Source organism: Acinonyx jubatus, chromosome A3 (genome assembly GCF_027475565.1).
Source record: "Acinonyx jubatus isolate Ajub_Pintada_27869175 chromosome A3, VMU_Ajub_asm_v1.0, whole genome shotgun sequence".
Taxonomy (NCBI): Eukaryota; Metazoa; Chordata; class Mammalia; order Carnivora; family Felidae; genus Acinonyx; species Acinonyx jubatus.
In genome coordinates this window covers 3,467,043-3,588,938 of record NC_069388.1, presented here as the reverse complement: position 1 = coordinate 3,588,938, position 121,896 = coordinate 3,467,043, and the positions used below count along the sequence as shown (strand labels likewise).

The 121,896-nt window shown below is 50.3% G+C and overlaps 1 protein-coding gene, 2 long non-coding RNA genes and 1 pseudogene across 5 annotated transcripts; 2 read left to right on the top strand and 2 right to left on the bottom strand.

Annotated features, from left to right (window-relative positions):
- Positions 1-641: 641 nt before the first annotated feature.
- Positions 642-42,138, top strand: CDH26 (cadherin 26). Its single transcript, XM_015066466.3, has 18 exons — positions 642-1,068; positions 6,830-6,886; positions 8,401-8,505; positions 10,202-10,363; positions 16,689-16,836; positions 18,834-19,000; positions 19,435-19,563; positions 21,739-21,924; positions 23,155-23,423; positions 27,038-27,180; positions 29,001-29,240; positions 30,554-30,775; positions 31,341-31,471; positions 33,078-33,155; positions 34,733-34,831; positions 36,536-36,589; positions 38,904-38,978; positions 41,055-42,138. Exons 1-18 carry the CDS (start codon positions 1,003-1,005, stop codon positions 41,199-41,201), a joined length of 2,478 nt encoding a protein of 825 aa, XP_014921952.1. The 5' UTR covers positions 642-1,002; the 3' UTR covers positions 41,202-42,138.
- Positions 14,647-14,760, top strand: LOC113595805 (uncharacterized; annotated as a pseudogene).
- On the bottom strand, positions 39,369-42,092 carry LOC128311077 (uncharacterized). Its single transcript, XR_008289015.1, has 3 exons — positions 41,029-42,092; positions 40,502-40,645; positions 39,369-40,075 (listed from the first exon to the last, which is right to left on the bottom strand). It is a non-coding gene; the product is annotated as an uncharacterized LOC128311077 (long non-coding RNA).
- A 4,145-nt stretch (positions 42,139-46,283) lies between the features above and the next one.
- On the bottom strand, positions 46,284-49,875 carry LOC113595771 (uncharacterized). 3 transcript variants are annotated; one of them, XR_008289013.1, is made up of 3 exons: positions 49,338-49,875; positions 46,488-48,238; positions 46,284-46,348 (listed from the first exon to the last, which is right to left on the bottom strand). It is a non-coding gene; the product is annotated as an uncharacterized LOC113595771 (long non-coding RNA). The 3 variants fall into 3 exon arrangements; XR_008289014.1 differs by having other exon boundaries at positions 46,290-46,906; positions 48,006-48,238; positions 49,338-49,874; XR_003416373.2 differs by having other exon boundaries at positions 46,290-46,731; positions 48,006-48,238; positions 49,338-49,869.
- Between the last annotated feature and the right edge of the window lie 72,021 nt (positions 49,876-121,896).

Sequence of the window (121,896 nt, the reverse complement as noted above, 5' to 3'; positions counted from 1 at the left end):
AAATTGCATTTGTTACTGTGTTTAATAATAAGCTACTAATTTGGATTAAGGTAACAAACTACTCACAGTATAACGCTCAGCAGCATCTCACAGAACCATGAATGGGCGGGAAGAAAGGCTACCTTCTCCACTTGCTAAAGAACGGTTCGCTATTTTAAAGGTGTTGGGGTACCAAGCTACTAGTACCCACAGTACTAGTGATCGGGTGAACGGAGCTCCGAGTTCATCTAAAACTCAATCACTGCAACCTGAAGTGCGGATTGGGTAGAATCCTTGCCTGCGCTTTTTTTCTGGTGGTTTAGTGCAAAACCCCCCAGGTTGGCACAGAGCCCCTGCCCGCAGGGCGCCTCTCTTTATCTCTTCCTCCTCCAATCCTAAAGTCACAGAGTCAGCTAAGCCTAGCAGAGACTTCGGTAGAAAAGGTCCGCACGCCGCGGAGCCCGGAGACACGGTTGGGATAAATAAAGATGATTGGTGCTTCGGAAAGTGGACGGTGTCTGCGTTTTTCTCCCCGCTTCACAAGGTTATTCTTTCTTGGAGTCCCTTGGCACTGCTTCTGTTTCAAAGCACAGGCGCTGTAGGAAACGGTCGTTGAAATATCCTGCTTCAGAAAGAGGTCACGGGACATTCCGCTTGGAACCAAAGTCAAACAAACCAACCACAGGTGCCGGTGTCATGTTCCTCAAGCTGATCTAATCCCCCGGGGTCGGGCCCCAGCGGGGCTTCTGTGCCCGTGACCCAGCAGGCAACTATGTGTGTGAGGCAGGGCAGTTTTATTCCCCTCCACTCCCTTCCTGGGAACTGGATTGTCATCATGAGGTTAAAGCTTAAGGCTCAGCCCAGCCGCTCGCCGTGATAAATAGAGGAGGAGCGAGAGGAGATGAGGGTTTCTGGGACAAAGTGCCCCCAGAGCGGTCGGAGGACCAGGCTGAGGAGGAAGTGCTCGGGGATCAGAGGCTCGGGGGGGGACCTGCGGTCGCCTGCGTGCACCCCCACTCGGACATGGGCTCCGGGACCCGCCCCTCGCTGCCCCTTCTTCCAGGGCTGCTGCTGGTTCTGCTGCTGCAGGTGAGCTGGGCAGGTGCTGGGAACCCGGGCCGGGATCCATGCGCAGTGGGACTGAAGGCACGGCTCAAGTTGGCCGTGCCCCTGCTGCGGTGACAGGCTGGGAGAGGGGCCGAGGAGAGCTCTCTGGCCAAGCCCTGCGAGGAGGGCAGGTGTCGGGGGAGCCCGGGGTCTGCGCACCCGTAGGGGGCCGTTGGCAGCAGGGCTCCCGAATGTGTGCAAGGGAGGGGTTGGCTTAGGGTCACAACCTGTTCGGGGCAGTGGTGGAGATGGGCTAAGGTGTGACTTCATCTTAAAACTGGTTTCAATAGTACACAGCAGTTTTATTTAGATTTGTGTTGACCCAAGCTTCCTAAGGGCGCTTCTACTCACGCCTCGTATAAGGCTGAGAAAATCTCAGCTGTGTGTGTTGCGGACAATCTGAGCAGCCGAGGAGGGTGGGAGGGCGTAATCCCCCCTGCCCCCCACCGCTTGCCCCCTAGCACCAGTGGAAATACAAACAGTGGACTCAAGGTTAGAAAGCACAGGGCCTTGTTGGATTTGCACTTACCCTGGGAGACTCACCGTTGGGTACGCTTGTCGTTACCCCCTGCTCCGTGGCTTTCTGCCACGAGACTCTGCCACGGAGTTTTCCCTTAGGAGCTGGCCGCGGGCCAGCTGTACCTCTGGATGGGGTTGCTTGAGGACCTCGGTCCTCACCTTGGCTCGAGGTGGACCCTTTTAGGTTGCTGCAGAACTCCCGAGGCCTGGGAACCTCTCCTAGAGGTTGGGACTGAGCTGATCTGGGGGCGGCCTGGCCCTTACGGCTTTAACTTGATCTTCTTAAGCCTCGTCTTCTTTACCTGCAAGCGGGGCTAATAGTTGCCCTCCCCTGCCCTGGCGGTCACAAGAGTGAATGAGGAGACGGGCTTGGCTGGCGTGCCCGCATGTCTGTGTCCCTCTGGTTTTCTAGCCACGGGGAAATGGTTGGTAACACGCATCCAGCGCCCGCTCTGCTGCTATGTACTGGATACTTGCTCTGGGCCGGGTGAACAAGGTGGGGGGTGGGGGGGTGGACGGAAACCCCGTGTGTGGTGCCCACTCCAGTGCAGCTGGCTCCTGGCGCGAGCATCATGTTTGGCACCAGGGGCGCGGAAGTTGGAGGATTTTCTTGGTTCCTCGTTGCCACATCCAGTTGTGAATGTTCTTAATCAAACAGCACTCCTTTTACCTCCAGGAGACTTTGTTGAATCCCGTTCATAGCCGGTTTTAATCATCAAACCCTGTCTCCGTCTTTCCCTTGCCCCTGCCCTTGCCCCTGACCGGTCTCATCAGAAAACAGAGGTGCGTTTTCGTCTCCTGACCGAGCCCAAGCAAGTTAGTTCGCGTCCAGGGGCGTGTTGAGTCGGGGTGGGCAGCGGCGATTGGACTGTGGGTAGTAATCCGGTGTTTGTTGGAAGCAGCTTTCTGCTGATTCCAGGGGATCGAGACAGACAAAAAGAATGTGCTGAGGTAGGAACCGGGGGGGGTTAGCAATCTCCATTCTGGACCCTTAACGGGGCAAAGAGCTTTCCGCCCATCGGGTGCTCAGTCATCGGCCATCGGCCATTAGTAACCCAATTCCTTCCCGTTCCTCCCCTTGTCCCCCCGCCCCCCCGGGTTGGCTTACAACCATCCCTGACCTCCAGAACAGGTACCCGCTGCCCCTCTCTGATCTCCAAATGCAAAGTCAGTACGCACACTGCTGGAGCATTGCTGTCTCCAACGGTTTTCTCGTGAACCCCCACATCCTCGCTGTCTGGGGGGCATAAAGCAGAGGACGACGTTGCGAGCCTCCGGCAGGTTTTCACCTTTGCTCCAGACTCAGCGACAAGCGTCGGGGGGGAGTCCTGCCCCCTTCTCTTAGGTAATTTCTGGTCCCAAGGACTCGGGAGTGTTCAGGCCTGGACTGTGGCCAGCTCCCCAGATCACAGAGGACGGAGGGACTGAGAGAATGAAATTGGACGTGAGCAAAGTCTGTCATGTCGTGGTTGCTGGTTTTTAATCTGGGAAATTCTACACCGAGTTTTCTTTCAAAAATTGTCAGCATCACTGGTCTGCCCGATTAATTTGCTAAGCCCTTCATTCAAGATGAACAGTCAGTGGGTTGTAGAAGGTAAGGGACAGGGTGGCAGGGCTGAAACTGGGCGCTCAAAGGGACAGAGCAGGCTGGACAGAGCGCTGGGAAGCCAGTGACGTGGTGAAGTCTGCACTTTTAAAGATCACCTGCGCTTCTGTGTAGACGATGCGCTTGGGAAGCGTGTCAATCTCCTAGGCCTGCCGTGGCAAAGTGCCCCAAACGGGAAGGCTCCAAGCCACAGAAGGGTCCAGCATGGCGCCACGGGTAGTCCCCACACCGTAGCGCATACCTGAAGGTTGTTGAGGGAGTGAATCTTCCAAGTTCTCAGAACAAGGAAAACAATTCCGTAACTACGTGTGGTGACGGATGTTAACGAGACTCATTGTGGTGATCATTTTGCAGTCCGTACAAATTTCAAATCATTCTGTTGTACACCTGCAGCTAATACAGTGGTGTTTGCCAATTATACCTCTATTAAAAAAAAATTCTCCTCGAATGCAAATTCGCAACGAAAAATGGAATATATTCAGGGCGCCTCGGGGGTCAGTCAGTTAAATGTCCGACTCTCGATTTTGGCTCGGGTCATGATCTCACGGTTTGTGGGATCGAGCCCATGTCCGGCTCTGTGCTGACAATGCAGAGCCTGCTTGGGAGTCTCTCTCCCTTTCTCTCTGCCCCTGCCCTGCTCATATTCTCTCTCTCTCTCTCAAAATAAAGAAATAAACATTAACAAAAATAAATATTTTCAGGAAGGAATTATCTCCATGCAGGCTTCTTAGTTCTTTAGTAGCCTCTGCAGACACAAAGCCTCTGTATACCCAGATCATTTCCTACCAGTGACGCCACAGTTACTCATGCAGGCCAGCTTGAACAGTCCTGGTTCCATGTCCCCAGGCCCAGCACTGCCTGTCATATGATTTGTGCGTGGCCCTTGCAGCCAAATGCCTGCCTGCCACACAGCATTAGGTGGCCACTGCAGCCTCTAAGAAGTTTTCTCCCCCCGCATTCTACAAGCATTATGTAAATCTTTTTTCAATGCTTTTTTAAAAAGTTTATTTATTTATTTTGAGAGAGACAGTGTGAGTAGAGGAGGGGCAGAGAGGGAGAGGGAGAGAGAGAATCCCAAGCAGGCCCCACGCTGTCAGCACAGAGCCCGACGCGGGGCTCAAACTCACAAACTGGGAGGTCATAACCTGAGCTGAAGTCAGACGCTGAACCGACTGAGCCACCCAGGCGCCCCACCGTTTTATATTTTTGCAAATCTCTTGTCCTAAAAGAAGACGGCCAGATTCTCCTCTCTGAGTCTGCAGTCTATTGTAAATGTTGTTTAGTTAAAAGAATGAAGAAATTCTGGCCTCGCACAGGTATGCACATGGAAAGGGAGGAATATTTGAATAGCCTTCAATGGATCATTGCGGATATCCTTCTTTGACATTACACCAAAACTTGACAAAGTGGTATTTTTTAACAACTGCTTCTCATGTGGAATCTGAAGATATGTTAATAAACTTGCCCTGCTCCGTTACGTTAAAACCATGTCTCTCTTGCCTTTTGGCAAGAGTATGATTTTGGAGGTCATGCATTAATCATTAGGAAACCCTTTTGGCTCATTGAGTTATGCAGATCTTCCAAATGTTGACATATTTCATTCTACAAAATCAGAAAATCACATTCATTAATAGCTCTACTGACATCATCAGAAAATTCTTCTAAGTATCGGGAAGCTGTCAAGCCCATTGTAGCAGACAGAAGTTTTCCAAAATTCTAATTTTTGCTTCAAAGCCTATGTTTGTTTTATCATTGGCAACATGACACCATCCACTGTTTTCCTTGAAGTGATCGGCTGGCTTGTTTACTATCAAAGAGCTGTCCATCGAGGGCCCGATCCTGGACAACACGGTTTGTCAGTCATTCTTTCAAGTAAAATGCTCTTCTATAAAAAAGTGGCCCGTTCACCTGGTACCTCCAACGATCACACACACACTTTCTTAATTTTTCTTTTTAATGTTTATTTGTTTTTGAGAGAGAGAGAGAGAAAGAGAGAGAGAGAACACAGCGGGGGGGGGGGGGGGAGGGCAGAGAGAGAGAGAGGGAGACACAGAATCGGAAGCAGGCTCCAGGCTCCAAGCTGTCAGCACAGAGTCCAATATGGGGCTCGAATCCACGGACCGCAAGATCATGACCTGAGCTGTAGTCGGACGCTTAACCGACCGAGCCACCCAGACGCCCCTCACCAATTCATTCTTAAATGCAACAGGCTTCTACCTTCTTCCTTTTTCTTCCTGCACACGCGTACCGATGAAGATACTGTGGGTGATGCTGGTGCCCTTGGCTTCCTCAGTGCCGAGGCCCCAGTGATTTGTCCCATCGGTGCAAACGTCATACAGTAAAACAGGCAAATGATACCCTAGAGTCATTAGGGAAGTGTGTGGCCCTGTGGGCTCTGATGGCGATGAGGAGGGGAAGGGTTGACGCTAGGCAGGGAGAGACCAGGGGCCCTCGGGGAGGCTGACCGGAGCTGCAAGTGGGCGAGGCAGGAGAAGCCGTGAGGTTTGGAATTAAAAAAAGGATAAACATATGCCAGACCTGCCTGGGCCCGGTGCCATGCATGGAGCCTCACGACCTTTCAGATCAGGTCCCAATAGAAGGTCAGTGACAAAAGTCCTCGGAGGCTCCCCAGTCGGAACCCCTCTCACTCTTGAGAGCTTTGTACCTTCCCTCAATTAGCTCTAACGCTTTGCTCACTCTCTCTTGTCCGCGAGATTCATTCTTTGACTCCGTGAGACAGGGACCAGCGTCTCCCCCACCTCCTGTAACAGGGTCAGGGACCCCGGTGTACCGCACTTTCAAAACTGCCACTCTGGAGAAAACTCCTCTATGCACATGGCTGTTTACTACCGCAGCATTTTTGGTTTTTTCTTGTTGTTGTTTTTGGTAATAACAAACAACCGAAAAAGTCTAAATGACCATCCCCAGAAGAATGAGTAAATAAATTGTCTCTGTTCAGGCAATGACACGGTATATGGTAGTGACAGTGAGTGGATTAGGGCCATACATGTCAACACACACATGCTCGTTCAGTGTTGGTCCCGACATCCTCTACAGGGTCTGTCTTATTTCAACAACCTCACTGCACGTGTGTGGGTTTTATTTCTATTTTGTGTGTGTGCGGGTGGGGGGGAGAGTTTGTTGAGATGTAAGTTATAAATAAATAATTCTCAATTGTAAATCATTATATAAACAAAAAGTACCAAGTTCTATTATCTTATTGATTATTATAAGATAGAGTCTAAAATTAAAGGGCGGGGGAGAAAAAAAGAACAGGAGAAAAGGCCCAGTTGGATCTCTCCAATTAATGTTTGGTATTTACGTGTGACATACCAAGACATCTATGCTCGTCCGGAATAGACAGGGTGATCTCCCGAGTTACAGTTTTAGACGTCCCAGTATCAGTGATACTCTGTGTAAATCCTTTTGCATGGTTCCCCTACGGTTGCAGAGGAAACGTGGTAATTCTGAACTGAGATGTCAAGAGAAAGAAATTATACTTATCAAAATGAAATAAAGTTCCTTTTCTTCCTTTTCTCATTCCAGAAGACTAGTGTGACTTCAGGCAGGTCCTGATAAGTGTATCCCCTACTAATTCATGCCATTTTTATTTTTAAGGTCAACAGCGTCAACAGCTTCCGACAAGAAAATGATGATCTCGCTCAGCAAACAAAGGTGGGGTTCGGAGGTCACTTTCTTCCTAAGCCACGTGAGACCACACTTCACTCAGGGACTCCGTTGCAATGTTAAGGTTTTTAGTTCCCGGTCGATATTCAGTTTGCAGAAAATAAATTAGTAACTACATGTGGCCTTTTGGAATCTTCAGGGATTGCCAGAGAATTGCAGAAGGTGCTTTTATGTCTGCTAGAATAGGCACAATCTGTGAACATCAGAAATCAGCCATCCAGTGCCAGCCCAGAGCTTTACCCACGCTATTTTCTTCTTTATGCAATTAAAATATATTGAACTTAACAGTCTCCGGTATGTGAGCTTTGGACGGTCCAGGGATGCAGCCACACCCCCCAATCACCTTGTGCCACCTTGTGAATATCTCCTTCCTGTCTTGTGATCAACTCATTTTCTAATTGAATACAGTTGACCTTTGAACAACATGGGTTTAAAGTGCATGGGTCTATTTACATGCAGATTTTTTTTACAGGACAGTACTGTAAACGTATTTTCTCTTTCTTATAATTTCCTTAATGACATTGTCTTTACTATGTACAGCATATAATACACAAAACATACAAAATATGTGTTCATCGACTGTTCATGTAATCAGTAAGGCTTCTCTGGTCAATGGTAGGGTTGTTAGTAGTGAAGTTTTGGGGGGGGGTCAATAGTTACATGTGGATTTTTGGCTGCCCTAGGGGGCAGCACCCTAATCCCCACATTGTTCAAAGATCAACTGTAATTTTTTAAAAAGCTTACATGTTTGTGGACAAAAAAATTAATATGGCTAGAAAGCAGCTTCGCTTATAATAAATAGATGGTTAAATTCCATCTGTGGTGTTTTGCCTGACAAGTCTCTGAGCCTGATACCTGAGTCTGAGTCTCTCTCTCTTCCTGTCTTTGTTAAAAGGGAGGGTAAGAGACGAAGTGCCAGCCCAGAGCTCTATCCACACTATCAGCACCGAATGGAGATGTTCTCATCAACTCTTTCCTTTTGTTATATATAATTTATTGTCAAGGTGGCTAACATACAGCGTGTTCAGTGTGCTCTTGGTTTCGGGGGTAGATTCCCACGATTCATCGCTTATATACAACACCCAGCTCATCCCAACAAGTGCCCTCCTCAGTGCCCATCACCCATTTCCCCCCACCGCACCCCCCATCAACCCTCAGTTTGTTCATCAACTATTTCCAAAAGACAGAAAGACAAATGGGGGAAATGACCTTCTCGTTCATTCAGCAACTGTTTGCGTGTCTGCCGTGGGACAGGGGTTGGCACATAGTAGGCAACGGTCTTCAATGTTATGTCTGCATAGCCCTTAAGACGATCTCACGATCCATGTAAAATCATTGGGTGGCCCGTGCCCCACCGTCTAGGAATGACTCTGCAGCTGTGAACAGAACAGGCACTTTTGACTCCTAAGCATCGGAGGCTGTTGTGAGGACAAGGGAGATAATGCAAATGTAGTGCCTGCCACCTCGCCATCGCCTCGTTATTGCCGTCATTGTAATTTCAGGGAGAGAGCCACCAGCCCCTACGGCGATCCAAGAGGAGATGGGTTATTACCACCCTGGAACTGGAGGAGGAAGACCCAGGCCCCTTTCCCAAACTTGTTGGTGAGGTAAGGAAGGCCCCCACCATCCTCTCTGATTGGCAGGTGGGTTAAGTCTTGAAAGGCTGTGTGCTAGGGGGGCCAGGTCAGTGATGGGAGGAACACTGGACTGGGTTCTAGAACCCACTGTGCCTCTACCTAACGGGGCGACTTCGGGCGAGTCCCTTCACGTGAGTGGGTGCTGAGAACGTCGGTCACATCTGGCAGCGGGTTGGTTAATTCCAGCCCACAGGCCTGCTGTATTCGGCCCAGGCAAAGTCTTTGGTAAAAAAAAAAAAAAAAAAAAAAAAAAGTATTCTTTAAAAATAAGGGGATTGTGGTTACGGGAGGTGGGAAGTGGGGACCAAAGGGAGATTAGAAAATAAATAAATAGAAAGTGAAAAGGTGGCAGCCAGGGCTGGCGGGAGGAGGTTCATAGAGACTGGCTGTCTAATGGGGACAGGGTGTCAGTCTGGTCACATGAAAAGCACTGTGGACACAGATGGTGGTGGCGGCCTCCCAACTGGGAACGCTAAGTACCGCCGGCGTGCACACTCCGAGGTGATTAAGACTGTGAATTGTATGTTATGTGTATTTTACCATAATAAAAACAATGGGAAAAAATAGGAAGATTGTATTAGAAATTGTGTAATTTTAGAGGTGTTTTGAAAATTGGAAAATCTGACCACACGGAGCAACAACGAGGTGGGGCTCGTGTTACCCACAGTCCCCACTGCTCCCTGCTGCCTCCCGCACTCTGAGGACTAGCGCCAGCCCACGCGCCAAAGCGGTCACCTGACGGTGTCGCAATGCCGGAACGTTTCCGCCTGGCCCGTGTCATTCCCTCCCGTGACAGTCCTGACCTGATGCACCTGTGCATTATGCACTGAGTCACTAAGTCCCTACAGCTCTGACATCCTATGGTTTCTCGAGAAACAAATGAAAACAATTTGTATTTTTTGCAGTGTTCATAAAGATAGTAGATGCTATATATATAAAAAAAAACATACAGAAAGTTTTCAGGGCTCAGTGGTTAAAACTGTATCCTCATAAGAGTCAGGGGAACACAGTGGGCTCCTATTCCCGAGGTACCGTATCCCTAGTATAGGAGTTAGATACACTCGCTGCTCCCTGTCTGCCCAGTACAGGCCACGATGGCACCTCCATTATGGGGTTGTTTTAAAGATTAAATAGGCCAGGGCAAGTGAGGCGTATAGTGACCTGGCTCACTCTATGGCCTTTCGAAATGTTAGGTTTATGAGTATTTCTCCTCTCTCCCTGAAGGGATCATCAATGTTAACACATCGTTACGTATGCTTCCAGATTCTTCTCCATAGCCTCACTAATGTGAGTCTGTATTGACAAATGGGATTGCCATACGTATATTGTTCTGCAAGTTGCCTTTCTGGTTCAACAGTAAGGCACAGCCCCCTCCCTGGGGCAGGGCGTGTAAATCCTGAAAGATTGGGGGCCCGTGCCCTGTGAAGGGGGTACCGTTCTAGGGTTCTTTCCCTGGGGAGGGACATGTGTGTTGTTCAGTCGGGTGCTTGCCTCAGAACCCAGGCTGCGATGCACCTGCTTGGGCCCCTAGCGTGGGACAGGCTGGACCCGAGGCTTCTGGGCCCCAACGCGCCTGGCATCTTAGCCTTGATATTCAATGCGCCTTGTGATTTATTCTCATTTTCTTTTCTCCCCCCCCACCTTTTTTTTTTTTTGGCCTTTTCAGCTGTTCAATGATATGTCTCAGAACACGTCATTAATGTATTTGATCCGTGGTCCCGGTGTGGATGAGTATCCAGAGATTGGGCTGTTCTCTATAGAAGATCACAAGAACGGACAAGTGTACGTTCACCGCCCCGTGGATCGAGAGACAACGCCATCTTTCACGGTACCTAAAACTTGATATATTTTAAGCTTGGGTTTATTGTGAAGCTGCTGTGGGAATATTGTATCAGCTAGGCATTAGTGAAGCTGTCCACACGTCACGTCCTGGGAGACCGTATATTATACACCACGGTGAGCTTTAAAAGTATGCGTGGGCAGAGAGGCTGTCTTTGTAATGTTCTTTTAAAGTTCTGGACTCAGAGGATTCATGGGAGCTGCTACGGATCTTCCTTCCAATGACTGGATTCCCAGCACGATCAGGATATCCGAAAGCACTTGGAGATAGGGCTATAGGATGTTTACAAAGTGGGCTAATCTGATTTTTGATGAGACACTGTTGAAATATGTGGGCAGGAGCTCCAGGCAGAGTCCACAGTTATCTAACGACTGATGGATGAACAGTTGTATACCTGGTGACAGTTTCTCATCGTGAGCCCGCATGTTTCGTATGATCTCATAACCCCAACACCATGGTCTACTATGAATCTGAAATCCGGGCTCTAAGCCAGGAAAGGAAATTGTAAAGTAAAATGCCCAAACCACATGGTGTGTGTTACTTTACCAGCCTCACCTCGCGGGGATAGTAGGACATTTTCGCCTTTGTTATGTTGTGACTTCTGCTGGACACTGAGCTTATCTGCACATTAACTCCTTCAGGGTGGGAAAGAACATCGAAAGACATAATTTAAATACCTTGTCTCCAATGATCTCGAACAATTTATATACATAATAGAATATTTGCCCTTAACTCATTGATAGGCTTTGAGTCTCTAATTTTTAAACAGGCAGAAATTCTCCCCAAACTCCAAAAGTCCTGCACAGAAGACTTTCCGGGTCTTCACTATTCATAGAAATCCTTGCCCCATCTAGGGAACGTGCAGTGTCTGTTAAAAAGAAGCAATATAGAGTGGTCATAGGGGGACCGTGGGGCAGCACCGTTAAATCTGGAATGAGCAAACAGGTCACCGAGGGATCTTGGGAAAATGCAGATTTTGTTTCCGCAAGTCAGCGTGGAGCATAGACTCTGTGTCTCCAAGAAGCTCCCAGGAGAGGGAAGCTTGGTCCATGGCTTCTACCCGCTGAGCCCGGTGGGGGCGGGGGGTGGGGCGGCTCCCACAAATAGTGGGCGTGACTCCGTGCAGGGAGGAAACAAAACATTTAGTGCTGTGTTCTTGGTCTTGCTGTTGTGATTTGGTTGCTGTTGTTTGCCTTTAACGTCTTTACTGACCTATCGAGGGTTGGGTTTCACAAGGTTTAACGTGGGACTTCGTGCCGGCAGCAGATGATGCCGAAGCCAAATCCGTAAGAGTGTTTCCTGACACGTGAGGCCCAGATGGAATAGTTTGGCACGTCACAGGGAGATCCCAGGGAACAATTCGAGCAAATGGGGAAGACGTGGGGACCTGAGCGGTGTCCCCCTGGGTCCTGCTCTATCAGGATTTCTGGGCCCTGTGCTTGGACCTGCCCAGCCAGATGGAGACCCAGCCCGCGCTCCGCCCGATCCCCCAATGCACTATCACAGCCGTCCTTTCACACTGAGTCCTGTGATCCCCTGCTAGCTGGCCCCTCATTTGACTGTGAACTTGCATGAGGGAAGACTCAGGGTGGGGATTTGGAGGCGTGCCCCCACCCCGTGGCTCCCTGTCTCACGCCCTTGGTTCACGGTCTCCTTGATACTTTTCATCGCCTGAAGTGCATACCTGACACGTGTTTGGTTCTCTGTGGGTGGCCATTCTCCCCACTGGATGCACATTCTAAGAGGAGGGAGTGTCCTTTCCAGTGCCACTACCCCCTGGGTCAGGAGTCGGGCTCTGCACATTGTAGGTTTTCATTTAACTATGTTGGATGAATGAATGAGCACAGTGGCATGTAGTCTCTGCTTCGAGGGTGTTGTGGGTTGAGCTGTGTCTTCCAAAGAGAGGGGTTCGTGTCCTCCCCGTGGTATCTGTGAATATGACCTTATTTGGATATAGGGTCTTTGCAGATGTCATCAAGTTAAGACGAGGCCATACTGGATCAGGGCGTGTCCTGATCCAGTGACTGGCCTCCTTATAAGGGGAGGGGAATTTGGACACCAAGAAGGACACAGGGGAGAAGCAGGAGACAGAGCCTGGGGTGATGCACCTGCAGGCCAAGGACACTGAGATTGGCGGCAGCCACCTGAAGCTGGGGGAGAGACCCGGGACAGAATTTCCCTAAGAGCCTCCCATGGAGGGAGCCATGCCTGCTGCCCCCGGGTGTGGTTCTGGTCTCCAGAAGGGCGAGAGAACACACTTTGTCGTAAGGCGCCCGGTTTGGGGTAAGTTGTTGCAGCGGATGTAGGAGACTGGCACGCAGGGGTTAACCTACTCATTAGGGAGCCACAAGACAGGCCAATGAGAAGCGTTCCCAGCCGCAGAGTGGGACAAACAAGTGTCACTGAAACACCACACAAGCCGGGCCTTCCAGGTCCACCACCTACTTCTGGGTCTTGGCTGTCCCCAAAGCTGGGGCGTGTTAGGCACGCAGTCAGCCTGAGGAGGTGGCAAAGCCCCATTCCCGGCAGCGCTGCTGTGTTCTTGGGGGGCAGCGAGGGGTCACTGGAACCAGCCAGAGCATTTAAAAACCTGTGACTGGGAGCTGAGGGGAGGTTGAGGGGCTATCTTCGTGTTAATTCCGTAAACCTACAAGAGGGCAGTAACTGCGGCTGAGAATTGCTGGAAGATTTAAGACACAGCTGGAAAGGGGGGAAAAACCAGATTTTCTCTATATAAGAATCTCATCCGTTTATATCAAAATATGCACAATCCCATAGGCTGCAGATACACTCAAGAAAATCATTCTTTTATTTCCTTGAAATTGTCATTTGTGGGTCTTGATCTCCACGCACCCATCTTTGCCTATTTAGAGCCCCTGCACGTAAGTGATTTTGTCTTGTGTGTTCGGCGTTTAAGGTATTTCCGCGTGCTCACCAGTGACTAGAGTACGCATCTTGCACGTGCCATTTAAACAGCCATGGACCCCTCCGTCACGTCACTGCTCTATGGTGTGTCATCCAAGATCTAAATCTTAAGGCCATAACAAAAGGCTGAAAACCCTTCCCAAGTGCAGAAACTATCCATGACGCTTCCTCTCTCCATTGCAGCTCTGAGGCGCCAGAAACTCTTAGCATCTTGTCAAAGAATAAACAGTTATTTTGCCTCTCGGGCATCTTACAGAACTTACTGTCTCAGAAGTCGCTTTTAGGATGATACATGGAACATAAAATAATAAGCGTAAAACAAACACGCGGTTCTTAGTTTTAAGTGGAAGGGTTACAGGTGGCGCCGTTTCGGAGCCGGAAGTCCGCATGATTCGGCAGCCAGCACAGTCATAAATTATGGAAGAGCATGTGGAAATGGTGTGTGAGAAAGCCAATTTGCTTGCTCAAAAATTTAAAAATGTATGTTGGATTCCCCGGGGCGGACTGGTTCAGTAGTCTTGTAGGGGAGAGGAGACAGCTAAGCAGCAGAGCCCACGTCCAGGCCACTTTGCAGGACACCTGGCAGGGCCACCATGGTGGATGCCGATGAGGAAGCAACGTGTCTGCAGAAAAGACGCCCAGGGAGGTATGTGCCTCGGAGACCTCGTGGGCTCCGGGAAAGGGGTGGAGAGATCATTGCCCGATGCTGTCAAAGTGCTGAGACCCCTGTATGGTGAAGCTGCCTGCTCTGGGCCCTGGGGGAGCCATGCAGGGGAGTGGTGAAGACCTGGCTGGTGGTGTAGTCTAGTCTACACCTTCTTGGAATGAACCTGGGCCGAGCTGAGAGTGGACAGCCGCAGAACCTCTTGGCGTTGCAGAGTGGAGCGCTGGGGATGCCTCCCTCTAGGGCTTCTCTGAGATAGAAAGGAGGTGATCTGTGTAAGAGCTCAGCCCCGGGCCTCCCTGAAGCTGCTGCTTCCAGAATAAACCCCGTGCTTGCTCAGCGTCCCCGAGCCGGGCTCCGCACCTACAACCGGCCAACCCTTGAGAAACCAATGTTCCCATAGCAGACGGTCGTCCGCCTTGAGAGGTCCTCCGGGCAATGTCCCCCTTCCCACTCCTTTTCCTGGGACTCTGAACTTCTCTCTCACCGCTGATTCTTCCCCCACAATCGATCAGCTTTCAACAGATCAAATCACTGTTTATCCTAGAGCAACAGAGATGCAGCAGCAAGTCTCATTAGACTTAGTTTAAAATATATACATATATGATAGATATATGTTATATATATTTTTATATCTATCTGTATCTGTATCTATACCTATAGCTATATCTATCTATATATGGTGCTCACTTTCGCAGCACACAGGCTAAAATTGGAACGACGCAGAGAAGGTTAGCGTGGCCCCTGTGTGAGGATGGAGGATAGCACGCATATTTGTGAAGCGTTCCATATTTAGGAACATATAAATACATAATATATATGGTTGCCCACTTTTTATTTTATACGTAGGGGCTTTTTAAAATTAGTAGACCTTTTTTTTTTAGAGCGGTTTCAGGTTTACAGAAAAGTAGAGTGGGAAGTACAGAGCGCCTGTCTGCCCTTCATGCCCTCCCCACCCCACCCAGCTTCCTCTCTTATTAACGTGGTGCATGGGTGCTGAGTTTACGACAGGGGATGAGCCAATATGATACGTTGTTATCAACGAAGCCTCTAGTTCACGTTAGGCCTCACTTTCGGTGTTGCACCTTCTGTGGGTTTGGAGAAATGTGTGGTGACACGTATCCACCGTTACAGTATCGTACGGAGTATTTTCACTGCCCTAAAATTCCCCAGTGCTCCCCACATCCATCCATCCCTCCTTCCTGAGCCCTCGGCAACCTCTGATCCTTTTGCGATCTCCATACTCTGCCTTTTCCAGAACGTCGTATAGTTGGGATTACACAGTGGAGAGCCTGTTCAGATTGGCTCCTCTCACTTAGCAACGGCCACCGAAGATTCCTCCATACTCCATGCTTTTTTAGTGCTGAGTAATATTCCATTGTCTGCAGGGACCACAGTCTGTTTATCCAATCACCTAGTGAAGGGCATCTTGGTTGCTTCGATGTTTGAGGACTATGATTAAGCTGCTACAGACATCTGTGTGCAGGTTTTGGGGTGGTCATAAATTTTCAACTCTTTTGCATAAATGCCAAGGAACATGATTGCTGGTTTGCACAGTAAGAGGATGTTTAGTTTTGTAAGAAACCACCAAAGGAATGAAGAATTCTTTGCCACCTGTACGTCTTCTCTGGAGAAAACGGGTCTGTTCAAAACGTTGCCTGTTTTTAACCTTTGAAATTCGATTTTAGCAAGGTCCCAGGAAATAAAGTTAATATATAAAAATCAATTCTATTTCTGTATCCCGACGATGAATAGTTGGAAATCAATATTTTAAAAACCATATCATTTATAATATCACCAAAACAGACGAAGTGCTTAGGTATTCATCTAAAATCTGTGCAGTATATGTTTCCTCAAAACTATAAAACACTGATGAAGGAAATCAAGGGAGGTCTAACTGAATGAAAAGATAGACTGAGTTTATGGATTGAAAGATGGAGTATTAAGGGGATAATTCTTTCCAAATGTATCTGTAAACTCTGCATAAGACTGATCAAAAGACTAGCAGAACTTTTCATACATATCAACAAGCTGTGCCAAAATTTACATGGGGCACAAACCAGCTTTTGGTTCTCTTGGCTCTGTTTTGCTATTTTGAACTTTATTGATATATCTTTATCATTTCCTTCTTTCTGTTTGAGTTTAATTTCCAAGGTTCTTAAGAAAGCAAAGGGAGAGAAGCCTAAAGTATCAATCCGAGATCTTTTGAAAGCAAAGACTTCCTGCTGCCTGTTTGGGGTGATGCACCCTCCTTATTCAAGCACGAAAGTAACAGCAGTAGCCTTTTGAGAACCCACCGCAGGTCAACAGCGGTGCCAATTACTTTCAACGTTCCTTTTCCCCAAAACTTTTAAGTGTCTGCTCTCCGCGACGTTTCAGCAATACTGGTTAGCGTATGTATTTTTCATGACCGTGCTGACACGGCCGAGGCTTCTATGCAATCTGGCCACGACTACCCGGGTAGAGAGACTGAGATTAGAACCTAATTGTAACTCATGGTGTACTTTTCCGGTCAGTGCATGGGTTTGTCCCACAATCTTTGTGCCAGCCCTGTGCTCGGTCCCTGGGGTCACATGGCGAAGGACAGCGACATGATCCCTACCCTCGGAAACTTCCCGGCAAGTTCAGGAATGGAGGCAAAACATACGAGCACGCGAACAGTGATTTGAGCAGCAGCATCCAGAAAATGATCCTGCAAGGTTAATACAGTTCTCTGCTTTCTAGGTTTACTTTGATGTTCTGGATCGCCTATCAGGAAGAGTCATGGACAGTTCCCTGATTTTCAACATTAGGATCGGTGATGTGAACGATCACGCACCCCAGTTCCCTCAGAAGGAATTTAACATCAGCGTGAAGGAGAACCACGCTGCAGGTGTGTGCAGTGGGGCGTCCTCTCTGCTCTGCTCCATAAAGGTTTTGATTCTGAGGGGGTGCTTGATCCTCAGGGAGACGGGTTACTGTTCACATCCTGAAGGTTGCAGGCCCTGGATTCCAGCGAAATGCTTGGAGGTTTGTAAGCCTCATTTCGTATTGGCAATAAAAATGATATGGAAATCGTGTCTGTCGGAAAAGCCGATAGGTAAGGACCAGTCTAAAATAAGCCAGGGGCGGCTGGGTGGCTCAGTCAGTTGAGCGGCCGACTTCGGCTCAGGTCACGATCTCGCGGTCCATGAGTTCGAGCCTCGCGTCGGGCTCTGTGCTGACAGCCTGGAGCCTGCTTCGGATTCTGTGTTTCCCTCTCTCTCTGACCCTCCCCTGCTCATGCTCTCTCTCTCTGTCTCAAAAATAAATAAACGTTAAAAAAATTAAAAATAAAATAAAATAAGCCAAATGCAACGAGGGAGAATGCCGAGCTGAACGGTGGGCTCCCGGATAGTCTCTGTATTTTCTCGCCTGTAAAATGACAATGAGATGCCATCCAAAGTTTCTGAGCTACAGATTCTGTGAGTCTTTAACTCCAAACCACTCATACTAGAGTGTGCATCTATTTTAATAACAGAAAAGCATGATTTACTGCACAAAATAGTCTTTAGAGAACTCAGAAAATTCCAAGAAATTAAGACTGAAATAGAAAGCATATTTAATACTTCTAATTAGAGATAAGTATCATTAATGTTTTAGTTTATATTCTTTTCAGTATTTTTCTTTGCATTTTATATATGTGTGCATGTAAACACACTGTATGTTATGTTTACCTATGTGTATATATTCCCGGATTTTTATATATAAGCACAAATGCATATATGTATATATACATACATTTTTCATCTTTATCATAGTGCAAAATGTAAATGGGTGTATATTAAATATTTACAAATGTACGGGTGTATTTTTTTTACGTGGGTAGATTTATGAATTTTCTCTTCTAAAAGTGCAATTCTGCTGTTTGTAAACTAACAGTGTTCTCCTACAGCATCCTATTGTGTAATACTTTATTTCATGGATGTGTTTTTACAGTAACTAACCTCCTATTGTTAGACATGTATGTTTTGTCCCCACTTCATGTTATGTTCACAAAATATGCTTCCGTGAATGTTTTTGAGCTAAATCTGCAACCCATTCAAGCGTCGTTTACTTGGCATAAATGCAGAGAACCACGGCACACAACATTTAAGTATTCTGCTCCAGTCACCTCCCAGCACATTCCAGGGGGCCTGGCTGCTGTCCGTCTTTGATTACTGAGTGCTTGCTTGTGTCGATAGGTTTCCTGTCCACGTGTTCCTCCCTTTTGTCTACTTCCTGTTGGCGTGCCTGTCGTTTTTCTCCTTGATTTTAACCTTCTTATTCTATATGAAGAATGTTTATGTCTGCCCTATATATGTTTTCCTGGCTTATCATTTCTAAGTTTTGTCCGCAGTTTTTTTTTTTTGTTTTTGCCACACATTTAAAAACCTGTCTGATCTATCAATTCAGGCCTTCCTGTCTCCTGCGCTTGCAATCGTGATGAGAAAGTTCTTATGACTATTTAAATATTCCTCTTTATTTTTTTTTTTTTAATTTTTTTTTCAACATTTTTTATTAATTTTTGGGACAGAGAGAGACAGAGCATGAACGGGCGAGGGGCAGAGAGAGAGGGAGACACAGAATCAGAAACAGGCTCCAGGCTCCAAGCCATCAGCCCAGAGCCCGACGCGGGGCTCGAACTCACGGACCGCGAGATCGTGACCTGGCTGAAGCCGGACGCTTAACCGACTGCGCCACCCAAGCGCCCCTCCTCTTTATTTTTTATAGTATGTCTGTAGTTTGATTTTATAAATATTTAATCCATTCCAGTGTATGCCTCAATGCCATTTAGCAAAAGGATCGTCATTCTACTGGGTAGATAGGCTGCCTTTGGTCAACAATAACCGTTAAAACAATTCTTTCCAGGTCAACCTATTTTCCGGATGTTAACAGTTGATTTGGATCAAGAAAATACTCCAAATTCTGAAGTCCTTTATTTCCTTATTTCTCAAACGCCAATACTGAAAGAAAGTGGCTTCCATATCGACCGTATCAGTGGAGAAATACAACTCTCAGGATGCTTAGATTATGAGGTTATGTGGATTTTATTATTTTAAAAAAATGAAATGTGTTCTCTATCTCTGAGCCCCAGACTTAGGATTTATGTTTGCAGCAGAAAACCCTCTGTGGCTAGGCTTGCTATTGAGATCGTTAGAATGGATTATTTTTTTTTTCTAATTTTTTTTTTACATTTATTTATTTTTGAGAGACAGAGAGAGACAGAGTGTGAGCAGGGGAAGGGCAAAGAGAGAGGGAGACACAGAATTGGAAGCAGGCTCCAGGCTCCAAGCGGTCAGCACAGAGCTCGACGTGGAGCTTGAACTCACGAACCGTGAGATCATGACCTGAGCCGAAGTCGGATGCTTCACCGACTGAGCCACCCAAAGGCCCCGATAGTGGATTGTTTTTTTAATATTTCCCTTTGCTGCATTTGAAGGGCTTGACTGTTCATTTCCTCCCCACACAGACGGCTCCTCGGTTTACACTGCTAGTCAGTGCGAGGGATTTTGGAGAACCACCACTGTCATCCACGGCCACGGTTCACATCAACGTGGAAGAAGGCAACAACCACATGCCCACGTTTACCCAGGAGAACGTAAGGCACCCAGGCTGGCCCCGAATGCCCAGTCCGTACAGAAACAGCCTCAAGTGCTAGGCTCAGTGTTGCGGAGGGGATTGGCCATACCCCCAAAGACACATGTCATTCTCCAAAATAACTTAAACTAGAAAGAAGACGCCAGCCATGCTGATACAGAATCCCTCAATAATAGACTGGGGAGCTTACTTTTATTTTTTATTTTTTTACTATTTTGGGCTAGATCCTGTGCTCAGAACTTTTACAGGCATGCTTTCATTTTCAATTGCTGGGACTAGCACTCGATTCCCATTTGACAGATGAGGACACCGAGGCACAGAGAAGATAGAGAATCCGTGCTCACTGTCCACGAGATTTCTCAATTCCACACTGTTGACGTGGGATGGCAAATTCGTTGTTGTAGGGTCAGGGGAGTCCGCCCAGTGCACTGCCCAATGCTTAGTAGCATCTCCGACCTCTACCCACTAGATGCCAATGGACCTCCCAATTGTGACACCCAAACATGTCTGCAGACATTGCCCAATATTCCCCGGGCAGTGGGGGCAAGTTCGTGAGAATCTAGACCTGAGCGTTTAACCAACATCCAGAGCTCTAGAATAGGGAAGATGAGCAGGTGGGTTCTGGCTTTGCCTTTCTCAGCTCATCTGATTTATAGACTGACATGGGATTTCACATGCTACACATCCCCATGCTTGAAGAAAGCACTGGAACCCACTGTTCCAGACCATTTGGAAATGCCACGCCATTTGAGATCTGCAAGATTGCTAAAAACACTCAGGAGCTGTCCCCTATTTTGTATTTTGTGCTCTTCTATATGATTTTTTCTGAGAAAAATATCCACTTTACTTCTTTCTCCTGACCCCTCTCAGTGAGAACTTTCTGGAAGACCTAGCGAGATCCCCAACCCAGCACCCCTCCCTCCCACCCCCCAACCCAACACACCCACCCACACCCACACCCACACACACACACATACTCTTAATCATCAGCTCCCTGGGGATGGAGTTTTGCCAATCCTGTTCACAGCACCTAAGATAGAATCTGACACATCATAACCTTTGTTGAATAAATAAATGCTACAAACAATTATTTGAGAAAGCATTATTAAAAAAAATTTTTTTTTAATTGTCTAGACAAGAGGAGCCCGGCCTGCTCAGTCAGTAGAACGTAAGACTCTTGATCTTGGGGTTGTACATTCAAGCCCCATGTTGGGTGTAGAGATTACTTAAAAATAAAATCTTTGAAAGGAAATAGAATAGACCAAAGCTGAAATGTTTTCAGATGAAAACACCTCAGCAAACAGTATAGAATAACTGAAAAAAAATACTATGTTTCAACCTTATTTCAAAATCTTTCTCTGGTTTAGTAAAAAGCTCTGCTCTGAAGTAAGGGTGGGGAAAATGCACCCAGTTTCGATATACTTGTCAAAGAGAAATTATCTTGTCACCTGAGTATTGACTAACAAGTTCGAGATCTACATGTGTTAGAAAAATGATTGCCTTAATCTAAGTAACCGTAAGAGTTCCATCTTAGGAGAAGAGCTAGCACTTTTTTTTTTTTTTTTTTTTTTTTTTAGCAGCACAAACTAGGATGTGTATTACTATTTTAAATATTCTTAGAAAAATAGTGCATTGAGTTGGATTTAAGAGTACTTTCAAAGTCATTCAGCTGTCAGGGCGTCTGGGTGGTTCAGTCGGTTGAGCGTCCGACTTTGGCTCAGATCATGATCTCACCGTTGGTGGGTTCAAGCCCTGCTTCGGGCTCTGTGCTGACTTGGAGCCTGGAGCCCGCTTTGGATTCTGTGTCTCCCTCTCTCTGTGCCCCTCCCCACCAGCACTCTGTCTCTGTCTCTCTCTCTCTCTCTCTCTCTCTCAAAAATAAATAAATAAATAAATAAATAAATAAATAAATAAATAAAAAGCCATTCAGCTGTAGACACAAGTCACCGGGGAAAGGGACAGAAGAAGGACCTGGGTGTGCTGGGTCAGGCAGAGTTTCAAATCACTTGAGATTAAGTTCAATAGCAAGAGAAATAAATACCCATGTTAAATCAAACTCAATGCACTATTTTCCTAAGAATCTTTAATATCCATGTCGTTGTTGTGCATTTCTTTCCTTGCTTTCTTTTTCTTGCTTTTGTCTCCGTGACACGGAAATGACGATGGCCGCTCCCAGTATGAGATTCAGATTTCTGAAGGCCGCGCCAACTGGGGCGTGTTGCGTCTCCTGGTCCAAGATGCTGACTTACCATTTACCTCAGCTTGGAGGGTAAAGTTTAACATATCGCAAGGCGACGAAGAAGGACGTTTTGACATTCTGACTGACCCCGAGACCAATGAAGGGATTTTAAATGTTATCAAGGTAAAGCCATCAGGGGATGTGCACCTACCAGTGGCCGCGGGAGTCCCGAAAGCGAGATGCCTGCCGTGTGCCGAGCACATGAGGTGTGGCATGTCGTGTGTCCAAGTGAGGATGGCAGGCTGTGTCATGACCCCCTGCTGCCGTGGGCCCTCGGCCCTTTGGACTTCGTGGCTCCTCTCACCAAAATATTATCAATACTACAAGTTAGTTTTTTGAGACGGTGTTAAGCACTTCAACATTTAATTTTCTTATTGTTTGAGACAAAATTTAATAGATCTATATGGGCCCTAAAACTTTTTTTTTTCTGATATGCTAAAAATATTTAAAACATTTTCTCTAATCCTGGGAGTCTGTTTTTTTTTTTTTCTTCTGAGTTGAAAAGACATTAGAATATTTGCACGGACCCCTGAAAGTATCGTGGGCCCCTGGCACTTTGCTGCTGTGCCTAATGAGGAGCTGGCCCTGCAGGAAAGTATATTATCTTCTCATTTGACTGATGAGGAAACCAAAGCCCAGAGAGGTCGGGTTGTTTCACAAAGTCTCACAGCTGGAGTAGGGGTTCCGACTGAGGCAGTCTGACTTTATTGCTTTTAGTCTTACTCTCACCTGGAGCCTGGAGTGACCAGTGCCTCTGGGTCCGGGCAGGTGAGTCAGCCTGGGGGTCAGGTTCACAGACAGCCCTGAGTCGGTAGGTCTGGGGGGTGGGGGGCCTGAGCTTCTGTCTATCGGAGGCACAAGCTCCCGGGTGATGCCCTTGGGACCCTCCCACGCTGTGAATAGCAGGGCTCTGGGGGACTCTATCTCAGATGCCTGGGATTGAATATTTCAAATACTCATGGCTTTTCAATCCTTTTAAGGCAGCGAGTGCCCTGAGTAACAGCGATCATTAGTATCTGTATTTCCTTAAGCTCCGCCCCCCCCTTTTTATAGCAGAGTCGCCACATTAATGTTTCATTAGGTTATGGTTTTTGTTGCATTTTTCATTCCCCTCTGATGGATGGTGGCTCTTTTCAACCAGGAGAGGGGGAGGAAACAAAAAAAAAAACAACTCCATAAATGACTTGAAAATGAGCTGGCAACTGTCTTTTGATCACTACCAGAGGCAGTATAAATAATAAATGAAGCGCAAAAGCCACACGCTCAGGGTGTGCGTGATAGTGGGCATGGAACTTTCTCCGGCCAGAGAAGCAGCAGCAGGTGCTAATGGGATCCTCTCTCTGGGACTTGCAGCCCTTGGATTATGAAACTCACCCCGTGTGGCGCCTTGTCATCACGGTGGAGAACGAGGAGGCCCTCTTCTCCTGTGAGGGGGGCCGGCTCCGGGAGCCCAGGAAGGCAGTGGCGAGCGCCACTGTGAGTGTGCAGGTGACCGACGTCAACGACCCCCCGGCCTTTCACCCCAGGAGCTTTGTCGTCAGTGAAGTCGATGGCGCCGGGCCTGGAATTCAATTGGGAATATTTAACGCTACAGATCCGGACAGAGCCGCCGGCCGGATAAGGTGAGAAGAGAGGGCTGGGAAGAGTGGTCGTTTAAACAGAATTAGTCACACCGAGGGCGCTGCCGTTGGGCAGCTGGTGAGGTCGACTCAAGACACCTGGAGGCCCACTGGCCCGGGTTCAATGCCACCTTCCTTCCATAGCTTTCTCTGCGCCCCCCTCCCCAGGTGGGGTTCACCTGCTCATTTTCCTTTGCACTTAGCATACATCGCTTTTATATGGGTTTTCTTGTATTAAAATAATTTGTTGTGCATTTCGATCTCCCTTTTTACTAAAGGTTGTAAACTGGCAACAGAAGGGTTTTTTTTTTTAAATTGTGGTAAAATATATCTAACACAAAGTTTACCATTTTAACCATTTTTTTTTGTTCGGTTATTATTTATTTATTGAGAGAGAAAGAGAGAGAGAGAGAGGTGGGGAGGGGCAGAGAGAGAGGGAGAGAGAATTCCAAGCAGCTCGGAGCCCCATGCAGGGCTCAATCCCATAAATTGTGAGATCGTGACTTGAGCTGAAACCAAGAGTCAGAACCTTAACCAACTGAGCCACCCAGGAGGCCTCTTTTTTTCTTTTTAAAGTTTATGTATTTATTTTTGAGAGAGAGGGAGAGAGAGAGGGATTCCTAAGCAGGCTCCACGCTGTCAGCATAAGTATGACTTGGGGCTCAAACTCATGAACTGTGAGCTCATGACCTGAGCCAAAATCAGGGGAGTTCGATGCTTAACCGACTGAGCCACCTAGGTGTCCCCCATTTTAACCATTTTTAAGTTCAGTGACATTAAATACATTCACACTGTTGTGCAACTGTCCCCGCTGTCCATCCCCAGAACGTGTTGATCTTATAAAACTGAGACTCTGTCCCCATGAAACAAGAACCTCCCTCCCCCTCTCTCTGCCCGTCTCCCAGACACTGGCGACCAGCACGCTACTTTCCATCTCTACGGGTTTGACTGTTCTAGGAACCTCACAGAAGTGGAATCATACAGTGTTTGTCTTCCGGCAGCTTATGTCGCTGACCATACTGTCCTCCAGGTGCGTCCATCTGGTAGCGTGTTGCAGACCTTCCTTCCTTTTCAAGGCCGAGTAATATTCCCTTGTCTGCATAGATGACACTGTGCTCATCCGTTCATCTGTGGGTGTGCACTTGAGTTGCTCAGTGTTTTGCTTTTACAAATAAAGTTGCCAGAATCCCTAGGAAGATGGCGGCGTCAGAAGTAGCAGGAATCTGCCTCCCCACCGACAAGGGCGCTAGAAGAATCTGTCTCATGTACCTGTTTTGGAACTCTGGATTCTGTTGAAGGGCTGCAACGCCCAGGGAAAGGCTTGGGTGGTAAACCGAGGTAAATTTTGGTCAATTATAGCTCTTAGCACGTGTTCCTGGAACAGCCAAGTGTACAACTTGCAAGAGCCAGAGTGGGCACAAAAACCTCTGGCCTCCAAATGTCAGGGATCCGTGCTTCGCTCACTGATTGCTGCTTTCAGTCCCAGAGGTACAGACGAAGAGGCAGGTGGCCATTGTTTCTGGTCCCCCACCCTCACTGCTACAAATCCCTTCCCCCCTTCAGGGGATTTGAAGGTCCGATGCCTTTATTTCCCCCTCTTCATTTTTTGCCTTTTCCTGTTTCAGGAGCCAGACATTAAAGGCCAGGAGAGTCCACATGAAGCACAGATAGGAGGAAAGTTAGAAAGGGACCATGCACACCCAAGGAAAGGCTCAGGGAAAAGGCGTGAGAGGGCCTGAGGTTGAGAGGCTGGGCCTCAGCACAGAGACAGCCTATGACAGTCAGACAAACAAACGAAAATAAAATAAACTAAAAACAATAAGGAAAATCAGAAAACCCTGGGAAGGGGCAGAATTTGACTTCCAGAATCATCACATTATTAGATGCAAATGTCCGGTGCTCGAGGAAAAAAAAAATCACAAGGCACATAAACAAACAGGAAACTAAGGCCGATTCAAAGGGAAGAAAGTAGATCAACAGAAACTGTTCCCGAAAAATACCTGATGGCAGATGGGTTGGACAAAGACTTCGAAACCGCTATCTTAAAAACGCTCCAAGAGATAAGGAAGCTGTGGAGGAAGTCCAAAGACGATGTGTAAACAAGACGGAAATGTCAACAAGGACACAGAAAACATAACAGGAAACGAGAAAGGTGATGAGGGACTTACTGTAAGAATTACTTTACACATTTACAGATTCTACTCTTTAATCAGAAGACAGAGATCGACAGCATGTATAAAAACATATGGTCCAGGGGCGCCTGGGTGGCTCAGTCGGTTGAATCAAGAGTCGGACTCTTGATTTCGGCTCAGGTCATGATCCCAGGGTTGTGGGATCAAGCCCCAAGTTGGGCTCTGTGCTGACAGCATGGAGACTGCTTGGGATTCTCTCTCTCACTCTCTCTCTGCCCCTCCCCCACTTGCACATGCTATCATGCTTATGCACTCTCTCTCTCTCTCAAAATAAATAAATCACTTAAAAAAAAACCATGTGGTCCCACTAGGTGCTGTCTATAGGAAACTCACATGAAGATCCAAATACACGAACAGGTCACCTGATACCATACACAAAAATTAACTCAAAATGGATCAGGACCTAAATGTAAGACCAAAATCAATAAACACTCTTAGAGGAAGCATAGGAGAAAAGCTTCATGACCTTGATTTGGGAATGATTTTTTGGATGTGACACCAAAAACACAGATAACAAAGGAAAAAAAGAGTCAGATTGGACTTCATGAAAATCAGAACATCCTGTGCATTAAAAGACACTATTCATGGAGTAAAAAACTGACCACAGGATGGGAGAAAGTCCTTGCAAGTCCTATATCTGATAAGCGATTAATATCCAGAATATACAGAGAACTCCTATAACTCAGCAACAGAAAAACAAGAACAAGCAAGTCCCAAAGTGGACAGGACTTGAATAGACATTTCTCCAAAAAAGATCTACAAATGGCCAGTCGGCACGTGAAAAGATACGCAACATCGCTAATCATGTGAGAAGTGCGATTCCGAACCACAATGAGACCCCACCCCACGCCCATTAGGATGACTTCTATCAAAAAGCCAGAAAACAAGTGTTGGCGAAGATGTGGAGAAATTGGAACCTTTGTGCACAGTTGGTGACAATAGAAGTCGGTGCAGCCACTGCACAAAACAGAACGGTGGTTCTTCAAAAAATTCAAAGTAGAACACCATGTGACCCATAATTCCACTTCTGGCTATATGCTCCCAGAATTCAAAGCAGGACCTCGAAAAGATATTTGTACACCCACACTCAGAGCTCCATTATTCACTATAGCTAAAATGCCAAGGAAGCCCAAGTGCTCACTGACGGGTCAGTGGAGAAGCAAAACGGGGTATATATATATGATGGGATGTTATTCAGCCTTAAAAAGGAAGGAAATTCTGTAATACGCTACAACACGGATGAATGAATTTGTCGACCTTACGCTCTGTGAAATATGCCAGACACAAAAGGACAAATTCTATTTGAGCTCACTTACAATTCCCCACATTACTTGCGATAGAATCTGTGTCTGCCGTGATATATTTTGATTTGCCTTTTGATGTAACTTCTTACTTTTTAAAATCGTGTGTGTTTCCTTCTACAAGGTATAAACTGGTTCGTGACCCGGCAAGTTGGGTCACAGTAGATGAACTCTCAGGAACAGTCACCACCAGGAAGCAAATTGACCGAGAATCTCCTTACGTAAACGATAGCTTTTACGTAATCATTGCTCACGCTATTGACGATGGTAAGTGTTGACCCAAAATTAGGCGGGAAAGTGTGTTTCCTGGCTTCCTGAGGGAAAATAATTCTAGTGACAGTCTTTCAGCCCAACCTGGAAAACTGTAAATCTTTTTATCACTAGGCAGCTACTGGCACCTATTTTTTTTTAATGTTTATTTATTTTTGAGAGAGAGACAGAGTGTAAGCAGGGGAGGGGAAGAGAGAGAGGGAGACACAGAATCGGAAGCAGGCTCCGGGCTCCGAGCTGTCAGCACAGAGCCTGACGCGGGGCTCGAACTCACGGACCGCGAGATCATGACCTGAGCTGAAGTCGGACGCTTAACCAACTGAGCCACCCAGGCGCACCCTCCTTTTTTTTTTTTTTTTTTAATCTGGCAACTATTTTTGATGATAATGTTTGAAATGGCAGACTAGAGGCAAATGCCATGGGAAGAGGGGCAGTATTCCTTCAGAAGATTGAGTCGATGAGGAAGGCACCATCGGACCCAGTGTCTGTTCCATCTAGCCATAAAGCAGCTCTTTAGCTCTTTCTCAAAGCCGGTGGTGGGTGATAAATACTTAGCACAGTGTCTCTGTACTGGGAATGGCTTATAAGCTCTGACAAGTGTGACCGTATGGGACAAATTTGTCATAAACCTGGCCGGGCAGTTCTGTGAGCGTGTTACAACACTACTGTCTCTGATCTCCCATGGCTGAACTTTTAAACCTGCTGAAACCAGGGTGCCTGGGTGGCTCAGTCGGTTGAGCGTCCGACTTCAGCTCAGGTCATGATCTCACACTCTGTGAATTCGAGCCCTGTGTCAGGCTCTGTGCTGACAGCTCAGAGCCTGGAGCCTGCTCAGGATTCCATGTCTCCCTCCCTCTCTGCCCCTCCCCTGATCATGCTCTCTCTCTCTCTCAAAAATAAATAAAAACATTAAAAAAAATTAAAAAAAAACCTGCCGAAACCAAAGTTGAAAAAATCACAACTTTCAAATAACTTTAGTTAATTGCCTTGAAGGAAATCTGTGAATTCAAACCCAGGTTTTAAGGGAAATGTAGGTGTATATCCCATTTGCACGATTAATGAGTAGAATGTTGGTTAGGTTAGGAAGATATTAAATCTGTGTTCCCAATCGTTTTTTTTTTTTAATTCATTTTGAGTGGGAGGGGGTGTGGAAAGAGAATCCCAAGCAGGCTCCCCACTGTCAGTGCAGAGCCTCATGTGGGGCTCGATCCCACAAACCGTGAGATCATGGACTGAGATCGGGAGACAGATGCTTAACTGACTGAGCCCCTCCCCTGCCCCCGGGCATCCCCCAATCAGTCTTAAGTGAGGAGAAAGAAAGGGGGTCCATCTTCCAGGGATCTGAAGAAATGATGTAGTGGGGTCCAGAGTACCCATTATCTGGTGTCCCCTGGTGGCTGACACTATAGAACTGTAGTGACAACCAGGATTCTGATGTGGACTCAGCCAAGATACAGACCATTTCAGTCACCACCTCACACCCGTTTCACTCCTGTCCCACCCCCTTCTTGATGCCTGGCATGATCGACACCCAGAAAAACGAATGATTCTATCCCACCTGGTTCTACAAGTGATTTTGGGTGGCAAGCGTTTTGTTCACGTACCCTCCCCAGAGATTCCAAATTTTCCAAAAAGCAGGAAGACAGGTCAAACACCTACTGTAAAGCTTACGACTTTGAAAGGGAAATGGAGTCAGTCTTTCTGTGGATCGGCTCTCTTCCCCGGAGGGCGGCAGGGCGCATTTTCCAGGGATTTGTGCGAGTGGAAAAGGTTCTTTCATTAATGAGCAACCCTGTCTGGAATCGCTGTGTTCCAAGGCCTCCCGCCGCAGACCGGGACGGGGACCCTGATGCTTTTCCTGTCCGACATCAATGACAACGCCCCCGCTCTCCATCCGCATTCTCGATACATGGAGGTCTGTGAGTCTGCGGCGAACGAGACGCTCCTCCTGGAAGCGGAGGATGGAGATCTGGAGCCCTTTGCAGACCCGTTCACGTTTGAATTGGACAAGTTGTGGGGAAATGCAGAAGACACATGGAAATTGGGGGCAAATCGGGGTGAGTATTTGTTCTGGCCAAGGATAAAGGATTGAAGGCAACCTGACTCTCACAGACACAGGCAAAAAAGGAATTTATTGGCTTATGTAACTGAGAAAGATGCCAGGTAAGCCTGTGTTCCAGCAGAACTGGGTTTAGGTGCTCAAGGGACATCCCTGGACAATGTCTGTCCTTACCGTGGCTCTGCCTTTCTCTGGGTTTCTTCTTTTGCACGCAGGCTCTCCTCTGGGGTGGCAGGGTGGCTTCCGGGAGTCCCTAGGACCCATCCTAGCACCTGGCAAGAAGACGTATGTCACTGTGTGACTGGGGTCGCCTGCTGGGAGTTGGGAAGGGCAGATATGTGGACTGGCTGGTTCCGAGTCCACGCAGAACCACGCTGGGATCTGGGCTTTACACCTCCTGACCCACCTGGGCTGAGGGTTCCGGAGGTGCGGCTCTCCCAAAGGAAAACGGGGGTGCTGTTACCGGGAGGAACCACTGGCATCCATCGTCAACATTCTCCTTTGAGCTTCTAGCAGCGTATCTGCAGAATGGCGCATGTCTTTTAGTTGCCACTGTGAGCTCATGTTTATGGTTCCCAGACCCAGAGTGTGTAGGGAAACACTGAACTTTTTCCCACAAGAGCTCTGGCCTTTGCCCTTGGCTTCCGGGAGTTGCTCTCTAGGCCCTTGGGACGTCCTGCCTGAAAGGAGTGTTTCTGCTTACCTGGGGTCTTGTGCCAATCGGATAGGAACACTGGGATTTAGGGTGGACGCTATGGGTCCTGTGGGCATCCGGCCATCTCCAAAAATGCTGGGGCCGGAGGTCAGCCGTACGGGTGGCTGGCCAGGTTTACATGACTGAGTCTTGAGAAAGATTCTGGACACAAGGCTCAGTGAGCTTTCCTGGTTGGCCTTGCTCCAAGAATGTTGTCACTTACCTACGCGGGAAGTGACGCTGTCCTGACAGATACAGAAAGTGACACCGTCCTGACTCCACGGATACTTCTCTGGACTCTGCCCTATGTGCTTCCTGCCCTGACTGATTTTAATCTCTATCCGCTTGCTGTGATAAACCATAACTATGAGCACACAGCCTTCAGTGAGTTCTATGGGTCCTTGGAGAAAATGTTCAAACCTGAGCGTGGTTGAGAAGCCACGGACTTGTAGCAGGTGTCACAAGTGGGGGTGGTCTTGGTGACTGTTCCCTCTCACTTCGAAGTTGGCTAACTTTTGTACAGAGCCTTGGCACATGGTAGGCACTTAGTAAATACCTGCTGAGCAGATAAGCAAATGAACGAGTGAATTGCACGCAAGGTCCGTTTCCTTTTGCAGATCGGTCAGTTGAACTTTGGATGTTGAGAAGCCTCCCGCCTGGGAATTACTCAGTGCCACTTTTCATCAGAGACAAACAGGGACTTTCCCGGAAGCAGACCGTCCACGTGAGGGTCTGTTCCTGCCCTGATGGAGTCACATGTGCGGAGCCGTCGGTCACAGGAGCTGGGCTCCTCGTGGGGGCCCTGGTCCCTCCCTTTGCAGCGTTCGTGGCTCTAGCAGGTCAGTGGTCTGCGGAACTGTCCTCGGGATGCGGCTCCTCTCCCCGGCCTGTCAGCCGGCAGTGTGGAGTCCTCCCTCCGGGGCGGGGAGCGGAAGATGGCAGCGATCAGTGGGATGCCTTGAGAATGACCCCTAGGCTCATTGGAGTCACGGACTCAGATCAGACTTCCCCGACCTGGTCGGACATGCTGCCTGTCTGGCGAGAGCAGCTTCTATTCAGCCGGCGGCTGTTGATAGCAACGGAGCCCGTAGACGAACGCTATGCTTTGCAGTAATGCCGGGGGCCACAGTGTACAGATATCTAGGCTCCTGGGCTGGGAGGAGGCTGACGAGGACGCTAGATTCTCAAATAAACAATACGATATTATCGATCGCATGGTATGAATCGATTCAACCAATAGTGATCTGGCACCTGCTCGGGCCCCACGCTGCACTAGTCCCACAGCTACAGAGACAATCGCGGCCCAGTTTGGCCGTGTCCACTCATGGCCGAGTTGCAAGTTATCAGAACCAGATCCCGTCAAAACCCCCATCCGACTCATTGTCCTGCCTGGTCTCATTGTAGTGGCTCTGCTGTTCCTGCTGCGGTGCTATTGTGGCTCCGAAGCCACGGGGCACGGACGGTCTGTCCCACGTGACCAAGGCCAGCAGACGCTGATCACGTATAACGATGAGAGCAAAGCCATCTCGACCCAGGTAACGGGGCCTCACGCGTCGTGTTTCATGCTGGTGATGTCCGCAATTCACAAGGCACACCTTCCCATTCATCGTGCCTTCTCTCATCGCTTCAAACTCACGCATGTTTGAGTGGAAAATGGGCAAAAAAAAAAAAAAAAAAATCCCGTGAAAATTGTCCAGCTCAACTACATTGATTTCTTGCGTTAGGTCGGTCATTGTCAACTAGGGGCAATTCAGCCCCCCCGGGGGACGCGTGGCGATGTCCGGAGACGATTCTGATGGTCGTAACGGGTTGGGCTGGGGAGACGTGTTTTTGGCTTCCAGGGGGTGGAGGGAGGCCAGGGCGGCTCCCAAATGTCCTCCAGTGCACAGGACAGGGAGGGGGCTGGCCGAGGTGCCAGCCGCGCTGAGGTGCAGAAGCCTTGCTTAGAGGCAGACGGTGTCTGCCGCGTGGAGCTTCTCTAGATGGAGAGTGTGTGAGGCTCACCCGTGAACCGCCTAGGGCAGGGGTGAGGCACAACCCGGCCCTCCGCCCTCTCCCAGCCGAGGCTGGGCACCGAGCTCACCAGCCTGTCAGGGACTTCTCATTCGCTTCGTCACAGCGAGCGCGCCATTCACCCTCACGTCCTCACCTGCGCACCAGGGATGGCAAAGTCCACCTTAGAGACCGGCTGTGGATCAAGCAAGACCTGCCCGTGGAAGCTTCTCACCCTCCCCAAGACACAAGGCGATCGGCAGGTGACTGTTGGGTTTGCAAAGCTGCTGCCGCCGCCGCTGACCTTGCTGGGTGTCGTCACAGCAGCCCTGGGCTGAGGTCGGCCGGGCAGCGCAAGGAAGGCACTGCGAGCTCTCCTGCCTCACTTCACCTGGAAGTGGTGGTTGATCTAAAAACCGAAAGCCAAGAAACGCGCGGAGGGAGCACCACCCTTCCTGCGCGGGGGACACGGGATGCCCCATCTTGCTCTCGTCTCAGATCTCCACCCACAACTTTCTCCTGGGACAACAAGAGACTTGTCGCGCCAAGTGAGACGTTTTTGGGAAAAGACAGTCCAAGTCACTTTGGCCACGTGCTTGAGTAAACAGGGCGATGTTCTCAGAAGTGATGGGTGGTTGGAGAAGCTGGCGGTGACCCAGACCCCTCGGCTTCTTCTCACATTTGCTCTTCCTTCCTGGCGTGAGGGAAAGGGAAGCGACCGCCTTGGGCCATGGTGTGAGTGCACCTGCCTGTGTGCCCACAAAGGACTGCTCTGAGCCCTCCTGGGGTGGGGTCGAGAAGGCAGGAGGTATGGTACAAACTCTCCAGTACACACAGCACGGCCCAACCCCGGGGACCCCGAGAGTGTTGCCGCAAGCCTTGGAAGAGAATGAGCTTTGGACTCTGAGGCCCCATCACAACAGTCTTTTTCACCATCATTTCCTGTGAGACACAGAACAAGAAACTCTGCCTCCTGACCAGCAGTTCCGAAGCCGTGGTCTGGATTTACGGGATAGGTGTATTTTCCAGAGTCGGGATGTTTCCTGTGAGGGTGTTGATCCGTGTTTGGGATGTTACTCCTTGCTCTCTGCCTTTATTTCTGCCATCTGTAATTTCAACCCCGTCATATTTCTTTCCGTGTGCCCACAGGGAAGGCCAGATGTCAGGGATCAGATGTCAGTCTGGTTGCTAAACACAGTGGGGGCGGAGGCTGAGCTCGGTGCTCAGGTAAGCACGGCCCATCGGCTGCTTGGGTTTAGATGGAGGGTGGCTCTGCGGAGGGTTCCCGCGGCAGGGAGCCCCCAGCCCACATCCCTCACGCCCCTCTGCGAGCCCGCTCCGTGCCTGCCTGCCCCCTGCCTCACCCGCAAAGCCCTGTGACTCCACTCGGCCTAACAGGTCAGCAGCATCCGGTGGCCCCACGCCCAGATTTCAGCCTCAGCGGTGGCACCTTCACGACCTTCTGCCACACGCACATGCCACCCGTGCCAGTGTCCTTTTTACAATATTTCTTTCAGTGGATTTCTGTCCGGATAAAGCACGTTTCTTTAAACAGGAAATCCTATATTTCAACGGTAAACAAAAAACTAGTTTTACCTGTACAAAGAGCTGAGAAGTGGAAAGTAGATACAATCGAACTAGAACCCCATAACTCTGGGTAGAAAATGCCACCTGCCAAAGGCTCAGGTCTCTGAAGAAGGTAGAGACGGGAGAGCCACGCTGTCACCGGGTGGAGACCCCCCCGCCCCCCGCCCCCGATGCCATCAGGAGTGTGGATGAGGAGTCAGAGGGGGAAACATCGTCTCACCCTGCAACTCAACGTCATTTAAACCCGTGTTCCCAAACCGGCCAAATCTTCCCTTCTCTACGTGATAGATGATCCGACTTCAAAGACAGCGAGTTAATCCGGGCTGCCATAAATTATTGAGCAGGTGCTTGGCTGGGGGTGAGCAGGGGCCGGTCCACGGGCGTCCCGCCCACCAATCCATGCCCCTGGGGGAGGAGGACTGCTCCTTCTCTCTTGCACACCTTGCACACCGATACCGTGTGAGGTGCTTCGGGGGGCCTGTCAGCTTCCAGAGGCCAGAAGCATTGAGCGTGTCCTAGGCATGCACCCTGCAGGCCCCACCCGCTCTTTCCCAGAGCCCGCGGTGGAGGGTGATCAAGGCCTGCCGCTTCTGCTTCTCCATGTGCCTCTGGGTTCCTTCCACCCAGAAAGTGAAAGTCCTGCAAATAGTAACTTCCCCTGTGGTGACGGGTTAAATACAGTGCCATTCACACACCTTCCCTCAGCCAAGGTGTCACGTATGATTTATTGGGTAACCTGATATGTTAAAATCTGCCGCAAAGCATGAGCTTTGTTAAAGCCACCATTAAGATCCACTCCCTGCTTTATTCTCTTGGAAATTTTGTTTCACCATCGAAGGGCCTAACAGAATAACAGACACCCAAAGCAGAAATTGCCGACAGCCCCACCCTTGAATCCAGCTTCATTGGTCTGTGTCACTGGCTAGGTCTTGTGCACGCACACCCTTGGTTTTCGGGCATCTGCAGCACTACGGATGGAATGTTCCAGTCCCCGCCTACAGTCATGGTGGGCCACCTGCTCTGTCCCCAGCTCTGCTCTTGCATTTTTCCACCTTTCTCTCCCCTTCCACCCCCTTCTCCTCACACTAGCTTCTATCTGCACATGAGCATAGTGCGAGGGAAAGGTGCGGAAGGACGCACACGCGCGCTCTGCTTGCAGCTGGAGGGAAATGCGTTGTCTTCCGAGTAAATCAACATCCGCCTCCCCCGCCCCCCAGGATGCACACGACGTGCTCGCACCTGCGTCTAGAACAGCAGAGCAGGAATACTTCGTCTTGGGGACTTCAGTGCATTACAGAAGCTCACCGCCTGTTGCGGTAAGAACCCCTAATGTGTGACAGTTGGCTCCCTTGAGAGGCAGCCCTTGTAGAAGATTCTGTGATGCCGGTAGAACAAACACAGTCAATGAAAACCTTCTCATTTACCTAACTAGCTATGGTTATCGTTGGCTGTTAAGAGTTGTTGTTTGATAGTTTTGATCAAATATGATGCTTCTTTTTAGAACACCCACAAAGGAATACATTTTCTTGTGTCCATCTAAGGGTACCTGAGATAACCCATAAGATTACAAACACGTGGCTTTGGCCCCAATCACATTTCAGCCCTCCTGCCGACTGAGCCCTGACATCCTCCTGCATCGTGTCTTCATGCCCTCTATGTACAAATTCTAGAACTATTGCTTTGATTTTTGGAATGATTTTTCTTGGGGGGGGCGGGGGGAGCCCGGCTGGCTCAGTCAGTGGAGCACGTGACTCTTGATCTTAGGGTTGTGAGTTAGATCCCCATGTTGGGCGAGGGGCCTTAAAAAGTGGTTTTTCTGAAATCATGTGGCTTGGAAGAAATTGTAAAAATAGGCCAGAGAGTTTCTGTGTACACTTTCACTCAGCTTCCCCCAAAGATAACACAACCATAACATTTTATCAAAACCAGAAAACTGACTTTGGTACAGCACTATTGTTTTTAAATTTGTATTTAATGTTTATTTTTGAGAGAGAGAGAGAGAGAGAGCGAGCAGGCACAACTGGGGGAGGGGCAGAGAGCGAGGGAGAGAGAGAATCCCAAGCAGGCTCCACACTGTCAGTGCAGAGCCCGATGTGGGGCTTGAACTCAGGAACCATGAGATCATGACCTGGGCTGAAATCAAGAGTCAGATGCTTAACCAACTGAGCCACCCACGTGCCCCGGTACAACACTACTAATACAGGTCTCAAATAGAGACCTTATTTGGACTTCACCAGCATAACTAGGTACGACTTTAACAAAAAATGTAGTTTTGACGACAACTAAAAGAGGTATTCGAGGTCCAAAAAGCCACAATTTCTATGATGGAAAACTTCTATAAAAGAATTCATGATCTCTATCATTTCATTCTGTTTTCTCAGGCTGTGTTTGAGCTAAGATAAAAACGTGCTGTTCTTTTTTGTACAAAGATGATGCCGTGGACCCACGCTTGAGTGGGCTTGTGTATTTGTGAACGTGCCCCTCTAACCCTGGAAGGGCTGGCTTCGTGGGCCTGGACCTGGTCGGTCACATGGGGCCCTGTGCTCACAAGGGCCCCGTGCCTGGTTTAAAGCCCTGTTGTCACCACCTTGAAAGTCTTACTGTTTGGACAAGGGGCCCACGTTTTCATTTTGCAGCGGGCCCTGCAAAAAGTGTAGCCGGTTCTGGGTCCCAGGGATGAATGTGCCTCACACGCAGATGTTGAGCCTACGCCCATGGCGCAAAGCGAGCCTTCCTTGGGCCTTCCTAGACCAAAGATTGGGCTTGAAAATCTCACGTTTTCATCCTCCATCTCCACAAAGCACCATGTAGCTGGCTTGTGGATTTTTGCTATGGACAACAACATTGCCATCACTGGAATTATTATACCTGTAGTACAAAAGTTAGAAGCGATGTGATTGCAAGAATGTCTAGTTACACGTTTGCATCCTTGGAAAATTAATATGAAGCCAAATAGACGTTCCATCCGTGTTACTTTTCCTTTACTGATTTATGTATTTTTCATCCTTTTTAAAATTAAGGGTTGTGACATGCCTTTTGAGCCAAGAGGCACGAGGAACAAATATTCTACTCCCGTAAGTACAGATGGATGTGTCACCAGGGAGAGGGTTCCCTTACCTTGCTAACAGCTGTGGAAAGCCCTGAAAATTGGAAATTCGAGAAATTCTGCCCAACACCCAAATGAACGAAAAGGAGGCGTTAGTGTGGAGAATGAATTCGAAATAAGTAAAAAAACCACACATCTAGACTTGGAAGCATAGAGTTTTTCAGTCCCTGGCAAATTCCTTTTGCTGCCGAGTTGCTAAGAACTTGGCCACGGCCCGAATATTCTTTTGCCATCCTCTTCACAGGCTTACAGAAGTTTTGAGCGAAGAGGGCCCCAGAGGCCCTCTGGTTCGTTTTGTTCCTAGACCTTACTAGCAGCAAAATTCTTCTGTTCATCTAAGATCCTGGGAAGAATGCCATTATAAGTAAAACAGATAAGGGAGGCTTCTTATTAATACCCACTTCGAGTATACTGACACTCACAACGTAGACCCATTGCCAGAGCAATCAGTGGAAACAGTGGTTCTGCTGAAAAACAAAAAATACCAGTGAGACGTTGTGGATGAAGAATGCAAAATCCTCTTATCCCAGCACCTGATTCATTGCCCCACAATGTTGTAAATCGGTTGTTAAAATATCAAGAAAATCTGAATTTACGCCAACAGGCAGTTTCAAATATTAAGTTTTTAGGTAGATCGATTTATAATATCAGTATCTCCTTTGATTAAGCAAACAGGAGATGAAAATTTCATCCAAGTTCATGAAAGCAAATTGTGACACTTTTCCTTTTATGAACATGTTGGGGGAGGACTCAATTAAAGAGACGTAAACGATTTTCCATTATATTATAAAAATAGCATTCAAAAATATGTTCAAATAATGTGCACATAGTTAAAATGAAATTCAAGCACTCTCGCTGGAGTGTCCTGGGGGAGTCGTGGCTCCGGGGACACAGGCTGAAGCCACTGACTCAGTGCGAGGCCGGGAAGCTGTCCCGTTGGTGAGGGCGGGGGCACATGCTGTCTGCGCTAGGGCAGAATGGCCCCGAGTCTCACTGGAGACGGAGAAGGACTAGTGTCCGACCAGTGAGCGCCTGGTGAAGGGCCCGGGTGGCAGGAGAGGTCTCTATCTCCAAGAGCCAAACCTGGCACAGCATCCCCAGCCAGCGCCCTCGTCGGGGCCGCGAGTCCTCAGCACTCTTTGTAGCCGTCCACACTTGCTCTTTGGCTAAGTGAGTTTAGTTCAGGTCAGTCGGTGTGATGTGGCAGGTAGGCAGATATGTGTGTAGATGGGTGTGTGTGTGTGTATACATGTGTGTGTGTTACACATGAACTTGTACAACTGATATCCTATGTGGACATGTGAGGTTTTATATATACATGAAATTGTCCCAGACTTTCCCATTTTTCACATGCTTCTCTGGACCGCCACAAGTACCCCTGCGCTCAGGGATGGCCGGGAGTCACGTCAGTGTCTTAAAACACAAATCGTATGGAATTGCGTCCAGTTTAAAACTTCCCGACGGCCTCCCACCGCACTTGGGAAACAGCCCGCAGCCTTGTGGCCCAGGGTCCTCTGGGATGTCCCGCTCATCCCTGGCCTCCACCTGCCGCTCGGGCTCCAGTCTCTCCGTGCTCCCCCTGGACTGCGGGCCTCTGCTGCTCCTCCTCGGTGGCCCTGGTGTTCCTTCCTCCCGCTCCCCCTTCTCCCGAGAGGCCTCCCTGGCCCCGGCTGGGCGGGGTCCCCCTCACTGCTGCTCCCCAGCGCCTCACTCTTGTTCCTCTTCACCCTCAGGTGCTGGCCCTGCACCTGTGTGAGCACGGGAGCGAGGCCGCCTTGCTCTCGTGCCCCAGGCGCCTTGCCTGCCTGGCCCCGAGCGGCCCCGACTCCCACGATTCGGTTGTGCATGCTGCGGGCTTAGCGCGCTTCCCCACCGCGGCGCCCCAGCCGTTGCCAGGCCCAAAGCCCCAGACCCGCAGACACTTGCCAAGTGAGTGAAGGGTGCCCGCCCACCACTGAGAGCCAGGACCAGCTCTTCCAGAATCATCTGCTCACTGAACGGAGTTTGCGAACCTACCTAAAGCCTGCTGGCTGGTCCTGCCAGGGCTCCCTTCCCCAGCCCCCCAGAGCCGCTGCATTGAAAGGTCCAGCATCGGCGCCTGCCGGGCCTCCCCTCTCTCCCAACGCTCAAATAGGGGACATGTGTGCACACAGTCCTTGGCCTGCCAGTCCCTGGGGTGGCCCTTTGGCTGGGAGGTGGCCCTGTCCCTGCCGGGCAGCGGAGGTCAGGAAGGTGAAGGGCCCCCCTCACTGGTGTTGGGGTTCTGCTGGTTGGCTTCGCAGGTGTACCGGGATGCCGTGGTGCCCAGACGATGCCCGGAAGCGAGCGCGGGGACGATGGCGGAGACCCTGAGCCAGGTGGGAAAGGCTTCCTTTTGTCAGTGTGGCTTCCGCTTCTGCCTCTGACTCCAGGTCCCCGGACCCTGTTTGGTGAAGCCGAGTGATGCTCCCCTGGCCATGAGGATGGGTGGCAGGCAGGGCGGCGCCACTGGGGCTTGAGGGACCAGACCTTGGCACTCCACAGTCACCGCCTGGGGCCTGCCCTGTGTCAGGTCCCTCTGGGGCCCGGCCAGTCCCTGGGGTGGGAGCTGTGCACCTCGGTGAGGCCCCGAGGCCACAGGGAGCGTGGTCCCTCCCCAGCCCAGCGGACGGACAAAACCACAAATACTTTATGTCTCCAAGTCTGGAAGCGAAGGCACACGGTCCCGGTGCCTTTGGGAGGGGGCCGACTGTCCCGCACGGTCGTGGCTGCGTCCCGAGGCATCATCGGCCCCGCTACGGGCGGGGAGGATGGTGAATGGGCCACCCAGACCGCAGCGTCTGCCCGTCTCTCCCTGTGGGGACAAGGCCGCGTCACACCTGGCACGTGGTGGCCAAGGATGGAGGACAGAGCGGGTGACGGGTGCTCAGACCCAAGGCTGGACTGGGGGCTGCCGAGGGCCCCTCTCCTTGAATGGCCACCCCCAGCTTTGAGCAACGTCCAGGGGGCCCCCCATCCGCCCGCCTGCAGGGAGACCCGAGCGAGTGGCTCACTGCACACCCGGCGGATAGAGTCACCGGCACCTGGGGATGGTCACGTGGCATCTGGCAGCCCCTAGTGGCACACAGCTGCACCCAGGGGGTCGTGGGGACGGGCCAAAGGTGCCCGCCTGCTGGGTCCAGCCCGGGTCGTCCTCCATCCTCCAGGCAGGAAGGCGGCCTGTGTTGGGTACGAGCCCGGACCGCTGTGCTCGGTGGAATCGGTGGAGGAAAACAGCAGATTAAAGGCCCGGTTCCTTCCCTGATGAGCCTTCTACCTTAGTTGGGGCTTGACGATGAGCTGTTGATCTTGCGGGGCCTCTGAAATCGCTGCATCAGGGCCCAGGGGCCGCTGCCGCGTCGTCAGCCTCGGGGGTTTTGAGCCTGCACAGCGCGGACCCCGCTGCGGGTTGTCATTCAGGATCCCTCCAGCGCCCCTGGGGGGACGGGGACGTGAGGGGACTGGTGAGGCCTCGGCCAGAGCGTGTGCACGTCGCCAGCTGGAGGCGCTTCCTTTCCTCCCCCGCCCCCCCGCCCCCCGGGGTGATGGCCAGACGGTGACCACAGTCCCCGAGTGAGCGGACGCGGGCAGGGGCCTACCTGTGGGCGCCTGTGGACACGGGGCTGAGACGCTGCGTCTCCCGCTGAACACAGAGCCTGGGAGGGGCTCCCGTGAGCCCCAGGAAGCTGGGTACAGCGGGGAGCTTGGGGACAGGGATGGTGTCCAGGACCCCTCCACTTCCTCTTTCCGGCCTTCTCCCGCCTCCCGCCTCCTCCTCGGGCTCTGGGCCCTCTGGTTCTGAACGTCCCCGTGCCCTCTGTGAGCTCGCCCTCTCAGGATCTGCCGCTAAACCCGCTCCCACCTGGGCTGACGTGGCTCAGGTCCAGACGGCACCCTCCCCGAGGTGCTGGAAAGCAAGCAGGTGGGAGTCTGTCCGGCAAACATTTAGTGAGTCTCTCGGGCCAGAACAAGCCAGAGAAGTCTTCGCAGAGAGATGCCTTGGGCCCTGAAGGATGAGCAGGAGTTTGCTCAGTGGAGGCTGGCAGGTGGGGGCGGGACAGCAGGAGCCAGGAGGGGGGGCATCGGGGTGCGGGTGGCGAGGCTCACCCAAGGGGTCAAGGCGGGGGTGGGGGGGGAGCCAGGACGCGCAGACCGCGAGCTCGCCACGGTTCCGTCCGGGAGAGCAGCTGGGGAGCGGGAGGGTGGTCTCCTTCCCCTCGGCTGCCGTTTCTGAGTCTGTAGAAACTTCTGAGACAGCCGGGGACAAAGAACAGTGCACCATTAACACTGCACTGGGGCAGTCCCCCCCCACCTTCCCCTCCCCAACCCCCCCGACCCTCCGTGGACCCTGGAGAAAACGGACGGCGTGTGGAAGAACCTGGCACTTACCTTCTCTTCCCCTGGCTTTTCTCCAGAAGCTCTGTGGCGTTGACGCCCTAGCAGGTGACACTGGTCACCGGCCTCACATCTACGCGGAGGAGGGAGAGTGCGAAGGAGCGGAAAGCCTCAGTTCTCTTGCCTGCTCGGAACCGGACTCGGGCTTCAAAGGCTGCTCCGCTTGAAGAAATGTATGCTGAGTCAGGTGGTCCTGCCTAAAACAGCCCATTTTGGACAACTGGGATAGTTCGTGGAGGGTATTCAAGCGAGTTCATCTGCTATGCTAGTCAAGGGACTTTTCTCCTCCCCAACCCTCCTCCTAGTCCTAAACTAAGGGTAAACTGTGAGGCTGGATTCTGATATTTTCAGACCAGGCATCTTGAGCCAAAGCAAAACAACAGGTTATGCTTTTTTATAAATGTGACTTGTCAGATTTTTTTTTTTTTTTTTAAGAGAGACTCCCTCCTTCCGTTAACAGCCCAGCTCTGAGGGGGAAATGAAATGATAATTTATAGATTAGCCAGCAATTTCGTGACAACAGGTTAATACTGGGGGAAAATGTAAACTAGATAGTTTTTAGTGATTATTTACTTCTATAAGTATGATTCTGCTTCAGTTTAAGTAAAAAAAATAGATAAATAGGGAAATGTTTTTGGAATATTTGTGAGCAGTATTTTTAGTGATGGTCAAAAAACAAATACTGGTTCCTCTGTACTTCTTGAGTAAAGAAATATGTTATCGTAAGACAAAGGATTATGGTTATCACTTTATAACCTGTACATACTTTAAAACATGAATAGGTGTAATTTAACTTGTATTTATTACATATGAAAGAATTTATATACATATGTAACAGAATTTAGTAGCCATGGAATGAATACATTCCAATTAGATTTTATCTTTAAGCAAAACTCAAACTTGGGACACGTGGGTGCCTCATTCGGTTGAGTGCCTGACTGATTTTGGCTCAGGTCATGATCCCAGAGTCGTGGGATTGAGCTCCGAGTTGGGCTTTGTGTAAGTATGGAGCCTGCTTAAGCTTCTCTCTCCCTCTCCCTGCCCCTACCCCTCGTGCCCTATCGCTCCCTCTCTTAAAATAAATAAAATAAACTTAAAAAAAAAGAAATATTACAAAAAACCCCAAACTGAGTTTTCACTTGTCTACTTACTGCTAGTTTAAGTGTGTGTGTGTGAGTGTGTGTGGGGGGAGGGTAGTTTCTTTTAAAATTCTTTTAAAAAATTTAAATAGTAGGACATTTGCCCTATAAAGAGTTCTCTTGTCTGGGTAACAGATGTACGTGTGGCGCAGAAGCGAATGTATGTTCCTCACACGAGGAAGCCCCCGCTGGACCGATCGTTGGACCACCTTATTCTGGACTCAAAATGAGGGAGATTTAACTATGTCTTGTTTAAGCCACAGCTCTTTCAGATTTTCTGCCACTCCTGGGCAAATCTAATGTTAACTGATACAAAAAAAGGACGAAGCAGGGCACCTGGGTGGCTCAGTTGGTTAAGCGTCCGATTTCGGCTCAGGTCACGATCTCGTGGTTTGTGAGTTCGAGCCCCGCGTCGGGCTCTGTGCGGACAGCTCAGAGCCTGGAGCCGGCTTCGGATTCTGTGTCTCCCTCTCTCTCTGCCCCTACCCTGCTCATGCCTTGTCTGTCTCTCTCTCTCTCTCAAAAATAAGTAAAGATTATAAAAAATAAAAGCAAAACAAGACAAAAAAAAAAACAAACAAAAACAAAAGAAAGGACCAAGAGAAGCGAACCGCCAAGCAGTAGAGTAACAGTAGTATGATGATGTTGATAGTAACAGAATAAAAACAAGATAGTTTTCTTGTGTGAGTAATTTTGCTCAGCAAAAGGCTAGTGCTATCAGGACACTTTAATAAATACATTGGCTATCTAAAAGCCCAGGGCCAAAATTAAAAAAAAAAAGTATATAATTGATGGGCACCATCTTTTGCCGTGCCCTCTCGCGCCCCAGAAGTATCAGGAGAAACACGTTGGCTGTGGAATCAGTGAAGTATTACATTAAGCAGTTTCAGCTGACTCAGGGTTACAACTTCCCCTTCTTTCTGAAGAAGTATTTCCTTCAAAGAAATCTCACGGGTCTGTACGTGGTTACTTCCCTCATCACCTAGGGCTCTGGGTAACTGAAGAGGAAGAAAAACCACCTCAGAAACACTGGGACATCGACGTGGCACCTGAGTGTGTACAATAGCTGTGCGAATGCTTCACTGATTCAGGAGAGAGTCCAGGACATTTTCTGGGTAATTAGGGATGAAAGTAACTTTTTAGAAAACTACGCCTTTTGAGACTGAATTGTTGCCAGGATCAGTAGGTGGTCATTAGACCTTCCTGGATCTGAGGCAACGGCCAGAAAACCAGGGCAGTGGGGCGGACATGGTGCACCATCTGCCTTTGTAAATAAAGTTTTATTAGCACACAGCTCTGTTCTTGCAGTGTCTGTGTATCATCTATGACTGCTTTTGTGCTGTCACGGTAGAGCTGTATGCCCACAAAGCCAAACATATTTAACGTGTGCCAACCCTTGGTGAAGGCATTTTTTAGTGGAAACTCTGTATTGTATCAAACATTTGCATTTTATGTTTTAAATTTTTTTTCAGTTTATTTTCTTATTTTGAGAGAAAGAGAGAGGGTGTGCAAGCAGGGAGGGGGCAGAGAGAGAGAATCCCAAGCGGGCTCCGCACTGTCTGCACAGAGCCCGACGCAGGGGCTCGATCTCGCGGACCCGGAGATCATGACCTGAGCCAAAATCAAGAGTCAGATGCTTAACCGGCTGAGCCACCCAGGCGCGTAAGGCGGATACGCACCCGTATCACACATTTGAAGATGTATCCACAGCCTGTGTTAAAAACAGACACACGGCCGTATAAATTCTGAAAGGTTTTAAATAAGTTTGTTTTTGGCTACAGGCAGCTTGCTTCCTTTACTACTGGTTATGAAATCTTGGCAGCTGCGTATACTTGTGAATTCTTGCATTATGAGAGACTCTGCGACTAATTGTTTTCAAAAGTAATAAAATACCGAGGAAAAATTCATGAGTGCTGAACTTAACAATTAATGAGGAGAACAAAGTATTAAATTTTGTAGATGCTTAATTAGACATTTATTAATTTTAATTTTTCTGCTCCCTTAGTGTGTTTTGAGGGTTATATTTTTTCAGATCTTGACCATTTTCATAGGTCTCGGGCGTGGGGGGCGTGGTGTCCAGCAGAGATGATGTTTGTGCAACACACACGAGGCATACAGCCTCTCCCTTTCGGATGCCGGTCTGTATTATGTATGATCACTTTCCCCGACTGACATGATTCATGGATGTTCTCACCACAAGGTTTTTCTCAAGTCTGTGTACATGACCTAAAAAGTTTCTGTGGCACCTGGCTGGCTTAGTCAGGTAAGCGTCTGACTTCGGCTCAGGTCACGATGTCATGGTTCGTGGGTTCGAGCCCCACGTCGGGCTCTGCGCTGACAGCTCAGAGCCTGGAGCCTGCTTTGGATACTGTCTCTCTCTCTCTCTGCCCCTCCCTGGCTCCAACTCCCTCTCTCAAAAATGAATAAACATTTAAAAAAATTTTTAAAAATAAGAAGTTTCTGTTAGAAACACTGGCATCAGGAGGTTTTGGTGAAAATGCTGAGTTTACATATATCCGTGAACTAAATCAAAATCTTATTAATAGCAATGAAGAAGGCAATAAAAACAGAAATAGTAAATATTTTCAGGGAAAATGTGATTTTATTAAGAACATTAGCCTCTAAATGACTTAGTAGTCCAAGGCTAGCTGCAGTCTGGGAAGTTAAATATTTTGCATTTCATCAATTTTGGTTTTCCATTTGCATTAATAGTCTCGTTGGTTTTATGGGTGCTTCTCATCGGAGGTGTTTGTTTTGGTCACTTCTGTGATTCACTGAGCACAGAAGCCCTCCTAGCTGTTAAAACCTCCCCAACAGAAACAGTAGCCCGGAGACCCTCACTTTATGTCCCTGTGAAGTAGGTGTAGCAAAAGCATCCTCAAGAATGATGCGTGGGCAGAAGACTGCACACCTTGTCTGGCCATTGTCTCTTCTGCAAGGTGCATGTCGGAGGCATAAATCTGTCCTGAAGAAGGAGGAGGCTAGAGAATTCTAGAGCTAGAATAGGAGAGACACTGATACTGAACTTTTCCACATAAGCAGAGCCTAATTGCCCCCAAATCTATCACCTGTCATTCCTCAACAGAAACTTGACTTTTCTGCCATCCACAATGGAAGTGACCCTTCCATCCTCCCTTGAGCCAGGTATGACCACGCGACTAAGTTCTGGCCAACGGAAGGCAACTTCCTGGAAGTGTCCCTGATGAGGGCAGATGTGTCTGTCTGTTCCCACTCTTCTTCTTCTACTGCGTTGGAATGAGGATTTGATGGCTGGCGCTGAGGCAGCCATCCTGGGCATCACCATTAGCGCTGATATATGGCACGCCAGCAAGATAGAAGACGGGTAGGTTCCTGCCACCATGGAGTCCCACTGGACCGTCCATGGACCACCTTACTGTGGACTCAGAATGCGGGAGATTTAAAAGTCCCGTTGAAGCCACTGCTCCTTTGGATTTTCCGGGCAAATCTAATCTTAACTGGTAGAAAAAAAAGGACCAAGAGAGGTGAGCTGGGAGTAGCAGAACAGAGACATGTGGCACTGACTCCGTGGATGTTGGCAGGTGTCAGGGACTCAAACACTGTGGGCCAGAGGCCTGGCGACAGCGTGGAGAAACGATGCAGTTGCTAACAGCTGACCCCTGCTGTTTTTTGAAAAGCGGCCCGTGTTCTGAGCTCGGATCGAGGGAGGGAATGGCAGCAGAGAGCCATACCGCAGAAGCGTGGTAGCTGCTGCTTGCTGCCGTTAGCAAAGCTTTACGAGAGAGCGGCTGGCGTAGGCGTGGGAAGAGGGGACGCCCTGTGATGACGGAGATGCTCCCTGCCTGCAGCCTGCCACCGAAAGTGACCGAGAGCTTGGTAATTTGCAGCCTTGCAGGGTTGAAAAAGCAACTGCTAGGCTCTCCCACGGCAACCGGAACTGGGATGGTTTTCCACAAAGCAGCGCACTTAGCAGAAAAGAAAATCGAGCCCCGTCCCACTGACGTGTGAAGTTCGCAGCAAAGCCCGTGGCCCCCAGAGGCTCAGGGTGGCCAGGACATCGCGCCAGGAGACGGGGGGGCCGCGTGCAGGCCAGTGAGTGAAGACAGCCAGGCACTTCAGGGTTAGAAACTACCTTGACGGCCAGAGCTGATGGGCAACTGATGGATCCGAGGTCCACACGTTTTGGAACAGACACTCTGCCAGAGAAACCACAGCCTGGTCTGCAAGAGCCCGGGACTGTCCAGCCCCAGAGCAATCCCTGGAGCCACCGCCACAGAGACCCCAGGACGACACGCCCTCTGACGCCCACTTGGGGCAGGGGCGGCAGAGACGCACCTCGCGAGGACCCCAGCGGGGGGCCCTGGCGTCCTGGCTGTTCCTCCCGCTCGGATTGGCGCACGTGGATGGACCAGGGGAGGTTGTGCTTCTCAGTCTTTGCTCCAGAGGGGGGTTTTTCGTGCCGGCGTCTCCTTCCCACCCACCCGCCTTATGCTGGGTGGACTGGGAGCCAGGGACTGCCTGGTTCGTAGCTTGTCGAACCGTTTCTGGTGGGGAGGTTTTCCGCGTTATCCTTGGGACCCTGCGTTTTGAGGCAGATGCGGGGACCGGCTGGGGCTTTGCCGCTGTGTCCGGGGGTGCGGCGGGGGTGGGTTGTGGGTGCAGCAGAAGGGCGAGCGCCGATATGTGGGTGGCTGCAGGGTGGGCGGTGGCCGAGACTGCTACCCAGCCCACAACCCGCTGCCTTCTTCCTTCTCCTAAGAAATAAGGTCCCTGAGTTTTAGCCAGAGCATGGCTTCCTCAAATGCAAACATCTCCCGGACTTGCCTGACCTGGATGCGACCAGGTAACCGAGTTCTGGAAATGTACGTGTAGAGCTTTACCCACCGTGCAGTGCGTGTTGGGAGGAGCCTAGACCCTCACACGGCAGCCACGAGGGGCCAGATCAGCGCACTTTTACGGGAGAGGAAAAAAAACGCAGCCCACTGTTTACTTGGGGGGGGGGGGCTGTCTGTCACTTACAGCCAAGCAGAATAGTAAGCCACCTAAATTATATGACCTGAGAAACGAACCTATACATAGAAAAAACCCTTGTGTGCGTACTACCGTGTGTCATGCTTTAGAGAAGTTACCTTTGTTAGTTCGTCTTATCCACCGAAGAGATATTTTTTCATTACGTTCAAACACATGTTTGTACGATTAATGTTTTGCAGTTATAACATGCTGCATTTTTCCTTAATATGTTTCTACAATTCTTTTTAAAAATGTCTGTTACAGGGGCGCCTGGGTCGGTTAAGCGTCCGACTCTGGATTTCGGCTCGGGTCACGATCTCACGGTTGGTGGGTTTGAGCCCCGTGTCGGGCTCTGCACTGGCACTGTGGAGCCTGCTTGGGATTCTGTCTCTCCCTCTCTCTCTCAAAAATAAATAAATAAACACACACAAAAATGTCTGTCACTATCCCGTGGCAGATCCTTTAAAATATAAGGACACATAGTGCACAGGTTACATAGTATCTTTCTGGCACTGGATTAGATTTTTGGAAACTGCCAAAAGTCATTCGGGACCTTGCTGGGTAAGCAGGTGAGTGATGGGGGTCAGTGATTCTGTTTAGAGCTGGGAGTAGGGGTGAAGGTGGCCAGACCGGGAAGGAGCTGGGTCCGGGGAAGTTCTCAAGGGGACCTGTCAGATGTTTGAGCCGTGGGCTCCCTGGGCAGCCGCGATGGGTGGGCTCACCGTGCCCAGCTGGCCCTCTGAGGTCCCGATGTGCCCTATTTTAAGACCAGGAGCTTCATTCTACAGTTTGTGCCTTGAGACATTCGGTCGGGCCCCCTGGATCCCAAATGAGCACGCTTACCTGGTGGGGTGGTGTTACCAGGGTCTCTTGCTTTAACCAAGAGGAAATTTCTCAAGGCTGCTATGTCATGCGGTTGGAGACATAAAAATCCACACATGAATCTGAACCCATGAAGGAGGCCCCCACTGGGCACAGGGCGGTGAGCAGGTCCTAGGTTCTCAGAACCATATCGTTGGGGCCACTCTTCCCTTTCCAGACACTGCAGTGTCCGTGTTAACTAACCGGTGACCTGACTGAGGGGAAAGAAAGGAGAATGATTTTGTTGTTAGGGTTATTCACGTTACATTAATGAGCCACCTCCAACGGTCCACACGCGCCAGTCTCTGGGGGAAAAACCCAGTTTGGCGAAGTTTTCAGTTGGGATCTACTGAGAGCTCCAGGGTTTTTTTGTTTTTGTTCTTTAATTTTTAAATTAAAAAAATTTTTTTTTGCTTTTAAATGTTTATTTTTGAGAGAGAGAGAGTGTGCGCGTGAGCAGGGGAGGGGCAAAGAGTGAGGGAGACACAGAATCCAAAGCAGGCTGCAAGCTCTGAGCTGTCAGCACAGAGCCCGACTTGGGCCTCAAACTCACAAACTGAGATCATGACCTGAGCTGAAGTCAGAGAGGCTTAACCGACTGAGCCACCCAGGTGCCTGTCCAGGGCTGTTTTTACCAGCCTGTTCACAGGTCAGTGGTTCCAACGGGAGCGGCTGTGCCTCCAGGGACACCAGGCAATGTCTATCTACAGACACTTCTGGTTGTTACAACCCAGGGGGTGGGTGTGCAGGCACAGGCAGGGTGGATGCTGGGGTGCTGCTGAACCTCTGCAGGGCACAGGACACCCACCACAGAGAACCACCCGGTTCATAGACCCACACGGACCCCCTCTGAAATACTGTTCCGATGCCAAGAAGCTAATGACCTCAGTTTAAACCAAACAACAAAGGGCTCTGGATGGGCGGGGGTGGGGGGAGGAAACAGCCAGCAGTGGACTGAACCCTGCGCCCAGGGCACTCACCCTGGGCCAGGCCGCCGCTCTCCCCCCTGGCCTGGCCTGTCAACCAGTTCCTCTGGGTTGACAGTGTCCCCTTATGGAAGCACTCTTGAGCTCCCAGGGGGCTGGGAGTAGAACAAAGATAATTAGACGGGAGCTGCTCGCCCCTGATCCATGCAAACCCGGACCAGACGAACTCACAAGTGGAATGCTTTCAGCCCAGCGTAATCAACTCCTAGCACTCAGCGCTCTGTTTAGCAGGAGGTGGGCCTGGAAACTTCCGTGTTAGCAGAGCCCAGTGCCAGGCCCAAGGCCACAAGCAGACCCGTGGCCCAAAGCGGGGGCCCAGCTCACGAACCTGCGGGGCTCTCCCTTGCTGGGGACGTCCCAGGTCAGGGCCTCAGAGTCTATTTGTAAAGTGTCATAGATTCAAGAGCCTCAGTTTCCAGGGACATCACGATGATCCAGAATCGACTGCGGCAGAGGAACTTTGGCGGGTTGGTACGGCAGGTCTCTAGCTATCTGTCCGTCTGCGACTGCACCAACTTCTGGGAAAGCCCATGCGCACTCCAGGCGTGGATCCGGAATGGTCTAAGCCCCTCAGCTAGCCCCTCCCCTTGCCCACCATGATTGGCTCAGAGATGAGTACATCACTGGGTCTGAGCCAATGAGGGTCAGGTCCAGGAGTTGGAAGCCGGCCGTGTCTTAAACGCAGGGACTGTGGAAGCCGCGTTGCAGGGACTGTGGGGGCACCAGGTGTGGGCAGCGTGGAGGGTTGCTGAGATGAGCGAAGGGCAGGGGCTGCGGCAGGATACTGATGAGGAGACGGTGAAGTCAAGAGTGACCTAGCTTCCAGCCAAGCACCCCCTTTCCAGAAGGTTCTTTATGACCATAAAGGTTTGAGTCAGTGTATTTGTGCATGTAATAGATTTCTCCTCCTTAAAAAGATTCAATTATAGATTCAAGCATCTGAAATTCAATACTCAAGGATTAATTGAATTAAATTATTTGTAAAAACTTCTCCAGGTTCTTTGCATGAAAGGAGTGTAATATTCATGAAATTCTGTTTGTAATTTCCAGTAGTTGATACGATTCAGCTGCATTTTTTTGAGCATCTTTATGGGGCATGGAAGGTTCTTTGTAGGAAAGGCGGAAAGAGTGGGCAAAGGATGCCGGGAGAGGGCTGCCCTCACTTTGGGCTTTGCCCGCTGTTTCTCAGGAACCACGTGGTGACCACTGTCTTTGTATTTTCACTTTCTGATTTGATGTTTAAAGCTTTTATCCTCCTATTTTGGAAGCCTCTTGACTTAATGTATCGTGTGATTTGCAAATCAAGACCCCAATAGGAGCTGTCTGCTTTCTTAGCTTTAATAGCCTTGGTGACCCTGAGTGTAAGACCTGCCTCCTTCCGAAAGTCAGTTTTTAATATGGAACAAAACTGAGTTGTTCCTCCAGGGGCCAAGCAGGCTAAGAATCGTAAGAAAAAAAAAAAAAATAATAATAATGTAACCGTATTATGATTCAATACCTATAATTATTCAAATGCCACCATGAAGGCCTGGGCTTTGCAATGGATGATGGAAGTTGGAGAAATTAGCCCTGAATTAATATTAGTCAAGGAAGTTAACGTGAGAAGCTTTCACCAAGAAATCCAATAATTCTCTTAACTAATAAGGGTTTGTTCCTCGTGCAGAGATAGTCCAGTCACTGCACAAAGCGGACCCCGAGTTCGCTGTGGCCGGGAATAGATGAAGAGGGCACGGTGATTCTTAAGTTCTGCTGATCGGAACTGGCCCCACGGCCGCAATCTGCTTTCACGGGAGGCTGGCCGTTGGAGAGGGGCACGTGGGTAATAAAGCCCTAGATGGATTTCTGCCGTTGTGCCTGTCTGAAGTGCAAGCAGAGATTCTGATTTCGAGGGTAGAATTGTGGAGAACTGAATGTGGCCCTAACCCAAGAACCGGGCCTCAGCCCCGGGGTTCCGCAGATTATCAAAACACAGCTATGAAGATGCACGTGGGCGTCCGCTCCATCACTTCCCCCCTGGGTGCCCTTCATTAAGTCTAGTCCGCACTTGGAGCCTCCGCGGCTTTGTCTGTGAAAGGAGGAAAGCATCGATGCATCTCTTACAGGGTTTCCGAGAAGTCGTCAGCACTGCGGTCCCCCTCACCGTCACCATCGTCACCAAGGCCACCAGGGTCAGCAGCAGCAATGTCAACAAACTTGGCTCCGTCGTGTCCTAAACTGCTTAACCGTCATCTGCGCATCATGGTCCGTGGAATGGTCTCTGCTAGGCACCCTCTGCACGGCCCGGGCTCCCGAGAGAGGCTGACTCCACGTTTAAGCAGTGGTGCTTGAGGAGTGGGGGGAGCGGGATACTGTGCCCAGGCCTGGGGACTCTGTGGAGCCATCTGTAGGTTCTCTATGGCCATTCTGTGGCGGAGCACTGTCCCTGGGAAAGAGGTCGGCTATGGGGCTTCCAAACAACCACACGGAGAGCTTGTCCCAGTACGGTTTCTGGGCTTGGCTTGGGACATTGGGCTGTGGTCTGAAAACCTATATTTTTAATAAGATTTTCGGTGACTCTTAAATAAGCTACGCATTATTGTTTAAGCTCAGCCTTGTATACAGACTGCATTCCTGCATGCACCCATCAAGTATTTATTGAGCACTTAACTGCGTGCTGCGCCATGTTGGGTATTTTGGCCGCTGTATCTGATTCTCCCATTCTGTCACCACCCCATCCTGTACCTGAGGACCATGGAGCTTGGGGATAGCACACGAGTGACCTGCCCCAGGCCACAGCTGGGAAGCGGGTCCAGAGGTCACACTCTTCACATCCGTTTGCAAAAAGGGGTCTTTTCCCGGAGCTGATGGAGGACAATAGGCAGGAGTCACAGCGGATAGAAGGTGTGTGGACGGGCGTGTGTCCATTCTTGGAGGCTGGGTGGTGAGGGGCTGGGAAAGGTCTCCCTGGAGGTCAAGTCAGTTATCTAGGAGGACAAGGGGTGTGTGTGTATGTGTGTGTGTGTGTGTGTGTGTGTCTGAGACACAGAGAAAGAGAGAGAGAGGGAGGAGGGAGAAGGAGAGAGGGAGGGAGAGAGCACGGCAGAAGAAAGGACACGTGCAGAGGCCTGGCAATAAACAGCATCTCCTCTGCAAGCTGGGGCCTGCCATGTCCTGACACTCCTGAAGTGTGACGTTCTCTCGGCCGGTTTCGTCACTGCTTATCAAAGTCCCACAGAAGAGTTTTTCTCCGTCTTCTACAACTTTTAATAGAACTTCCTTTAAGGCATGTTAGAGAGACAGTAAGTGGTATGTCAAACTCATGAGGTCATGCTCATGATATTTCTTAGGATGCGGGTCGAGAAAATGAATCCGTGTAAACGACATCACAGAGCACGAGAGGAATTGCAAACACGGTGAAGACCGCAAGCCCAGGGGCTGGAGATTGGGGAACCCTGGGGCAGAGCGTGTCCGTCTGTCCCAGCCTAGGAGCCCCACTCTTCAAGTCTGTCTGCGCGTGTCCAGAAAGCGGTGCTGTTCCCAGCGGGGCGACCGTGGCCCTCTGTCGCTTTGAGCCGGGAAAGATAACGCACTACAGATACCAGCAACCACAGGGCCAGATTCTGTCCTCGGGCTGCTCGGGAAGAGCTGTGCTCTCTGGGGGAAGGGTCATGCAAGTTCTAAATTAGCCTTGGGAACCGGTCCAGCCCAGAGCAGGGGCCCGCGGTTCAGGAATGTTCTCTGGCCCTGCCCTCGGAGTCCCTGCTCACAGCCTCAGAGCTGTGGCGGCCGCAGAGAGTGGCTAAAAATACCTTGGTTACGGGCCTAGAAAATTACTTTTAGAAAATTGCTTTCCAGAGGCAGCCTCGGGGAAGAGCCGAGGGTAACAGGGCCCCAGGCAGGCCGCCCGGCCGCAAAGGTCAGCCAGCCCTTCGGAGGCCTGCGGATCTGAGCCTCAGCCAAGTGGTTCTTAGGGCTCGGGCTCCAGTGAGATACCACTTTTGGCTCCTTCGCTTACGAGGTCTTCAGAGCCGGAGACCTCCCTGTCTTTACCGCCTTAACCGCAAGCGTGGGCTGGGTGTGCAGGAACGGAGGCAGGGCTTGAACCCGCCAGCGCTTGAGAAATGTTCCCGCGGCGCCGCTGGGCCCGCTCTGCTTCAAATCACCGCAGAAGCCCGTGCCATCAGGCTCTCCTGCGTGGGTTCTGAGGAGGGACGGGTAGGGGCGGGACACGGATCACTTGTTTGGGGAAGGGGACTGTGGGCGGAGGTCGTGCCCAACTTCCTCCTCGGCAGCCTGGCACTGGGGGGTGGGGGGGCTGATCCATGCCAAAGCGATGAGCAAGGAAGGCACCTGACTCTGAGAAACCACACAGACAGTTGCGCCTGTCCTGTCGCCGGTGCACCCGCAGGGTCATGTGTCCTCAAGGGCCTGTCAGTTGTGGGGGCCAGGACTGGGTCAAGCATCTCTTGAACAGTGCTAGTCACGGCCGCTGCTGTCACTGAGCACTTAGCATGCGCCAGGCACCGTGCACCGTGCACCGTCTCGTGTAATCTTTACGGCAAGTGCACCCGTCAGGGCCGCCACTATCCCTCTTCTGCTCACGAGGACACAGGGGTGCAGGGCTAGGTGGGGTGCTTAGGCTAGCCCAGCAGGTCAGGGGAGAGCAGGGATTTGATCCCGGATTCCTCGGCCACTCCACTCACCTGCCTGGGCTCACCCCCCGGGGCTGTGCACAGAGGTAGCCCTCGTTCAGTAGACAGAGTGTTCACGGCTCTCTGGGCCATGATTAAAAGGGCCGGGTCACGATCCTGGGATGGGTTATTTTTGAGGGTAGGATTTGGCCAGGATCCTGTGGCTGAAATAGCAGCTGCACTCGGATCCCCGTGGGGTGCCATCCAGGGCTCCTGGTGCCCTTTGTCCTGGAGCAGAAACCGCTCTCACCAACTGGAGAAGCAGTTCTCAAAGTGGGGTGCACTGGACCGGCAGCCTCAGCACCCCCGGAAGCTTGTGGGAGGGCACGTTCTCGGGCGCAGCCCCAGATCTGCAGAATCAGAGGCTGGGGGGTGGAGACCAGCACCCCGTCCTAGGAAGCTCCCCTGAGGGTCTGGATGCTCGGGAAGCTGAGAACCATGGCCCAGGGAGATGACAGGTCCCCCTCGTGTCCTTTCCCACTGCCCCTGAGAATGGCTGTTCCCACAGTCAGGGTCGAAGAGGGGGTCAGCGAGGGCTGAGTCATTCCTCATGGGAAGGGTGGGGCTGGGGCCCCGGGTGAGGTCCCTGTGTGTGCGACCAAGCCACATGCCAGGAAGTGACTCTTGAGGAAGATGCTCAGCTACTTCTGACCTCCAGTCGCTCCGTTCTAGACGACCAGGGCACCCTCCATTCCCTGGAGTGTCCCCAACAGTGCCGATAGATGGGTCTCCTAGAGCTCTCAACACCTGCCTGGCTGTCCCACCTCGTAGAGGAACTAGGCAGGTAGCAAGGTTTGGGAACTGTAGACCGATTCCTTCTACCCCCTGACAGTTCTCTCTGACACGGTCCCAGTGCCTGAAATGCTGCCGTTATTCTTGCCACAGTGTAGCATCTTTGCAGGAGTCATTAACACTGTAGTGTGAAATAGATTTTTCAGCCGTATTTCTAAGTCACGGGTGCTGAGAGTAAAGTCTGGTGGGTTTGGAAGTTGTATGAAAGATTGATGGGGGTCCTGAGCGTCACGGTAAAGACTCAAGACAGAGGGGAACGCCAGCAACTAAGAGGAGGTATAATCAGGACGTGACCAAGCTTGAACAGTTTGAAAGAAGAATCTGTGAAAAGGTGACTTCCTTCCCGTCCAACATCCCAGTCCCTTGGTCCTCCTTCCCAGAAGTGATTATGACTCATTGTCTTTGTGAATAGGTGTGTAGATAGATTTTTTTATATTTTCATTATGTGCCAACTGCACCACACCTCAATTTATTCACCTAAACGTCCACCTCAAGGATTGTGTCTTACCAACATGGGCATCTTTATCCAACTTTTTAGAAGTTTCACACCACTCCTTTGTGTGATTATATTGGAATTTACATAAGTGCCTTCCTGCTGAGAATATTCAGGTGATTTCCAGCCTCCCGCTACAACAAACAATACCGCCGAGAGCGTTCCGATTCACGTTTCCTTACACGCATGTACAGATGTATCGTTCAGGTAAAATCCTCAAAGTGAGATGCCTACACCAAGGGGGAATATACAGTTTAAATTTTAATACCTATTGGCAAATTGTCCTCCAACACTCCACCAATAGTGTTTCTCATCAATTTTTAATCTTTACGAGTCTAAGTAAATTTTTTTAAAATGTTTGTAATTGCACTTTTCATTTCCATGTCTTTCGTTACAAATGCAGTGAGTTGAGCATATGAAAGTGCTTATGAGCCACTGATTTTCCTATGAACTGCCTGCTTTTTTCTCTTTACCCCTCGTTCTAACGAGTTGGCGGTCCTTTTTGTTTATTTATAAGAGCTCTTTATATGTGAGGTTCCCATCTCTGTGAGTCACAAGTGTGACAAATATTTTCCCAAGGTGTCATTCGTTGATATCTTTTTCCACGTGGAAATTTAAAACATCATGTGGCCAAATATATCAGTCTTTTCCTTTATGGCTTTAGGAGGACATTGATTTCTGAGTGGGGACAAAAGGGGATGAGGAGAAACCTCTCCAGCTGCCTGCCCTTGAGCAAATGGAACTTGGTCTCAGAACATATCACCCCGACTGGCCGCATGCTTCACCTGCATGTGATTGATGTTCCACGCTATAGACTGAATGTCTCTGTTCCTCCCAAATTCGCATGTTGAATCCTAATTCCCGGTGTGATAGTAGCTGCACATTGGGGCCTTTGAGAGGCAATTAGGTCGCAAGAGTGGTGGCTCATGGATGGGATTACTTCCCCTATAAAAGAGGCCCCAGAGAACCCCCGGCTCCTTCCACCATTCGAGGACGAGTGAGAGGGTGGCCAACTCCGAACCAGGAAGGGACTTTTACCAGACACTGACTCTGCTGGTGCTTTGATGCTGGACTTCCCGGCCTCCAGAACCGTAGAAATAGGGGCGCCTGGATGGCTCTGTCGGTTAAGCTACCAACTTTGGTTCAGGTCATGATCTTGCAGTCCATGAGTTCGAGCCCCGCCTCGGGCTCTGTGCTGACAGCTCGGAGCCTGGAGCTGCTTCGGATTCTGTGTCTCCCTCTCTCTCTGCCCCTCCCCTGCTTATGCTCTGTTTCTCTTTCTCTGTCTCTCTCACTCAAAAATATATAAACATTAAAAAATAAATAAAAAAAGAACTGTGGAAATAAATCTCTGTTGTTTATAAGCCACCCCGTCTGCGGTATTTTGTTAGAGCAGCCGGAGAGACTGAGACAGCCCGTCTCTTATCCTCGGTCACCGTCACCTTCTGTTTCCTTCTTCACATTGTGAAGAATGTGAGCATCACCTCCCCAGAGCGTGTCCCCACTGCCATGTTCCTTCCCGCCTCCTGAAATGTCTCCCTGCTTCCAGGACCTCTGACCCAGCGGGTACTAACATCCCCACCACACTCTCTCTCTGTATCAGAAACCTTCAGTGACTCCCCAGTGCCTATGGGTTTCCATGCAGTGGTCTTCAAATCCTGATCCTGATCTCTACCTCCGGCCAGAAATTCCAGCAACTCCCAGTTATGTTGTTACCCCAGACACCTCCCCGGCTGCCCCCAGGCCTTTGTTCATGCTGTTCCCTCCTCCTGGATCCTTGTCACCCTTCCTATCAGTGGAACTCTCTGGCCTCCGTGGCCATCGCTATGGCCCTTGTCCATGGTCTCCTCTTCCTCCCCAGGTTGCCTGTGGGCTCTGATCCTCCGGGCCCTCTCCTCATGGCAGGCACTTTGCTGTATCTTCCTGATGGGCAACGGTGCTCTGTTGTCCTGGGGTTCCTATTCGTTGACCCGGCAATGATGACCATCCTTGATGTGGGGCTCCATATGGCTCCCTGGCCAGAGCAGAACATTCTTGCACTCAGGGGGCCAAGGTCTAAGGGCCAAAGACAGCAAATACACACAGACGTGCAAGCTTGTGTGTGGGAGTGCCGTGTGCAGGTGGAGGCTTGACGCTGAGCTGGGACTGAGGGATTCATGGGAGCCAGCGGGGGCCAGGAGCCCCCTAGGCAGGGAAGCAGCAGTGGGGCTTGGGTCTGAAAGGGCTACACTGGTTCAAGGGACCAGGAGGGGAGGGAAGGCTGGAGGGCACGGGCCAGAGGAGAGTGGGTGGAGAGGTTGGTGGGGGCTGATTTCTCAGGGCAGGAATTGGGGGCTTATTCTTAGGGTATGAAAAACCACTTGAAGGTTTTAGGTAGAGAAGCGACAGTACGATTTAGGTTTTATAGGCCCAGAGTTCCAGACGTGACCTATAGGGCCCTGAATGATCCCTCCCTAGCTGCTTCCTCAGGACTTGTTTGAAGGTCATTGCACAGCTGCTCATAATCCCCAGCATAGGAAGGGCTGTCCTCCCTCCATGACTTTGTGCTGTGTCTGCTGAGTACCACATCTTTCTCTCCGGTTCTCTCCTGGGTAACTCACTCACTCACTTGTCCACCTGTCTGTCCATCCACCCATCCATCCACTCACCCATCTGCCTGCCCATTCATCCACCCACCCACACACTCACCTATGCACCTGTCCATCCATCCACCCATCCATTTACCCACCCATCTGTCCATTTGCCCATTCACCCACCCACCCATGCTCCCATCCAACTGTCCATTCACCCAGGCACCCACCCACTTACCCATCCATCCACTCACCTATCCACTCACTCACCTACACACCCACCCACCCATCTGTCCATCCATCTGCCCAGCCATCTACCCACCTATCCATCCATCCATCCATCCATCCATCCATCCACACATCCATCCATCCATCCATCCATCCTTCTAGCCATCCCTCCATTCATCCATCCCTCTATCCATTGACCTCTTGCTCTGTGCCAGGTCCTGTGCTGGATCTTGCAGGGCACTTTTCCGCAGCTCCTCACTTTCCCATAAGGGGGACCCCTACTAATTTGGAACTACTAGCCTCTTGCCCGCACCTTGCCTGCACCTCTCCATGGACTGTCTGTGGCTGCAGTCAACCTGTATTTCCTATTCCCTGAATGCCTGGGGTCCCAGACATTCTCTGTTCTCTCCTCTCCACCCAGGAGGCAGCAAGCCAGGACAAACAGAGCCTGGTTTTGCCTAGGGTGCGTTGCCCAGGGTCTAGTTGGCAGATTGTATAGTGCACAGGGCGGCCTGGTGAACCTGCTGGGCGGCACCCCACGGCAGCCCCCCACCTCGTGGACATAAAGCTGACACAGTGTTCCCCACCTGCCTGCCTCCCCCACGCCTCCTTCTCCCTCAGTTAATTCTAAACCCTGGCGATTCTTAGTAACCCGATAAAACCCCAACACAGGGTACCCGGGACATCAGGGGGCAGGGGGCAGAACCAATGATCTCTGTTCTACTGGAACAGAGACACTTGAGAGAAAGATGAGAATTAATCAAGCAATCTCTCTCTCTCCAACCCCTCCCCCACCACCACCACCACCACACACACACACACACACACACACACAAAACCATAGCTATGGTCCTTGCTACAGAAAGGAGTTTGTGATGACTGGAGAGTGTCACAGGGGGTTTGGCCTCATCTGGGGGTCGGTGCTGCTGAGGGAGCAGTGACCAGGAGGCAGCACCACAGGCTGAGTAGCCCAGCAGGAGGCTCCGTGAGGCTGGGGCACAGGCTGAGGACATCCACAGTGATCCTGCCTCCCCGACCTTGCCTTTCAGAGGATCTGAGGCTGAACCAGAACGAGGGCAAAGGCGGGCATGTCCCCCAATGTAGCATGTGACAAAATGGGCAGTCTTTTCCTTTGGAACCAACGTAATTTGCTCTCGAGCAAACAAACGGAGAAGTGGGAGCTGGGATCCCCAGGGGTGGTGAGCGGTGTCGCCCAGGCTGGGCTGGTGTCTCGGGACAGGTCCTGAGCGAAGGGTGACTGAGCTGCAGCCACCGAAAGCACGCTTCCGCCCAGAAGGTGACCCACGCGGGGAAGGCGATTCCGCGGGGCTAGGCGGCTGCGAGGGAGCCCCCCGGGACGCAGGAGGACATTTGGGGACTCTACTGTGCCTTGGGTTCTGTCTTCTCAGCAGCTCGAGTGCACGAGAGAGCTGAGATCACAGCTACATGTTAGCCTCTGCTTCAGATTTTGTTTGCACGGTGAAGACAGATAGTCGAAATAATGCACATTTCAGCTTTGGATGAAATACCCAGCAACCCAGGATCTGCGTTCGTTTGCAAAGTTTACTCGCCCAATGAATCACGCCTTCGCGGCGATGCCATTAACGAATAATTCAAGGCTGGTAACCTTCAATCAACCGTGATTAAAGAACTTTTGCTGAACGGAGAGGGGATAACACATTTTCCTGAATGCCAGCAGCAAAATCTAATTACACCGTCATCCATCTTTACTTTGATAAAGTGCCCTTAACTAGTAATTCCAGGTGGAAGGATTTTAAATCAAGCATGGGGGCTGGCAGGATTGGGGCAAACGCTCAATTACCGTAAAGACTATTTTTTTTTTTTTTTTTTTGCAAACCATCTTCAGATGGGCGATATTCACTTAGGTTCTAAAGTGCAGGTGATATTCCAAAGCCTCCCAGGGCACCTGACCCTGTATTCATTCGTGGAATGTGGGCAGTTCACACCTGCTGTGTCAGGGTTCAACCTTGAAGCGCAAAGTTCAGGTGCTGCGCTTCTGGCCGGAAAAGCAGGTCCCCAGAGTGATGCTCAGCCCATCTCTGCCCCGCTCTGCCTGGAATCCCGTATCCCGTATCCCGGCCACACTGGGCTTTTCCTTGGCTGTGTCCTTCTCATCCTGCACGGCCTGGGCCAGCACCCTGCTCCGCTTCTCACACCAGCCCCTCGCGTGGCACTGGGGACATAATCCCCTTTCTGGCTTGTCTGCTCTCCCCTCTCACAAGCCCCCTGGCGACAAGGCCTCTTGGGGGGCCTCCACACATAACGCAGCACCTGGTATGGGGTCGGTGCTTCATCAGTGTGTGTCCTCAAAGCAACTGATGAGTGAATCAGCCCCTTGCTGATTCATACTAACGAGGGAAGGCTGAGGGCTAGACAGTAATGACAGACGGGACCTGAGCTCCCCTGTGCCAGAATCTCCGGGGGAGCGGGTTGAAATGCAGATGCCGGGGTCTCACCTCCAGGAGCTCATTCAGCAGGTCTGAGCTCGAACCCTGGGAATCTGCATTTAACAGATTTGCTAACCTCCGCCTCTCCCCTTTCTTCTTTGCCTTGGATAGACATGCCTATGGGCTTTGAGGGACAGGCGCTTTTCTATCTAGATTGTGTTGAGTATTTTGGTGCTATGGGTCTGTGGTCTTTGGACAAATAATTAGTGGGTGGGGTAATAGGGAGCCCTAGAAGGTCTGGATGGCCAAGGGAGATCAACCTAAGATAAAATATTGTGATGGGGCATCTGGGTGGCTCCATTGGCTAAGTGTCTGTTACTTTGGCTCAGGTCATGATCTCACGGTTTCATGAGTTCGAGCCCTGCGTCAGGCTTTGCACTGAGAGTGCAGAGCCTGGTTGGGATTTTCTCTCTCTCTCTCTCTGCCCCTCCCCCACTCACGCGGTTTCCATCTCTCTCAAAATAAATTAACTTAAAACGTTTTTTAAAAGAAAGTGGTGTGCAAACTGCAAATGCATTCACCCATTCAGCATGTATTTGTTGAGTACCTACTATGTGTATGGGGCAGTGTCGGGTCCTGGGGCAAAGAGGCGAGCAGGGATGACCAGATCACAAGACCAGATGGCGGTCTGGTGGGTTCTGGATCTGATGGGAAGGGGAAGAGGCTGAAGCCCTTGACCCACCGTATGTGGGTGGTGGGGAGTGAAGTTCACATCGCCAAGGCCTCTGTCTGAACTTGCTTCCCGCCCAGGACAGCATCAAGTCTGCAGCCGCTGGGCCACCTGGGACCACGGGCAAGGCCTTGCCGGAGGCGAACAGTCAGTTAGCAGTCCCCAACCCCCACGGTGCCAGCTGCGGCCTTTCTCACCGTGGCTTTGTGCGTGGGTTGGCATGGAAGTTCATGAGGGGTTTTGGTGGAACTGAGACCCCCTCAGACATGGGTGCCTTTCACAATGGGTGCAAATGCTGCCCATTAGCATGAAGAGAGACGGTGGAGGTCTCACGTGGAGCTCGTGAGCCCTTTGACACCTGGCTCCTCAACGTGTGGTCCCTGGTCCTGTGCACCTGGGCACCACCCAGGAGCTTGTTAGAAGTGCAGAATCGTGGGGGTGCCCGGGTGGCTCAGTCGGTTAAGTGACCGACTTCGGCTCAGGTCATGATCTCATGGTTTGTGAGTTTGAGCCCCGCATCGGTCTCTGTGCTGACAGCTCAGAGCCTGGAAACTGCTTTGGATTCTGTGTCTCCTTCTCTCTCTGTCCCTCCCCCACTTGTGCTCTGTCTCTCAAAAATGAATAAATAAATGTAAAAAAAAAAAAAATGCAGAGTCGTGGGCCCATCGCACACCTATGGCACCCAACATCACACTCAATGGTGAAAAACTGAGCACTTTCCTCTGAGATCAGGAACGGTACTTCCAGACGTTGACTTTGCAGGGAGATGGGAACGTGACCGCCACTTAGGGAAACCCATGCTCCTCCCCCTTCAGGGGCAGGGCCTGGCATGCCATTGTTTAACCCCAAGAATTCTTGTCTTTTGAGCTTTCTCTTCCTGCAGCGGCAATCTGTTAATTTTGAGGCTATGACATACGTTTGGACAGCCACCCAGACACATCATCCCGGGTCAGAGGCATAATACACAAACGAGTTTAATCTCCACTTTAGGCACAGACTTCAAAGTTGTATTTGAAGAGCAGAAGGGAAAGGAAACAAACCACCCCTACGGATTTCTGAAGAGGCCCTATCAAACCCACAAGGTATTGACACCAAAAGGAAAGTGGTTTTAACATTTAGCTCATTTTGAGCCTCTGCCAATGAGGACAATCTGGTGGATGACGGATTTGTGACCAAGATCGAGGGGATTAGCAGCTTCTTGGGCAGCCTCCCAGAAGAGAGGCCGGCCCGAGGTCATCTGAATCGCTCCCAACATGGAAGCTAACCTTCGCTCCGAAAGAGAGAGTAGTAACAGGACCGGGAGAAATCCTGCTCAAAACTGCACGTAATCTATGTATTAGGTTGCATTAGGAAACAGAAGGAAAATTCACTGCCTGATAAAATGGTCGTTTTGCCTAAGAGAACACTTTGTTGGGCCGATTTGTCGTGAGAGGCAACGGATGGGGCATTATCTGGAATGGGGACGTCTTGGCAAAGAGTCACATTAGTCTGCATAATGAGATAAATGTGAGCCTTCCATGTCCCAAGGCAAAATGGTTCTCACTCTCTGGGATGAACGCAGTCCCCACTGTAATTTCCACTTCCTGCACCTCTGAGCAGTGGCTCCTGAATTCAGTTCTTTTGGAGGGGTCCCACAGATACATGGTTTGAAGCAGAGCATGGGGCACCGAGGAAGCAGGGTGGGGGCTCTAGGAGAATGAGTCGCTATGTGGGTCCTATTGGTAGGGCAGGGGGATGTTGGGGAGAGAGCTGTTAGGGGTCTCTGGGCTGGGTCATGGGTGATGCACTGTGTGGATATCGTCTGATGCCTGTTTTTATTTATTTATTTATTTATTTATTTATTTATTTCAGCTCGGGGCTGTAACGTGCTTTCAGTGTATCCCTCCTGCTCCAAGACCATCAAGCTATTTTCTACCCACCAATGTCACTGAACCTGAGTAGGGTGGTGGGGAAAGAAGGAAAGAGGTCACGTCCATGTTTGGGGCAAAATGGAGTAGTGTGTGGACCCCAGCCACAACAGAGATGAGATACTAGGGGTCAGGGAGAAAAGCAGGAGGAGAGGAAGGGCACTGTTGGAAAATATAAGCCCTCTTCCACCCACCCCTGCCCCCCATCTCTTAGAACCCTCAGTAATATTCTGGAGAGGACTCAATGCATGAGGGAAGTGTGTGATGTACAGGTGTGGGTTATTTTGTCCCAGGCAGTGAGGGACAGAGTGGCTCCAGGGGCTGGAGGACTGCAGGGGAGGAGTTGCAGCAGCCAAAGGTCAGTCAGGGTCATGGCTGTGGTTTGCCCAGCGGTGAAACTAATGACCACAGAGGAATATGGGAATTCAATTACTTGAATGTATATCCTGGGTTTTCACTTTGAAGTTAAAGGCAATTCACAGCAAAAATCTTGTATACACAGCCCTGCCTCCCTCACAAAAGGACATCATGAGAAGGATGGATGTTTGGGTGCCTATTTTAGAGGTGGGAATCTGGGGCTTCTGAAGAGGACCTTAGCAGTCAGAGATGGAACAGTGATGTAGGTTCAACCCAGCTCAACCAGCGGGTCGGAAGGGCCAAGACAGCACAGAGATAGGATATAGGAAATCATAGAATTTGAAGGTTGAAAGTATCCTTAAAAGCAAAAAGCAAAAAAAGAAAAAAAAACAACAAAAACAAAACAGAACAAAAACTATGATGATGGAGGCAGTGGTGATGGTGGTAGTTATGATGAAGATTTGAAGGTTAAAAGTGTCCTTAAAAGCAAAAACAAAAACGAAAACGAAAACAACTATGATGATGGAGGTGGTGGTGACGGTGAGATGTTGGTGGTAGTGGTGGTGATGATAATGATGGTGATGGTAGCACCACATTACCTTGAGCACATTTAACGGCTGGCTCCTTACATTCCCTGCACCTGTTAGCTGGTCTCCACGGATCATCTCTGGACTCTCCACAAACCAATTTCCATGGGTTTTTCAACGTGGGCACCATTGACATTTGAGGCAGAGTTTAATTCTTTTCTTTCCTTAAGGAAAAATGGTCTGCTTGGTTCAACATATGATTCATTGTTCTGTCCAAACACAGTCGTACTTAATTGTCCTGGAACAACTCTTACTGCGTATACCTATATGCAGGTACAAATCCACGAAGCTGGTTTATCTCACCGATTATTACTTGTTACCAAGTTCTGCACTCAAGATTTCCATGAACACTTTACCATCTTGCATATTTATCTTCCTTTTTTTCCCCCCTGGCTTTACTGACATATTATGGGTGCTATCTGACATTGTGTAAATTTCAGGTGTACAGAAGAATGCCTTGTTGTGGGGGCCGTCCTGTGCGTTTTAGGGTATTTAAGCAGTGTCCCTGGCCTCTACCCACTAGGTGCCGGTAACGTCCCCCCACCTCCTGGTTATGACAACCAAGGATGTCTCTCAACACTGTCAAATGTCCCCGGGGGCTGAAATCACCCCCTTTTGAGATCCCTGAAGAATCCCCCCATCTTTTCAGTCTGCCTATAAGATCCCCCCCCCGACAGGAGGACCTTTGACACTTCCCACTAATTGCTCCTGAGCTGCCAGGTCAACAGTAAGGCCGTTCGGTTCCCTATGTCCCCCACGTTGATCATGATGATGCTGAGCCACCGAGGACGTTTCAGTTGTGAGCAGCACATACCGCTCAGGCCGCCACGAAGCGCGCGTGCTGTCGGAAGAGATATTCCCACTCTGGAAGGGTGAAGCTCTAACGAAGAGCACCCCGTCCTCCCCGCCCGATTTTATTCCTAAAGAGGTAAGACCTTAGCGCTCCAGAAGGGCTGACTTCTTGGATTAGCTAAATTTATGGCGTGTTCCTCCCAGCGGAGGCCTCCCCGGATTTGCCTCTTCAGAATAATTTTACACATGTCTGTTTCCAATTTTCCGCGTTGCCTGTCTTTCCCCGAGGACCGGGGCCGTCTGTGCTGACCCACACGTCTCCAGCCCCGGGCACAGGGCCTCGTGTGCGGTGGGGCTCAGAGGGGATTTTTGCGGGTGAGGGACGAAGTGGGCAGAGAGCGGCTTAGGAACAAATCCATGCAGATTCCCAGGGCTGCGTCCGAGCCCCGGTTCCGCCTGACCGAACGGCCCTGGCAGACCCGGGGATCTGACCAGCCAGCGCCCCAGGGGGCTCAGGAACAGCACTACCCTGGGGACCCGCCCACGACCGTCCCATCTCAGCGCCTGATGCGTCTGCACCTCTGAAGGTGGAGAGGTTCCACACCTGCTGTCATCGTCTCATCAGCACCCTGGGATGAAGCTGCCTACCTGGCAGGATTAAGATGAGGATTGATTTGGTGAAAAAAAATATTTCAAGGCACTTATCGTTCACTTTCAGAACCTTCCTCCTCCTCTCTCCGTGTTTCAGGTGGGATTGTTATCGGATTGGCCCGAACCTGGTCAGCTCCCCTACCCTGCACTTGGTCTGGGGATTAGCAAGTGACCCGAGCGAGCCAGGGAGAGTCTCTGGAGAGGGCTGATAGGGATGCTGGGTGTCTGTCCTTCCCCAGGTCCCTGGGCTTTGGGCTGATGGACCCATGAGCGGGTGGTGGCCAGCCTTGCTCCATGGGGGCCCACCGGAGATGCAGACGGCAGCCGGTTCCGGAGACGGAGAGAGGTCGCGTGCCGATCACGTTGCTTAGACTTCTGCATCCAGCTTTGCCTGAAGCCCGCACACCTTTTGTTTTTCCATTCCAAGGTCATGAGTGCTGTAATTCGTGTTAATGCAGTTCAGTCTGGTTTTTGCCACTTCCAGTCAGAAGGGTCCTGGCTGAAACATTGTTTATCTCTCTCTTTACTCCTCCCCTCCTCCTTTGTTTGACTGCCTTCCTTCCCCTCCTTCCATGCTTCCTTCTCCCCCTGTGGAGTCCCCACTGTCCTCACTTGCTCGCCTGCAGCCCAAATTTTCCTCATCTTCCTGTCCATTGACTGTTTCGATGGCACCCTCATGTAATGGAGATACTCCTGGACATTTTTTGTTTTTCTAAAGTTTATTTTTTTATTTTGAGAGAGAGAGAGAGAGAGAGAGAGAGAGCGCACAGTGGGGGAGAGGCAGAGAGAAAGAGAGACAGAATCCCAAGCAGGCTCTGTGGGCACAGAGCCTGATGCAGGGCTCGAACTCACAAACCTTGAGACCGTGACCTGAGCTGAGACCAAGAGTCAGATTAACCAACTGAACCACCCAGGTGCTCCATTCCTGGACATTTAAAAGTTATAATCCAAAGCCCCTTTCAAGACTCCCAGGCACACAGCTTTCTTAGGACAGCGCTGGGCAGTGCCATCGACATCCGGGGTCAGGAGGCTGATATCCTTCAGCCCCAGTCCAAGCCACACTTCGCTGGCTTCTGCCTCAGTCTTGTTTTCAGGTACCACGAGGACCAACCTGTGCACATCCCCTGTCCGGCTGTGTTTTGACTGTGGTCTCCAGCTCCTGCTCGTGGCTGACGTGGCCGAGGGCTGCAGGACCTCACCGGCTGGGGTGGACCCTGCCACCGTGGAGACGGGGCAGAGAACTAGCACAGCCTGCCGTTGGGTCTCTGGGTCTGGCAGCCCAGGGCTCCAGTGAACAATCACAGGCAGAGGAGGTTCTGTGCCCCCCGGGGTCTCCTGAGCAGCAGGCGGTCTCATCAGCCAGGGAGGAGTTTGTGAATATTGACAGGGCTGACGTATTGTTCATCTGAGGGGCAGGGATGAATAAGCCCAGTGATTTCCAGGATCTCAAACATGGGAAGCACGGCCTCAAGGGGCACAATTCATGGCTGCAGGGAAGACACAAATTGAGGGGTTTGGTTCCGACCGTCCACAGGGTTGTTTGCAAGCTCTGGGGGGAGCAGGTAATTGTCTCCAGGCACAGTGGCCTGGGTCCCCGGTGCAGTTATTCCCAGCGCGCTCACAGCCGATCTCTTCCAAAGGGGGCTGCTGGAAGTGAGTCGGCACAGCCGGCCTCCGCTCGCCACAGATGGCTAACAGGCCTCATGATAATAGCAGCCACATCTCCGGTTTACGGTGCGCTCACCGTGGTCCTGCCACGTTACATCCGTGATCTCCGGCCTCCCCAGATTCAGTCGTTCAAATACCACCTTGCTATGTTTGGGTAACACTTTTTTTTTTCTTTTTTAAACCCAACTAATGTTTTCCCCTACGTTAAATGTACCTGAAAAGTAAACCTCTCAAATCTCCTCTAAAGGGAAAACTAGCAGCCCTTGCTGTGAATGGGAGAAAACCATAAAAAGTCAGAGGTAAAAAATGGAGAGATGAGTGGTTTCCGGTCTGGCACGTAAGCAGCTGAAAGACGGCGCTCTGTCCTCACAAGTCAAACACAGAGCAGACTGAAAAATCAATAGTTCTTTTTAGGCCCATCCGAGGAGTGAAGTTTCAGGAAAGTGCCTGCCCCACAAACTGGAGACGCCGACAGGCCCAAACAGAGAGACACAGCCTCCGCCAAGCAGAAACCCACGGTCAACAACTGCACAGCGGCCAGACCCAGGGCTGGGAAACCTGAACTTGAATTGCAAAATTGCCGGAGGCTCAGTGCGGACGAGCCTGAGAGAGAAAAACTCCAGGACAACCCGGTCGTCAGGGCCCTGATGCTTTTGTGAATCTTACCTACAGGAGCGTGACCAGGTTGTCGCAGTGAATATCAGAAATGTCCCTTGTTTCTGGCGGGGGAAGAGGAAGAAGAACCATTTTGAAATACACCGCGTTCTTTTACACGAGGTCTGCCCTCGGCAGGAACCAGTTAACCAGAGCCTAACGTGCTGGGGTTTACCAGAGCCTAGCTGACCTACGGGAAGGGAAACACCCAACTCCAGCCCACAGTAGCCATCCTGTCCCACCTAGAGGGAGAGAAAAAAGCCAGAGAAACCCTTGTGAAGTTCACAGTCCGGAGCTGAAGCTCATCGAAGATGGAGACCTAATCACAGGCTATAGGTTGCTTTCCTTCCCCACACCTGACAGCAGCATTACTAACGGCCTGTTCACTGCACTGTCTTCAACATCATGTCTGGCCACGAAGAAAAAACTGCAAGACATACTTGAAGGCAAAAAAACACAATTAGAGGAGACAGAGAAAGTATCAGAACAAGACTTAGATGTGGCAGTGATGCTGGAATTACAAAACCAGGAACTTAAGACAACACTGGTCAATGGACCAGGTAGATGGTGTGCAAGAACAGTTGGGCAACGTGAGCAGAGACGGAAATTCTACGAAAGAACCCGGAAGAAATTCTAGAGACAAAACCCACTGTAACCGAAACGAAGAATGCCCTTGACAGACTTATGAGTAGAGTGGACACATCGAAGGAGAGAACCTCCAAGCTGAGTGCATGCCAACAGAAACAGCCAAACTTAAAAGCAAAGAAAAAAAAAAGATTAAAGAAACCCCCACAGGATACCCAAAGACTAAGGCACAAGTGCAAATACACGAAACAGGAATTCCAGAAGGAGAAGAGAGAAAGGAGCAGAAGAAATATTTGAAACCACAATGACTCAGAATTTCCCCCAAATGAGTGTCAGACGGAGAAGCCCAGATCCAGAAAGCTCAAAGAACACAGAGCCGAATAAAGTGCCTTAAGAAGACAATATCTGGGCACACCGTTTCCAATTACAGAAAATCAAAGGTAAAGGAAAAATCCTGAACGAAGCCCAGGAGAAAACCACGATGCCTACATGGACGCAAAGGTAGAATTATATCCCGCTTGCTCTCAAAGCAACGCAAACAGGAGAGGGAAGGACTCGAAGTGTTGAGAGAAGAAAAATCAAAACGCCAACCTCAGAATCTGTGCCTCGTGAAATTATCCTTCAAAAGGGAAGGAGAAATAAAGGCTCCCTCAGTCACACAAAAACTGAGGAAGCCTGTTGCCATAGCCCTGCCTTCCAGAGATGTGAAAAGAAGTTCTTTAGAAAGGGGGAAAGCAATACAGGTCAGAGACTCGGATCTGCGGAAAGGAAGGAAGAGCATGAAAGGAGGGACAAGCAAAGATAGAATAAAAACCTTCCTCTTTCTTATTCTTAATTGGTCTAACTGACAACAGTTTCTTCAAAACTAGTAACAGCAACCCTGTGTTCAGTCGTGTGTCTGTGCGCACTTGCGTGTCAGTGACAAGGACAGCAGCAACGACATGGGACGGGGGCAGGGGTTAGATGCCTCTGCGGTATTGCTCTACCCGGAGAAAGTGAACTTGCATTAGTTGTAAATGCGTATCGGAAATTCTAGAGAAGCTACTAAAAATAGTAAAACAAAGGGGTATATCTGATATGTTAAGAAAAGAGAGATGTGGAAGGACAGAAAATGTAATTAAAACCACCGAAGGCAGAAAGAGTACAAGACAAAAGCAGGCACCATGAACAAGGGTAACAAACAGGAAGCCGTTAAAATATGGTAGCTGTTACGCCAACTCCATCCATAGTCACTTTAAATATTGATGGTCTAACTGGACCAATTCGAAGACAGAGATGATCAGAGTGGATCAAGAAACCTGACCCAACTACATGTTGTCTACGAGACACATCACACATCTATCGAAACAGCCCAAATCCAGAACCCTGACGACACCAGATGCCGGCACGGGCATGGGGCCTCGGGAGCTCTTCATCCGTTGCTGGTGTGAGTGCAAAATGGCGCAGCCTCTTTGGAAGACAGTTTGGCAGTTTCTTCCCAAACTAAACATACTCCTGCCATATGACCCAGCAACCACTCTCCGTGGTATTTACCCAAAGGAGTTGAACACTTATGTTCACGCAAACACCTGCACGTGATGTTCATAGCAGCTTTTTTCATAATCGCCCAGACTTGGAAGAAACCAGGATGTCCTTCGGCGGGTGATGGATAAAGCGCAGTCCATCCAAACAATGGAATAGTGTCCAGGGCTGAAAGGCAATGAGCCATCGAGCCATGAAAAGACATGCAGGAGTCTTAAATGCTTACCACTAAGTGCAAGACGTGAAAGGAGCCAGTCTTGCTACATATTGTGTGTCAGTATGTATGACAACGATGTGACTTTCTGGAAAAGGCAAAACTATGGAGCCAGGAAAAGATCAGTGGTTGCCAGAAATTAGGGGGAGGGAGGGACGAATAGGCAGAGTACAGAGGATTTTTAGGGCAGAAACTACCCTGTAGGTACAGTCGTTGTAGGTACACGTGATTATATATCTGTCCAAGACCAGTGAAGGTGCAACAGCAACGTGGCCCTAACGTAAACTCTGGACTTTGACGCGTCAATCTAGGATCGTCAGTCACAACAAGTGGCCCTGGCTGGTGGGGGTGGTGATAACAGGGAGGCTGTGGGGTGGGGGGACAACAGGTATGTGGCAAATCTACTCAATTCCACCTTCCACTTGGTTTTGCTGTGAATATAAAACTGCTCTAAAAAATAAAGTCTACTTTAAAAAATATACATATAATATATAACTGAATGATGGTTGATAGTGTTGCCTGCCCGGGACTCCGAGCTGAGCCCTGCATCTGTTACAAGGGGACTTGGCGAGTGGTGGGGGTGCGGTAAAGACATACAGATACCAAAGTGAGACTTACTTTTTTTTAATGTTTATTTTTGAGGAGGGGGGAGGGGCAGAGAGAGAGGGAGACACAGAATCCGAAGCAGGCTCCAGGCTCCGAGCTGTCAGCAATAGCGCCCGACGCAGGGCTCAAACTCACCAACTGCGAGATCATGACCTGAGCCGAAGTCGGACGCCCAACCGACTGAGCCACCCAGGTGCCCGGAGATTTTCTTGTTTTCTGTTGCCAGAGGCACAGAAGGCGGCTTCGCAAAAAGAGAGAATCACTTGTTACCATGTCGCTGTTGTGGCCCCTCAGAAGGTCCCCTGCAGTGCTCAGAGCTGCATGCCCCACATGCTGCTTTGTCTGTCTTGCTTCGCGTCTACCCCTCGACTTGGACACAGTGTCCATTTCAGAGATGAAGGACGTTCAGAGTGGAGGTCCCGTCCTGGAGTGCTGTGGGCTGACATCACACCGAGGGGGGACACTGAGGCCCACTGAGTGTCGGGCCCTTGCCGGGACTCCCCTGGCAGGGAGCAGGAGCAGGGCTCCTGGTGTGGGGAGCACACTCACGAACCACTCCGTAGCATAGTTCACTGTCGTGTCAGCGATCAGTCGTGTGGTCTCCGCGTGGCTGGGTCCTCGAGAGCCCAGCAGCGGACGTGTCTCTGACCAGTGCAGCAGAAAGGGGTTTGGGGCCTGCAGGGTGCACAAGCTTTGGTGCAGCCGCTGGAGAAATGGGCCTAGAAAAGCAAGAGGAGGAGCTCCTGGTGGTGGGAGGAGTCAGAATACAGCCAACGGCCTTTTCTCCTGTCCTGGGGTCTGTCTGCTCGAGGGTGGGGACAAGCAGGTCTGATGGGCCTGCTCAGGTCACGCACCCGTGCCCTGGGAAGGTGGGCTCCCTGTTTGGATGGCAGGCAGCAGGACCTCCCGCAGTGCAGGAGGGGTGACTCCTTGCAAGGAAATCAGGGTGCTGTCATCAAAGACTCGGAGGCCCAAACTGCAGCAGGTTCCCACAGCACCCACTGGGGGTGCCAGCCCATGGCCAGGGGCCTGCCTTCCGTCCCACCACAGTAAGAAGCCCTAGCCTGAAGGGCTCGCCCTGGCTCTCTCTGCACTGGCTCCAGGAGAGACATCCTGGGTTGGGCATATCATCTCCGAGCAGGGGTGGGGGGCTCAGAAAGGTCTAGCCCAGCTCCCGGGGCTCTCTGTCTGGGGTGGTCTCGGAGCCCCTCCAGGTTTGACACCTGCACACCTCCTACGCCCCCGAGGCCCAGTGCAGCCCCCACACTGGCGTGTCCCTCAGCAAATTCTCTTCGGGTGGCCTCCCCTCTCTGGTGCCCCCTCTCCCAGGGCAAGCCTAGCTCAAAACAACAAGACACAAGGGGAACCTCATCCCCACTGTTTAAAGAATGCATTAGCAGGGTGAGTGGGGGGCTCAGTCCGTAAGCATCGGACTCTTGATTTTGGCTCAGGTCATGATCTCACTGTTCATGGGTTTGAGTCCTGCGTCGGGTTCCGTGCTGACAGCATGGAGCCTGCCTGGGATTCTAACTCTCTCTCCCTCTCTCTCTGCCCCTCCCTCGTTCACATTCTCTCCCTCTCTCTCAAAACAAATAAATAAACTTAAAAAAATAATGCATTATTGTATCGTATCTTTTCCAATAATAGTTTTCATTAAATTAAACCCGCAGCACATACATTCCTGGGAATGGCTGGTAGGTTAAATGTGGCAGAAATGTGCTGGAATTTCTTTAGAAATCAGCCTGTTGGCTTTTGAAGAGTGGCTGGTGATCAAGGGCACAGGCTATGGAGTTAGGCTGCGGGGGGTTTAAACCCAGGCTCTGCCCCTTGTGGCTGTGTGACTTTGACCAAGAGACATCTCCTCCCTGGGCATCGGCTTCCCCATCTGAGTAATGCAGACAATACCGATTCCTACCATCTGGCTTGTTGTGAAGGTCAAATAAATTCACGTAACATTCAACAAGCTTAGCTCCAAACATGGAGGTGCACGTGGGCCATTCCTGGAGCAGCAGAGACCTGGCCAGAAGCTCGCTGACTGAGGTCAGACTGTCATGTGTAGGCAGAAGGGCAAGACTGAAGCGGGAAACATGTCTTAGCGAAGCTGGTTATTTCTTTAAGACTAAGAGCAGGGATAAGCTGTCCTAACCTCCCCCACTCTCCTCGCTTTGTTTTTTTTCATCTGGCAAATAGAGGGTCTCCTTTGCACTCTATTTCCTAATACAGTAACCTCCGTCATCCTAAATGTAAACACACCGAGCCAGCACAGACAAGCACTTGCTTCCTGCACACTGCTTCTAGAAGAACAGGATGAGGGAGGGTCACCAGGTGAGAGCAGCAAATGCTCCAGAAGGCAGAGCAGGGTTCAGCCCAAAGTCCCCTCAGGTTCAGTCCACTTGCTCCTTCCTCATTAGACTGTTTGTCTGTTCATTCATTCACTGGTTTAGTGAGAGCCATGTGGAAGTCAGGGACCTTGCCTTATGGAACTTACGTGAAGAGGAGGCAGGGTGGACCAGGAACCATGCAGTGTGTCGGTGCTGAGATGTGCCAATTTACTGAGGACGCTGGGAGGGGGCACAGAGAAAGCCCTGATTCCAGGAAGGCTTCCTCTGGGAGATGTGTACAGATAGAGAAATGAAGAACAAGGGAAAGATGTCAGCCTGGCAAAGGGCTAAGGGGTGTGCACAAAAGTCTGTAACAGCGTGGAGTCAGAGAAGGCACAGTAACTATAAAATTGAAAGAATCATCTTTCCATGGCTGAAAACCAATTATTTGGGCATAATATGTCCCTGGGAAACCTCTGTTCGATCCAGCTCCCCAGGCCTGTCTAAAGGTAGCTGCCCCACAGCACCCCAAACTTCTCCAGCCCCAGCTCAGCTTCTCCGTGCCTTAATTTCCCTTGCACCATTGTCAGACCATTTGGAGATGCTCTTGGCCTTGTTCTCTTTCTGGTACTTTTGTCTGCTCTCCATCTGGGATGTGGAGATCTTGAGGACAGGACTCTATCTCATCCCTTCTCCACATGCCCCTCTTCATGACTGAGCTCAGAATAGGTCCAACAAATGAGCAGCCGATGGCCAAACTCTTTGTGCATTAGAGGCATCAGACCAGAAACCTTGGCAATGTCTGCACTGTGGCTCGTGATCCAGAATTCAGGATATGCTCTTGTGCCAGTCTCCCTTTAACCTCAAGTGTGTTGACTCTTGTGTCTGTTTGTCCCTTTACCCTTCTGTTTCACTCAGGCTGATGGTAGGCCATGCTGTGGCAGCACATTAACTGTAAATCATAATGGCTTAGCACACAGTCTACTTCTAACTCATGGAATGAGCACAACACGTGTATTCATACATGCGGGGAGACTCTATAGTCAGCTGGAGACATGGTCTGATGAAGGAGTCACCATCATGTAGCTGTACCAGCTGGGGCACGGGGGTCTCTCTGGTTGCCGTGACAAAGGAAGAGAGACCTGGAGCATCATTTCCCATCTTGACTCTTCCATGCTTTGCTTCCATCAATTTTGCTTGCAGCCTATTAGGCAGAATAAGGCGTACGGTGCTAACCAAAATGGGGGCTGGGGAGGTGGGGGTGCAAATGGATATGTGGTGTGTGGTAAATGTCTTGGCCACAGCATCTCATTTCTCTGCTCAAACACTCCTTAAGACTCCCAATGCACATGCATTCTTTTTGTCTTTCTTGCATCCATTCCCTCCACTTTTGGTATTGGGCCATGGATGTGCAGTTGGGTCTCCATCTACAATCCTGCGGAGGGTCCTGGCTATCAGGCTGCTTTGAGATCCCCATGCCATGAAGTGGATGTTTAATCCTGTCAGCAAGGTATGGGTTTGACTTTCACCTTCGAAGGATATTTTGGCTAGGTATGGAATTCTAGGTTGGCGTTTGTTTCCTTCCAGGAGGTATTATTCTATTGTCTTCTGGCTTCCCTTGCTTTCCTTGAGTGCATCTGTACTTTTACTGTTGCCTCTTTGAAGGTAATAGGACTTTTCTTCTGGCTGTTTTTAAGATTTACTCTTGGTCTGTGGCTTTCAACAGTATTACTATTACTATCATGCCTTGGTTTTGTTTTCGTTGTATTTATCTTATATATATGGGATTCTAACTGATTCTTGAATTTACGGTTTGATGCATTTCATCAATTATAAAAACCTCAGGTTTTTATCTCTTCAAATATATCTTCTGCCTTTTTCCTCTTATACCAAAACTTTGATTACATTTATATTACTTTTCTGCCATGGCCCATATATCACTTACAATTTCTATTTTCTCCTTCTTTTTACCTTGATTCTTTAGTCTGGATAGCTCTTCTGACACATATTCCAGTTCACAAATTCCCTCTTTGGTTGTTAAGCTCATTTCTTGCACTTTTAAACTAATTTATTATACTTTTCAGTTCTGTAATTTCCATTTACTTCCTTTTTTACAGGTTCCAGTTCTATGATTGATCTTGTCTTTTAATTCTTTCCAGATATTGATCATATTATTTTAAAATATCTCCATTATTTGGATTTCCTGAGGATCTGATTTATTGTCTGCTTCCCCCAACCTCCCCCTTTTTTTTTGGTCACAGTTTGGCCTTTAAAATGCCTGGTTATTTTTGATTGAGTGTTAGGCATTGTTAAATGAAAATTTCTTGAGTTCCTGTGCAGTTTTTTTGAATGATGTTATCTTCCTTCAGAAAGGAATCAATTATATTTTTGGCAAGCCGCTATCCCAGAGGAATGTACCTCACATGATTATGGTTTGATATAATTTGAAGCTGACTTTCATCTCTCTTGAGCATGACTGTTGTCCAGTCAACCCTTACCCTTAAGGTAAAGCCTGTCCAGGTCCCAGTCCCAAATTCAGGAGTATTTCTCAAAATTTCTTCTCCTCAGCAGTCCTTGAATTTTAATGTTTGTCCCCTGGCCTTATGAGAATGTTGTAAACTCTATTCAACTTCTTAGCCTTTTAGTTGTTGATTTTGGAACTGGCAATTGCCTCTAGGGGAAATGAGATACCTGATGCTCAGTTCCCATCTCACGGTTTCTTTCTCTCCCAGATTCTGCCTCACGTAGTCTCACTGCTTTCTTAACTCATTGATGCCTTCAGACAAATATTTTGAAATTTTTTGTCCAGATTTTCTTACACAGTAGACCTTGGATTTTGAGTAACTTGTTCTGCAAATGTTCCACATGATGAGTAAACGTTTCTAATAAATTTTAACTTGATAAATGAGCAATGTCTTGCAATAAGAGTAAGATATGCTACTGAATGTCACAGGATCACAACTGAGCCAATGATTCTCTCTCTCTCTCTCTCTGAAGGACTGTGGGTGATCAGCTCCCCTGCTTGGATGCTTGGTCTCAGGCAGGAATATGTTTGTCAGAAATCAGTGATTTTTCAGGATATCGGAAGGTGCCCACAACTGGCACTAGTGTATTTTTTGTCACTTCAAAGTACCTGTGGACAGTCATTTGTCTTTCCGTATAAAATTTAAGCTTAGGAATGCTTTGCTTCATTCTAGGTCAGGCTGCCTGTGGCTCTAGACCCTTTCCTCTGCTGCCTTATTGCCAGTTACATTGAATACAGCATATGACAAGAGTTTATGAACACCATACTGTAGTCAACATCCATGTGAGTGTATACAATGGCCCCATGCAGAAAAAGATTCTATTGAGCCAATAGATGGCAGTGACTCCATGAGTGATACTGGAAGTTGTCCTATACAATAACCCTCCTCTCTCTTGTCTCTCACACAAGCCATGAAGGTTTTCAAAGGTAAGTGCAGGTTAACTTTATTTTTCTTTTATTTTGTATTTTATTTATTATTTTTTATTCTATATTGTATTGTAATCATTTTTATATGAATACTTTTGGGTTGTTGAATGAATCATGAGTTTGCATTATTTCATACGGGGAAATTTGCTTTGCTATACAAGCGCTTTGGATTACAAGCATGCTTCTGGAACAAATTATGCTTGCAAAGCAAGGTTTGACTGTATTTTAAGTAAGAGGATTGGTTCAAAGATCTTAGCCTGCTGGAAGGAGAACTCCACTCCTCCAAATTGTATACGTTAAAATTGGAAGCAACTTAAACCCAACAATAAAATATTCGTTGTAATACGAATATTTTGGATACATGGATAGTATACATGGATATACATGGATAGTATATTCCATGTAAGTGGAATATACTATCATTAAAAATGTTGGGGCACCCGAGTGGCTCAGTTGGTTGAGCATCTGACTCTCGGTTTCAGCTCAGGTATGATCTCACAGTTCGTGGGTTCAAGCCCCGCATCGGGCTTTGCACCAACAATGCAGAGCCTGCGTGGGATTCTCTCTCCCTCTCTCTCTTCCCCTCCCCTGCTTGTGTCTGCTCATGTGCACTCTCTCACACAGAATAAATAAGTAAACATTAACAAAATTTTTAAAAATGGCAAAACTTCTTGTTACAATAGAATACTAACAATGATATTTTGAAGGAAAATCAGAATATACTTTTCAAACATTATCCTAGTTTTGTGAAAACAACAAAATATCTATGTGAGCATAGATAGATGACTAGAAACAAAGTAAAATATGCCCTGAGGATATATTACTTCTAGCTAAGCCAAAAACTTAGGAAAAATAATTAAATTTGCTTCAGGCATGCATCATTTGCTGGACCATTTCTTCAGTATCCGCCCCACCCCCGCCATATCCCAGCAGCACATGTGTCCTCAGGGAGTCCACTACTACTTGGTAAGTGTCCTTGATCATTTCATACCAATAATCTTTGTTTCCCTGATTTTTTTGTATCTGAATTTGGGGTGTTAGGGGGCTGGCTGTGTCTCCTGAAGCCGTCGTCTGCAGCCAAGGTGTCTTACCTACTTCTCATTGGTACCTGTTGAGGAATGTTTATGGAAAGGTCATTGTTTGCCAATCACCACACTCATTGTACCAGATTATGAAGCGTCTGTGCTGGAAGGGAGCTTGGAGATCCTTTAACTAAGTGAAACATTCTGCATAAGACACACACACACACACACACACACACACACACACACACACACACCAGCTGGGCTGCTCTCCATGAAGAATGTCTGTGCGTGTGTGTAGGGGCGATTTCCACTCACCCTTGTGGTCTTCCACCTGCCCAGGGAAGGTCTGTGGACCCTACTGTTAGGTATAAAACACAAGTGCTTCCAGGCCCCTCTCTGTATAAGTGGGACCCTTAGTCCCCCACCAACCAGGCGAGGTAATGCATTCTCTCCTCAACGCGGGACACTTCTGTATTACCCCATGTCTCACAAGGAGCATCCATGACTTATTTAATTTTTGCATCTGCCAGCAGAGTATAATCAACACAAGGGCAGGGACCCTGTTCATCCTGCTCACTACAGCCTCCCAGGACCATGTCCTGAGGCTAGCAAGTTACCAGTCTCTCTGCATCTGTTCCCTCACTTGTAAAATGGGGGTGAGTTAATGGGGGTACTTCGCAGGGTCTCACGAGAAGGCAAGAGTCACCATATGCAAAGTGCTTAGAACAGCAGCTGGTGTAGAGTAAGTGCTACCTGTCACCTGCTGATGCTGTTACTAGGGTCATAAGAGCGGGGTCTCTTGCCTTCTGCATCCAGGATGGTCACCCGTCATAAAAACTCTGGCTTCTGACTCTAAGAGCTTCAGTAAGCTGACAAGGAACTGTACCCCTCTCTCCACGATGGGTCCCCGTACTCTTGCTTTCCTTAGCAGGCTGTCTCTGCAGACAGTGCCTCAGATGCTGACTCACTTCCTTCTTTTTGCCTCAGCGAGGCTGGTCACCGGGTTTCTCCATCATTTTCCGGGGTGTTAATTGAGCAGGAAAGCTTGGTTTCCTGTTCACTTCCTGCTGAGCCCCAGGCCCCTGCTGGACCTTGTGAAACCCCAGTGCATGGCCACACCCAGCAAAGCAGACTATGCGCAGAAATCCACAGTGTCCAAGTCACCTGCCCTGGGAATGAAACACTGAGAGAAAGAGCATCGCCCCAGTGGGTCAAGCTAAACCCAGTTGTCATCATGGCCCCAGGGGCTAGAAACCTGCTTCGCAGCTGTTTGGCTAATGGTAAATGTTCACAACGCAGTGCAAAAGCCATTTAGCACCTTTAAAGAAATTAGAAATGGGTTTTTCACGTGTGGCGGTGCTGAAAATTGCGAATAATGACAGAATTATTAAGAACAGCCTTCCTGGCCTCGCGTTCCTAATTGCCTCTGGTCTGTAAAGCTGAAAAATAAGCACCGTAGAATCCAAATGTGCAGCAGTCTTGGAAGCCTAGGAGAATGGTCCTGGTTCTTTTGTTTATTGGGTGTGAGAGTGCTGTCTGGGTGGAGAGGTGCTTTGGGGACGGGAGCAGAGAGCTGGGAGCCGGGGGCCCTGGTTCCTGCCTGGTTCCACTCTCATCTCCCTAAGGAGGCAGTTTGAACTGATAAGGGCAAAAGGGGTCTGTGTGGTGACCTTCCAGGCCCCTCCCCCCCCCCCCCCCGCCGCCGGTGGCTCTGCAGGTGGCCAGCTTTGGTACAGGGGAGCCAAGTTGACTAGATTTCTTCCTGCAGGACTTCCCAGAGCCTTTAGTAGAGTTGCAATGATGGGTAACATTTATTAAGCACTCACCGGAGCCATCCCAGGGCTGGAAGCTTTGCACCTGTCCTCACTTGTCTTTATCAGCAGGTGTAGAGGAGCTGCTGGGGCGTAGAGGTCACAAACAACTGCTTTTCCATTCCCAGGGCTTGTGAGCAGAAGCGTCGGTCTGCACTGTGGATCTGACCACAGAACCTGTGCTCTAGTCCTTACACTGCCTCTCTGTCCTGTCCAGGGACCCTTGCATGCAACCCTGAAACCGTGAAGTCCAGCGCTGTCTTCCACGTCATCTTCTCTGGGCCTCTGAATGCATGAGGGCGGGATTCCTCTCCTCCGTCCTCCACTCCCCAAGCCCCTCCCCCAACCGTACAACCAGGGCCATTTGCTTGTGCAGTGGTAGAATTTGCCCGCAAGTGCCTCACTGCTTCGGTTCAAATCTTGGCTTTCTCACCTGGCTATGCAGCTTTGGGCAAGTTACTTAACCTCTCTGAGCCTTAACAGCCTCAGCTGTAAGTAGTGCTCCTTAATCCTAGGTTTGATACTGTTAATAGAGTTAATAATATATGTAAAATGCAGAAAAGTCATGGGACTAGGGCCAGGCGACTTTCCCCAGCCACCTGGGGCCCAGAGTCTGCCCTACTCAAGGGATGGGTCAGCCAGGCTCCTGGCTTTTGCCCAGAGAGAAATGAAGTTGGCGATGAATTACTTCTTCCCAGAAGGAACAAAAGCACCCGTGAGACTGGAAAATAAACCCCTCTTCTCTGGTGCACTTTAATGAGTGGCCAGCAGATGGCAGGAGCGAGCTAGGGACGGGGCCGGTGCCCCAACTGTGGAGCTGTAGCAGCAGCCCTGAAGATCCCGTGGTATTTGGTGGTTGTATTAAGAGATCTACAGTGTGAGCGCTCTCCTTTATTTGAGGCTGGATTCCACACAGACTCGGCACTGGCTTTGTGGCTGGCACAGACCGAGGGCCCAGGGGCTCCCACGGCCAGCCTCATGCAGAGAGGACTGGCCACTCGTCTCTGCTCCCTGACCGCAGAGACCTTCCTGGCCGGTGTGCCGAGGCCTGGGGACGGGCGTGGTGACAGCGTGTCCCTGTCAGGAAACTGGGGGTCGTTGATTGTAACTCACATCCACAAGGCCAGTTCTGGGGATGTCATTTTGCAGGTATTTATGGAACGTGGACTGTATGCCTGCCCCCTTCCGGGGTTTGGGGACACAGGGTGAAAAAGCACACATTAGGTCCACGCCTGACAGGGAGCTCACGTTTCAGCGGGAGAGGCAGAAAACGACCGGTGAGCAGTTAGGATACTGTGGGACTGAGCCAGGTGCAGAAGGAAAACCAGATAGGGGAAGAGGCGGCCAGGGGGTTCTGAGGGACTTTACAGGGGGGGTCAGGGAAAGCTGGGCCTGGGAAGGGCAGTCCAGGCAGGGGGAGACCAGGGCAAACCCCGGGTGGGGGCTGGGCTTCCACTGTTTCAGACCTAGAAAGGAGGCCTGTGTGGCTGAGCTGAATGTGTGAGGGGGAGGGGAAGGGGCAGGGGTGTGGTCACCTGCAGGTAGGGTCGAGGTTGGGATGCTGCTCGGTAGAAAATGTGAGATTGCCCAAATGGCCAGATGCAGAGATTTCCATGGTTCAGCCTGACTGCCGAGCAATGTCACTGGGGTTGGGTTCGTGGGCTGCACAGACCCCCTAATCCCGCAGCCCCTCCTTCCAGGTGGATCCACTCCCCAGGGCAGCTGGAAATGTCTTCAAGGCAATTGCGTCTCACTGACATCATTTCTCCCATGAGCACTGAGCTCCCATGGTCGGCTGGCCATCTCTCCCCTTATATCTGGCTCCCTGCCCAGCCCCTTGGCATCCCCACCCACCAGGCCTAGCCAGGCCCCAGGCCCCCAGCCCCCCCAGGCCTAGCCAGGCCCCCTGAACCCCCAGCCCCCCCAGGCCTAGCCAAGCCCCCCAGGCCTAACCAGGCGCCCTGGCCCCCCAGGGCCCCCAGACCCCCAGGCCTAGCCAGGCCCCCCAGCCCCCAGGCCTCCCGGTCCCCCAGGCCCCTTGCTGTTTCCTGGGGCCTTCCAGGGACACTCAGGGCAGGTGGAGCCTGTACACAAGCCTCTGTCCCTGCGTGTCCAGCCTGTCACGGTCCCCGCGGGGCACACGTGAAAGCCGAGACATGTTGTTCACATCTGAGAAAACAGTTAAAGTGACAATTCCTTGCAGACTCAGGTTCAAATCCTTATTAAGCTGTTAAGTGAGAAGGGATTTCACGTCCTTCCAGCGGCCCCTGGTTCCACCGCCAGCGTCTGTTTGGTGCAGCTTCGTTCCTCAGCCAGCCTGCCCTTCACTATCTGCCCCTCCTGTGTCATCGGAGGCCACCTGGGTGGCCAGAGGCTCCCTGTGGCCCCTGGTGAAACAGAAACCTACGCAGCAGGAGCTGAGGGCAGGGAGAGGCAGAACGAGGCCCTGGGGAGGGCAGGGTGGGGACCTGGAAATGGAATAGGCAGAGAGTGAATGAGGAAATGCGATGGGACAAGTTCCTGAGTTTTAACCTAGATGTTTGTGAACCGTGTTCACCATTGACAGCAGGTGCCCAGGAAATCAGGTCCTGTGCAGGGGGGCTCAGGGGCCCTCAGCCTCCTCGAACTCTTGAACAGGAAGCTTCCTGGTGGCCCCTAGAGGTGAAGGCTGCTGCACAGGGTCAGTTTGCTGCCTGCCTCTGCCGGGCGCTGAGGGCTCTCTCCCGGATTCAACTCAGATCCTGCTTTAACCTCTGCTTCATGGGAGCAGAGATGTTCCTTGCAGAGTGGGAGACAGAATTCAAATCTGACTCTGTTAAAATCTGCATAGAAACACCCACCTTCGTGAGCCCAGGCAGTGAGGGCGAATCAGAATCACACGTTTGCGTTACACGAACCACCTTAGTGTCTTGCCACTTGCTGTTCAAGAAGGGTTAGTGTTGGGGCACCTGGATGGCTCAGTTGAGCATCCGACTTCAACTCAGGGCATGATCTTGAGGTTCGTGAGTTCGAGCCCCGCGTCGGGCTCTGTGACAGCTCAGAGCCTGGAGCCTGCTTTGGATCCTTTGTCTGCCCACCCCCTCTCTGCACCTCCAATGCTCGCACTCTCTCAAAAATAATAATAAAAAGAATGGTGTAGTGTTATTTGGAACATTGGTTGGAGGGTTTGGGATAGGCTGGGAATGTGTTATCTTTTCTTCTCATTTCACAGAATGGGATCTGAGCTTCCGATGTCTGAAAATTTATTCTCCTCTAAGCGTTTCCAGGAACTGATAGTGTATGGATAATGGGAGGTTCCTGCCTTTTGCTTGCTCTCAGCTGCTGTGGACATCATTTTCACGTGATGGGGCAGGTCACGTAGGGAGAAAACAGGTGCCACCCAGCACCAGACTTGAGAGATCCCTGCCTTCTTCTGTCATTAACGGGAAAAAAAATGTCCCAAAGAACCTGCTGGTTGAGGGGTTGGCGGAAATCCTCTCGTAGGGCTCCCTCTGTAGCTGTCAGGTAGGAGCCCCTCTGTGGGAGTGGGAGGGCACTTTGCAGCCCTTCTGCGGCAGGAGGCTGGCCATGACTGAGGCCCCCACCCAGGCAGAATGCAGGCTCCTCCCCTCATGGGGCCGGTCCTTCATGGGCTGAGCAGAGCTTGTAATCAATCAGCACCACGGCTGATTGATCTCCGCAAGCCCAGCCCGTCTTGCCAGGCGCCCGGAGGCCCGATGGGTCTACTGTGCCAACGTGCCGCTGGGGAGCCGGCTGCAGCTGGAATTTCTCTGCAGCCTTTCTTGCAGTAAACCGGGGATCGCCTGGGCCCCGCCTGTCCATCACGGAGCGGGCCGGGCCGGGCCGGGCCTGCCTGCTGGGCTTGGCAGCCAAAATACCCCAGATCCTGCTAGAAGACGTGGCCCGAAAGCTCATCTTGTAGTCGCTCTACGCTGAGATGCGGCTTCTGGGCTGGCAGGATCCGTGCAAACAGAGGCTTCTCAGCTCCCTCCTCCTTGGTCCTCCTCTGGCATGCATCCCCACCGTCTGCCAGGGAGGGCCACTTGGTGGTACTGTTAATTAAAACCATGGCACTCGGGGGCAGGAAGGAAGTTAAAAACTCCCAAGTCGCTTTCCCTAATAGAGATCTTATTTTGGAGGTGCTCACGGGGGTCAGGCCGACCAGGAAAACCTGTGCACCTCAGATGAACTCAAATAGATTGACTTAATTTACTCAGCCAGGTGCCTGGAGGGACAGAGGCCTACCACTGGCAACGGTTGGGGGCGGCGCCCCTCACCTATGGCCCCAGATTCAGTCCTGGGGCAGGGGGATGGGAGCAGAGGGCCAGATCTTGGAAGACTCCAGAAGTGCTGACTAACTGCTTTGGAACTGGCTGACTCAGGAGTCTGTGAGCTCAGCCTGTCCGGCCATCTCTGCGTCCAGCTCTCTAGAGTGTGGCTATGGTCCACTGGAAAGTCGCTTCAACGTGGCGGCAGTGAGTGGGGAGTGGCCACATCTGGAATCCGTGAGTCACACAGAGCATTCCCCCTTCTCCATGTTTTCTGGCCCAAGCAGCTGCTCTGAGTGCCGACGGCTCTTTGGACCTGGCCGCATCTCAGGCCACACTGAACTGGCTCCTTTGAGAAGAGCTGGAGCGGTCTGACAAGACCCAGAGGGAGGGGCGTGCTCTGAATCCGGGGCAGCGGCAGGCATCTTGGGTATGCAAGCCCAGGCCTTCGCCGAGGAGGGAGCCTGGCACTTGCTTCCGGGGAGCAAACTCGTTCTGGCTCTCGGACCCATGTGTGAAATTACCTCCCCCCACGGGACTGGAGGAGCCCCCAACAGCAGCAGCTTAATTCCGGATCATGGCCCTAAGTCCATGGAAAGCCAAATTTTATCCTTTCTTCTTCATTCGCCTGTTTAAAGCCCAAGGCGGTGGGGCTGGGATGGGGCAAGGGCCTGGAGTTGCTATGGAAACACCGCCTGGGCCTGCGGCTTGAGTGCAGACACTGCTCCCCGTGCCGGACGCGGCCCGGACTCCTTCACTCCTGAGCCCTGCGGCAGCATGGAGGCCGTGGAGCCTGGCCTGCCCTGCAGGAACCCAGGAGGGCGCCCGGGCACGCTGGCTTTCCCTGAAACTCACATACACCTCCTACAGGCTCCTTCCAGAAGGTTCTTCAAATCCTCTCCCAGTTCAGCTCCTTCCGTCTCCATGGCAACCAACACCCCATGACGAGTGGCCAGACCCATTACTGTCTTTGTTTCACTCCTGGCATCTTGAGCCACTGATAAGGAGGTGGGGGTCTCAGATGCCCGGAAGCCATTCCCTCCTGATTCTGCCAGACTTCGGAATCCATACGTGGCTGTCTTTCAGTGACCAGCATTAGCCCAGCACAAATGTCCCTGTTGTGTAATAAGGGATTTCTGGCCTTTGTCCCTGCCTTCTGGGAGAAGGCCTCTAAATCCTTGGAATTTCCTGGGTTGTAGGAGTAGCGATGTTATCCGTGCTGGGCCCCTGGGACCTTACCTGGGATTATGCTGAGGAGGTGACTCAGGATGGGGGCTGTCCTGCTGGAAAGACCAAGGGTGTGAACAGAAGGCCCACATGACATGGCATGAGACCCCCGGGGGTCGGGATGGGGGATGAATTCAGTCAATCTGTTTGCGTTGCAAGCTCTGGACGCCAAGGCACAGCTTCCTGGCTGGTGACGCTCAGCGATGTGCCAGAGGGGAGATGCCCTGAGTCTGGGACCTTCCAGGCCTGGCCCTGTGGCTGGTCCTCACTTGTACCCCCTGTGATAACACTGTTCCTCAACACAGCACGTCCCTCAGTTACGGGAGTCCTCTGGCAAATGACTGCACCTGTGGGGCTGTGGGACCCCCCCCCCCAAAAACGCGTAGACAGATGGTCAGAAGTGCAGGTGGCCACTGGGCTGGCGACTGAGGTGAGGGGCCCTCCGAGGACCCTCCCTAACCCGTGTCCGAGCTAACTGGGCTGCATCTGTTGGCACTCACCCCAGTGCCTCACTCAGAGCAGTCAGGGGAAGAGGGAAGGGGGGGTGTCTTCCCATGTCTACACTTCCATTCGGTGGCTTCCTAACCTGGCTGCCCCCTGAGTTGTCTGAGGGGCTTCTGGAAACGAGAGCTGCCTGGGCCCCGTCTGGAGCACGCCTGATTTGGTGAGCCCGCGTCACAGGAACCTGAAATGGGCGTGTTTAAAACCGCTGTGGCAGGTGGTTCTGAGGCAGGGCCGTATTTGAGAGTCATTTCCTCATGAAGCCAAGCACACGTTCCAGGCAGAGAAAATCTGCTTGAAAGCGGGGAAGATGCAGGAGGCCATTTGCTGACATTCCAACAAAAGGGAACAAAGGGACGGCGGGTAGAAAGTTAAGTGCTGGTGGGCAGATCACGTTAAGATCCGTCTCCGGAAAGGCGAAGCTTGAAAGCCACGTGTCACCTGAAACGTGCTGTGATATGGCGGCCACTTGAGAGACTTCTAACATGCTCTCCCCCGGCTCGCAGGGCCTTGAGTCTTTCTGCAGGGCCGAGACGCCGGTGTCCTCTGCTGGGATGCACACGTGCCGGGTCCCCGGGGCACCGGAGCTGGGAGCCGTTCGCTGCCGCCATAGGGCCGGAACCTCTGCCCTTTCTCTCTTCTCCCCGGCCACTGCCCTGAGTCCCGTCGTCTCCCGCCAGGGTGACGGTGACGGATTCTGCTCTCATTTCCCTGCTGCTTCGCTTGCTTCTGTGCAGCCCTCCCTCCTCCCAGCAGCCAGGGTGATCCTTTAAAAAGCTAATCATGTCACGTCTTTCCCTTGCTTCTAATGCTCCCATGGGGTCCCACCGCACTGTGAAAAATAGGAGTCCCTCTGATCTGTCCCCACCTGTCCCTCGGTCTCCCTTGGTCCACCCTTGTACCAATCGGCAGCCACATTGGCTTGCTTGCTGTTCCTCAAAGAGTTCCCAACTCTCTTCTACCACAGGGCCTTTGTATAAGCTGGTCCCACTACCCTCAATGCTCTGCCCGTGGCCCCACACTTGCCATGGCTTGTTCTTTGAAATTCATGATCTCGCCTTAATTGTTAGCCTTCCAAAAGGCCTTCTTCCAGCAAAATACATAGGTAGGTGGCCCCTATTATTATGCAGGGCATCACTCTATTCAAGCCCTTCACAGAACTGCTCACGCTTAACATACATTTACTTGCTGAGTTTTCCTGTCTCTTCTACTCGGCTGCTGAATGTTCCAGGCCATGCCTGGTCCGGAGTAGGGGCTCATTTTAGCTGGAGGGATTACTGCTAGCTGCACCTGAGCTGACCCTAAAAACCTCAGTGGCTTATCTCAGAAAGGCTTATTTTTTTGATTATCTGACTCACCCCGTGTGGATGGGGTGGGGATTTCTGATCTCTACACTCCAGCTAAAGAAGGGCCTTGCCCCTTTTGTAGCCTCCCCATCCGAACAGTGTAGCCCGTAGGGTTTGCCAAAGAGGAGGAGTCGTGAGAAAAGTGAGGCTTGTGGCTTTTAACAGCCTGGAACCCACCCGTGTTGCCTCTGTTCATGGTCCATTTGCCCCAAACAGTCATGTGGCTCCACCGTACTGCAGGGGGCCTGGGAGACAGAGGCACATGGGGTGCTGTGTGAACACTCGTGGGGGACGGTGGGGTTGGTAGGGCAGACCTACACGGCCAGGAGCCCAGAGTGGGAGGGGCCGGAGGGACAGGAGGGGCCGAACCCTCCAGAACCCCACAGAAACAAGGTCTGTGGCTTCTGCTGGATGTTCCCTGTGTGTGAACTTCTTCTAGAAACTAATGGCCACACTGAACAGCCGGCAAGGACTCAGGACAAATCCCGCATTTCCTCGGTATTAGCGTCGGCCCGGGTGATGGAGTAGCTGTGTTGGCCGCTGGCAGCATATATGTTAAGAGGTGGACAGAGACTCAGCGGCTATTACCAGGTCCCGCCTGCCTAATGCTCCATGAAGCACCTTGGAAATAGGCCACCGTGGGAAATAAATGATCCGGTGGGCACAGGCGACCTCCAGCTGCCTCCACCGATGCTCCCTTTCCCCGGAGGCCTCTCCCTCCCTCCTTGTGGGCTCCCAGGAAGTGGGTGGCAGAAACCAGCCTAGTGAGTTACCTCCTGCCTTCTCGTGACTCCCACCCAGTCCTGTGCATCTCATGTTTAATTATGAGGCTGTGGATGGCACCGATATTAATTATAGCACTGAGGTCGTGTTACCTCGAGAAAGTCAGTGCACGTGTAAGTTGACTTTCCCCGAGAAGGAAAATTATATTTTTCTTGATCTCAAAAAGAATGCCAGGGAAACATGCCGAATCACACCCGAGGGTTTTAAACGAATGAGCTTCAGTTTAAAAAATTAAAAACCTTCTTATCTGGAGAAGATCGGGAGAGTCCACGGGTACAATCTGGAGTTGCTCAGGAAACTCTGTGTTTCCCGGCGGTGGCCTGGGGAGGGCCCGGCGGCTTTCTCGCGGGGAGGGCTGCGCGGCGGCTTTTGGGCAGAACCGGCTTTGCTCAAGCTGCAAAACCAAGAATAGGTCATGGCTGGGTTTCTATAAATGTGGAGCAAGAGCATTTCTTGGCAAGATTGATTCTTGGCTAAAAGCAGACATGCACATTCCACAGGGTGACACGGGGAGAGTCTGACACACTTTGGTCTGTAAGCAAAAACCAGGTTAATGTTGGTAATGACAACACCAATAACAAGTAACGACCTTCATTGAGCATGTGTTACCGGCGAGGCCCTAGTCCACGTGCTGTGGGTGTGGGCTCGCCACCACCCGGTCTTCGCGGGAGTCCTGCCGGTCGCCACCCCCCCGACTTTGACCCCATCACAGAGGAGGCTGGTTACAAGGATGGGAATGTGCCCGTGCTGGGTGCGCACGGCAGATGGCACTGCAAACGCGCCATTTGGATGTTGCGCCATGGTGTCTGCGGCCAACTCAGTGCTGCCGTTTTAACCTCTTATTGTGTGCTGAGCACTTGTGCGTGCGCACGTGCATGTGCCCAGGTGTGTGCACGCACGTGTGTGGAAAGAAACTGACCTGGGTGAGTTGGCACAGAGCCCGCCACGGGGCTGTCAGCACAGAGCCTGCCACGGGGCTCGATCTCACGAACCGTGAGATCACGATCTGAGTGGAAATCAGGAGTCAGATGCTTAACCAACTGAGCCAGCCAGGTGCCCCTGAACATGTTTAAAGCTTTAACAATGTTGGACAGTTGTGCCTGTAGAGAGAGGTGCACGCGGATCCCCAGGGTAATGAGTACGCAGGAGGCAAATGGATGTGAGCTGCGCTCAGGTAAAGAGCTAACAGCCTTCACCTGGGCAGCCGCTGGGTGTCCCCCTCCAGTCGCAACCCTCACTAGAGCCTGTCACTTGCTGAGTCTTTTCTTACCTGCTGGCAGGAAGCGCTGTGTGCCATCATCATCGAAAAGGCAGAGACAAGCCAAGGGGACAGCGTGTCCGGCTTGGTGTAAGACACTTCCCGGGGACTCTCGCGTGGGCCTCTGCAGACAGCGCGATGCGGTCAGCGCCGGGACTCCCCCCACTTGGCAGATGAGGGCAGCGTGGCTCTGAAATGGGATCCAAGCACACATCAGCCCAGTCGCGAGTGAGAGGCCATCAGTCCCTCTCTATTCCTGACCTTCAGGTTTTCTTCCCGTTTCCTTTTTTTTTACTCCAAGTATCTCCCTTTCTTGCTGGGTGGAGGGAAGCTGAGACGCTCTTTGGCTATAGAACCAGGCCTCTGGGCAACTTTCCTGGTATTTTATTACTTCGACTTTACCTTCCCAAGAATCCTGGGGTCCCATGAAGAAGCCAGCTCAAATGGTAAATTATTTAACAGAAGGACGGACGGCTCTGCTGTGCTGAAACTAAGGATTTGGGATAGACAATGGGAAGCTATTAATAAAAGAAATTCCACCATTTTCCTCATCCCGCGGTGGGAGAGTCGTGGAATCAACTCTGAGTGAAGGCATCAAGTGTAAGCTGCTAATTACTTCTTAATCATGCAGAATAAAAGCGACATCCCTTAAAATACACCAGGCAGCTAAACATAATCTTTGCTCTTCCCGGGTATCGTCGAAGGAATCCAGATGTTACTATAATAACCGCTCCATAAACAAACACAAGACCCAGCTGTAGGAACTGACTCCTCAGCATTCGTGTGCCCCCAAAAGGCTCTTTCTGGGCTGAGGTCCTGATCGCTGCACAGCGTCCCTCTGGGCAGCCCCTCATGCAGACACGCCCACAAAACTGGAAGGGAGCCCGGAACACAGCTTGCTGAATGGTAGGGACTAAAACCCAGGACCCACCTGAAACCTTTGTGAACTTCTCAGCAAATGAGGGGCAGCCTTGGGTCTCGGTGGGGGGCTGGTTGCAGCGACGATGCCCTGAGCAGGTGGAAATAAGTTTGACTCAAACTCATTTATTTAAATGTTTTATTTATCTATTTTTAAGAGATAGTGTGAGCAGGGGAGGGGAAGAGAGAGAGAGAGAGAGGGAGGGAGAATCCCAAGTAGGCTCCACACTGTCAGTGCAGAGCCAGATGCGGGGCTCAAACTCAGGTGCGGGGCTCCAAGTCACAAACTGTGGAACCGTGACCTGAGCCGAAATCGAGAGTCAAAAGCTTAAGTGACTGAGCCAACCAGGCACCCCTAACTTGAACATATTTAGATGCTACCATTTATTTTTGGTCCGTCAATATTAGTAACAGTGTAAGTAGCTGACGTCTTCTGGGGGCTCAGTGCATGCTCTCGCACTGAACCCCTCACAACTCTATGAGGAAGCTCCTTCTGTTACTGACTGAGATTCAGAAGTGAGGTCATTTCCCCAAGTCTCCGAACAAGTTTATGGTGGAGGTGTAATTGGGAGTATAGAAAATCTGGTTCGGCTATTATTTTCCTTGTTCCTGTTTGGTTCGAGCTGGCCTCTAATCTTTCAAAACTTTGGCTGAACTCATGGTTTTGTAAAATAAAGTCGGTTTTGAGATTCAACAAATAAGCACATTTAAAAACGTTTATTCTTATTATATCTTGCAAGTGACGACATGTTTATAAAATGATAAATGTTCACTTGCTATGAACATTTTGAACAACATTAGGGACCATCAGAATCCCATCCCTCAGTTGGATGCTTTGCTGAATATTCTCCTTGATATGTTCCATCCCAGACAGTCTTAAGGTGCAGGACACTTCAAAGAGGCTCCAGGAGAAAGGGGCTCTGGAGTCAGCATGTTGGGAAATCTTGGAGGGCATGAGAATTTCTGCAGTAAATAAACTCTTTGGCTTGATCCAATGTCATGTCTCCCAAACCAACTTGTCCACGGAGAGCCTTTCCCCACGATGTGGGTTTGCCTTCTCTCCAGAGATAGGACTCTGGGAAATGCTGGCCTCACAAGACTACACTCAGCCTACAGGAATTTACAAGTCTGGGCTGTTTCCATGCGGGGCTCTGGAGGCTCAGGGGTGAAGGAGGCAGACTCCTCTCCCACGGTGCCCACCTCCTCATGGCAGAGGCAGCACACAAGGGAACAAGAAAAGGAAGAAACGCATGGGTACTTTCAGGTGCTGACTGTGGCCACCAAGAAAATCAGAGGTCCACACGGTGCCTATATCTGCAGAAAGCCTTCTCAAGGATAGGCGGCATGAGCTGAGTGAAACATGACGGTCTGGGGGGAGATCTGGAGTGAAAACCCTTTGGCCTCTATAAATAACGATGAAGATGTGTGTATATAAGTCACATATTTGATATCATATTGGATTTTGACACTTGCCTTTCCTACTCAATTATAATATCAAAGATAATATTTCTAGTCCGTGAATGTACTTCCTGTTGTCATGTTTAACAACAGAGTGTCTACTTACCCAGTCACCTGCGGGTGGAAACTCCATGTTCTAGCGTGTTCGGGCTCGAAATTCCATAGACTGGTGGCCTGTATTTCCCACAGCTCTGGAGATGGAGGAGACCAAGAGCAGGTGCTGGCACATCGAGAGTCTGGTGAGAGCTCTCTTCCTGGTTCACGACATCTGTCTTCTTGCTGGGTCCTCTCACGGCAGAAGGGGAAGGGGGACTCTGTGGGGTCCCTTCTGTAAGGATCACCGATCCCACTCATGGGGGCTCCACCCTTGTGACCTCATCTCCCCCACAGGCCCCGCACCTAACACCATCACGCCTGGCAATGGTGTTTCAACACATGAATTTGCTGGGGACACAAGTAATCAGTTTACAGCACTTGGGAAGTTTTCCTGTGGGTGCACCTTTCTCACTTCTGAAATAGCCTCCTTAGGATAAGTTCCTGGAAATAGGATTGTTGGGTCCAGAGGTGTGAGCATTGTATATTTTTATACAATACTGTCAGACTTCCTTGGAAGCCAGATCCTACTTTTCACTCCCTTCAAGACCGTTCTCCCAAGTCTCTGCCGTGACTGGTTCTCATCTATACTGTAGTTTGCCAATCTGATAGGTGAAAAATGGGATTTTTATTTTTTTAAATTATTTTTAATGTTTATTTATTTGAAAGAGAGAGAGAGAGAGAGAGAGAGAGAGAGAGAGAGAGAGAACAGGGGAGGGGCAGAGAGAGAGGGAGACACAGAATCCAAAGCAGGCTCCAGGCTCTGAGCTGTCAGCACAGAGCCAGGCACAGGGCTCGAACTCATAAAACTGTGAGATCATGACCTGAGCCGAAGTCAGATGCTTAATCAACTGAGACACCCAGGTGCCCCAGGAATTTTATTTTTATTTATTTGATGGATAATGACCTTGAACATGCCCATTAGTCTTTTGTAGTTCTTCTTTAATGACATGCTGTTCAAGTCCTTTGCCAAATTTTCCATTGACATATTGATTTGTTTTCTCATTTTTAAGAGCTCTTTTGTATGTGGGGTATATTTGTGATAAATTTGTGATAAAAACTATGAAATTTTTGTTGTCTTTTGGTTTTGTTTCTGGTATTTTAAGCCACTTAGATGTTGTAAATTTTTATGTTGTTAACTTAAAATGTCTTATTTTGTGTTTCTGATCTTCTAGTGTGTTTAGAATGGCCAATCCTACCTTATGATTATACAAATATTCTCTCATATTTTCTTCTAGCAGTTTTGGTTTCTGTTTTTCTTTTCCTTTAAACTCTTTGTCTTTTAGGAATTCACTTTGCAGTAAGGAATGAATTTGGGGTCCAGTTTTATGTTTCCCAAATGGTTATTCAGCTATCTTCCCCCTTGTTAGAAATGACCATGGTCCCCTCTTTAAAACCCCTACATACTGGAGACTATAACTGTGATCTTGATTTCTGTTCTTTTGAGCTGTCTCACGATTCCTTGGCCAAACCACGCTGCTTTCCTTATCGTCACCATACGATACATTTTTAACATTTGGCAAGACAAGTCCCTCAATGCCACATTTTAAAGACTTCTCTTGGTTATTATAAGATGAACATCTTACAATTTATCTTAAAAAACATCTTATAATACTTCCTGAGAAATTTTAGAATTATTTTTTTTCCAAGTTAAAATATATCCCACAATGGAATCATGTTGAATTTAAAAGACTAATTTAGGAAAAAAAATTATGTCTTTATTGTAATGTCTTCTTAGTCAATAAAACAAGATATGAATCTCCATTTACTGAAATATTTTAAATGATCTTCATTAGAAACTTAGTTTTTGCTTCGTATATGTCTTGCACATTTATTGTTAAATGTGTTTTAGGGCTTAGGTTCTATTGCAAATGATTTTCTAAATTATAGATTTCCTAAGTTGTTATAATTTACACATGAGATTGCAAATTATACGGATTGTTCTATAACTGATCATACTAGTCTGGTTTTATTATTTTAATAATTTTTCTATTATTTCAGGTTTTCCCAGAAGCATACCCTCATTAGTTACAAATTACAGTTGTTTTTGCCTCTTCTCATGATCATAACTGCTTTTATATTCTTGTCTGATTGCTTTGTTCAGTACTTCCAGAACAATGTTACTCAACCGTAGTGATAAAGGGCACTCAGAACTTTTTTTCAACACAAATGGAATGCCTCTAGTATTTTTCAATTATGGTAATTTTTTGGATTGAAATGTATGTTTTTAAAAATCTTTAGGAGGACGTATCCACCATTTCCATTCCAAGTTTGAGAAGTGGATTTTATGAAATATCTTTAATGGTTTTTAAGAAATGGTCGTATGTTTTTTTTTCCCTTTGTCCTATTAATATGGTAAGGACATTTTTAAAAGTTTCTTTTTTTTAATGTTTATTTATTTTTGAGAGAGACAGAGACAGAATGTGAGTGGGTTAGGGGGAGAGAGAGAGGGAGACACAGAATCCTAAGCAGGCTCCAGGCCCCAAGCTATCAGCACCGAGTCCGACGCGGGACTCGAACTCACGAGCTGTGAGACCTGAGCTGAAGTCGGATGCTCAACCCACTGAGCCACCCAGGTGCCCCCATTTTTAAAAGTTTCCTAAGCTGAATAGTTCCTGGACTGTGTGCATCACTCATTGTTGTGATGTATTATTTACTCCCTTTTGCTCACGCTTTATTCAAGCTTGTTGCATAACTTTCTCTAAGTAGCTTTTCTGTGGTGTTCTACATCAGGCCCTGGCACCCAGGTGATGCTGGCTTTGTAAACACAGTCAAGTGAGTTTTGTCTTTCTCTATGTGCTGGAGTTGTTTCAATAGTGTAAGAATAATCGGTTCCTTGAAGGTTCGAGAAACTAAGACTCTGGCAAGCACTAACTCTTAACCCACTATTGACAGTGTAAATTCTTTCAACCACTTTGGACAGTAATTTGTTAATATCCAGTTAGGTCTAAAACGTTTCTACCCTATGGCCCCACAACTGCGCACCGTATCTGTACCCTAGAGAAACACTCTTATATGCATAGAAATATGTACCAGGATTTCCACTGCAGCGTTGTTTTGGTTAACAAATTGGAAATGACCTAAATGCTTTTCATTGGGGGACGGGATAAGGTAATGTATGCAAAGACTAATCTGTGGCAGTTGAAGCGACTGAATTAGATCTCCCCATATCGGGCTGGAAAATTCTAAAAAACAAAATACTGGAGGAGGGAGAAGAAAATGAAAAAAAAAAGTCCATTTTGATACAATCTGTGTAAAAATAACAGTGGAAGCAATGCTATATATGATTTTTGGATGCACATACATTATCGAAAGGGAAGAATATTCATCACCTTCAAGAATCTGGGTTTGCACTGGCAGGGTGGGGAGGAAGAGGAACAGAAATGGTCGCTCAAATGTCTTGGCTTCATTTTGTTCACTAAGTCCCAAAGGTCTGCTGTAAACACAGAAAAGCCATGACATTTATGAAGCTGAGCAGCGGGACATGATCACTTGGTATATTAGCCACACGTTATGTACAGTCTTACAGCCTCTGTTGCCTTTATTCATTTTTTACGTGGTTTCTCAACGAAGGACCAAGAAGATTTTCCAGTGTCCTATTGTGTTTCTAGTCATTTTTCCTGTTTATCCTCTTTTTAGAACTGGAGATTGATGCTGGATAGTGATGGCTGTTACTCTTTGGGTATTTTGAATTGGATAACACAAGGTTCGGCACACAGTAGGTGCTTAATAAATGTGAGATGACATCATCTTCCTCCTCCTCATCGCCACTTTGGCGCTATACTCATCCCCCTCAATTCTCTGCGCCTCCTGCCTTGGTATGAAGCTTTGACAGTGGTTTGTGACCTTGGGGTGTGACCATTTCCATGAGAGTGGCACCCCAAGAGGAGCTGAGGCATGGACACCTGAGCTTGCCGGACCCTGTATATGTCACCTGCCCTCTCCATCCACTTGCAGTGCTGATCCCAGGTTACTCTACAGGGCCTGCCCCACCTGGTTAGAGACAATAAGGGGTTTGCCTTCTCCCCCATCCCCGCTCCCTCAGCTGGGCCCGCCTGTGGGAACGAGCCAGCCTATGGTGGCTTCTCTTTCACCCTGGCTGCCTGTGGTCCCCTCCCCAGACCTCACATTTTTCTTATGAGTTGAAGTGCCACACGTTCCCTGGCGTCCTCTCACTGAGATCTCTTTCTGCTCGTATCTGGGAGATTTATCTCCTAATTTCAGAGGAGGCCAAGTTTACTTGTCCATTTGTGGATTCCTTAGGTCAACGTTTCTCCACCGGGAGTGATTTTGCATTCTGGGGACATGTGTCGGTGTCTGGAGGCATTTCTGGTTGTCACACCCGGGCTTGGCAGGGTGAGAGCTGTGCTACCGGCATCTAGTGGGGAGACCAGAATGCTGCTAAGCACCCTCCAATGTGCAGAGAGGACAGTCCCACCCCAATCAAGAATTATCCCGCTCAGGTGTAATTGGTATCAGAGCTGAGCACCTCACTTTAGGCCCAGTCAAGGAGCCATTTTGTGCAGCCATTTTACCCAACTGGCTTGGCCTTGGAGAAATGACACGCACTCCCCCTTCAAGTCCATCTGACATCACTTAACACTCGCTCTAGGTGCGTGGTGTTGTCCTACTGCTGACTGGCCTTCCATCTGTCCTGTAACTGTTACTGTGTGCAGTACAAGATACTGACTTGAAGTCAGGAGATGGGATCGAACCTTTGCTATGTCACCTCTGGTGTGCATTCACTCAACAAACATTTACAGAGCACCCACCGTGCAGTGGATACAGAGTGTGACTGTGCGGGGGCACGCACGGTCCGGCAGGAACACGGGTGGTCAGCGGCACACGAATGAATAAACGAGGGCATGTTTGAGGACGACAGTGTGGGGCAGGAAGGAGGTGAGAGCATTGGGTGGTATCTAGGGAGAGGGTCTCTCCGTTTTGTTGGGCTGTAACAAATCACGGCAAACTTGGTGACTTAAAACACCAGAAACCTGCTCTCTCACAGTCCGGAGGCCTGAGGTCTGTAATTCAGGTGATGGCAGGGCTGTGCTCTTTCTGCAGGCCCTAGCGGGTCCTGCCTCACCTCTTCTGGACTCTGGTGGCTCCAGTGTCCCTGGCTTGTGGCTGTGTCATTGCAGCCACTGCCTGTCTTCACATGGCCTCTCCTCTGAGGCTGAGTCTCCTTCCCTTCCACCTCTTGTAAGGACGCTTGTCATCGAATCTGGGGCCTGGAAAACCCAGGATGATCTCATCTCAGGATCCTTAGCTTAATTACATCTGCAAGGACCAGACCTGTTTTTCCAAATAAGGTCCTGCTCACAGGTTCCAGAGATTAGGCTGTGGACCTGTCTTTCAAGAGGTTACTATCCAAACCCTTCAGAACTGCACAATTTTCCTGGGAAGCCCCCAGCTGATTTCCTTTTTTTTTGTTGTTTTTTTTTGTTTTCCTTAACCACCAATGGGAGGTGCTAGCTTAGACCAGGCAGGATCCATCCACCTTCCTGCGTATCCTGGCGCTCACACACACGAGTTCTAAAACCAAGACGATAAGTGGCAGGCTCTGACACACCAGAACCTTCTCCTCCCTGTTTTCCTACCAAATGTCACACTTCCTCCATGCTTTTCATTTATTTTCCTAAAACAGAGATTCTGAAACCTGAGTGTGCATCAGAGTTTGGGTTTCCGGTTCAGAGCCTGTATTTCAGACAAGATCCTGGTGACGCTGATCCTGGCACCGCACTTTGAGAACCGCTGGGCTGACATGTTCCTCCTGCTTCTCAACTCCCCGATTCCCCTCAAGGCTCACTTTTGCCTGGAGCCTCGTGCAGGCTCCAACCCACAGGTCTTGCCTCCTTTCCTCTTCTATTGCATTTACTATAACCTTCCCTTGAGCCCCATTTGCAGAGCTTGTCTTACGGCCAAGGACGGTGCCTCAGTGTCTCCATTTTCCCAGCATCTGGCACAGACATCCATGTGGACAGCACTCAGGGATGGTGCTGAATGAATGAGTGAAGGAGATTCATGCTCGGTCTTCCTCCTGCAAGGAACCCATGATGCTCTGAGAGCTTAGACTTCAGTGAGCTCTGAACTCGACACCGCCTGTGTGCACATGGGGGCCTGGCAATGTGACCCTGATTAAGCCATTTAACTTCCCTTGGCCTCCGTTTCCTCATCTGCAAAGGGGGCATAGCAATACTAATACATAACAAATACTAATGATACTAATCTTAGGAGTATCGGAAGTGATAAAAGCATGCATATAAAATGTTCACTGCATTTTTTGAGCGACTAGTAAACATTAATAAACCATAAGAGACTCTTAAATACTGAGAACAAACTGAGGGCTGATGGGGGTGAGAGGAGGGGAAAGTGGGTGATGGGCACTGAGGAGGGCACCTGTTGGGATGAGCAATGGGTGTTGTATGGAAACCAATTTGACAATAAATTATATTTAATTAAAAAAATAATAATAATTATCACCATAGTATCATTCATGGCAGAGGGGTGCCCCCGTGCTTTCTCTCGCCGGAACAAGGCAAGTCAGTTGTGAGTGCGTCCTCCTGCTCCAGCTGGGGGTACGCGCCTCGGCGGGCGCAAGGCTGAGAGTCAGAGGCTGGGTAAGACGGCCTGGAGAACCAGTTTCCCACATGGTGAGCAACTGCAGCTTCTGAACACTGTTGTTGGACGCAGTTCCATCACACGGCAGAACGAAAATGCTCGTAGATTTTAAGGCAAGACGTCCAGACTTCAGCACACTCCTCGGGCAGAGACCCCGATCCCTGCCGGGCTGGTTCCCTCGCTGCCCTCCCGGGGCGCCTGGCCCAAGGCTGCCAGCAGGCCGGGGCTGCGGGCCCGGCAGAGGCGGGTGGATTGATGTTCTTCCGGCACCTCTCTCCTCCGTACACAAATGCTTTTGCAACCCCGTGCCCCGAGGCTGTGTTTCAGACAGGTGTAGGCCCTGGTGACCCGGCAGACGCCGGCAGCTGAGCCCCGGAGGAGGCGCGTTCGATGGCTCGAGGCCTGAACGGTCCGGCCCTCACCTTCCTGGCCTTTTGTGCCGGCACAGGCCAATCGGTTCCGTCAGCTCGGTTTCACCAAACAAACACTTGTGTGTCTGGGAGAGAGATCTCGCTGCCTGCCTGGACGGTACATGCCTCGTCCCCGCCCTGCTGCGCACGCTCCCCCGGTCACATCGGCCAACTTCATCTCGTTTCGTAGGAACAACACAGGGAGACAGAATGCGGGCCCCGCGGCCTGCGTCTCAGAGAGCATCTTGTCCCAGCTCGACAGCTGCACTGGCTCCACGTGGCCTTGGCCTTGCTGCGCCGTGTGGACCCCGGCATCTCCCTCTGTCTCCCCACCGCTCTGTCCATTCCCAGCGGGCGCCACCCGCCCAGCCTCCCTCCCTGCCACTGCCCTCTGACACGTGGGATGGTGGCAGGGGCCCCGGGAAGGGGCCACTTCCCAGGTTCGTCCTCCAAAAGTGGTGGCTTCTCAGCACTTTGAAGGGCCAGCGTGATCATTTTAAGCATCTCAAGAAAGACTCCGGCTCAGGCTTTCCCGACCCTATTGACATTTGCGACTGGATCGTTCTCTTTTGTGGGGCTGCCCCGGGCACCCCACGGTGTTCAGCAGCATCCCTGGACCCCACCCACTGGATGCCAGTGGCTCCCCACCCCATTAGACATGACAACAAGAAACGCCTGCAGACAAAGCCAAATGTCCCTGGAAATCAAAAATGCCCTGGGTCGAGACCCGTTCAGAGGCAGTGAGGTGCAGAGCAGGGCCGGACCGCCGGAGCGGATCAAAGACTCAGTGGTTGGCCAGAGAGAGGCCTCCAGAACGCCGGTGAAGGAGGCAGCCTTTTTAGGGCCTTGTTCACCCCCAGTCAGAGGCATCCACTCTGCCCAGGCCCTGCCCTCGGCTGCTCAGCACAGGACTCACCTCGGCCTCTGAGCTGCTGTCTCCTGCAGGCTCCTTCCTGAGCCGGGTTCTTGGATGTGGACCCAGCCTATCTTTCCTCCCTGTGCTCTCTTGCCTCAACGGCTCGGCACTCTTCTGGGCACCCGGAGGCCCCTGGCTCAGGGGTCAGAGGGGCTCCCTGAAAGGCAGGAGCCGGGCCTCGGGGAAAGCTTCTCTCCTCCACGGCTGGAGACTCCAGTGTTATTTTCTTCTCTTTATGCTTTTGTTTCTTATGAGATATCCCACTAACGAGATAAAAACGTGTGAAGGTTTAGGCCGCCTTCCACAGTAAATGGCACTCACGATTCGGGAGGCTGGCCAGGCGAGGGGCTTCTGATCAGGAAGACAATGGCCAGGTTTCTTTCCAGAATTATCATCTATAGATCAATGTAATCTGTCACACTTTATTCATCATGCCCTCAGGCCTCTATGTGCGCATGTAGAGTAGGTGCGTCTGTTTTACAAAATCCAGAACAAGAAAGGCTGACCCTCGCGGGCTGTGTGAGGACTCGGCGGACGGTCGCCTGTGCGCGTGGCCCACTCATTATGCACTTACCTGCAAAGGGCATCAAGGCGTAATCGGCCCATTTGACTGCAGATTGCTCGGTCCTTTAAATATCTCCTCTGATGTGTTAAAATTAGCTTCTTCCTAGGCCACAAAAAGAGAAAGGCATGTCCTTTTTAAGCAAATGTGTGGAAAAAGCTCCAGTTGTCTGGAGCAGTTGAAAGTGGCCATCCATATCTGAAGCCAAGGGCGTGTGCCAGGTGACCTCGCCAGGCAGCATCCGACTTGAGATGTTAGAATTCTCCCCTTTTGATTGGGGAAAAAAAGGCTTTCTTGACACTTCAGAGCGTTGGTAGCACAATGGAGTCGGGAAAGGAGGAAGGGGTGGAAGGAAGGGGGGGACCCGAGGTGCGGAGCAGGTGCGGAGTCTCTGGAGTCAGGCCGCCGACGTACAGTGGTTTGCTGCACACAGAAAAGAGTCTGTTGTTTTACTCAGCCCCCCGCCCCGTGAGGACAGGGGTGCCGGCTCTCCTACCGCATGGGGAGCTCACCTCGGCCCCTCACGTGCTTGCCTGCTCCTTCTCCATGCCTCTGCACAAGCACGCACAGCGCGGGAGCGTCTGCAGCTGCCCGAGGTCGTGAGGGGCGCGAGGGACAGAGCAGAGGTGTGAGCTCGCGTCTGCCCCAATCCAAGGTTAACCTCATTAAGCCATCCTGCTGCTAAGGTCAGGGGAAGAATCAATCTTGCCTGTTCTTCTTCCCTAATCGAACCAAAGTCCCCAAAGACCTAGAGAACACATTTGAGGCTGTACAAATAAAATTAAGCCCTTTGGGAATTCTCCTGGTCTTGAAGTTCTCCTGGTGATTTTGGCGGTGGAGGCGCCCACGGCTTCCACCTGCCCGCAGCTGGTCTGACCCCGGCAGCCTGACCGTGGCACGCTCGGACTGAGAAGCTCTGGGTGACAGTGGCCTCCAGAGCGGGGCCGGCAGGTGAGTCGAGGGAGGGGGAGGCCGCTGTCCCGGGGGCGCATGAATGGAAGGAAGCTCTGAGAAGGATCGCAAAGAGCACATACATATATTTTTTACTTCATTAGTATTTCCACAGTGAGCTCTATGCTCGAAGCAGAGAGCAGGGGAGTGAAGGAACTAACGCCAATGTTTGGTCACACGCGTCACAGGGAAAGAACAGAGGAACAGGGGGCAAAGAGGTCGAGAACATTGGCCCGATAGCATGGGATCTGTCAATCCTTGGCCGTGAGACCTCACCCAAGTCATGTCACCTTTCTAGCCTCAGTTTACCCATCTGTAAAGTGTGGGCAATGAGCAGCAGCAGCTTACTGGTGCGCCAGTCAGACTGCTGGAAACAGGTAAGGACGGGGCCCAGGACTGGGGGCTGGGCTGTCCACTCCTGCTCTGTTCCCTCCTTGCTGTGACTCTCGTCCGGTTTTTCCTGTACCCCTGAGCCTTAGCTTCCTCACCTGGAAAACAATAAAGGTAAAAATTAAGATGATGGGGGCAGAGGGAAGACCACCTCCTGGGTTTGGTGTGGAGACACAAGGATGATGGACGGAGGTTCCCCACTGCAAATGGCTGCAGGGCTGCAACAGCACGGGAGGTTCTCACATGTCCTACTCACTGCGCCCCGCACCAACCAGAGATGACTTAGCCTTCACCAGCCCGTGACTCTGCTCCACACAACTCGGGGGCCAGGGTCGAGGGATCAGGACGCTGAGGACGGCCAGCCTCCAGGTCGTCCTGTGTTCCATAGAATCTGGGCTGTAGGTGACACACACGGGAAGCCAGTGCCACAGTGGCTGGAGAGGGGACATGAGGAGGGTGAGGCAGAGGAGGAGGAGAGCGAGAGAGGATCACCGTGGGGTGTTAGGAGGTATACTTGGGGGCTCGACAGGTGAGAAGTCTACAGGGTACGAACTAATTGGGGAATAAAAGGCATTTGGAGAAGGGATGCTTTTGGAGAGAAGCAAGAAAAGCCTGCAATTTGTTCCTAATCATTTTTGGCTGTTGGGATGCGCTTCTTTGAATGTGATTCCAGCAGAGACTGGGCCACCTGGGGCACTGGTGTGTAGTAGGTCATCTTGCAAAGGTGTTCTGGAACATCCTTGGGAGGATGGCTATTTCACCATGGGGTAGGCAGTGTTTTATAGTTCACAGAGTGCTTTTGCAAGCATTTTCTCCTTTGAGTCTCTCCCAAGCACTATGAAAAAGGCACTATGAAAAAGGATTTTATATGTGTGTGTCCTTACGGCTGTGCTTTACCCGACCGGCGTGAGAGTAGGATTCTGGGTCCCCTGTCATAAATGTTAAGCTTTGGCCATTCACTAAATGTCAAGTTTTACCAGCGAATCAATCATTTCATGTATTCACTGGTTTAAGGAATCACAAAAACATTCACCCTGCCCCAGGCACTGTGTTAGGCAGGCAAACGTGGTCAGAGCCTCTGGTGGAAGCAGTTCTGCAGGCTCCAGAAAGATGAGCGAGAATTCATTGCGAGGACAGCTAGGAGGCGGGGGGAAGGAGGTGAACACGGTGGAAAACATCCAGTTGCCAAACAGAGCCTGGCTGGGGAAGCACAGAAGTCACAGAGATCTACCCATTTAGCTGTCCTACCATTCTATGTTCCGTATCTTAAGCCAGATGCCAACGGCACAGAGCCCAACGTATGGATCTGCAATAAATTGCAAATATGACATTTTATAAGAACAGTTCACCAAAAGGCAATACCTTAAACCTAATTTTCCCATGTGTGTCATTGATTTCTGAATTTTTAATGTTTTTATCTAGAGTCCACATGAGGCTATACCAGAGCCCAGAAATTCTGTGTTGCTCTGGTTTTCTAAAGATTAGTTATTGCACAAATAAATGGTAGATGATGGCATGTGAACGGAGAAATCAGTGACATAATTTATTTAACTATCCCCTTAATTTGTTCAACAATATGATATGACATCCTACATCTAGATTCTTCTAGAACTCTCCAGAGCTATCTCCATTTTTTTTTTAATGTTTACTTATTTTTGAAAGAGACAGAGACAGAATGCGAGTAGGTTAGGGGCAGAGAGAGGGAGACACAGAATCCAAAGCAGGCTCCAGGCTCTGAGCTGTCAGCACAGAGCCCGACGTGGGGCTCGAACTCATGAGCTGTGAGATCATGACCTGAGCCAAAGTCGGATGCTCAACCGACTGAGTCGCCCAGGCGCCCCCGAGGTATCTCCATTTTTAAAGCAGGAATAGTGAAGGCAGAGAATGACCAAATGATTTGTCTGTGGTTACCCTACTAATAAAGGGTCAAACTAGAATGAGAAGCCAGCTTTTCTGCATGGGGCTTATGCCTGTAAAATCACACATGGAGAATGTGGTGAAGGACTCTTACGTCCTAGAGTCTCAGGGCCTTTTCTCTTGAATCAAAGGCTTGTCTGTTACCCGGCGTTCATGCTGGGAGGGGTGTTTGTGCAGAGGGGCCCCGGAGGGCTACTACATTATGCAAACTTGATTATCCTGTCTGACATTATTGATGTCAGCAGCCATTGTGAAATGAAGTTTGGGAGATGGAGTGTGGAGGATCCCACTTGTAATTTTTAATAATCATCCTCCTTTGCCTCTTGGGGGGAGGCAGTGGGGGAGCCGCAGAGCTTCAGGGCTGTGGGTACTTTAATGGAATCTGTCCGTCATGATAAGGAAGTGGAGAAAGTCTCTTAGCACTGTGCGGGCTGGCTCGGGGCTTGAGCCATGGGGCTTCTGGTGAACAAGTTCCTCGAGAACCTCCGATGTTCTGCACCATAAAGGCAGACTGGGAAAGACTGCAACACCGGTTTTACTCACCTCTGAAATCCTGGCGGCCTTCATAGGACCTGGAACCTAGCAGGTGCTGCCACAGTGATGGTCATTTCCTAACTTAATAAAGAAACATTCGAGTAGAGTTTCAGCAGCTCACCCATTGTGTTGTTGGCCCCTTCAAGAAACTGTGCCATCCAAACTGCCTACTCAGTTTCTACCTTTGGGTGCCACATGACCAGAAAACGTCCCCTCAAGGATGCTTCATGTGAAGACCAAGTAATGACACCACCGTTTCCCAATCTCCCAGTGCGGGTATGACACCCTGGCATCATTTCTGACTTTCATTTCCCTTTGCTTCACCTACCTGCTTATTCAGCAAGCACACCTCTTCTGTGTCCTCCCAAACTCTTAGATCTGCAGTCTTCTCTCCATATCCACCAGCGACTCCGGGGGACTTGCGGCCATCCTGTCCCACATTGGCAGCTATAACTGTCTCCTAATTGGTTCCCTGTCAACTGTTCTCCCTGTGGTAGCCAGGATGGCATCGTGTCAATGCCTACTTAAAACCCTCCATGGCCTTTTAGTCAAAGTTCAAGGTCCTCACATGGCCTAAGGCCCCTTCGAGGTCTGGTCCTCGCCAACTTCTTCACATCCACCCCCCACCCCGTTCTGCACCTGCCTAACCCAGGCTCCTTGTTTCCTCCAGTTCTTCCAATGTGCACGCCTTCTTCACACAGCCTTCACCCATGCTGTGCCCTCTGCCCCTCTGCCATCCTTCCCTGTTCCCTCGTCTGGCCAATTCTTGCTTCTCTGCCTGGTCTCAGCTTGAAAGTGGGTATTCAGTGAAGATTTCCCAGAAGAATAGGAAAAGCAGATGCTTATAAAGGCCTTGCTATGTGCCAGGTAGTCACCGAAGCACTTTGCACACGCTAGCTTCCTTAAGCCTCACAATGACCCTATGACATAGCTAAAATGGTATCTGCAGTTTGCAGATGGGGAAACTGAGGTGCCAAGAGGTAAATGGACTCGTCCAAGGTCACAGACTAAGGATCGTCAGGATTCAAATGCAAGAGGCTTGCCCTCTTCAGCCTGTGGTCTGATTGCCAGACCACAGAGTCTCTCAGCCCAGACCATGGCTAACGATATACACCTGCACCCCATGCACTGCGGAACTCACTTCCACCACGCCATAGTGCTCATTGGGTGCTAGTCCCCCCACCACAGCAACATGTGGGAAGGACCGTGCCTTCTTGCTCCCAGAAGCTCCTTGAGGAGGTCCTGCAGGGGAGTGCCCTGGCACTGTGGAGTGCTGTCCTCCGGTGACTGTACCAGTGACCACGGTGAGCGTGTTTATTCAGCTCTGCTTGCTTTCTCTCTTGTGGAGGCACCCCCTCGGTCCAAGAGGATGCCTCCATAGTGAGTGCCTTCTCTCCCAGGGGACCCAGCCTCAGGATGCTGAGAGGGCCCAGGATGCCAGGCAAGAGCTTGGCAGGAACAGTGGCTTGTGGGGGGGGGGGGGGGAGGGTTGAGCCGGCTCAAGGGAACCTGGCTTCACAGGAGTTTTATTCGATAATTAATAGCAGTGGGCAAGGCAGATGTGACATTAGGAAAATTTAATTAGAACATGCAACTTATACATGTAATTGGATGCCTAGGGGTAATAATGCATTTTCACAACACTTCTAACCAAAAAAAAAAAAAAAAAAAAAAGAAAGTAAAAGAAAAGAAAAAAGGTTTGTTTTGAGTCATGAAGTAGGATCAGCCGTGACCAGCTGCAGATGGTATGGACAGTGATTTCTGTCATCCTGAGGGTCACTTCTGTCACCCAGCATGGGACATGCACTGAACAGGTGTTCATGATAACTGCTGACGTGGGCTTTGATGAGGAGATTAAATAAATCAGGCCACGCGTGGCTTTCAGGACTTCACCAGGTGATTGTGTGTCTGGTCCCAGAACACGCCTCTTCGTGTATGATGGCAGCTCAGTCGAAGCCTCAAAACAGTGTGGCAGCTATTCTTGGACCCATTTTACAGCCGAGGAGGCCGAGGTCCAGAGCTGTCTACTAACTTGACCAAGTTCACTCGATAAGAAGTGACAGAGTTGGGACTTGGACCTGGGTCTCCAGAGCCCCCACTGTGAATTGCTAAGTAAGCACTGGGGTGGGACGGTTGAGGCTCATCTCAGATCCCAGCTCAGTGCCCACTGGCTGCAGGGCTGGGACAGGGCAGCTCAGGGGCCAGCTGCACAAGGTTGGCCCCTGAGAGGGTGAGAGTGAGGTGAACAAGGTGATGCCCGGTCTTGCCCACTGTCCTGCTTGCCTTACAACAGCCGGAGTTATGCTTTCTAAAATGTGTGAGGTCGTGAGACCCCTTTGCCCAAATGTTCTGACAGCCTCCACCTCACAGAATGAAACCTGACATCCATGCCTTGGCCTCTAAGACCCTGTGCGATCTGGCTTGGACCACACTGGCCAAGGCCACTCGCCCAACTGGAGTGGCGATCTGGTTCCTGCCTCAGGATCTTGGCACGTGTTGTTCCCTCTGTGTGGGATCTCACCCTCAGGTAGCCTCACGGCTGGTTCTTCATTTCCCTTGGGCCCCAGTTCAAATGCCACCCCTTGGAAGAGCCTGTCCCTGGCACTGTATCTAAAATAACACCCCCAGCCCATCCCTGGCATGTCCTGACTCCTTCGACCTGCATTCTTGTTCTGCATAACACTTCCTGCCATTGCTTTGCTGGTCTGTGGGAAGGAGGCCCCAGGACGGACTGGCACCTCCCCTTGGTCACTGGTCTCCCTGTTTCTAGAACTAGCTCGTCCCAGGAGCTCAGGGAACCCACGTGGCATGAATGAAAACGGTCCTGAATCAGTATCAGTGATTCTTAACAGTTTTTTTTTCTAGAGGTTTTCATTATCAACTAAAGATTTATAGTTGCTGCATAGAATGTTGCTATTAATGATGTCGTGAATAATTCTTTCTTTCTTTATTTTTTTAACATTTATTTATTTTTGAGACAGAGAGAGACAGAGCATGAACAGGGAGGGGCAGAGAGAGAGGAAGACACAGAATCCGAAACAGGCTGCAGGCTCTGAGCTGTCAGCATAGAGCCCGACGCGGGGCTCGAACTCATGGATGGTGAGATCATGACCTGAGCTGAAGTTGGACGCTCAACCGACCAAGCCACCCAGGCACCCCAAGAATTCTGAAACTGTACAAAACCAGTGTGTGTTTATAACCTTTCTCCTACTGTTAAAATAGTACTTTTTTAATAGAAACTACATTATTGTATAAAACTATTGTATAAAATTGCTTGTCATATTTTTTTTAACGTTTTCCTTCTGTCTCACTTAAGGTTGGGTACATGTATATATTTAAAACTTTTTTTAATGTTTATTTATTTTTGAGAGGGGGGAGGGGCAGAGAGAGGGAGACACAGAATCGGAAGCAGGCTCCAGGCTCTAGGCTCTGAGCTGTCAGCACAGAGCCCGACGTGGGGCTCAAACCCATGAACCAGGAGATCATGACCTGAGCTGACGTTGGATGCTCAACTGACCGAGCCACCCAGGCGCCACATGTTCATGTTTTTGGCCTTTCGCATTTTGTTGTTTTCACTGTGGCCAGATGCCCGTGACACACGATTTGCCATTTCCACCATCTCTAGGTGTTGCCAGTGCTCACACCACTGTGTACGGTTGTGTTTCACATCCCACGATGCTCTTGCCGTCTGTTCAGCTGTTAGGAGGAGAAGGTTTCCTCAGGACAAAAGCTGAGGAGGAGCAGTGGCCGGGCGAGGCCTCTGCTGGGGAGGCTGCCTCCTTCCACATCTCCAGGTCCCAAAGGCTCAGTCCCCAGCTTGCCCTGGTGTGGTCTCTCACCTGCCCTCCTGTGGCGCCTGCCCAGATGGGAGCTCGTCCCCACAGAGGCCCAGCACGGATGTCTGGTTTGGCCACTGGAACGTGTCCGGTGACGGCAGGCTGATGGCATCTGCCCTCCACCTGCTGGTCACTCGCCAGGGGCCCCTGTGCAACCTAGTTGGGCACAGGGCGCGGGTGGGCATCCAGTAGGGCAGCGGGGCTCCCCTCACGACACGCTGACCTCACTGTGTCCCTGGGTTCACCCGTCTTTCCTCAGCTCCCCTGCTTGGGATTTCATAGAAAAGCAGAAGAAAGAACCCCAGTCTTAGGAGATGCCACAGATAAGCAGTGTCATGTTGTGGCAGAGATGAGGGAGGGAGAGATGGCATCTGGCAGGTCAGGGAAGGCTTCTCTGAGGCCCCTGGGGACCAGGAGGAGCAGAGAACTGAAGGGACAGCAGGGGTGAAGCCCTGGGGGTGTGTTTGTGATTCCAGGACTGAGCATGGAAGGAGGTGGCCAAGAGGAGGGAAAGGAGACCAGGCTCACAGTGCTGGGCCACCTACTGGAGAAGATCACTCTGGCAGGTGACTGACACACGGTTCCTACCAGAGGATGGGCCAGAAGCCGACCAACAGGGTGGTGTGTTGGGGTCACGCAGGAGCCCCCATACTCCACAGGGCCCAGCAGCAGCTCGGGTGGTCAGCCTCCTGGGGGCAACTGGCTGCAGACATGGGTCAGTATCTGGTGCGGGTGCCCACTCAGGAGCCCCTCAGCCTCCCCGACAACCAGGGTGGGGACCCTGGACCCCTGCTGGCTGGGTGAACACAAACAGCAGGAAGTCCAACAGGGTCTAGTCACAGAGACGGCAGCCATCCGGCCTCCCGCATATGGAGGTTCTGGAATCTAGGCTGTGGCCATTTCCCCTGTGTCACCCAGCACCTGCGGGAGGCCCCACCAAGGCAGAGACGAGGCCGGCTCTGTGCGTGTGCACGTGCGTGCGTGTAACACATCACTCACCCTGGTTCTCTCTCCGGGCCTGGCCACCCGACTAGGGGAGTCTGGGCCGCACTGGCCAAGACCACTTGCCCAACTGGAGTGGCAAATGTGTTCTTTGGTATAAATTCTGTTTGTCTTATTTCTCGGTTATTTTCCTAACATGCCAGTCTCCACTCTTCTGGCGTCATTACTTCTTCACTGTGTGTCTGGATCCACAAAGGGGCCTCCACTCAGCTCCACTGCTGCCATGTTTATTCCCAGCCCTTTTGAGATTCTTTCAAGATTTTGTTTCCAAAACCTTCCAGCTGGCCACTTAAGGAAGGCTCCCCCAAGGCTCAGGATCCCAGCTCACTCTCCAGGTCCTCTGGCTGGCTGTCCCCAGAGTTAGCTGGCTTCAGAGCTTAGTGTCAGGGAAATACAGTCTGTCTGGGAGGGAGGGGGGGTGGAGCCTGAGTTGTGTTGATAGGGTGTCAGTTCAGAAAATCAACTGTTTCTTTGGGGTCTTGACCAGAACAGGATTTCCTGGAAAAACTGTGCTGTCTCCGTGCCTGTGGTCCCTGCAGTGAGGAACCGATGGGGCAGATGCACTGGGACTACTCAGGTTTCCTGAGCCCTCTGTTGACATGGCCATGGGACCGACCATGGAGTTTCCACTGCTCTACCTGCTAGTGATGAAAACAATTGTGGCCAGCAAGTCTCACCTGCTTGCCATCCCTGCTCTGCTTGCCGTGGGGCTCTGAGGGGCCCTGGCTGTGGCTAGAGGGGGACAGGATAAATCTCTGAAGTCCTTCCCATGGCAGGCATCTCCACGCCAGCAGCAAAGTGTTATTTATGAAGCACTGTGCTGTTTCATCAACAAGATGTATCACTGAATTTGAAAACCTCTTTGCTATCATTCTTTCAATTATCTCAGGCAACGAGACAAGAGGGGGAGGCTCAGATGCCTAATGGGGACAAGCACAAAGTCATGGCGAGGGATGCCGGGGCTGACCATGTGCTTTGGGGGCGGGGTTGAAGCTGCTTCCCTCCCGAGTGGCACTTGGAAATGAGTTTCCCCAGAAACCTCTTTGTCCTAGACCAACATTGCCAGTTTCACTGATACCAGCTGTTGACTGGCATAAGGTAGTGTTGATCTCAGTAACTGTCTTTTGAGCATGAGCTTTGAAATTGCCCCGGCACCTTCTGACATGTGCTTGGGGTCTGTGTGTTGAGGAGGGGCTGAGCCCAGGGTTTCCCCCCAGTTTGCTCTGGGGACTCACCAGCCACATGCTGCTCTGTCAGGGTGGCCCCCAACCCTGCTTGCTCTTAGATCTGCTTCTCTCCACCTTCTGCTCCCCCCTGTGTCACAAAGAACCACCTTTCCCTCCAACTGGCCTCAGCCACTGGGAGGCACAGATGAAGAGAGGAAGGAGGGAGGGGAGAGAGAAGCCACCTGGCTTCTGGGGTCTCTCACAGCTCACAGGCCTTGGGAGGTGCCTCCGCACTGGCTCTGGTTCCCAAGGGGCAGTCACCCCACCTTGTTCCCAGCTCCAGCCAGCGTACCCCTGCCATGATTCCACCTCAGCCCTTGGCATTGGTGTCCTGATAAGGCCACCCCTGCCACTTCTTCTTTAGTCCTAGGATTATTGTGCCTGTGATGGAAAATCAGAGGAGCCAGAGGGATGGGGAAACAAGCCAGAGACTAGAAAAGGCAGGGAGCGGCTCCCACCTCCAGCTGACCCTACCCAGAAGCCAGGATGCAAGGCAGATCTAGGCTGGTTTCTGTTTCCCTAAACGGACCCTATCTAACCATCCGCATGCTAAGCACTTGGGCCCAGCCCATTAGCAATGATGACCCATTCAGGGAAGGGCACGTGATGTAATGAAGCCAATCTGAAGCAGTGAGACTTAATTCTGAGTCTTGCTTCAATTAAGGGCAAGCCACCACATTCTTCCTCACCTGGTGCTATGACAATGGGGGCCAGGAGCTGCTGCAGAACAGCATCCCAATGGTGTCATCTGAGCCAGGCCAGATGGAGACAGAGCTCCTAAAGTCTGCTTAAAGCAGTAACTTCCTCTCTCAAACGTAAGCCAGTGTGAATTGGCCTTTATCGCTTACAACAGGAGTCTTGACAGGTCTCCCTACACAAAGCGGGAGCCACACAGGCAACAGGATGAGGTGAGGAGGACACGAGATGGCATCAGTCAAAACTGGTCCTGTGCGCACATCGCCATGAATCTGTTAACTGACACTGAACAAGCCTCTCCCTCCTGGGGCCTCAGCTCTCTCCCCAGTAAGCACAGAGGTGAAGTGTCTTTCCACCTCTTGTCTTTGAGAGTCAAGTGCCCTGCAGCGTGAGGAATACAGGAGTGGCTTAGTTGGTTGGGCATCCCACTCTTGATTTTGGCTCAGGTCATGATCTCAAGGTTCGTGGGTTCGAGCCCTGCATCGGGCTCTGCGCTGACAGCATGGAGCCTGCTTGGGATCCTCTCTCCCCCTCTCCCTTTGCCCCCCACCTCAAAATTAATAGATTAGCATTTAAGAAAAGGAATATAAGAAAGCTCCAGGTGTCATGATGCCCCACGCTCCACCACGTGGCTCTTCCCTCAGCCTCCCTCTTTACAAGGAAGCCACTCAGGAACCAGCTGCATCTAGGGATGCATACCTTACAACAAACCAAATCAACTAGCATGTATCACAAGCCTGGGGTTGGAACGACCCCTTTTTGTGCAAAAGGCTGCCAAAAAAGCCATTAGACTTGACTGGCATCAAAATCTGACAAAAGGCAGGCTCCAAAGAGAAGGGAAGAGGAAGTGGCCATAGCCTGCTAAAAGGCAGGGGACCGTTACTTTTAACAAGAATGCACTTACTTACCTCTAATATTTATTGCCCAATTATTATTTCCCATTTACTGTCTTGAGCACTTTATATGCATGTTTTGACTCCTCACAACATCCAACAAGGTGCCTGGGGTACTATCCTTGTCCTCGGTTCAATAGATGAGAACACAAAGTCTCAGCGAGGGAACTTCCTCAAGACCACAGAGCGGTAGGCTGGGGGAGCCAGCATATAAGCCCCAACACTGGAGCCCGTGTTCTCAACCACTGCACCATCCGTGGGGATTTTCACGGACTTGAAAAAGTTCTCCTCTGCCTGTGGTTGCAACATGAGATTTATCTGAACCTGTATATATTGATAATTCCGCTAGCACTTCCTGAATCTTATCTGCAGATGTCAACGTTCCCTGCCAGTGCCCTTCCCCATGTCTATGCCTGCACCTGTTCTCTAGTCTCCAGGATCCTGCCTTCCCACTGTGTGGTCATTACCTGTTTGGGGGTCATTTGGGGTGGTGGATTCCTTGGTGGATTCTGCATTGGCAGAACCTGAGCAAGAGATCCATGGAGTCCTAGACAGCACGAGGTAGTGGGAAGAACATGGGATTTGGGCTTGGGTCTGAATCCTGGGTCTTGTCACTGGCTGAATCCCAAATGCTGGCTGATGAGAAGCATCAGCTGGGCCTTCTGGCACAGTTTTAGGAAGGGGATCCAAAGAGGGGCTCTGCTGACTCTCCCAGTTCTGGAGGTAGGGACGCACATGAGGTTTGAGCTTCAAAGTCAGGCAGAGCCCAATTCATGCCTTGCCTCCCTGACTTATAGACTGAGACCTCACTAGATCTCCCTCACTCAGATTCCACTGCAAATTGGTCTCGCAGGACCGGTGGGGTCATATACCCGCAGCCCTCGGCACAGAGCCCGAGGTGACTTGAGTCCACGGATAGCTGTGGTTATTGTCGTTGTTACTACTGTCACTACTAACTGTTTGCTCCTCTGCAAATGCTCTTTTCTCCTGTTCCTTTACATCTGCTGCCTTTGGTCCACCAGATGCCCTTCAGCAAGTGCCATTCAAGGGTTCCCGAAGTTGCAGGCAGCCCTCATTCTCCTCGGTTCACTTTCAATTGCCTTTTAATGGGAGAGAGATAAAGTGAAATTACGGCCTTGGGTAGCTGCTTGCTTGGGAGGCTGGGAGCAGCCCAGCCCTTTGCATCATATACTATGGCTGCATTTACGGTCCCAAGAGCAAAGGGACAGATCGCAAATCAGATCATTTATTGCTGCTGCTAGCTCAGCGAGGAGAAAATTCCCGCAGGGCAAGGGGTAGGGGCTCTGGCTGGGAGTGTAGCCCTGTGGTCCCAGGGCTCCTGAGGACCAGACCGGGCATACCAGCAACACCAGCTTATGAGAGCAGTAAAGGAGGGCCAGCATTCTGTGAGTGTGCGTGCGCGCGTGTGCATGCGCTTGGGTGCTGTATCTGTACACGGTCTGTGCATCAATGTATGTGAGGTGGGGAGCTCTCTGACTGATGGTCTGTAGAAATAAAACACAGCTGGCAAAATAAACAAAGTGACTGAAAATATGCTAAGGTCCCCAAGCCTTCTGCCTTATCTGTGATCTTCAGAGCTCTTATGACAAGGTACCAGCAGAAGCTGAGAGGCAAAAGCTTCCTCGGGTTTCCTTCAAACTGTGAATCAGGAGGCCCCTGGTTTCATTCCCTCTGGTAGGATCTGGGCATCAAGTCCCAGCTAGAGCTCAGAGCCTTCATAGACTGACCTGCTCTGTTCGTCAAACTCTTCCTGTTGCCCAGCACGGGGCTCAGGATGACGCGCAGTGTGTTTGCAGGAGAATGCATTTACCGTGTGAGTTTTGTGAGCCACCAGTGAACTGACAAACTCAGAATTCAGAAATTGTATGGGTTCCTTTACTGAGCCTGCCATGTCACAGCTGTCTTAGAGATGACATTTACGCACACTGAAAGCCCATCCAAAGTTGTAATTGTTGTTTTCCATCCTTGAACACATTTTTAGAAAACTCCAGAAGAGAAGAATTGCTCATTTACTCAGAACGTTTCCACTTCTGTCGCTTTTCTTTCATTCGTGATGCTGTGAGTTTCCTTCTGCTTAAAGAACTTCCTTCAACACTTCTTATAAGTGAAGGTGTGCTGGCAATGAGTTCTCTTAGTTTTCCTTCATCTGGGAATATCTTTATTTTGCCCTCATTCCTGAAGGGTGTTTCCTCTGAATATACAATTCTGGGTTAAGAGTTCTTTCCTTTCAGTCCCTTATAAATGGCACGCCACTTTCTTCCACTATGGAAGAATCTGAGGTCATTCAGACCATTGTTCCTTCACAGAGAACAGATGCTATTTCAAGATTTTTTGTTTGTTTCTAGTTTCTGGTAGTTGGATTTCAATGTGTCTGAGTGTGGATTTCCCTAGGTTTATCCCATTTGGAGTTTGCTCAGCTTCTGAAATCTGTAAGTGTATAAAAATTTGCCAAATTTGGGAAATTTTCAGCTATTATTCTGTCAAATAATTTTCAGCCCTGCAGTCTTTCTCTGTCCTTCTGGGAACCTGAACACCTATATGCAAGAACTTTTGCTATTGTCCCTTAGGACTCTGAAGCTCTTTTCATTTTTTAAAGGCATTTGTTCTGTGTTGTTTGGAGTGGAGGATTTGTTTATCTTCAAGTTCACTGATTTTTCCTTCTGTAATCTCTATTCTCATTTTCAGCACATCCATTGAGGTTTTATTCTGGTTATTGTATTTTTTTCAGTTCTAAAATTTCCATTTGGCTCTTCTTTCCATGTTCTATTTATTTTTATTTATTTTCTTTTTCTAGTCACCTTAAACGTGTTTGTGATTGCTTTTGCGGGGGGTGGATATTTCTGTAATAATTGCTTTAACGTCTTGGTCAAAAATTCCAACACATGTGCCATCTTGATTTTGGCATCCGTTGGTTATCTTTTCTCATGTGAGTTAAGATTTTCCTGATTCTTCATATGCTGGGTCATTCTGGATTTTATCCTGGACACTTTGACCATTGTGTTGTGAGGCACTCAGTCTTGTTTATGGAGACTCATAGAGAATGTGGACATTCTTGGTTTGGCCAGCAACTGAACAGGTTGGGCTCAGGCCATAAGTTCCAATCCAACTGGGGGCTGTAGTTTCAATCATTGGCTCACTTTTCAAAGTCTTTACATGCTTCTCAGAGATGTCCTATGTGTGTGATACCCAGAGACCAGTGACTAGTAGATATGTCGTCAAATTAGTTGGTACGTGGATTAGGACCTGGCCCTCCCGAGTGCAACTTGGATTCATAAGCATCTCTGTGGGGTTGCTTTCCTGTTTCCTCCCTCTCTGCCACCTCCCTGGTCCTGTCGGACTCCTTGGGGATATTCTTTTCCACCCTCCATCCGGAACGCTGGGGTTTCAGTTTCCCCATTCCGCCATGCACTTCTGTGACTGCACCCACCCCGGGTCCAGGTTGGGGAGGACAAAGAGAGGTAAGTAAAGCAACAAGGATTCACCCCCTCTCAGACCTCTGGGGACCACAGTTCACTGACTGGGAGAATCTTTCCTCTCAGAATTTTGGCTTTTATGGTACCCTATGTACCACTGCTGATTGCTTGGGGGCTGAGAGAATAAGGAAAACTTAAAAAAAAAAAAAAAAAAAAAGGAGTGGACTTCTGCACTCTTTCGGGGCTTTAGGAGTGAGTGCCCCTCTCATTCCTCAGGCTGGAATAACAGCATTCTCGCACACTCCTCTCTCTCTCTCTCTCTCTCTGTCCTGATGCCCACTTCCTGGTCAGGCTGTGAGGATTCTGAAGATGGTGAGCTCATGGCCAGTGCAGTGGTACTTCTCTACGATGAAGGGTGTGTGTGATGTGTGTACAAGGGGACGTGGGCTTGGAATTCTGCCCCACCAACCCCCAGGGGAGCTCTGACAAGCCTCAGGCTGCAGTGACTGTTCAAAGGTGGAAAGCTGTCGCCTGTGCGTCCTGAGTGACAGCTGGGGCTGTGCTAGGCCACTGGGAAAACAAAGCTCTGTCTCCCTCCAGATGGTGCTCTGTGCTCATGTGGGGCCAGATCCCATAGCCCTTGTGTCCCCAAGCAGGCCAGCCTGTGGGTTACATGGGTGCCGGGCAAAGGTTAGAGCAGTCACCAGGAAGCCAAGGAGCTGGTCACACTGTGACCAAACCCTCCCCGTGCCCCCCGACACACAAGCCGACCAAACTGATGGAAAGAATTCATCCTTCAGCTGTTTTTCTCACTCAAGTGTCCCTGGCCTGGCAGCCTGCTGTAAAACGTGTTTAATATTCCATTTGTAGGATGCACAAGCCCAAATCCACGCTCACTGGGCTGCTTGTCAAGAGTACCTTGATGGGTATAACAAAGGAAGCAGAGGGAGCCACTAATCAGGGGCCCTATGCTGTCACTGGGCACAGAGCTGCTTGGCAGTCAGTGTCCTCACCCGGCTTCCCACACGGGGTTCCCCGTGCACTGCTCGGAGAACTCTGAAAGTCTAGCCTCTGGTTCTAGGCGGGCCTGGTTCAGGATCCCTCAAGTGTGGGCTCCTGTCTATCCTCCACTTAGAACTCATGGACAGGCCAAGGGGCAGCTGTCCGTGGAAAGCAGATCGAGGCACCTGCTTAGATGGACTGTTAGCTTCCACTAAAAAAATAAAATATTGACCTGTCACTGCTCTGAGACACCACCGCAATCCAGTTGTTGACATCTCTTGTGTTCACCCTGGAGAGTGTACAGGGCGGAGCAAGGGCCGTGGCACGCTTAATAGATGGCCGTGCACTTACCACGCCACTCATGACACACGCAGTTCTAGGGCCACTAGTGGTGTCCGACCACTACAGCGTTCACAATAGACGCATGGCCACAGCTGCTGCCACCACGTTGCTGCTGTGGTTCGTATGGCACCTTGACCTCTGGAGAGAGGGGAAGGGGAAGAAACCTGTGGCCATGGACTGGGTCAGTTCCCTGAAGTGCGGCACGCAGGGTCGTCTTGGGGGTGGAGGGTCACAGACGGGGCGTGAGACGGCATCACATCACACATTGCCAGTGTCCACGGTTCAGCTCTTTCTTGACCTGATGGCTTCACATAAGAGGTCTCGGCTGATGCCGGATGTCTTGAGTTCCACCACACTTCCCTCCTTGTTTCTGATGCAGACAGAGGGGGCCTCGGGGTGATGCTCCTGCAAGTAACTGGGCTGAAGAGTTAGCAACACTGGTGGGTTTCATTCCTTTTTAAGGTTACAACCAGTTAAGGAAAGTGGTATTAGTTTTCCATTTAGAGGAGTGAATGTTCTTTGGAATGTACAACTTACTTCCTTAAAAAGTTTTTTTTTAAATGTTCATTTTTGAGAGAGAGAGAGAGAGAGACGGAGAGAGAGGCAGAGAGAGAGGGAGACACAGAATCCGAAGCAGGCTCCAAGCTGTTAGTATAGAGCCCGACGCGGGGCTTGAATCCATGAACTGTGAGATTATGACCTGAGCCGAAGTTGGACACTTAACCGACTGAGCCTCCCAGGCGTCTCCTTACTTCCTTTCAATATATCATCTACTTGCTTATTTTTGGCCAGTGTATAGAAGGGTGCGTATTAGAAATCCTGCCTCACCTCCCAGCCCTGCCTCTTACCGCCCAGCTCCCGCCCACATTGTGTCATCACTCCTACTTCTGCAAAGTCTTCCAAAGAGTTAATGAAACACCACCTGGTATCAGCATGCATTCTCCCCCGACATTTCACATACCGCCCTGTATCCTTTCTTTGCATACCGTACCCTGGTGGATCTCTCCTTATCTGTGAATTTCCCTATTCTCTGTGCTGCTGCACGAAATTCCATTTTTGTGGGTGTGCCTTAGTTCACTCATTCACTCCCAGCGGATGGACGGCGAAGTTGCCTCTGATTTTCTGATATTAGGCACCGTGCAATTGGGAAGAACTTGGACTTCCATCAACCCATATACGTGTGAGCTATCTGGGAGTCAGCGCTGCTAGGTATTGCTGGGTCAAAGAGAGTGTTCACTTGTAATTTTGATGGGCATTGCCTCCCAAAGGGCTATGGGTTTTTTTTTTTTTTTTAACTGTTTTATTCGTTACAGGTTTATGGAGAAGATTTGGAGCTGAGTAGTACAGGTGATGTACAGATGGGGGTAAAGCTTGTGGTGCTGGTATGTTCGTTACTGTGTCTGGGAAGGATGAACAGAATCAGCTGGGGGGCAATGGGGGTGGGGAGCTTTGGCCGCTGTGTCAGGGGGGCTCTGGCCTGGTGGGAAGGGACCCGGGTGCCCAGGTAGAGGTGGCCAAGTTCCTAGGGGACTCCTGTTTCCTGCCTGTCCTGCCCCAGACTGGCTGCTGTGTTTTTCTTGGACTCCGGCAGATTCCTCGTAATAAGTTCCTTTCTGGGCAACTTGGAGTGGCCTTCTTTCCTTCTACGTGAAACCACCTTGAGGCACGTGTCATGCCTGCCCAGGTGGAAGCGACCCGATAGGTAATGTTAGAAATACTGTTGCATCCACTCATGTTCACGTTTAAAAACTTGGAACTCAGAGTTTGTCTTTGATCCCATTTTGAAAAGAAACCGGCTTGGCAAAGCTTCTGTTTTCTTATGGCTGCTTTTGTGCCCAGCTCCTAATGGTGAGGATTAAGAATTTCTTCTTAGAGTCAGAGGGGTGAAAAGGAATTTTTCATTCAAAAATGACAAAACAGATTTATGTTGGAAATAATGGGAGCTTTGTTGGTGCCCTGACACAGTGTGTGAAAAAAGGGGGGACAGAAATCTCTTTTATTGGCCAGATTGTACAAGTTCACGCTTGGGTCTCAAGAGAAGAGCAAGGTCTTTCTTCTCGTTGGCAAGTTGTTTTCAACAAAAGATTCAGAATGCCTTTTCTTTTTTCTTTCTTTCTTTCTTTTTTTTTTTCTTTTTCTTTTTTTTTTTTTTAATAAAGGAAGGATATAGTTAGTTGACCAGGATTAGCTAGGGATTAAGGGCCGGTTGACTTTGCAATATTCCTACCTGCCTGCTGTGCATATTCTTGAATTAACAATGGTAAATAATCAAAAGGGTATTAAAATGTGAGTTGGGCCACAGAGGAACAGCCCAGTACTCATCTTTCTGTTGTACCAAGGTCCACTGGGCCTCACTGGAATTCTGTGGTTTTGAATTTATAACACCCAGGGATCTGGGGGCTTCTGAAAGCCACACTTCCAGGCACACTGCAAACAGCCATGATGTGGGGTAATTTTCTTTAATGGTGAAGTTGATTAAGAATCCAGGTTCCATTTAACTGCTAGGCTTGTTCATGGCCAGCCATACAGTTATCGGCTGAGACGCACTGATACGGCACGAAGGGCCGTCGGAGCGGCGAGGCCAGCGCCAGGACTGCCACAACCACCTGACAAAAGACGTAACCCACTGGGAAAGGGGCCTGACCGCAGCCGCTCCTCACCTGCTCAGTTGAATTTAACTCAAAGGCTGGGAGGACGGTTTGATCAATTCCGTATCTCAGTGGAAATCGAAGCATCTTAGAAGATCAAGGTTTCAGAACTCCCCTGGGGGAAAAGACATCAGCCACACGGCGCAAAGGAAACCCTTCTGTTTGTCAGAGAAACACCTAATTGTGCCTTTTCCTCCTTGAAGAAGTTTATAAACATTTGCAAGTTGTCAGAAATAATTAGTCTAAAATTGCTTCATAAACCATGGGATGAAACAGTACGTGCCTTGTTGAGATCAAAGGGCTCCTGTTACCTCCTTGTTAATGCACTCGAGACTCTGCTGAAAGCGAGCCCCTGGAATCGGTGGTGGCTTCTGTTGGCTCTTGATGGTGGGGGAGGGGGCAGAAGGATTTCGATGCGGAGCATCAGAGAGGAAGGTGCAGGAGTAAAGCCATATGTGTCCACAGAGACTGGAGTGGGTCTTGAGCAGAAACACTGCTCGGGGCCAACAGGTGTAAAAGCCTTTTTCCCTGGGAACCTCAGGCCCTGCATTCCTTCCAGGATTGCAGCCGGTGAAGCCGGGATCTATGATCTTGACCTTGCAAGGTGGGAATCGGTGTGTCCACCTGCCCTTCCACGGACGAAGTCAGAACAGGGGCTGGTGAGTTCATTTGACCGAGTCTCCGCCCCAGCACTGCCACCTCCGTGGACAAGCCACGTTGTCCCTCTGCGTCTTAGTCCACTCATGTCTAGGGTGTGGATCAGAGACACACTGCCCTCCTGGGTGAGGTGGGTGGTGTTGCAGTCGACCGGTCGGTTTGGTGTCTAGCCCAGAATAAGCTCTGGGTGACAACAGCTCTCGAGCTCTTACTGGGATTCGGTATCAGTGTCCGAAGAGAGCAGACATTTGCCGAGGGCTTCCTGTCCTTTGGTGTGTCCCAGGTGCTGGGGGAGGCCCTGGGGGCCAGCTCTGAGCAGAGGAGGAGACTTCCTCCTCTTCTGGGAAGTCAGAGGGGAGGCCAGCTCACTGCTCGCCTTCAGGGCTGTGTGGAGGTGTAGAGACGCAGGGGTGAGGCACTCAGTAGCCACACACACACATAAATGACATTTGCTTTTGGTGATCCATCTGTTCTTTTTGGTGACAGGGGTCTGTTACTATATGGATCAGAAGCTTGATGTCTGAAGTCTCAAACTCTTCCCTATCCTTGGAGTTGCTTTTTCCTTCTCTCCACCACCCACCCATCTTCTGTGGATTTTATTTCCAGTTGCTGGTCCTGAAAGAACAATGTGGACACTCTGCAGTGGGCCGCTCTCCTGCCTGTCTCAGCCTGTGCCTGTCTTCTCATCTCCTGGCCGAGTCCCCTGATACAGGGACAGCCACCCAGGCAGAGCGTGACCGGCGGCAGCGAGAACACAGACGAAAGCCCAGCTCTTACCTGTGCAGACAGGGTGACGATACTGCCTGCAGATGTCACCTGACCCCTTTGAGGGGTTCCCCAAAGTTCAAACACAGGACTTTCTATTATGCTGTTCCACAAACAGTCCCAGAAACCCTCCTGTTGTGTGAAATCATGCATTAAGAAACAAACAAAACAAAACAGCAATTAAAAGCAAAACAGGGCTATGGGTAAGAAAGGGTCAGGACGGATTTCTCCAAACCTATGGAATTTTGGAACCGAAGCACTCACAGAAAGATAGCAATGGCAATGCAAACACGAGCCCCATTCGATCTAGGATCATGGTCAGAGAATCCCTCAAGGCTTAAAACTCCCAGTGGGCACCTCCTTCTGTGAGATGGAGGTCTTGGAGGGTATTCACATTGAACAGAGGTGGTCTTAAAAATTAAAATTAAAAGCGAACGCAGGGTGTGCCTGAATAGATTAATCTGTTGTTCTGAGGCAGGGAGATGTGGCTGTGGCTTCTTGTGCACGTGCAAATTCTCCAGGTGGCCCGGCCAGCAGAGAGCCAAGTGGCTCTTGAAGCCACTAAGCAGCCTCTGCTTGCATTAAAGGAAGGCATTTGTATAGATTTTAAGTATTTTTTTTTAATTGATAAGGCTTGCTTTTCAAGTGGGAGAAAGCTTGCCCCTGACTGCTTCAAGCCATTAATGTGCTTGGAGAAACCACGTGTGTGCACGGTGCCCCACGGTCCCTCCTTTCTGGTGTGATGGAGTCCGCCCACGGGCCACCCTTCACCACGACCCAGGAGTCCTGCACATTGCGTCACTGGGGGGGCCGTGCAGAGGATGCTCACGGGGGCCCTGTGCTCCCGTGGAAACACTGCTGTCCCGCTTGAGGTCCTCTGTACCTTTGGAGTAAGGGCCCATGCTTTCATGTTGCACTAGTAACATCTGGAAAGTTCTGTGGCTGGTCCTGCACGCTGGCTGGTGGGGTCACTGGGCCCTGTGTCTCATCACGCATCAAATGGGGTGTTGGAGGGTGTGTTGGGGGGGGACCTGCAAAGCCTGGTGTGGTCTTTAGCAGGGAGCTGGCTGTATGGAAGTAGGGGGGCATTACAGAGGTTGCCCATCTTTGGGGACGGCAGTGCAGCAGGGGTGCCAGGCCAGGGGAGCCAGGCCATCTCCCCCACCAACCCAAGCTGGTCTGTCCTCCTGACCCCGGATGAGTCCGACTGCTTTGTCTGCTCCCCCCGCAGAACCTCCCTCCCAGCCTCCATTGTTTTTTTTTTTTTTTTAATTTTTTTCTTAATGTTTATTCATTTTTGAAAAACAGAGAGAGACAGAGAGCCAGCAGGGGAGGGGCAGAGAGAGAGAGGGAGACACAGAATGTGAAGCAGGCTCCAGGCTCTGAGCTGTCAGCACAGAGCCCGATGTGGGGCTTGAACCCACGGACTGCGAGATCATGACCTGAGCCAAAGTCGGACGCTCAACTGACTGAGCCCCCCAGGCGCCCCGCAGCCTCCACTGTCTTTGCTCAACAGCTTCTATGCCGCACCCCCCCCAAACAAATCAGTCCCTATACCACCCACCACCGACGCTGTGGCTGGAGGGTCTCCTTGGTGCCAACACCATTGCGACTTCCTTGCTTTACTTCTAGTGCTTCATCTTTTCTTGAGAGAAGTGACCGAATGTTTAACACCGTCTGCAAGGCCTGGCCCCCTGCGCTTCCCCTCCAAGTGTCTGCCTCTCCTGCTAACTCGCCACATTCAGACACACTGGGTGCCTTGCAGTTTCTCTGCTTCCTTTCCCTTTTCCCTCAAAGGCCTTCACATATGCGAGTATCTCTGGCAGGTGGATACGCACCCTGGTGGACTCTTACCCCTTCTGGAAGCCTCTGTGGCCCCAGGAGCTACACCGGCCTGGCACACATGGCCAAGATGCTCTGCGTCTCTCTCCAGCACTCCCAATGTCTGTTGTCCCCACGGGTCTCCAGGGGCTCACAACCACGACCGACATATTCAGCACCTCCACCTCTGTATGGGGCACATAATAGCTGCTCAATAAATAGTCACTTCTTCATGGAGAAATAAAGGCTTGAAAGCTAGAAAGATAGGGCACCCACCGTGTCTTAGAAACATGCAACTCCCGTATCAATGGCACATTCGAAACAGATTATGATGATCATGTGAAGATAGGCCCCCAACTCAGGGGGGGGTG

What these genes read in the sequence shown, in the direction of transcription:
- CDH26 (XM_015066466.3), top strand. Translation starts at nt 1,003, where the DNA reads ATGGGCTCCGGGACCCGCCCCTCGCTGCCCCTTCTTCCAGGGCTGCTG. An exon ending in TGCTGGTTCTGCTGCTGCAG is followed by an intron (nt 1,069 to 6,829) that starts GTGAGCTGGGCA and finishes TTTATTTTTAAG; the next exon opens with GTCAACAGCGTCAACAGCTT. An exon ending in AGCGTTCGTGGCTCTAGCAG is followed by an intron (nt 30,776 to 31,340) that starts GTCAGTGGTCTG and finishes GTCTCATTGTAG; the next exon opens with TGGCTCTGCTGTTCCTGCTG.